The sequence below is a fragment of the Sander vitreus genome, chromosome 12, assembly GCF_031162955.1.
Source record: "Sander vitreus isolate 19-12246 chromosome 12, sanVit1, whole genome shotgun sequence".
In the NCBI taxonomy this organism is placed as follows: domain Eukaryota; kingdom Metazoa; phylum Chordata; class Actinopteri; order Perciformes; family Percidae; genus Sander; species Sander vitreus.
The window spans coordinates 9,479,943-9,607,601 of record NC_135866.1 but is presented as its reverse complement, the minus strand read 5'-3'; the positions used below and the strand labels follow the sequence as shown (position 1 = coordinate 9,607,601).

General features: G+C 41.2%; 5 protein-coding genes across 10 annotated transcripts; 2 read left to right on the top strand and 3 right to left on the bottom strand.

The window, feature by feature from the left end:
- Positions 1-34,433: 34,433 nt before the first annotated feature.
- prpf38b (pre-mRNA processing factor 38B) lies at positions 34,434-41,622 on the bottom strand. Its single transcript, XM_078263722.1, has 6 exons — positions 41,187-41,622; positions 40,239-40,307; positions 39,871-40,022; positions 39,006-39,066; positions 36,207-36,454; positions 34,434-35,866 (listed from the first exon to the last, which is right to left on the bottom strand). The coding sequence occupies exons 1-6, from the start codon at positions 41,394-41,396 to the stop codon at positions 35,206-35,208; spliced, it is 1,401 nt and encodes a 466-aa protein (XP_078119848.1). The 5' UTR covers positions 41,397-41,622; the 3' UTR covers positions 34,434-35,205.
- A 604-nt stretch (positions 41,623-42,226) lies between these two features.
- Positions 42,227-49,788, bottom strand: LOC144526759 (EEIG family member 2-like). 2 transcript variants are annotated; one of them, XM_078264399.1, is made up of 11 exons: positions 49,519-49,788; positions 48,234-48,354; positions 47,894-47,923; positions 47,290-47,406; positions 46,733-46,779; positions 45,199-45,302; positions 44,711-44,797; positions 44,421-44,613; positions 44,107-44,246; positions 43,403-43,466; positions 42,227-43,162 (listed from the first exon to the last, which is right to left on the bottom strand). In XM_078264399.1, exons 1-11 carry the CDS (start codon positions 49,662-49,664, stop codon positions 43,120-43,122), a joined length of 1,092 nt encoding a protein of 363 aa, XP_078120525.1. In that variant the 5' UTR covers positions 49,665-49,788; the 3' UTR covers positions 42,227-43,119. The 2 variants fall into 2 exon arrangements, with proteins under 2 accessions (XP_078120525.1, XP_078120526.1); XM_078264400.1 differs by having other exon boundaries at positions 44,107-44,243.
- A 1,293-nt stretch (positions 49,789-51,081) lies between these two features.
- LOC144526262 (mitochondrial adenyl nucleotide antiporter SLC25A24-like) lies at positions 51,082-56,448 on the top strand. Of its 2 annotated transcripts, none has more exons than XM_078263606.1 (10): positions 51,082-51,714; positions 51,907-52,033; positions 52,215-52,302; positions 52,498-52,609; positions 53,646-53,804; positions 53,936-54,088; positions 54,393-54,500; positions 54,630-54,797; positions 54,953-55,100; positions 55,374-56,448. In XM_078263606.1, exons 1-10 carry the CDS (start codon positions 51,535-51,537, stop codon positions 55,553-55,555), a joined length of 1,425 nt encoding a protein of 474 aa, XP_078119732.1. In that variant the 5' UTR covers positions 51,082-51,534; the 3' UTR covers positions 55,556-56,448. The 2 variants fall into 2 exon arrangements, with proteins under 2 accessions (XP_078119732.1, XP_078119733.1); XM_078263607.1 differs by having other exon boundaries at positions 51,642-51,714; positions 51,867-52,033.
- A 1,099-nt stretch (positions 56,449-57,547) lies between these two features.
- prkab2 (protein kinase, AMP-activated, beta 2 non-catalytic subunit) lies at positions 57,548-66,554 on the top strand. Of its 2 annotated transcripts, none has more exons than XM_078263609.1 (8): positions 57,548-57,685; positions 59,591-59,773; positions 59,892-60,043; positions 60,612-60,705; positions 61,114-61,228; positions 61,958-62,091; positions 62,420-62,488; positions 64,322-66,554. In XM_078263609.1, the coding sequence occupies exons 2-8, from the start codon at positions 59,615-59,617 to the stop codon at positions 64,397-64,399; spliced, it is 801 nt and encodes a 266-aa protein (XP_078119735.1). In that variant the 5' UTR covers positions 57,548-57,685; positions 59,591-59,614; the 3' UTR covers positions 64,400-66,554. The 2 variants fall into 2 exon arrangements, with proteins under 2 accessions (XP_078119735.1, XP_078119734.1); XM_078263608.1 differs by having other exon boundaries at positions 57,549-57,685; positions 59,588-59,773.
- A 424-nt stretch (positions 66,555-66,978) lies between these two features.
- Positions 66,979-108,376, bottom strand: LOC144526261 (myomegalin). 3 transcript variants are annotated; one of them, XM_078263605.1, is made up of 44 exons: positions 108,236-108,376; positions 99,984-100,060; positions 97,719-97,842; positions 97,471-97,628; positions 97,220-97,376; positions 96,997-97,050; positions 89,458-89,595; positions 89,235-89,354; positions 89,055-89,147; positions 88,335-88,559; positions 88,087-88,245; positions 87,885-87,983; positions 87,106-87,243; positions 86,602-86,781; positions 86,135-86,329; positions 85,829-86,011; positions 85,638-85,754; positions 85,478-85,546; positions 85,255-85,361; positions 85,010-85,149; positions 82,384-82,496; positions 82,086-82,237; positions 81,671-81,962; positions 80,322-80,526; positions 80,087-80,203; positions 79,724-79,983; positions 79,418-79,632; positions 79,162-79,279; positions 78,899-79,016; positions 78,694-78,748; positions 77,048-77,295; positions 76,095-76,352; positions 75,862-75,993; positions 75,665-75,781; positions 75,384-75,573; positions 75,162-75,283; positions 74,489-74,725; positions 74,251-74,352; positions 73,794-74,014; positions 73,556-73,699; positions 72,851-72,989; positions 71,727-71,773; positions 71,459-71,513; positions 66,979-69,982 (listed from the first exon to the last, which is right to left on the bottom strand). In XM_078263605.1, exons 1-44 carry the CDS (start codon positions 108,374-108,376, stop codon positions 69,852-69,854), a joined length of 6,462 nt encoding a protein of 2,153 aa, XP_078119731.1. In that variant the 3' UTR covers positions 66,979-69,851. The 3 variants fall into 3 exon arrangements, with proteins under 3 accessions (XP_078119731.1, XP_078119728.1, XP_078119730.1); XM_078263602.1 differs by lacking the exons at positions 96,997-97,050; positions 97,220-97,376; positions 97,471-97,628; ... (1 more) ...; positions 99,984-100,060; positions 108,236-108,376 and adding an exon at positions 90,892-93,021 and having other exon boundaries at positions 73,794-74,011; XM_078263604.1 differs by lacking the exons at positions 71,459-71,513; positions 96,997-97,050; positions 97,220-97,376; ... (2 more) ...; positions 99,984-100,060; positions 108,236-108,376 and adding an exon at positions 90,892-93,021.
- Positions 108,377-127,659: the final 19,283 nt, after the last annotated feature.

Genomic DNA, 127,659 nt, shown 5'->3' with positions numbered 1-127,659 from the left:
CGCAAACGTCCGCAACTACACCACCAGTAGGACCAGAAGCACCCACATGTAGTACCAGCACTGATGCATGTTTTTGTTATCAATAAGGACCATACAAGTGGTTTTGTTTTTATTTAGCTCATTAACTTCACATTGTGTGTATCTTCCAATGATCTTCCAAAGTATTACTTTTTATCAACAGCTACTTTCACATCAAAAATGTAACCTGTGGCTGTTCAACAGCACTGTTTAACATATGAAAAGTCCAAATGAAGCTGGGGTAGGCAGTTTTTTGGAAAAGGCAAAAAGAAAAAGACAGAATTTTAAAATATAGTCCTCCTCCTGCAGCTCTCCCCTCTCTGTCCTATGCCCCTCCCACCAGACCAGCACTGGCATATGCACACGCTTCATACAGTAAACAGTACGAGTCATTCATTTCAATTATCCCGTTTGTGATTGAGATCCTCATACCGTTATATAGTAGCAATCCTATGAAAATGACCGTCTGTCTTTCTTTTTTGGAGTTGCTTTGCCTAGTAGGCAGTTGTTACTAATGCTGGAATAGATACTTTTTTTGCAGGATATTTCGCCATGTCACCATCTGAAGGGACTTGCAGCACGCCATCTGCATGTGTAGAACAGCCAATGGGAATGCCCTCGCTCTGAAATTACCTGTGATTGGTCAAAGTCTCCTATCACCGGCTAGATTTTCTAAAGCCTGAAAACAAAGCCAAAAGGAAGTGCAGAAATCTAGTTTTCTCTTAGTCCACTTGAATTACAATATAATGACACAAAAAAACTGCCTACCTCAGCTTTAAGCACACTTGCAAGGCTTTCTGGGACACAGAGCCCATATTATTAGTTACACTTGCACCTTTTGTAGTCAAAAAGATACATTTGGAGAAAAAAAATAGTTTTAAGTACATGCAAGTTGACAGGTGGAAACAATGACTGTCTGGATGGTGTAAAATAATTTTAAAACATGTAAAGTCATCAGTATAGTCCTTTGTTGATTAATGTTCTCACCTATTTTTGCATTTTTACTCCCCACCTCTCCCCCAGTTCCTTGTTGCCCACAGGGTGTTAGCGTAAATCTAGTTTCTACAGAGACCCTAGAGATCAATTGGTCGCCTGTCAAAGGGGCCGAGCTGTACGAGACAACGGCGGCAGAGACTAATGATGTCATCCACTGTAACGACACAGCGCCAGTGTGTGCGCTGTCAGATTTGAGGTGCAACACAGCTTATACTGTGACCGTCACACCTTGCAGCGAGTTACGAGGATGCAACCGCACCTGCACACCCCAGACACATGAGACAGGTATTAATGGGGGTATTTAGAGTGACATCTCACCTCACAAATACACACTTATCCACATACAAACAAGAGAGGGAAGGCAGGGAATTGTGTGAGATAAACCTAAAATATCAAACATCTAAAACATAACACAGTAGCCTAATGCTAGTTCAACATTTTAGGAAATACTACTTATCTTTGCTTTGTTGTCAAGAATTAGATGAGAGGATTGATACCACTCTCACGACTGTGCAATATACTGTATATGAAGTCACATACAGCAGCCGGTTAGCTTATCTTAGCTGGAAACAGCTAGCCTGCCTCTGTCCAAAGCCCTACAAGCACATATACACTTTAATTTTGTAGGGCCTAAACAAATGAGATATACTATGTTCATCAATGAGCTTTAGAGGTGATGTTATGCGTACTTTGTTACCTTTGGACATAGCCAGGCTAGCTGTTTCCCCTGTTTCCAGTCTTTGTGCTAAGCTAAGCCAACCAGTTGATGAAGGTGGCTTCATATTTACCGTACAGACATGAGAGTGGTATCAATCCTTTCATGTAACTCTTGGCAAGAAAGTGAATCGTCATATTATCTGAAACTACTTCATTACAATAATTCCTCAATCTGCTGCAATAACATTATGTGTTTTTGGTATGAAAACAGCTCCGTGTGCTCCAGAGATCGTGAATATGACGCAGACCAACAACTCCACGTACAGAGTCCACTTCCTTACCCCCAACAGCCCCAACACAAATTATACCATCACAGCCATCGGACGCTATGACACACACTCGTGCCAGTCTAGAAACGGCTCCTGTGAGCTCACACAGCTGCCCTGTGGTTCAACCTATGAGGTCATGGCAGTGGCCATGACAACTGTGGGGAGAAGTCTACCTGGATACAGTAAACCTTTGGAAACAGGTATGACAGTATGATTGGTTATCAGTAGGACTGAATGTCACATCAATTTTATATATGCAGTCCAAAAAATCACAAGTTTTTCTTAGAGGGCCAAGTGTCTTCTTATTGGGTCTAAAATATTTGATTGTCATTTCATCCATTTTTGTAACTATCCCAGCTGAACCATTCAACAATTGTTTTTGTCCATTTTATATATTTTCATTATCAGGACTTGGAGCAAACTTTTTTGACCACCAGCCACACAGACTTTGTACCAGCCAATTTTTTTTTTGCCTCATAAAGGGGAAATACAGGAAATGCACAAGCATCGTTCTTGAACTTAAGTGCTGTTAAGTTATTAACAAAATCAATACTGCATTATATTAAACAATATATATAAACAATATAACTATAAAACAATATTGCACTGCAGTACATTTGTTCTGTACTGCTGTCGTAATTTAACCACTCACTAACCTTGCCATTGTCACCAACTGTCCACTTGGTATTAAAACGTCTGCTTTAACTTTTCTTTGAATCATCCTCATCTTTTTGTTGGTTGCTTGTTGTCTTCACCCCAGTAATGTGCTGCCACATTTTTTTCCTCAAATCCAAGGAAATAGTGGACTAATGAATCATTCAATTCTAATTGGCTACCAGCCAACGGGTCATGTCGATTGACAGTTTCACCCAACAATGGCAAATTTCATCCGCATTTGGCGTGTGGTCGAATGTTGATTTCAAGCCCTGCTCATTATACATACATTCAATCCAGTATCGATTATTGTTCTGTAATTCACTCCCCAAGGTCCTTGCTGCCCCATGTATGTGAATGTGACCCAGGTCACCCAGGCTATGACCAACGTGACCTGGTCACCTGGCAGCGGAGCTCGCTCCTACATCACCACCCTGATGTCGCCGCGCGGGAATGCAAAGTGCCACACCATGGACACCCACTGCCTGATGGGATGCATCACCTGTGGCACCAACTACAGCGTTAACCTGGAGTCCATCAGCAGCACGGGACACAAGTCAGAGTGCAAATATCGCGGATTCTCATCCAGTGAGGACAAAAACATACATGCACACACACACAAAAACATACACACGGATGCCTGTTTGAATATGCGAGATGAGGGATGAATAATGACAGTTGGAAATGGTCAGTAGTAATAAAGTTTCCACATGAACACCACCACAAACTCAACTTTTTCAAACTCATTCTTGTAGGTGCCTGTTGTCCAACCAGCGTCAAGCTCTATCGCAGGGCCAACAACTCCCTCAGGGTGTACTGGAGCTCTTTGGGCCCTCAGATGCAGAACCACACAGTACAGCTGTACGGGACAGCAGCCAACTACACCTGTATCGCAGCTGCCGACAGCAAATACTGTGACATCCAGGAGGAAACGTGTGGGGACGTCTACAGAGTAGTGGCGGCACCAGTGGGACAGAATGGGATCAAAGTCAGCTTCTGTCAACCCAGGACATACTCAGGTGAGTCATAAAGTGGATGGAGTGTGTAAATGACTAATATCACACATTTGATGTGATTTGATTTGTTTTCATAATTAATTGGTAACAAGTGGCATTAATGTGTTCATTTTCGTCATATTCTCAGTTCCCTGCCCGGGAGGTAATGCTGCCATGGGTAAGTATCCTCTAAACTTCACTTTTTGTTTTGCAGTATTTAAAGGAATAGTTTGACATTTTGCTAAGTATTAGATGAGATGATGTTCTCCCCTGTTCTCACTCTTTATGCTAAGCTAAGCTAACCGGCTGCTGGCTGTAGCTTCATATTTAGCACACAGACATGAGAGCGGTATCGATCTTCTGATCTAACTCTCGGCAAGAAAGCGAATAATCGTGTTTATCAAAATGTCAGAACTATTCTTATAAACTTTTATTAAGTTATGAGCTGTTTGAAAACTGCGACTGCACTGAAACCTTGTTTCTCTCCTTCTTAAGTGATCTCTCGTAAAAGACGAAGTGTGAATTAAGTACGGTAAGTTTATTGTCACTCAACTCACTCCAGATAAGAACACACTGTCTACAGACCACTTGGAGTTATAGTATAGTATAGTTACAGTGCTTTGTGATTGTGAACACGTGTGTACCAAATTGATAAAAAGCTGTTTTCACAGGACACATCCATTATGCTACTGCACAGCTTAAAGGGTATCTTATGACATCAACGCGAGCATTCATAAATTAACTGTGCCTATAGTGCATTCGTGTTACAATAGGCGTGAATGTTTGAGTAGAACATATAGCGTACAGACAAGCACAGGTGAGGCTGATCTCTATCTGTCTTTACCTCTGGGACTTATCGATACATGTCTGTCTGTAAAACACAGGCAGAAGAATGAGGGAACATGACTCAGGGAAAGGATGACAAGGATGGAGAGCTGCAGCAGCAACGTGACACGTGCATATTATTATGTCTGTGATGATAAATAAGATGATCTTCAATAGCCTCTGACTCAGTATGACAAGGCTGTATTCTGCTTTGTGCATATAAAGTTCCACAAGGAAAGTTCTTTTTGCACAAAACAACCACCTATTGAGTGTGATGAATCAGTACTGAAACTACGATGAGATGTGTGTAATAACTGGTTTTCCCACCAAGTTCAGGTTGATCATTTCTCCCTCTCATCATTCTTGCCCTACAGTGAACCCCTCCACTCCCCCCACCTCCTTAACACCAACCCTCCAACATGGACAGAAGACTGTAAAGATCCAATCTACCCAAAAGAAATATATTTTGTTGTTACTGCTGCTTGCAAGGAAAGCTGCATAGAGTCTGACAAATTGTTTTCTGCTGAATAAATATGAAAAAACAAAAGGTAAAAACACTGAATTAAAACTCTATATATTCTAAATAAATAACTGTGGGCATTAATCCAAATTATTTTTAATTTTTTTTTTTTTAAAGTAGGCTGCATGTTATTTTATCTTCTATTCTGCTATTCCTCATGTTTAATCAATGCAGTTGCCCTTTCATAATAAGACCTGATGTAACCTCAACATGTTAATGACATCTAGTTAAAATGAAAAAGGAGCAGAAATAGAAACTTCACAGTGAACCTTCCAGATAAATGAATCATGGCAATACTGTAGTCATTGAAAGGCAAAATAAATTTAAAATAAGATTAGGACATCTCCAAGTAGAAGACCTCCATGCGGCGGCTATATGACATGCCTCTGGGTTGTAAAGCTGGTTGGTGACCCAGAAGAGGGTCAGTTAAAAGTGGGGCCGCAGGTATCCATCTCGTTAGCCCGGAGTCATGCATAGCAAGTCCTGTGGACGATACGTCTGATCAGATTGCTGCTTTCATTGGATTTGTTTTCTCTCTGTTGACAGATAACAATAAAGCACATTGTTTTTGCATTACAACATTGTGTGCAGGCATCTTGTGTGGGTTTTCTTTATAAAGTAGAAGATGTTTTGTTCATTACATTTAGCTGACGCTTTTATCCAAAGCGACTTACAATTGCTATATAATGTCAGAGTCGCACGCCTCTGGAGCAACTAGGGGTTAAGTGTGTTGGTCAAGGACACATTGGTTGATGTATCGCAGTGGGAATCGAACCCGCACCAAAGGCATGTGTCACATCCACTGCACCATCACCACCGATAAAGCACATTGTTTTTGCATTACAACATTGTGTGCAGGCATCTTGTGTGGGTTTTCTTTATAAAGTAGAAGATGTTTTGTTCAGGTGTGTGTGTGGGCTTGGATACATGAGCTATATTCAGTCCTCCAAAAAGAATCCAGAAAAAAATCCATCAGACAAACATCCTGAAATATAGTAGGTCTTCTTCATTCAGGAGATGACTTCCACTGAACGTAAAAGTGGTGAAACTTACCAAAATGTCCCTGCATGATGTTATTGCCCATGTGTTTTACTATCCAGGGGTGGATGATCAGGCTAGAAATGATGATGATCACCCCTCTATAAGCAAAAGAGAAAGTCTTAACTTATTATTGAATTCTATGAAATACCAATAACTGATATGTTTGCTTGAATCATTTTAATTCAGTTGCAGACATACAAATAGAAAGAAACTGAATATCAACCCTTCTTCTTTGACAGATGTGCGAGTGATGTAATCATTAAATCGCTATGAAAAAAAAGAAAATCAGTGTACTACAATTCTTCAATCACTGTTGCTAAATCAAAGTATAAGGGCTTTATTAGCATATTCAGATACAGTATTGACAAAGCACCATATGAAAATTGACAAAGGGAACACTATCTGAGGTCGATTATGTGTTGTGTACTCTTCAGCACTAAAATTGTGCAATAAAACTGCGACTTGATGTTTGAGTGTGTATCAGGTCTCTTTCTCCACTATGGATCCAAAGTAACAGTTTGCTGTAACTGTAACTTAAGCTTAATTATGATTTTCATTCCAATTTAGGAAAAGAGTTTCAAACTTCCGTACGATACCCATATCTTTATCAAACCAATGTGCACTTTATCTCATTTTATTCAACGCGAGCATCCATAAATTAACTGTGCCTATAGTGCACTCGTGTTACAATAGGCGTGAATGTTTGAGTAGAACATATAGCGTATAGACAAGCACAGGTGAGGCTGATCTCTATCTGTCTTTACCTCTGGGACTTATCGATACATGTCTGTCTGTAAAACACAGGCAGAAGAATGAGGGAACATGACTCAGGGAAAGGATGACAAGGATGAAGAGCTGCAGCAGCAACGTGACACGTGCATATTATTATGTCTGTGATGATAAATAAGATGATCTTCAATAGCCTCTGACTCAGTATGACAAGGCTGTATTCTGCTTTGTGCATATAAAGTTCCACAAGGAAAGTTCTTTTTGCACAAAACAACCACCTATTAAGTGTGATGAATCAGTACTGAAACTACGATGAGATGTGTGTAATAACTGGTTTTCCCACCGAGTTCAGGTTGATCATTTCTCCCTCTCAACGTTCTTGCCCTACAGTGAACCCCTCCACTCCCCCCACCTCCTTAACACCAACCCTCCAACATGGACAGAAGACTGTAAAGATCCAATCTACCCAAAAGAAATATATTTTGTTGTTACTGCTGCTTGCAAGGAAAGCTGCATAGAGTCTGACAAATTGTTTTCTGCTGAATAAATATGAAAAAACAAAAGGTAAAAACACTGAATTAAAACACTAAAATATATAAAAGGCGGCTTCTAAATAAATACTACAATATTATCCATACTACTTTAGCAGAGGAGAGGAAACCAGCAGAATATAATTTAGGAGAGATAGAAACAGCGAATACATTTCAGTCTGTGGTATATTTTTCAGCCTTTTACTCTGTTTTACATGATACACTGAAATTGCATACCTGTAGCTTTGAGGGCAATGTGCTCTTAATCCTATTTGACAACAAAGACTGACAATCAGGATTATAGGGAAATAATAGAAATAAATACAGACACCTTATTGGCCTTACTATTATTTAAAAGTTGACGTGTACTCCAGGTAACAGCCCGAGGAATGTTTCTCCTGCAACAATAATAAGCAGTATAACTATTCTAAAAATGTGGTGTTACATAGATACATGTATTTGAAACTACGTTATACACAAGACTAATGACATCTGTTATTGTCAATTTCCATTTCTCCTGAAACATGCTCTTCATAATAATTCATAATGATAAAGTTTTATATTACATGTAGTCGAGAAGTGAGGGTTTTTTCCAGGAATTTTCACAGATAATGGGTGAAACTGAAGCTCCATTTGTTGACCTATCCAAAGTGTGAAAATAGGAAACCTGTTTGAAAACGTATGTAGAAAGTATCACTTCCACCTTCCTGACAGTATCTGTGGTGTGCCTCAGGGATTGATCATACACTGTAATCCCGAATTAGTGGACTTTACTAGAAATTTGCGCGGAAACCCGTTGCCTTAAAGTTTTTACACAAGGTGAAACTGAACAGGTCAAGTTGTATTAACACAGAGCAGTAAGTTGATGCAGTAGACAAATCAAGTTTACGTTAGTAGTCATTACTAAAAATTATTAGTAAACATAAATTATTTTTTGTTGTTGTTATTTTTCATGTTGTCTAAAATAAGCATGTTAAGTTAAAGCTTTAGTGCGTAACTTTTTTTTTTTTTTTTAAGCCATTACCAAATGAGTTGATACAAAGCTAATTAAGACTATCAGCTCCACAAAACTCTCTGTGTATTTCTCAGTATGACTATGTTCAGAAACTGGTGTCATCCGGCAACTTTCGCATGCAAAAAATCGAGTGAAGATAATTACCTCTTCCGAAGAGTTGCGCAATCACGGAAGGCTTGTATCACGTGGATGCACCAACAGTTTTGTTGTCATTACTTAGAATTCCTCATGGGGGAGACAAAAACTACGCACTACAGCTTTAAACATGCAAAGAAACATAACAGAAATATAAAAATATTATGCTACACCGCGTACTAAAAAAAAAGAAATATATATATATATATATATATAAAATATAAATATTATTTTTACTTTATGACAATATAGTTTTAAGAACAATGTATTCAATACATTTGTTCCAGAAAAGCAGAGAGTACACATCACACGTACAACACTGAAATTTCAAATGTATAAGAGTGTGTGCAAAATTTCTCTCAGGTGATCAAGTTACTTATTTCCAACCTGTATAATTGTCCTTGAACTCAGCTTCACTGCCCAGAGGCCATCAGTCCCCACCCGGGTCTCGGTCATGGTGCAACAATAAATGTAGATAAACACGAACACTAAATCAACCATACAAAACTAAGACCCAGATAACATGAATGCACATACAAAACATTAACAGAACATTATTAAAACACACTGAAGAAAGAGAAACCGTTCAGAACATATAGATTTTTTCCCATGAGTTCAAATTACTCCACCCCTCCCATACAGAAACTTAACATCCTTAGTTATCTCTGCTGTATATGATCTGTGCACTGCATACTTAAGATGATTATTACAAACAACTAATGTGATGTAGTAATGAATTTGGTTTTTAACAAAAAATGAAAGAAGTAGTGACCACTAAAAAGTTTAATTACAAATAAATCTGTGTTTACAGTGTAGGACCGACATTGTTCTGTATCTATGTAACCAGTGTTAGAACATGATGTGATGTTTAAATGCTTTTATGCTGATGATACTCTTATTTATCTAAGTTGATCTGATATACGAAAATTGTGGTTTACTAGTTGAGCATGTTTCTTCAAACAAATGCCTTTGAATGCACACACATTTAAGAGTAAACTTAAAACTCTCCTCTTTGATAAAGTTTATAGTTAGGGAGTGAGCAGTGTTCGCCTAGACCGGCGGGGGAGGGTGTATTGCAGAGATGCTTGTTACTAACTTAGCTCTGGGGAGCTTATTTCCCAGAGTCCTTATGTTCCCCCCCCCCCCCGCAGTTTTCTTTGGATTTGGGTGGCACCTAAATCATGGTAGCAGCTGTCACCATGGTCCTGCTCGGCGCCCTGTTATGCCCTGCTACACCCTGCTACGCTCTGCAATGCCCTGCTATGCCCTGCTACGTCCTGCTATGCCCTGCAGTGCCCTGCTATGAACTGCTACATCCTGTAAGGCCCTGCAGTGCCCTGCTACGCCATAAATTACTACAACCACTGTTTCTAGTCATTGTTCCATTATTTTTATTGTGACTAAAATTGCCACTGTTCATCACACCCCCAACTGGCACCGTCAGACACCGCCTACCAAGAGCCTTAGTCTGTCTGAGGTTTATCCCTAAAAGGAAGTTTCTCCTCGCGACTGTCGCACTAACAACACGGTTTCACGGCAGTTCGTGAAATTGTCCCGTTTTTTAATCTATTGATTCGTGTACAAGAACACGTTTTTCTCGTTTTTTTTGTGGTGGCCAGCACGAAATGGGAACCATCTATACGGAGGTTGGGTTTAGGAAAAGATGAACGGGGGAAGCAAACATCACACAGGATGCATGTTATATGCATGCATCTTCTCAGTGGCTACATGCTTTGGATACAGTTTATTGTAGTATATAGAGTATTGAGATTTGCAAATACCTCACCCATCAAAGCTCTGTGTATGTCTGGATCATTTTTCTTAACCTGATGTGGTCTTATTTATAAACCTGGATACCTTCACCACAAAAATGTGAAAAGCCACCACAATTCAAAAGGCAATTGTTCCGTTAATCCAGTACATTGTTATACCTGAAAAGGAGACACTCTCTCATGTGGTTGCTGGCATCAAAGTGTACAGTAGCACCTGGGTGTCTTCTCTGCCTACTTTATATCTTTCCTCTGTATTCTTTCTGTAAAGCACTTTGTAACAGTCTTATGTGCTTTATAAATTAAGTTTGCTCCCTTGCTGTGGTTTAATGCAAAAACAAATAGGAAAACAAATCAATACAAAAAACAAATTACAACCAAAATATTAACATATTAAATATTATAAAAACATGACATCAATCCAGGAAGGATGTGGCAGAGGGACTTGGTTCGGGTCACTTTTCAGCCACTCAGTATGTCATACAGAATGACATCATATTCCCTTAAAGCAGGGAAATCCTTTTCGATATACTAGGAAGTCAGCTTTATTAAAAAAATATAGATATTTGGAGAAAACTCACTTTTTATGTCACCTTCAAAGCTGAGTTAGTCCAGTGCATGAAGTGCACTCTAGAATTACAGAAATAAAATGGGGAAAAGGGAACATGGAGAAAGTGCAGTTTGAGCGTAATGGGGTGGGGGTTTTTGCCCCTCCCCTTCCATCCACCAAAAGGCAACATACTTTGTTTCCTTCTCATGATGACAGGGAGCCCACAGGCATTTACCTGTCCTCATTTAAGACGTCCTGATTGGTTCCCATGAAGTTGATCTACAGCGCACAGCCTGTAGAAGATTTCAGATCAGAGGCTGTGTGCAGAACATATGGATGTACAGTAACGGACCAAAATGCCGACAGTTACAATGGATAAGATGTGGATGTTTTATTCATCGGTCATCCTATTGTCTGTCATAGAGGTACATTTTTTATTTTTTTTAAATGCTTTAGTTGTATCATTCGTTTTTTGGTCATATTTTGTAACCATTTCTAACTAATGTTTTTTTGTCTTTTTTTAGACACAAGTTTTGGCTACAGGTGAGTGTGTTCTGTGTTCGTGCTGATGTGAGGGGAGACAGCGACAGTGATTTCTAGATGCTTACAATTCTTTTGTCCATCACTGATATGGCAAGATAGATAGACAGATATACTGATATGAATGTTTGTATTTAATAGGTTTCTCATCCAAATATTAGCACAGTGAATCCTCATATCTATATAGTTCATTTTTACTTTTCTATATTGGAAAACTGTGGTCTCAAAATATGCACACAAAAAAATTAAAATCCAATAAGGATTTGGACCCTTTTGTGAAATTACAGATATTAACCAAAAGACTTGAGGTGGATCAAATGGACTGAAGATTTGATTAACTGAATGACTGAATGATAATAGTTGCTACCCACCACTAGAGGACCGCCGCCTCGTGAATAATAGACTGTTTACCAGTCAGAGCAACTGTGATATGTTATTATTAAAACTTCTTACACGTTTCTTTCTTTCTTCTTCTTCTTTTTACAAAACAGCAAGCAATTCTTTATTTTCCCAAAATTCTATGGAATTATAATTGTGCCTCAATTCTGAGCATGCAATGGGACATTTTGATAACAGAAAAAAACAAATAACATAAAAAATAAACATAAAATTTTGTAATTATTGTTATTATTATTATTACAATTATTATTATTATTATTATTATTATTATTATTAAGAAAAAGTTACATTTTTGAAAGTATAGCATGATAATAATTTGCTTAAAATGTTCCTCAGTGTGCTCAGAATTGAGGCACACATAGTCTGGTATGTTGGTATCTGGTTTGTTTCTAAGGGGAAATCTATCTAAAAGCATGTTTAAAATGCTCAGTATAAACCTTATTTTACCTTTTTAATCTAAAAGAATATGAAAATAATATTCCTGGACATATAATATTCTTTCTTTCTTTCTTTCTTTTTCTAGGATGTGATATTGTGTCAGTGACTTCTCCTTCCGCATCAACGCTGAATGTGGCATGGAGCAGCTACCCTGCAGCTTCGGTTTATTTACTGGACCTGAGAGTTGTGAACTCCACCAGTATCGCCCCATTGGTGGTGATGCAGAATGCATCTAGCACACAGAGGCTGATTCAGGGGCTAAGACCTGGACGTGTCTATGAAGTCACACTGAGGGTCTTTGAGTTTATGAATGTTGTGTGCACAGATGTTAAAACAACCATAACAGGTAAAGACACAACTTTTGTTTTTTAAAGTTGTCAGTTAGACAAAACAAAAGAAACCAATTGTTGAATAATGTTGCATTCTTTATCTTACATTCCCACAGTGCCTGCCACATCTCAGATCACCTCTTCCAAAGCTCTTTCCAGTACATCTATAAGGTTAGAGTGGTCCAGCGTGATAGGGGCGGACAGCTACATATTGTTTGTGGTGGAGTTGTTTAGTTCCCCCGCAAAATCATACAACCAGACCTTCACAACCCTGGGTGGAAAAGTGAATGGCCTAACTCCTTCTACAACATACAACTGTTACGTTTACTCATCAAACAGTGCCGGAAATGGTGCCAGTAGTAATACAAGGACGATCACGACGTGTAAGTGCACATGACGTGCTGGTGGAAGATGCTGGTATTGTTGATTTTTAGTCAGAGGGCATCCTTTATATAGAATTATATGGAATGCAAAATAAGAAGCTTGATACTCAGAAAACTACTTAACAGCAAGCTTTGTGCAAGCCAATCCTTTACACTTAAATAGGGATTTGTAAATGCATTAGAATAACACCTGTATTTTCTCTTGGAAGTGGTGCAGCCACCAACGGGTGTGACTCTTGTATCGACGGGAAAGAGCACAGCCCGAATAACGTGGAACCCTGTAAGCAAAGTCTTGCTTTATCAAGTGACCGTGACGGGCAATGACAACCCCAGCAAAGCCCCGGTCATCAGAAACACTTCAATGACATACATGGACATTGTTAATCTGGAGCCCTGCTCCAACTACACAGTGGGAGTCTCATCTGTCAACGCATTCCTACTTCCTGGGGAGGCCTCTAATGTTATACACATTACCTCTAGTGAGTATTTTAGCAATAGAGTTCCTTTGTCAGATTGGGTACACATTTTTTGTGTTGTGTTGTGTTGTGTTGACATTGCCTTCCTTCTTCGATGTCTGGGGGGGACCCCCCCGAACACTGCTGCATGTGTGAAAATAGTAAACAGAAATGCTAAATCAACCCATATAAATAGAAAAGTATTGAAGCGATAATGTGGAAAATACCATCAAGTATTGTTAATGCAACAAATATGTCATGTATTATATGTTCTATGGGCTATGCATGAAAAAATATAATTCATTTTGTTGGCCTTAAAGTCATTCACATAGTGACGTTCTTATGTTTTGGGGCAATCAGATGCCATAAGGGTCTAAACCCCTGTTAGACTAACAGTTAGTTAGTATACTGTTCATAACAGTATGAACAAACTGTTATGAAACTCCAATAACGAAAATCCAAATAAACTTTGGCATTTGCGGTAGTGTTGCATAAAACATACGAAACATACGAAAATATGTCATATTTAACCATATTTAACCGCTGAGGTCTCTGAGATGCTGAACAGACAATTCACAGCTTTTGGTTTTGGTATGCCACCCCAAGTTTGTCCTCTTTTCTGGCTAGCCCTATTACATTTTTTTTGGGGTGGTGCCACTGTTAAACTGAAAAAATATTTTTCTAACTTCTTTATAATCTGTTGACACGTTTTTCTTTAGACATTGACCCGGTGACAACCGTCTCTGTGGACTACAGCTGCTCCAGTGCCATGGCTACAGTAACTTGGGATTTGGTATTCGGGGCCAAAATGTACAGGGCCGTGGGCGTCGATGGCACTGGCGCGTCCCTTAACTGCACATCGTCCTCCACCAGCTGCCAGATCCCCATGCCCAAATGTGGTGAGAAGTACCAGGTCCATGTAACAGCCATCTCTCACAACTGTGACAGCACCTCCAACGCCACCTCTTTGTTCGAGACAGGTGAGTACAACACCTACTCATGTGGAAACTACAAAACGTGGCTTGTACTTGTCTGTCATTCCTTTTCTAATGCTTGTATTGTCGCCGCCTTTCCTTGTGTCTCATTACCTGTCTGTATATGTTTCCCACGTGCATGTACAGTACACACCTTCTGGACATACTCTAAGCTGTTACAAACCTTACATAAGTTTGTCCAGTGGGAAATTGTTTATGCTCCTCCTATGGTGTCCCATGGTCTTTTCTTATGAGAAGGATTGAAACACGCCGTCTCATTAGGGCACCAAGACCTGCCATCTAAAGCTCTTAACAGTCTATTGAAGACAGGGAGCTATCTCAAATGTCAGCTATCACAACAGTCTGTAAAGTGAAAAGGTGAAGGAGACACACACACACACATTTTACACACAGAAATTATGTAATGTTTAGCGCACACACCCAGCAGCAAAAACGCCTGGTTACTCCAATGAAGTGGTGAATGCAACAAAGAGGTAGCCTGGATGCTAGCCAAACTTAGCCCCGCCCACAACATTCGAGGTCGGGAAGTTCGACTAGAATCTGATTATGACGATGTCAGGCTAACAAAGAGGTACATGAGAAAATGAGTCAAATCTCAGGTTCTATTTAGGACTTTCAAACAATAAAAAGCTGAACATTCCGGCCTGTGAATACGCTGTAAAAAGCTACTTTTAAACCAATACAGTGCATCACAAAATGCACCTGTCAATATAAACTGCATTCCTCTCTCAGTGCATATCTGTTCTTCTTCCCCCCTCATTCAACCAGGTTTAGGATATATTCCACCTATTTATTTCCTCCCCATTGATTGTGCTTCAATGTCTAATTCCATTCCCCCAGTGCCCTGTGCTCCAGCTAATCCTACAACCAGTCACGACTGCTCCAGCAATGTGATTGTCTTCAGCTGGGATCCCACCAACAACACCTTCTACTATGAGGCAATGGCTGTGGACAACACTGGCGAAACGACTGTGTGCAGGACGGCAGACAACACATGTTCCTTCACTAATACGGACTGTGGTCAGTTCTACAAGTTCACTGTGTACGCCGTAAGCCAATGTAACAGTGAAGTCAGCCAACCTGAGTTTGTCAGCACCTGTGAGTAGGATTTCATTTGTTTTGTTTACATAGAGGGCTAAAATAAAGTATTTGTTTCTACTTTACTGAAATTGTAATAAGATCATTTCAGTGATGTTATATATTGTTGTTATTGTGTCAGAGAGCTTCATTGTTCATCCAAAAACTATTAAAACCACATTCATGAGCCACACCTTCGTAGTGATTGACATGTTCCATCATTACGATGAACATGGGCACTGTAGTTATAGTTTATTTTAAGTTAGTCTCGCATTGCCAGACCTTCCTCCACAGCACTGCGGAGGAGGGTCTGGCTAGTCCACAAAGCATTCTGGGATGGGTAGAAAAACGTGCCGCTGCAAAAAGCCACGGTGACGCTGCAAAACAGCCTCGGGAAGGAACGTGTACGTTCAAAGGTTGTTTTAGTCAACAGAAAACTCAGATTGGACAGATAGTCTAGCTAGCTGTCTGGATTTACCCTGCAGAGATCTGAGGAGCAGTTAACCATAGTCCTCAGAAATCCACCAGAGTTTAGAATGCCAACACAAAGAAAGTAGAAGGTGACGGACATCGAGCCGAAAAGAGTGATATCTGGCGGAATTTTGAGTCAATCCCACATACACCGTCCTGCCAGCACCAAGTGTGTATTAATCCACTGCTGAAATTAGTCCCTGACAAATGCACTATTTTCTCATATTTGAGTAACGTTTTCTAAAAACTGGCCAGCTGTTTGGGGAAATTATTTAACCTCACAACATACATGATTGTGGAATATAATTTAATAAAATGTATATACTGCCATACACAAAATGTCTTATCTTTCACTGACTGACTTATTCGGCTTGAATTAACTGCTGATAACATCCATAAAATGATCCAATTTGATCTGCATAATGACTTATGTATTAATGAGGCCAAAAATAAGACTTACTACAGTAGCCTACTGGCATACTTGTTCTCAAATAACACTTAAGTATGAATTCAAAGCAGTTGAAATAACTTATATATATATATATATATATATACACATATGGAATCAACCAGACAAGAGTCTTGATTTATTTCTCTCCTTTCCTCCAGCTCCTTGTCTTCCAACAAATGTGATAACAGGAGCTGGGTGTCACTCTGACATGTTGATCACAACCTGGGACTCTGCTGCCGGAGCTCTTTCCTACACGGTAGAAGCACAGGATAATACGGGAGAAACCTACAACTGCACCACCTCGTCCAACAGCTGTGCGGTGAACGGGGTTCCGTGTGGTGAACACCTCAGCGTGTGGATCACCGCCTCCAATGACAACTGCTCCACTGACAAGGTGCTGGGAGATATTGCTCAGACTGGTATGTACTGGGAGCTCTGTGAGACACTCTGGGTTTTCCCTACCATTATAAGGCTGCAGTTGTTATGGGCACCACCAAAGCCGAAAGAATGTGAAATAATGTCAGCATCAAAACTAACTAAAGAGCTTTCTCAGATCTAATGACTGTGGTTGGTCTCTAGTGGACTACTCTGCCAAGTTTAGTCTTTAAGCTTTGTTATTTATTTATTATCTGTTCTAGCTTTTCCAACGTTTTAGACACATATATGGTAAGACAGGGCTGTAGTCAGGTCCACCTTTGTCGAGTCCAAGACAAGTCCAAGACCAGGACTAGTCAAGACCAAGTCAAGACCGAGTGCAAAGAGGTACAAGTTCAAATGACAGTCAATACCCAGACAGAAAAAAAATGAATCCTCCTCAAGACCACTCACTTTCCTCTTCATAATTTATGTGATGTGAGAGGCAGTATATCTTCTACTTTAAGATGATAATTTTGCTTTATTATTTGTAATAATCAAAAAGCAAGTGCAGAGTAACACACTATAGGATCAAATTAGGCCATATTATTTACTAAAAATATAAAATGGAAATGTTCCCATTCTTTAACTTATTACATGTTGTCCTGAAGAATTCATAGTACAAAGTGCTCGCTGACATTGTGTCTATGGCCAACATGAAAATGATTGATACCTGATGACTGAGGTATATGACGCAGGCAGGCGTATCCCAGGCAACCAATCTCAATGCCTGTTCGAGATGGATTTTGAATAAAACTAATACTTGTTTTCTGAACGAGCGTGCTGGTTTTGTTTTGAAGGAGGAAGTCACTTTAGAACAAAAGCATATGGTGCTGGAATAGGTCAAGACCAACTAGAATATTTGGCACGTCCAATGCCCGAGTCCGAGACAAGTCCAAGTCCAAATACCGAGTCCAAGACGAGTCCGAGACAACAGAAAAGCGTCTCGAGTCAGGACTCGAGTCCGAGTACGTACTCAAGTACTAAAGCCCTATGGTAATAACAATAGTCCAAAATGATATGAAATTGCTAAACCTTTTATTGAAAAATGTAACCTTTTCTTGAGGGAGGACCTCTAAACCCCCTGCCAAATATGTGCACCTAAGTCTTTCTCAATCCTAGGGAAAATACTGAACACTTAGGCTACTAACATATGATATCATTGATGCTCTGTCTGGATTGTTTAATGACATATTTGCCTTAAACACATTTTTTCCCTTCTCTCCAGTTCCCTGCAACCCCATCAATGTCTCAGCGTCAGTCGACTGCAGCCAAGACTCTGCTAGAGTCAACTGGACAACGAGCATCGGTGCTATATTCTTCATTGCCATTGCGGAGGATGGAAATGGCAATTCACACAGTTGCAATTCAATGGACACCAACTGCTTGATCAAAGGCCTGAGATGTGGACAGAATTACACTGCCAGCGTTATCGGCACCAATCTGGAGTGCAACAGCAGCGCCAGCAACGAGGTCACCTTCATGACAGGTAGGTCGGAGGCTTGGATTTATGATTTTGATTCATGATCGTTTTATCAGGAAGAAGACACTGCAATGCAAGATTTGTACTTACTTCAATTGAACTTAAATTGATGTTATATTAAACAATAGGGAGAAGAACATGGATACAGCTATCTCAAAGATTTATAAATGTCCCTTATTAAAAGATCAATGTTCAATACAGACTATTTGAGACAGAAGTGGGAAGACCTTCATATGGAAAAACAGCAAGAAGCTTGGTCTTTTATTTGCAGGAAAGTACTTAAATGCTCTTATAATTAAGGCATAAACTAACCAATAGCTAATAGTCCACTGTTGGAATGAACTCTCAAGCTACTTTGTTATGGACAGCAATTGTTATAAGAGTAAAGACAGAACCTCAGACGTTTTGAAGATATGGCAATCTCATATAGAATTTGACTTTATGAGTTTTTACTTTTAATGTTGTAAAAAGATTTCTTACTGGAAACTCTGCATCTCCTTGTAGTTTTGACAAACATATACAGTACCTCCTTTAAAAATGTGCCACAGTCGGATGCACTGTATGTCTAATTGACTACGTCCTCTGCCTCTCCATCAGCACCTTGTCCTCCAACCAACATTGAGGCGTTCAGAGACTGTGCCACCAACCATGCTCTGATAGTCTGGCAGAACCATCAGCCTACAGGCTTCTACACAGCAACCATAAAGGATCAGAGCAGAGCGCAGCTCACCTGCACCAGCAACACGGTCAACAACTGTAAGATCCCCTCTCTGGCCTGTGGGAAGACATACAATGTCACTGTTACCTACAATGATGGAAACTGTCCGTCCACCTCCACACCTATCAACATGGACTCAGGTAGTATATTAAGAAGGTTGAACTGTTTCTGTCTGGATGATGACGATCGTTGTTCTATTTAAACAATTTGTCCTACATTTTCCAGAACAGGTTTACTTATATATAGATATATTCAGGAGATTAGGAGTCAATTGTTTCGCGTGTATAGAGGAAAATGGTCTGTTGATATATATGTTGTAAACCAAAATTTACAAACTTATTGTCTCATAAAGAATAGCTCTGTGTAGAACTTTGTCTTAAGTATAATTTAAACAAAAGACATTGATGTCTATGTGCACAGGCATGCTCAGGAACATTAACATTAGCCCTAGAGACCAGCAGGTTCAATGCCACACCAGAGGAGGCCCGACTTTGTTTATTATTATTATATTATTATTGTCCTGTTTATGAGGGCTTAATGGTTGTACTTTTTACTAAAAATGACCTCTATTCATGATTAGTTCTTCTGGCTGAATGATTATAAAAAATTTGTTGTGCTTTGAGAAAGGAACCTTTTTCGTAGCAGATTTTATTTGCCAAGCTTGGGAGAGAAGACAGAATATTTTGTTTAATAACGAGCTGTAAAATAATGAAAAGTTTGAACACTGCAACTGACATTTTGGTGTCTTATAAACCCATGAGAGTTGGGCACGTTAGTGCAAGACACAGACACAAAGAAAAATCCTCATCAATCAAAATCCTCATGAAAACTACAAATGACTTGATGATGTCTTGTCCCCTCTTCTTTTAGTGCCATGCGGTCCTGAGGATGTGAGGGCCAGTGTGGCGTGTGCTACCGGCAAGCTGGCGGTCACGTGGAACATCTCGGTTCCTGCAGAGAAATACACCACCATGATCTCCAGAGGAGTGGGTCAGCCTCTGTACTGTAACTCTACAGAGACACAGTGCACCGTGGGAGACTTGTTGTGTGGAAGCTCCTACACCGTGATCGTCTTCTCCGTCACAGGGACGTGCTTCAGTCTGCCGAGTACAGAGGTCACAGTGCAAACATGTGAGAAACGCAGACTGATCATCTTTTAAGGATGTAGATATAGGATGGGGGCTGCACGATGAGGAAAATATGTAATTGCGATCATTTTTTTTAATGGTATTGCGATTGCGATATAAATCACGATATTAGAGGGGAATTATTCTCATTTCCATTGAAAAATCTTAAAAAAAACTAAATGATTGTAGTGTGATTTTTGCGAGGATCTGTACCAAACAAAGGTTTTTTTCTTTAGGCTGCTGGATGCGATTTGTAGTCTCCACAATAGCTTACTTAATTCAGATTGTTTGGACACAGATTTTGCCTTTAACAAATAATGCACCCCCCTGCAATTTGGATAATGCACTAGTCCATTATGCGATTTCGATAAAATTGCGATTAATTGTGCAGCCCTATACAGTAGCAGGCCTTTCCTTGAATGCTTTGTAAAACTTCTCCTTTATCTTTATTCCCTTCAGTGCCGTGTCATCCCACCAACGTCACAGCCGTGCACACATGCGCTCCGGATCTTGCTCCTGTGTCATGGGTGGCCAGTGACAGTGCCAAATACTACACTGCTGTCGCTGTGAGCGGTGGAGGTCACAGGTCCGAGTGCACAACCAATACAACTTCCTGCAGCCTCCCTGGACTCCATTGTGGGGAAGTTTACACCATTGGTGTTTCAGGAGCTGATGACAACTGTACAGGTCAACTGAGTGACACTGTCTCTTTAAACACAGGTAACACAACACTGGCCGCCAGCAAGACTTAAATGGAAGTGGTTTTATTCCTATTAAATAGTGCACTTTCATTCATAAAGACTTACGAACAATGTTTTATTTGTTTCCCCATCCAGAACCATGTACTCCGTCCAATGTAACCAGCCAGGTGATGTGTAGCGCTGACACTGCGCAAGTGTTCTGGCCCCGCAGAGCAAATGCAGTAAGCTATTCTGTGAAAGCCACCAGCAACGGAGCGACCCTCAGTTGCAGCAGCCCCAGCCCCAACTGCACGCTGAGTAACCTGGTCTGTGGCCATGAGTACGACATTTTTGTGTCTGCCACTGACGGAACTTGTGTCAGCAACTTCAGTGCCCCCTTCAGACAAGACCCAGGTACTGAGAAATAGGTCGGGCTACATTGAAACAGACCTACAGCTATGGCAAGCCGTTTAAACATTTAATCTAACCACACTCCCATCTGTAATTACATTTTAGATATCCATAACAGCATTACTCCTAGTCAAAATTATATTGCGAAAAAATTGCATCTAGTCAGAATTCGTAGATATGCAAAATTACATTTTTACTATTAATAATGAAAAATGTGGATAACCGTAATTACATTTGAACTAGTCAAAATGTATTATACTCAAAATTACATTAAGGATATCTGGAATAGTTTCCATTTTGGATAACTAAAATGAATATTATGACTAGGGCTGTCAGCGTTAACGCGTTAATCGCAATGCGATTCAGGGCCGACGCGATGCGATACATTTATTTTATTTTTTTAATCGCATTAATCGCATGCCGGCATTTATTAATTTATTTTACACTTCACTCAGCTTTGCATAGTGCCTAACAGGCTACTATTTTGACCCTTTGCAGCACCGTTACTTATCATCAAGCTGCCACTTCCTTCAAGCTGCCACTTCCTCGTAACACATCCTGCTGCTGCAGGCTGCAGGCATGATGGAGAAAGACAGCAGCAATGAAATCCTGAATGGCGCTTTTTATTTTCCAAAACTCCTGGACGGCTCGTAGACAAGTCGAAAGCCATATGCACATTATGTAAAGCCAAATTAAAATATCACCGAAGCACGTCAAGCTTGAGCTACCACCTACGGAGCTAAGCATAGTAGTACAGTTAACGTGATGCTACCCGCTAGCATGCTACCCACTCAGGCAAAGCACTATTTTGGAGAGTGCTACTTGCCGACCTGTGGATGAAACCAAATCCCAAAAAATTACCACAGCTCTTGCGAAACGGGTGGCAACTAACTGCAGACCTGTCAGCATCGTAGAGGACTCGGGTCTTAAAGACGTACTACGGTTGGCATGTTCTGACCTGTCTCGTTGCCGTCGAGGGGGACAGTAGTTTTCACGGATACACAGCCTGTACGACACGGAGAAAGCAGCCCAACTGGAACTGCTGCAAAGTGCTGCAAACGCTGTCTTATTTACCGGTGATCACTGGACGTCAGTGAGTAATCAACATTATTTAGGAGTTACTAAACACTATATTGACTCTAGTAAGGATAGGGATTTTTTGTTTTTTAATTAGGTACTTGGAGGAATTGTGCAATAATGACAGATTCACACATTTTTCTTTTGTTTACAGTAAATAAAGTTCATAAAGTAACTTTCTTTGCATTCATTTGATTCCCAATCAAGATACACTGGTAAAAATTGCTTTTGATTGTTGATATGTACTTAAAAACTGTTCTGAAATGCAAAATAATTGAATTTTAATCATGTGATAAAATATGCGATTAATCGCGATTAAGTATAGAAATTCAGCTATTAATCGCGATTAAAAAAAATGAATCGTTTGACAGCCCTAATTGTGACAGGTAACAATTGTACTGTAGATATCTGAAATTGGAGTTCTTCCTAATAAGAATTATATTGCAGATATCTACAATGATCATTCTGGATATCTGAAATGTTCTTTTTGACTAGTAAGAATTGAATTACGGACATATCCAGATAGCTATTAAAGGGTAACTACCATTTTTTTCAACCTATTTTCCTATGTTTTTGTGTGTAAGTGATTGATAGGAACAACAATCGTTGAAATTGGTCCAGTATTAAGTGTGAACGCTGTAACCGGCAGCCACGGACCGGGCTGCAAATGTAACCCTATGGGGCAAATGTTCAGCATCAGTTTGGTCCACTAAAGGTGCTGTTTTTGCCACTAAAAGGCTCCGATTATTATTCTAAGTGTCTGACAACATTATGGAAAGGACCCTTTCAGAGATAGACCTCTTTAAAACCTCTTTGACACCTTTCTATTTAACCAGAAACAGCTCTGAGGTCGCTAGCGCTAAACCCAGCAGGCTCCATTTAAAAAAAAAAATGCTTTTAGCATGTATCGAGCCAACATATTTTCACATTAATCGGTAATCAGTGTATATTTCAACCAAAACTAGAGTTGGGATGGTTGGAAAAGTGGAAAGACGACGCAAAACGGCTTTTCATAGTTTTATTTTGTTTCTGTCGACTTTGAATGAAGTGTATTTTACGGTGCTAAAATTACTGTTTATTTACGTGGAGTCTGGTGGGTTTAGCGAATGCAATTTCTGGGCTGTTTTTATGTTTTAAAAAAGGATCTTATTCTTTAACAGAAAGGTCGACCGCCTTAGAAACCCTTACCATAATGTTGTCAGACACTTAGAATAGTAATCTGAGCCTGTCAGTGTCAAAACAAGCACTTTTGTGAACCTAAATACAAGCTGCACAATTGCCCTATTAACTTACATTGTAGGTTGTTTCACTGCTGCCGACTGCAACGATATTGCTTAATACAGGACCAATGTCAAAGATTGTTGTTCCCATCAGTCACTTCATGTTTTTACCCATTGGTTTTTGTACATATGAAACGACATATAATGTATTTATTCATGAGTTTTAGAGGTTTAGAGAGCCAGGCTAGCTGTTTTTCTCCCTGCTTCCAGTTTTTGTGCTAAGCTAAACTAAGCTAACGGGCTGGTCCATAGAATTCTGCTACGTTGATTTGAATGGAAATGGCCTTTCTATCCATTTTATTTCTATGGTCTGGTCGCTCCATTGTCATATTTAGCGCACAGACATGAGTTGCATCAATCTTCTCATCTAACTATTGGCAAGAAAACAAATTTATTACAAAGTATTTCCTGAAATGTCAAACAATTGATTTGACTGCCCAACTTGACAAAAAGATAGTTCAAATGCTATATGTTAATAACTACTTTGTCACCTGTCTCTTTTCCTTCTCACTCCCCAGTCCCGTGTGCCCCGCAGAATGTTAGCGCTACTCTGGTCTGTTTCAATCACTCCGCTCTGGTCTCATGGGTAGGAAGCCCCAGGGATGTAAGATACAATGTGACAGTGACGGGCCGAGATGGACACACACACCACTGCCACACCAACACTACCAGCTGCCAGCTATTTGACATCCACTGCGGTGAAACCTATAGCATCACGGTCACACCGTACTCCAAGACATGCACAGGACCCTCAAGTGCAGTTTACAGCTTTGAAGCAGGTGCAGAAAGACTTGAAGTTAGATATCCGTGTTCTAGAACTAAAATGTCCGTACATTTCAGCTCAGAGAGAAAACATGAAATAATTAGTTTTCTCCCCTCCTCTCCAGGTCTTTGCGCTCCCATTAATGTCACCGTGTCTCCGGCGTGTGAGTACAGCACCGTCTCTTGGACTCATGTAACAGGGGCTGAGATGTACATAGCAACAGCAACTGCAGCTGATGGACACAATCACACTTGTAGCTCCAATTATTCCAGCTCATGCAATTTCACTGGCCTCCACTGTGGGGAAACCTACGCTGTTACTGTTGTAACTGTGGACAGGGGCTGCTGGAGCGAGCCCAGCTCAGCCGTAAAGCTGAGAACAGGTGAGAGCAAACTGTAATGTCAAAAATATCGAAAACATAGATGTGGCAATTGTGCAGAGTGACAATTCTTATCCATTTCCCTCTGTATTATCCTAGCTTTGTGTCCACCTACCAACTTGATGGGCCAAGTCAGTTGCGATACCAACGCATTGACTCTCACATGGGACCCGACTCCAGCGTCCGGGGTCACCTACACTTTACAAACTGATCTAGGCAGCCAATTCACTCCTTCAGTGTACACTACCTCTAATACCTCACACACGCTGACCAACGGGCTGTGTGGACAGCGATATGCTGTGCGCATTGCAGCACAGGATGGAAACTGCCGCGGCAGCTACAGTTCGCCCATAGAAATAAACACAGGTAGGATGTGTTTCTATGGAAACATCTGCAAGAGTTTTACCTGCTGTAGCAGAGTAAAAAAATATCATCATCTAAAATCAGTTTTTCTACTCTTTCAGCCCCTTGTCAGCCAACCAACCTCACTGCTCGTGTGGACTGTGGGACAAACAAAGGGAATTTCTCCTGGTTTGAAAGCAGTGGAGTAGGTTTCTACACTGTTGAGGTGACAGGAGAGCACGGCCACGTAGCATCCTGTTCCTCCAATGACACTTTCTGCGCTGTAAGACTTGACTGTGGCCACTTATACTCGGCTACACTGGTGGCTTCCACAGAAAGCTGCAACAGCAGCAAACATGCTGACATTCATTTTGACTCGGGTAAGATATTCCTTTTCCCAGAAATTTCTAATAAAAGGACATTTAAAAGTAGTCACAAATGACAATCAGTTTTTCAGTTGATATGAGATGAGATGAGATGAGTTGATATAAGTGGATGGCACTTAATATGTCCTGGGGCCACTAGTCTCGCATTGCCAGACCTATTTACACGGCGCTTTGGAGTAAGGTCTAGCATTTGGAACATTTGCACCCTGCAAAAAAGAAAACGCCACATACAATATTAAATGAAGTTCACTGTTCACACAATACAGTAATGTGAATTATTTAAATTAGCTGGATACATGGTTAAACGTAATTTTCTCTTACCAGTGTATCGCTGTGTGTACTTCAGTAATCCCCACCAATCGCTCCCGAAACGTCCAAGTTAGATAGTAAATGCTGTAAACATATTCTTTGTAAATCTTTACAATCATTCCCCGAAAGAACCAAGCAGGCCTGCCTTATTGCATGATCCAAATTTTGGGGGCCACCTATGCATATTTTGTCACCGAGCGGGCATGTATCAAATGTCACAATGTCAACTTAACTTTTCTATGTACATAGTTGACATTGTGACATTTGACTATGTGCAGTAAATAAACTGTAGAGTATGCCGTTATCTGTAATAAAACTCTCTCCCATAGCTCCCTGTCTCATAGAAGATGTCTCAGCTGAGTTACAGTGTAACACCAACGTGATGAATGTGAGTTGGACAGAGACCCCAGGCACAGACAATTACACCGCCTGGGCCATCAGCACGGATGGACACAGAGCTTCCTGCAACTCAACGTCCAACTCCTGCTCCATTCATGATCTGCGGTGTGGCAAGGTCTACGAGGTGGCCGTCACCTCCTCTTCCATCCACTGCAAAATCATTGCTGGTTCTGACTACAATGTTCAGTCTGGTCAGTGCAGCTCTTTCATGTACATAACCCTCAATATAAAATAATAATAAAAAATAAAAAAATTGTTTGCTGAAGAATGAATAATATGATTTTAATATAATCACCCCTATAGCTCCTTGTAAACCTGAGAACACCACTGTCGACCAGAATTGTAGCAGCAACACGATGACAGTAAAGTGGAGCCAGGGCAGCGCAACACAGAACAACACTGTTACAGCGACATCCTCTTCAGGTGTTAACTCCACCTGGGACACCACTGAGAGCAGCTACTCCTTCCTGGACCTGAGCTGTGGTCAGCTCTACACTTTCACTGTGATGGGACACACTAATGTGTGCATGAGCGAGATGAGCACTCCTGTAGAGAAGCTCGCCGGTACGATGATTAAGTTTACTTTGAAAACCATTTCTCAAAAGAATAATTGCTTTCTTGCTGAGAGTTAGCTAAGAAGATACCACTGTCATGTCTCTACGCTTAATATGAAGTGAGCGCTAGCAGCTGGTTAACTTAGCTTAGCATAATGACTTAAAAAAACAGGGGGACACAGATACTGTAGCAACTAGCAAAGATAGTTGATGCGCCTGGCTAAGTCCTGTCGTTTTTACACTTCAGTTTTTGTAGTTATGGGTTGTGTGTCAATCTTTTCATTTAACCCTCGGCAAGAAAACATCAGCATATTTCCCAAAATGTCTAAATATTCCTTTAATTTTAGTGTGTTTTTTTATGTTAATATTTCTCATTTCATTCATCTCAACTGTGCCTCTCTCCTTTTCTAGCCCCATGTCCTCCCACCAGTGTATCAGCTGAACTGAACTGTACTACACGTACCGCTCTGGTCAGCTGGAGTAGTGCAGCTGCAGCCACAGCCTACAGCGTCCAGGCAACCTCCATGAGTGGACTCAACTCCTCCTGCAGTGAGATGAGCACATCCTGTAGCCTCAACCACCTGGTCTGTGGACAGGAATACTCTGTTGTTGTAAAGGCAATGAATACTGGCTGTCCTGGCCCTGCCAGTGCCCCTGCCATGCTCGCTACAGGTGTGTGTAACCAGTGGTGTGGTCTATTTTTTTGTAGTGAGTATACTGTGATTTTCCCCTCCCAGCCTCATACTCGCCTGTCCCAGAGCGACACCCCATACACTAAGCACTGTGACGTTTCCATATACGAACTGTACACGGACAACTGACGTTTCAGTATTGATGGCGTTTATTTAAAGCCCTGGAAAAACAACACTTAAAGTTGAGAAAAGATGAGACAGATTTAACTTTTTGAGAAACACAACAGGACATCACACAAATGAGCCATTTAATCGACACCCCTACACTGCTAACACAAAACCATTACTAATAATTTACAAGTTTTGTATCTATTAGCAATAACATCTGCTGAACAGGGCCTAAATTTACTCAAAAATATTTCATAAACTGTTTGCAATCTTCAACACCATGGCTAACAAATGCATAAAAAGCAGACGAAAGGAGAAAAAAGCTCCACTCTTTCTATTTTAGTTAATTACCGGTATCTGACCGTTGATAACTAACATTACCATATAGTAATTTAATTGTGTAAAGTAATGCATATTTAAGATGACCATGAATTTACTCTCATTTGCATAGTCATTGACCTTATGAATTTCCATTTCAGCTTTGCATGTGTGCTGATATTTACCTAATTTTCTGTCCCTCCACTCTAACCAAGGATGCCTGTTTTTAAACTCCCTAGGCTGACTTTCAGTCCACAATGCTGGCCAGGAGTTCTCACCATCTCTCTTATCTGAAACAAGGAAATATAAACATTGTATTCTGTTTACTGCTGTACTCAGACACACAGACACACAGACAGACAGACACACACACACACACACACACACACACACACGATATCATATAAGTTACTCTCACTTACCAGGTAACAGTAACGTTGCGAGCAATTGCTGTTAGCAAGGGTTGGTTTTTTGTAACGGTAACGTTAACGATCGGGTCATCATGATCTGTGGCAGTTGCAGTGTCACCCGACGCGGCAGTACGTTTACGTTTAATATCTCGTTACTTTAAAACTGTTTTGTTCAAACCCTAACCTAGTTGCGAGAAAGGAAAGACCCTTTTATATATGTCTATGGAAAGACCGCGCAAAGAATGCAACTTGTTGTTGCTTTGTAACGTTAAGTGACGGCCACGGAAGCCCCAAAGGTCCAAATGTCAGCGCTTCACAACACAGACGGGGTGAATTTATGAATGAAAGTGAGAACGTTCTGTCACAAAACGATGTTGTTACGTATTATTGCACTTTTGTAAGTGGATATACGGAAATCCTTGACTTTTCCTAGTGGGTATACGTATACGGCGTATACCTGCGTAACACGTAGACTACACCACTGCGTGTAACTCAAACCTCAAACTGTTGATGCTTTTTAACACAGCCCCAACCCTGAGGTAGTCACATTTACCCAGTTAACAAAAAAATAAAAATCTGTGGCCAAGAAAATATATCAGTACAAAATTAATAAAGAAAAAGAAAAGATGATGCCAGATCCTAGTCATAGTTTTAAGGAATCAGGACCAAATTACTGCTTTTATAACCATTAAACAAGAATGAAATCGTCAATGACCACAATCATCCAGCCATTTTGCCTGAATAAAACTAAAACTTCAGTATCTTTTTCTCCCTCCAGAGCCCTGTGCCCCCATGAATCTCTCTGTCCACTACAATGTGAGCATTGCCCAGGTGATGTGGGGGGCAGCAAGAGGTGCCAGCTCATACTCTGTCCAGGCTGTGACTGCCCAGGGCTGGACGGTCACCTGTAACACCACCAACACCAGCTGCTCCCTGAATGGCCTGCAGTGTGGTCAGATCTACAACGTCACCGTGATGGCACGAAACCGGGCCTGTAACAGCACTGTGACTTCTGAACCCTACAGCCTCATGACAGGTTTTTCATCTGATCAGGAAGAAATGCGTTAAAAATATTTCATTACATGCAGGTATGGTTCTGTATTAGTCTTCCCCTAATATGTGTGTTTCCCTTGATTCAGAACCTTGCCCACCCACTAACGTTCAAGCTAGTTTGGAATGTCAACAACTCACTTCAACAGTTTCCTGGCAGCAGAGCAACCTTGCTTTGGGTTATGTCGCCTACTTTGACAACCAAAAAGGCCACCACGCTTCATGTGTTGGCACAGACACAGATACCCAATGTGTTGTCCCAGGACTGATGTGTGGCACGGTGTACAACGTCTGGGTCAAGGCCTTGGGATGGCATTTCAACAGCTCTGACAGCACGGTGGTCTCTCTTACATCAGGTAAAAACAAAATCAGGGGCGCCCGGATAGCTCAGTTGGTAGAGCGGGTGCCCATATAAAGAGGTTTACTCCTTGACGCAGTTTGACTCTGACCTGCTGCCCTTTGCTGCATGTCATCCCCCCTCTCTCTCTGCCCTGTCAAATAAAGGCCTAAAAACGCCCCAAAAAAAATCTTTAAAAAATAAATCAGTGCATATAGGGGTTTTCTGTCAAAATCTTTAGGTGTCCATTCATAATATTTCTCATGTTGTCTCCTTAGCTCCATGTCTGCCCAGAGAGGTAGAGGTAACGGTTGACTGTAACTCCGATGGTGCTGCTGTTGTGTCCTGGAATGCTACTTATGGCGCAGCAAACTTTTCCCTGACAGCTATTGTCAGTGGAAGTCTTCAAACTCTGTGTGCAACTCAGCAGAACAGATGTAATGTGACAGGTTTAAGTTGTGGGGAAACCTACAACCTCAGCTTCACCGCCAGCAACACACAGTGCAGCATTACAGCGCCGATGCACGCCAACCTCACCACACGTGAGTGTTTACAGCAAATCCTCATAAGTGGCAACTGTTAGGTCTAGGTCCTATTTGTTCTAGATTTAACCCAGATCCTTCAACAACTCTCCTTAGGTCCTTGTCCTCCTCAGCGTGTGGCTGTCGACCTGCAGTGTGGCTCCCACACCGCAGTCCTGTCCTGGGAGGAGAGGTCTGATGTTGAACTGTACGTAGCAAGGGCCATCAAGACATCAGGAGGGGAAGTGAAGACGTGTGACCCTACAGGCTCCACCTGTCAGTTTGCCAGCCTGGACTGTGGAGAGACGTACAACTTTACTGTAACAGCACATAGTCAAGGCTGCCGGAGCCAGGCCAGTAGCACTGTGTTCATCCAAACAGGTACTGCAGAAGCTAAACACTGTTATATGCCAGTATTCAGTGGGGAGAAGTACACTCACTCAAGTACTGTACTTGAATACAATTTTTAATTACTCACATTTTATTTGGACAGCTATAGCTTTATTTCTCATTTTCAGTTGTCTGTTTAATTTTGCATAATCATTTTATAAAGTAAGTCAGTGTTATAAATTGAATTACCCAACAGTACATAGAGTAGTTTAATTTAGCTCCACCAACGTGTAAAAGTTGCTTTCACACAGTAGGCCTTTTTTTTACAGGAGGGGGGGGGGTCGTTCACCTCTGACTAGCAAACCGCCCCATGAACAAATCTTTTGGTTCCATATTTTTTATACCCCTCTCCCTCCTAGTTATATAGTATAAAGAATATAGATACAAATCTGTCTGCTACTTCAGCACCACGGTCAGCGTCATAGATTTATCAATACACAGCACACTTATTTCAGAGCCATGATCACCCCCCACCCCCCAGGTTTGGGGTGAGACAATACTATTAGTTTCAGCAGTTTGATCATTTTATTTCTGTCCAGGTCCCTGCCCGCCTGATGGCCTCTCGGTTACTTTCCACTGTAACAATCACTCTGCACAGCTGTCATGGACGCCCAGGGATAACGCTTTAGACTACTATGGCTGTGCCCAGGCTAGAAATGGACACATGCTGTACTGTCACAGCAGAAAACCCCCCTGCACCATCCAGGATCTCGATTGTGGAACAGTTTACAATTTCTCTGTCCTGGCCTCAGATGGGACATGCAACAGCTCCTTTAGTGACCCCGTGCAGAGTGGAGCAGGTATAGGAGCTGCATGTAACACTCAATAACTCTTTAAATATGACACTTAAATGGACTAATACATTACATCCTCCTCTATCTCTCTCTCTTAGCTCCCTGTCCTCCAGACACTGTTAAGGTGAAACTGATGCCGATGCAGATGAAGATCCAGGTGTTGCGCTTCTCCTGGACAGAGGTCACCTGTAGAGACACAGAGTATATCCTGAAGTTAACAGGGACTCTGCTGGGAGACAGCCAGGCCCAGTTTGATCTCTCATCCTATTGGACAAGCACAACATACTTTGAGATTCCTCTCCCCTGCGGTTCAGCCTACTCTGCTACAGTGAAGAGCAGGAAGGCTGCCGGTATCAGCAACCCATCTGTGCCTCTCAATGATACAACAGGTAAACTACACTTAACAGAGCTACTGTTCAAACACACGTATTACATTTTGCACTTCAAACCTTTGGCTAGCAATGGAGTACATGAAAATGTCTTTATCATAGCATAGCATTTACTGTAAAGGTGTCCACAGAGCCAGTTACCTGACATTAGACATTGGCTGACATTGTCACTTGTAACTACAGGTCTAGCTAAAGGCATTATCAACATAGGCATGGCAGGCATTTGCTGTCAAATAAATGTAGTGGAGTAAAATGTACAATACTTACTGGAGTAGAAGTATGAAATAGCTAAGAATGGAAATACTCAACAAGAAGTACCTCAAACGTGTATTTGTATTTGATTATTTATTGCTTTCGAGCACTGCCCCTAGTATTGTGCATGCTGGTTCCCTACCATGGCTTTCTGCAGGGGTCTGCAACCTTTGTAATATGAAGTGCCATTTCAAAATGTTCTAGTCAATCAGTGTGCCATATCAGCATTAAGCCTGCAATCATATACCAAGCCTGCTCAGGCAGTGTTATTTTTTCCCTTTACGCAATATTCTGTGAAGAAGGCAACAAGCCAATCAGAGGCAGAGTAGGGCGGGTCTTCTCGGAATGCAGATGTGGGAAAAGTCAATACAACTACAGTAAATAACAGGCTGTGCTCTTGCCAATGGTGGAAAAAGAGGTTATTTGGCATGTGGATTGAAACATTTTGAAAAAACTCTCTTGCACACGTAATGCCAGTGGTGGCATGCGTGTCTAAGGTTGCTGACCCCTGGCTTACTGGGACAGAGGCGGTATTAATTGTATTAGTTACACGTGTCCTATTCCTACTGTGACAAGCCAAAATGGGGCTTCCAACATTATATCATCAATCAGAGAGAGAACTGGATGTTATCAATCAGAGAAAATGATGCTCCTATCCATGCTTTAAACATATTTTCTCAGTCAGTTTCTTACTACAGTATTAGCGATGGAGTCCTACAGGAATACAGTGTCTTTTGCCCAATTTAGAAGAGTTTTGGTTATTTCACATACATGATTTGTGTGTTTATTTTTGTGTGAATAATACAATTCATTATGGCTGGATTCCATATAGCTGCTTCAATCTCAGGGTCCTGGTATTGTGCATGCTGGCTCACTGTCACACTGTCACGTCTTACTGGAACCCGTCAAGACATTGTTAAAGTTATTAGTAACACCTGTGCTTTTCCTACTATGACAAGTTAAAATGCCTGCTGTGAAAAAAAGGCCTGTTGTTGTTCGTTTAATCATTTGTAGGGAAAAGCACGACATTTAAACCAAGTTTTCAGATGTTTGAACTTACTCCGATTTCTCTTCTCCCAGCTCCTTGTCCACCATCAGGAGTGGTGTACAGTGGTAACAGCTCCTTTGCCACAGTTTCATGGAACGCGTCCGTGTTTGCCACCACATTCAGGGTGTATGACAACAGTGTGATGCCAAAAGCCCAGCTGTGCAGCACTGCAGGGCTGTCCTGCTCTCTGACCAACATCACTTCCACTAACATTGTGATCACAGCTGGCAACACAGCTGGAGAAAGTCAAGCGACAAGTGTGCCGATTGGTAGGAACTGATGTGTGTGTGTGTGTGTGTGTGTGTACAAGCATGGAGAGGATGCTGTATAAAAGATTTTGACACATTTAAAAAGACACATTTCACAAAAGCGACAAACTAATTGATGTACGATTTTTATCTTTAGTGGTAACTAATCGCAGGAGGAGAGATCTCAGTGTACAAAGGCCAAAGAATGGTGAGTTTGTATTTTCAAGAACAGACGCTACAAAGATGATAGCATAATAGTGAACTATTCCTAATGTTCAGTAACCTATATGTTGTTTTCAACCCCTTGCGGTTGATTTTCTAAAGGAGTTCTTACATAAATATTTAAGCATTTTAATGCAATTTCAATCATTCCTCATTTATTGGACAATTAAGTCTCAAGTCAAGCCGGGACCTAATTCACAACTGTGACTTGTTTTCCCCCTAACAGGAGGCCTCTCAGCTCCCGTGCTGGATGTCAAACAAACAATGTCAACAGTCATTTTGGTTGAGTGGTCTCAAATAGATACTGCTTCCCATTACAGTCTGATGATCAGGAAGCAAGGCAGCTCCAGTGAGCCTGAGGCGATAACGGTGTACGGCGAGAGCATCATTCTCACTGATCTGAGCCCAAACTCCATCTACTGTATCCGTGTGTCGGCCAGAAACTCGACCACTAGTGGACCAGAGTCAGAGCCTGTGTGTGTGCAAACAGGAGAGGACCTTCCCCAATAGGAAAACACTTGTGTAGAAGTCTGCACGTCTCCTGATTACAATGTGGTGGTCTTACTAAGTGGCAGTTCTTTTGACATTTAAGAATGACAAATCATTTCCCAGTTAGCCATAACACACAATGTAATAATGTCTGGTAGAACATAAGAGAAACCCATGCTAATTCCTGACATTTACATTTCTGTTGGCTTACCATAAACTGCACAATTATTTGGTTGAGGTGTGACATGTTTATTTTTTAAGTTCCACTATTCTATGCCTGTATTGGTTGAGGTTGTATAGTTTTATTTCTAAGGCTGTTACTCTTGCTTTTGAATCACTTTTGGAAATGATATAGTAGTCATCTTAAAGTTATCAGGAAGTGTTTAACATGTGCTGAGTATTTACTTTAACCATTTCTACATGTATTATTAATAAAACGATCAAAAATATTGTTGGCATTCAACTTTTGTGTCTCATCGTAATGATATCCTTACATTTTTACAGTAATTTGTGCTTTTGCATTTCAAGACAAGAACAAAATGTTTTGTTTGTAAAAGTATTTTATTAGAAAACAAAATGCAACAGAGCAATAACCCAAACACAGCACAGGCAGGGCTCAGTGTGTGTGGTCAAAATTACCCTCTGCAGACTGCCCTTTGGAGGATTAAAACATTTCCAGGCGGTCTACACACGACCATGGACAGAACTGCTTTGTGCTGAGCCACTGCTGATCCACATCGCTGCTACGCTCAAATCTGTACTTTAACTGTTGACTTGTGAAGCATGTTCAATCAGAAAACAGCTGACCAAGATGCTTAAATATAAAGACATTCCAGACATATGCATTGTAATATTAGTCAAATTTTAAAAATGTGTTTCGCCTTTTGTAAGGCCTAAAAAAAAGTTATTCTTTATACATTATATAAATGATATGATGACCGAAGCTGAACTTACAGCACCGACCCAGCAAGCGTTGCAAATCGGACCATTTATCGTGTGTAGGCAGCCTCTGAAACAGTATGTACAAACCCACATCATCCTGGGGCAAACGAACGCACCGTAGAATGCCATTTTTGCCACTTTTCAAATTTCAAGTGAACACTAACAATGGATCTAATGGGGAGTGAAAAAAAGGCAGAAAAAACATAAAAGTAAAGCAACATTACATTGGCCAAAGACAACAACTCCAGATGTCCAATGTGCTGACATTCCTTCTCTTTAGCACAAGTGACCAACCAGACAACTGGGTAGAAAAAAAAAAAAAAGGAAGAAAAACACAGGAGTAGAAGAAGTAATATTGCTGGTAGGCGACATTTACTCAGTGCTCCGACTCCTGCCTTCACTATGTTTACAATGGTCATTACTGGACTCTCGCTGATGATGGCTCCTCTCTTTGCTACCACTACTTTTGTGAGACCGCTGTTCTCCGTCTCGCTCCCTGTCTCTATCTCTGCTGTGGGTGCCCTCTACTTTCCTGCTCTTCTCCTCTCCCCCACTTCGGTGCTTCCTGTCCCTGCTTCGACTCCGGCTCAACCTTTTGGCCTTCCTCTCTTCTCTGTGCCTCTCCCTGTCGTCTTTGTGCCTCCTGTCATCAGTCTCTCCCCTGTTCTTTTTATCCTTGGACCTCTCCCTCTCAGCGCCTCTATCTTTGTGGTGTTCCCTGTCCTTCCTCCTGCTCTTGTCCTCCCCGCCGTCTCTTTCTTTGTCTTTGCGTTCGTTCCTTCGGTCCCGGCTGCCGCTGCGACTTCTTCTGCGCTCTCGCCGGTCTTGGTTCCTGTCTGCGCTGCGGGACCGCCGTCTCTCCCTGTCCCCTCGGTCCCCTCGGTCCCTGCCGTCCCGCTCCTTCTTCTGGCGGTCGCGCTCTCTCTCCAGCTCTCGGTCAAAGCTGGGGCCGTGGCGTTCTTTCTCGCGGTGGTGGCTTCTGCTTCTCGACCGTTTGGGTGATCTTCGGGGGCTCGGTGTCCGCCTGGGTGTCCTGGCAAGAAAGGTAGCATTAGCTTCAAGCCATTTAACTTTCCCGGTCTAGTAAATTATAGATTCCATAACCTACCTAAATCAGAATAATTGAAGAGCCCAGAGAGTTGTGGCACGAGTTGGCAACATACATCCTTTACATACTGGCTTCAAATGTTTTGTATTAATTCATATGTATAATTTCCACTGTTAAATTGCTTAGAGTAAAAGCTGGGATAAAAAAGGACAATGAACTGAACCTTTCCATCCTAATTAGTTGCAAGCTGATGGGGCCAGGTAAAATTGGCTAGAGAAAAGAATAAGTTAACGCATAACATAGCTTGACTCATTTACAGCATTACCTGGAGTGGCGTCTTTCCCCTTGCCCCCCTTCCCCCCCTGCCTCAGCCACTGCAGCTTCCTCCTCCTGCTGCGTTTCCTTTGGAGCAACTTTACGAGGCCTAGCCTTCATCTGCTGGTCAATAATCTTCTGCACAGGCACGGGGATACGGGGGAACAGAGTGGAGAACCACTCCAGTTTGGTCAGGAAGGAGCGCAACATCTCTCCAATGGTCATCACACAGCCACCCCCAGCCTTCACGTCCAGCTCCTAGAATCAGACGGCGGGAAAGGGCCACAGAAAAACTCAATTAGCTCACACAGGCAGGACACAGGTAAATGTGATCGCTTTTTTAAAATAAAAAAAATCCTGCCTCATATCAAAAAGTAATTTGTGATGACCAAGTTCTGAACCTTCACCTCTGTTCATCTAGCTTAATCTCTCTCATCAATCAAATGTGTCTGGCTTTACTTTGATATTTATAAAGAGGAAACAAAAAACTATAAATATAAAAGAAGCTTGCCTCATCTAAACTGCCTGGCAGTTCCTAGAGTCTGTATTTACAATGTGAGCTTGAATAATATATTTGTAAGATCCACCCCCCCCTTTCCTTCACATCATCTGCTTAAAACAGCAATGTTCAAAAAGCGGTTGCATCTACTGTTCACAGACCAGCAATGAAGGGAAGGGAGAACAGCATCTGAAAACATTGAGACACATTCTCATTGAGCCAGAGGGACAAAGAGAGAGAAGCCTTGGCTTCCTTCTCCAGCTGCCCAATAGCACAATGGACTCTCAAGTGGCTGTAGGAGCATTAATATTGCCCACACTGTAAGCACAGATTGGAGCAGGGGGCCGTTTCAGAAAGCAGGTTTAGTGAGAACTGAGTTTGTTAACCCTGAGATGAGGGAAACTCTGGGTTTTCTGTTTCAGAAAGAGAGGTAACTTAACCTCAGTCCATTACTATGGTAACTGAGTCTGTGAACCTAACCTGGTCGGGAGCAGGTTTTCTTCAATAAACCTCGAGTTTCTCTCAGTCTCCTCCCTCTGACACAGCGCTCTTTCATTTCCTCATTCATTCATTTCAGTTTGTTATCCGTACGAATTAAAAAGTGTTGGCGACGATCCCATTGATGAAGAAGCTGTATTACTTCTCAGGGTGTTAAACATACGTCGGGAGATGATATAGAGGCTCCGACACATTTTCATTTCCAGATAACTACCTATTTGAGCGGTATCGTTTTTTTTCTTCCCAGTCTATCAGTTATGTAGCCTACATAACCTTATCCGTCCTCATATCACTAACGTCACCCATCGTGGTCATGCTCTACATCCCAGCAGATTAGTTGTGTTGCATTACGTTCTTTTGCAAACGGCAGTTTTCTTTGCAACATTGGTGATGCGGAGCATATTGGTAAAGCTGTATAGCAAAGCGCCGTCAGAAGTGTGACTCGCTCTGAAGCATGTTTTTGTAGTGTTCCCTGGACACAAACCAGTGAGAGCCATTAAAAAAGGAGTTCTACAGTATTGCAGGTGAATGATGTAAACCCTTTGAAATAAAAGATTATGAATTATAAAATTCTGTTAATGATTCTGTTAAATTCTGTTAGTACTACAGCCTCAGAATGGGATTAGTAGGCCTAGTTCTTTTTCGCCCGCAGGATTGCACCTAAATGAAATATATTATAGGTTCAATACCATTTCACCAGTAATATTAGGCTATACTTATGATTAAATAGGATATACACTATATTTGAATATACGCATTTACTCTAGCAGCAATTTTCTCCCACGCAAATTCTTGCTCTTTTTCAGCAGCAGCCGTGTTGCTTTTTTAACGGAATATATGTTTAAACCTGCTGTATGTGCGCATGAGCATTTCCGCCGACCCGTTTGTTTGTGGTTGTTACCATGGTGAATCGTAGTTTCGTGGCTCCATTCATGCTGCCTTTTTATTGTGGTGGTGCACACGCGTGAACCTACTCTGTGTTGATTGAACCAACTCAAATCAGCTGTTCTGAAACCAAAAACTCAAAGAGTTTGCCATCTCAGGGTAAATTAACTCAGAGTTCAGGGTTAGACTCAGAGTTTGTTAAACCTCCTTCCTGAAACAGGCCCCTGGTAGGCAAAGTGCACACCAGTTGAAGAGTTATCGACTTTATATGGTAGAGAACAGTCGCTTTGCACTCACACACGCAACCCAACAGTGCTGAGATACAATATCCAATTCACCTGCTGCACAATGGGCATCTAAAGAAAAAAACAGGGGGATTAACCAGTTGGGTAGGATTTCATATGATCAATTCAAATATAATGCAACACAACATCAGAGGAGGCCTGGCTGCACAGCCTGATATCAAATTCTATTCTAATTAAATATGGTGAAAACACAATAGATTTATGCAACAGTTGACATGGGTTATATAGTTTGTGCTTGTCCGTTTGAGTGAGTATCCATATGAATAGTCCGATTGCAATTTAGCCCAAATTTTGTTTCTGTGCAACAAATCCAGATAAAAGCTTGTCAAAAAGCAAAGGGCATGCCTTAATATTACATTGACTAAAACATTTACTCAGCATCATATACAGTACTTACCCTGATAAAAAAATCAGCAGCAGAGCAGTAGACAAGTAACCTAGCTACTCAGGTTTAGAGGACAAAAACTGGGGACAATTAAGCCAAATGAAGGCAAAGGTGAAAAATCAGCTAGGAGCATCACAAGGGGGGGGGGGGAGAGAGAGACAGCTTTTAATGTGTCGTGTGAATGTGTGTATTTAATGGAGAGAAAGAAACATCAAATTATTACCCGAGGTGACATACCTCCTCATCATCCAGGAAGCCATCATACCATTCTACCAAATCTGCTGGGGGCTGAGTGTATCTGAGCAGAGCAAAACAGAGAGCACAACATGAGCATTTGTGCCAGAGAATCATGTTGTAGTTAAAACTTCAGATATGTTTTATGAACCTGTTACCAATGATATCTCAAACACTGATTTTCAGACAGGTGAGGTGATATTAATATGGGCAATGATTTGAGTCAAACTTTTTAATAACCTATAAAATAAAAGTGAGGCATCAGAGATGCAACTAAAACATTAGATTTTTACATTACATTTCCCTTATACATATTTGAAACATCTTTGTAGGATATTAATACTATATATACACACACACATATACATATATATATATATATATATATATATATATATATATATATATATATATATATATATATATATATATATATATATATATATATAGTATAAAATGTATTCTTTAAGAAAACATTTTTGAAAATATTTTAAGGCAAGACCTATATGTAGTATCTATTAACTCACTTTACTGTTAAGGTCTTGCCTTAAAATGATATTTTTTTTAAATTGTCTTAAAGAATACATTTTTCTGAAACAGTCAAAAAGATGTCTTAACCAAAGCGTACAAACAGGGTTCAAAATTAGCAACATCTACTAGCCAAATGCTGGTAAAATATGCAAGTGGCGGGCAGATTTGCTTCACTCACCAGCCAAATAAACTATAGTAATCTATTGAGTGGCTGGTAAAATTTGGTGACCAAAAAGTTAATTTTAAACCATGTGTACAAAATAGCCTAAAAAAAAAAACATACAAGCTGCAAAATTATGGTGGTCAAATGTGGCAATCGCAAACAAAAAGATCATACCTTATGTACATGAAGCCAAGTGCTCTGATGTATGGAGAGTCTGTGTGAGTGATCAGACCCATCAGCTGTTTGCGAGTCAGCTTGAGAGTAAACAGTTTGTATAGAAGACAGAAAGCAGTAGACACAATACCACCAGTCCCAACTCCACGCACCTAACAAGGACGAAGACATATTTGTAAAGCATATCATTGTACATTATTCACAGCAAGCCTATTCATAACAACTGACCATCTGACAATAATACTCAGTGAAGTACAATAATTCAAGTACTAATGTGTTACCTAAATGTGTCATCCTCCGGACTGGCAAGGGAAATGTAGAGGGGGGAAAAAGATGGGGAATATAAAAAGCACGTACTTCTCACTTACCCCTCCGCACATTCCAGTCTGGCCTGCAGTCTTTCTGCTTCCTTTTTCCCAAGGCTCAGCGTGAGTCACCTGTAGGCGCACAGAACTATATTAAGCAAGTTTACCCACTCACGTGTCTGCCAGACTTTTTTTTTGAGCTGCCATTATACACACCACACATCTGAAAGATCCCGCCCATCTCCATGGCAACTTCATGAGAAATGCTTAGACTATAGTGGACGTTCCCCATCCCAAATTAATAACGCAGCTTAATTTGAATAACGGTACACACAATACTATGGAGTTAGTAGCTAGTCAATTTTTGCCAATGTGATGAAAAAAATATCCTGTAAGTCATTATGAGGTTTCTCAAAGTTTCATAACATATAAACGTTCCCAATATTAACGTTACTTAGTAACTAAAAAATGAGATATCTAAAAAGAATGACCTTTCTCAAAATGCACTAGCTAGCGTTGTTAGCCTATAATTTCTGCTATAGCTAGCTAACGTTAACGTTACTAAGTAATTTTTCAAAATACACCAAGTCATTATTGTTTATATAACGTTAGTTACTAGCAAGCTAAGTCATTTTGAGATCCTATCCTATCTCATTTTTTGAGTAAGTTTCGCAGTAGAGATAGCTAGCAAGCTAGCTAGCTATCTTATTTTGAGAAACGGCAGTCAACTAACGGCACCATATTTGATTTAACGTTAGCTTAACGTTGGTCGCTAACGTTAAGTAGCGTTAGCTTGCTAACAAGTTAACGTTACTAATTAAGAACACTACACTAACGTTATATATTTGTGCGCAAGTATGTGAAATAAGCGGACAGCTTTCCGAGTCCGAAAGTTAAGGGAGTTAAAACTAGCGCCGTCTGATGCCAGTTTCTCTTGTTAATTGACGACTGCAGTAACGTTACATGTATTGCTACCACAGTAGCATGCGGTTTAGCATTTGCTAATGTTACCTTGAAGTAGATTTCGTCCACAACTTCATGGTAGGTCTTTAGTTCATAAAGCTGAACTTTGAAATACGGCGAAGACAGCACATTCGTAAGAATCATTGGGTTGAGGTTCATTGTCTTTTCGTTGCCCCACAGGGGCAATACATTTCCATGTTTTCCTGGTGCAGGCTTGCTAACGGCCTGTGTTGGTAGCTGGTTTCCGACGTTAGCCATATTAGCTGAATCCCACGCTGCTAATCTTAGCGTACTGTTAGCGTATTTCCGATTACAGATCCATTAATATGAGATAGTGAAATGTCGATCGTTATCAAATTCGTCCCTTCCCTTGTTGCTGATTTGTGGTTAAATTGATGATAAAAACTTCCCGCCGTCGTTGTAGCTAAAATGCTGCTCCGAGGTGGGACCATGGATGGGACACCGGAACTGTAACGTTAGTGGTGCAGTGTCTGTAACAGTCGATACGTCAACAGTGTGAATGTTTTGTTTAGAAAATAAAAGCATGTATGCACACACCAAATGGTTTAAATTGTTAAATTGATAACTGCACAAACGCATATATTTAAGGCTTCTGTAAATATAATAGCATATGGTCTGAAGACTTATTGTTGATACACGAGCTAAAAATAGTTTTTAGAATTGTATGCATGGTTCAGTTTTTGTGTAATGTTATACATTGGAGAAAAACTATACAGCCTTTTTGTAATACTGCAAATATATAAACATTGCAATACTTTTATCAGTGGCTCAATTACCATTGTGTTAAATGAAAACTCTTCGCAATGAAAATTCACTTTCTGATTTTAAATTGCGTTTCACAATATTCATTTGTCATTTTTAACCAATTTCCTCTTTCAGCTTTTATTTTACAGCTAACATTTAATTTGGCTTGATTATCCAGGGTAGTAAAATAAAATGTAATTATTAATTTGCTTTTAATTTTCTCTTAATTTTAGGGCTGGGTAAAAACATCCTCCACATCCTTTCTGCAAAAAGACTAGATAAATGCAGCACAAAAAGTAGTTGGGAGTTATCCAGAGTGCACATGCTTTTATGTACTTTTTATTTGGTCTTAAATACAACATCAACATTCTAACATCTTAAAAACAACAAACATATCTTAAGATGTCATTAGCTTTACACAGCTGACTTTTAATACATACATACATACTTTAGATAAGACTGCTTAAGTGGCAGCAAATATAAATTTTACTAAGTTAGGCACATTTGCAAAATCTGTGGTAAAAATATATTCATTACTTTTGACTTTACAGACAACAGACAAACGCACATGCACACACAAAATAGACATCATACCGAAGTAACAAAACATAAAAACTTCATGGTATTTTAAATGCAGGCATCCTCACTCACAACCAGGTGAACAGATGTGTTTATCTGTAATGGGCTTGAGCTACTGACACAAAGTGGTGCTGTAAATTTCACAATGTCAGTTTTCTATTACTTTAAATATATGGGAATTCAAGGAACGGACACAGTCGCCTCTCTAGCTACAGTAAAATGGTGAAACAAAATCAACCATCCCAAAGCAAAAGCAGGTTGGATAGTTAAGCATACTTTTAAAAAAAGCCCTTAACAGCTCAAGATGGGTGAACAATATGTGTAGAATTACAGTACTAACCCTGAGTCTTACAGTTTTCATAGAAGAAGACCAATAGATTTGTCAGTACAGTACAACAGTTATCCCAGTCACCAAAATGTTCCAATAATGTGGCCTTCACCTCCACTTCTCGAACACTAGGGTGCTCTCCTGGTCTACAGACACTGTAGGTCAGATGCAGAGGGATCGCTTAAGAGAAATTAAATCTCGTGGAGTGAGAGGAGCAACTTCTGATGGCACCTCTACAACTCAATCTTGTGTCCCCTGCATCAGTGTAATACGGCACCCTTGACATGACAGGCACATGCTTCCCAAAGCCTAGCGCTTGATCACCACCTGCTCAAAGGCTCCAGCTGCGACCCTGAAAGAGAACGCAACAATGTGTTACATGACAGGAAATGAGAGTGTTTATCTGATCTGGCTGTGGTGCTTTCTTTTATGTGCAGAACTAACACTATGTTGTGAAATTGAAAGTATGTTAACATGGGGTTAATAGATTCCTTATCAGAATCCCCATTTAGCATATTTTCAATGAATTTAGATTTGTAGTAAATGCCTTCTGCTGGGCACTCACATTCCAAAGTTACATAATCACACCCACCTCATATGCTGACTTCCCAAGGCTGTACTCCCACCAGGACCAACGAACAAGCTGAGCCCCTCCTCTGCAGCAACACACACACACAAACACAGAGACACACACATTACAAATAAGGGTACTGGCAATCAGTGCACAGTCAGGGTTTGAAAATGACTCACACTTCTAATAAGTAGAATAAGAATTCTAAAAAAAGAAGAAGACAGTTGATCGGGGGATGTTGTAGTGAAGCTGATGAGATCTTTTGAAAAACATCCAGGGAAGTAGTTGATAGTTGAGGAACACCTTTAAAAGATGCACTTTCACACACTAAAAATGTATGCAAGATCAGTCTTAATGATTGGGAAGAGTCACATTTTCTTAACACAATACATGCCTCCCCCCATTTTCATTAAGTCTTTGGTTAAGAACAGGGGTTTGTAACATGGCAGCCACAATGTGTGCTCGCCTATCAGTGAGGTTAAACTGACCTTGTATTCAAAGAAATAATATGCAATCTAATCTCTGTAATCCTTAGTCAAATAAAGTTAATATTCAGGCTGGTTAAGTATGTAAGTATGGTCTAAATTGACATCCAATTTATGATTTGTCATCATAAACATCTAATCGCATCGCCTCAAAGTAATTTGATCCCATCAGCAGGATGGTAGACAACTTTCCAAGTCAGCCTTCATAAATCCACAAAGTTACGGATTCGGTGTACACACCCTCTGCACTGGAGTCCAAGAAGCCATGGCTGAAATCCTGGCTCTGCAGGATTTTCTCTATTATGTCATCCGCATCCACTCTGGTGGCATCAACTCTCTTCAGCTGATTCTCCACTGAGTCCTGCTTTACTGGATGTCTACTGGAGAAACAGAAACAGCGTGGAATATTACACAAATGTGCTTCATCGGGAATAGAAAAGACATAAGACTGTATATTTGGTGGAAAATAGTAACGTCAGATTCCCAGATAGTTTATAACACGGTCAAAGCAAAAGTGAGAAGGAGGGAAGAAAAAAAAAAAAAAAAAACATTACCTTGGAACTTTAGCAGGGGTAGAGGAGTGTTCATGTGCGTGTTGACAGGTTGCTGAGAATGGGGGAGTGGTCCTGCTCTCCCCCTGCTGATCACTAGGTTCCGGGATGCTGCCGATGCCTATGGAGGCAGAACCCGCAGACGCACTCCTCCGATGGCAAAGATCAGTTAAACTGGAGTGATTTGAGCTGTAACCTACAGGACAGGAGAGGAAACAAACCCACAAAGGTTATTTTTATGATTTGTGCCAGTGGTGTGGTAGTAATCCATGTGTCACTGTGCGTTTTATTACCTGAGATTTTTGAATGCTGACTCGCATGGCTGGGTGTTCGAGAGTGACCATACGCTACCAGCTCATCTGGAACTGATACAGACTTTACTGAAGTCACACACACACACACACACACACACACACACACACACACACACACACACACACACAGAAACACACGCATATTAAAATCCCAAGTTTTGTTATGAACATTTTGTAAATACGTACAAAGAGCTAAAACTTTAGGTATTTATTCTGTAAGGTAAACCTCTAAAGGATTCACTTAGTTTCTTTATGATGCTTTTTCTTCAGAGACTTAATTATTTTGAAAATGTTGACTCCTGAATAATCATGGTAAATCATGAGGGATGGTTGTTTGTAGAGCCTTGTCTAAACTACTGTCTACATCAAACGTTGCATGCTTTACTTTTGTCAAGAACTGAAAATTATAATCTTGCTGTTGTAGGGAACAGCACCTCTTTTAAACCTTAGAGCCTGTATGTACGTACCAGTGAGTGAATGGGATATGTGCTTGTCCCCTCCCTTTCTGTCCTCAAGGAGACACTCTGCTTCAGCCTGTGGGATTCCCAGAGTCATGGCTGTAGATGGGGGACTAAAGGGAACAGCAGAAAGAGTGATGTTAATGTGGAGCAAGGTGGTGTCTTCAGTATATGAGTGTTGTTGGAAAAGAGCTCCTTCAACCGCTCTGCTCTTTAGATAGACACTAATAATTGGAATAATTCTGGCGACTCCTAATGGTAGACTACAGTAAGCTATGGCTGCATACAGCAATGCATGCTTCAACTTGTGCCATTCAAATAGCTCTAAAAATGTTATTATTACATGTTCAACATAAATACTTGGATATGAAATTGAAACATGCTCTGTGTGGTTCAAAGATGGTGGTTTCCAATACACACACAGATTGCACAAAATATTACTTATTGCAATATTAAAGTCGGCAAATTGCTCTGATCCAAAGTTTAAAAAAAAAGAGGCTATGAACCTGGAACTGCAGTAATTGCAGTCATCAGACATACCTTTACCTATACCTGTGTAACAATACTGTGTAATGGCTAAACTGCAGATATTCCAACACATCGGCAAGCAAACATCAAAGTCAGCAGTCTCGTTGATCAAGTTATGTATTCGTTATAAGTGGATAAGTAAAAAGTTTATTAAAACAGAATGACAATGACTTTTTAGCAACACCCTGACTTTAACACGGGAAACCTGCTGCTACTGAGAAGCTGTCTTGGAGAGGCCGACAAATAGTGACAGAGAAACAGTGAAAAAAATGTCTTGTTCCTTCACACGCACGCACGCATGCACACACACACACACACACACACACACACGCACCGCATGCACACAATGAGTAACACTGCGTGGGATGAATGACTAGGCTATTCTTGAGTTTACACTTCAGACATTTCCTAGGCAGCAGTGTGTGTGTTATTACACTAACAGGAAGTTGGAACATGAAGGAGGGCAGGGAAAGAGTAGAAAGAAAGAAAGAAAGTTAAATGTTTGCACATGGTAGAGACTTTCGCAGGAGTATGTTATTACATCACGTCCTTTGTGACAAACTGCTATACATACCGACAGCTCTTGAAAAAAATAGAAAATAAAAGCTCTGGGCAGGGCTGATCACATATCAGCCGTTGTCTTAATAGCGAGGTCAGGCAGATTAATGTCTGGGCGAGGTGTTATTAGCATTAGAAGATCTCAGCTACAATATCACATTTGATACCTTTAAACTCTGTGATTGTCAGTAATGTCAGACAAGAGTGTGTGTTTTCAGTTTAGTGACAGACAGGATGTGATGAGAACATGTTCCTCTGTGGTTAGACACAGACTTCTTAAGTGAGGGCCAAACTCTCTTTACAACCACAACCATTACATTTTGAAGTTTAAAAAAACTTAAACATAACAGACAAGTCAACATTTCCTTAGTAACGAGTTTCAAATCAAATTGATATACAGACTTACAGGACGAGTAATACAACTGAACAGATGAATAAGGTCAAAATGAGCTCTTACGTTTTAAAACAGGGGTCTCCAGACATGAGTTGTGTTGTGATGACAACCTGTAAGCAAAAAAAAAGAAGAATAGTAATGTCAGTTTTAGGCTGACAAGCAACTGTACTTGCGAGGCAGTAAAAAAAACTGCAATTTTCCCGTGTAGAGTGGTTTTTATAGGGTTGCTGTTGACGTTAAGGTTTACAATATAATTTTGTGAAATGACAGTCCGGTGTAGAGCTGTGCCCCAGGAAGAATATTTGAAATTCATTCCCACGACTCAGGCAGTTTATAGATCACAGGTTCAGACACGTGCAGCATTAACTGTCAGGGCATTCAACTTTTCCATTCATGACATAAATCCAACTTTTTCAAATAGACGATTGTCTACTTCTGCAGATGAACTCAAGAACTGGTTAATTGCTTTAGAGCGACACAGTCTCGCAAGAATAGTAAGATTATTCATGTAAGATTATTGGAGTGTACTAAAACGTTGCCAGTGTGGTGAAGACTCTTGAGGGCATTTCCAAATATATGTATAGGAGGATTGCGCAGTTATGTGTTGAAACACTACACACCTTCAGAATTGAGTTGTCCTGTCTGGTGTTCTTGGTGTCATATCCCTCTAGGAGACACCGTCGCGTGGTGCTGCCAGACCCAGCAAACTCAGGCAGGTTCAAGTCAGCAAAGCCCAGCTGCACAGGGATACATAAGAGATCAGACAACTGTCAGAACCATTTGACAGTTTATCTCTGTTAAAGTGTCAGGATTAACAATAATCTATTTGCACATAAAGCATCATCCTATGATAACGTGGTATAATAGTATAACAGTAATCTACATTTGAAGAAATCCAGTCAAGCTCAGGTTTTTATTAGGAAACACACCACACCTGTCTGAGACAGGAGCGTCAGTCCTTGCGAAATCAGATAACCTAATTCTTTTCAAGTTATCGGTTAACATAAATTCGCTTTTGATTTACAGCATGTTCAATCAGCAACCAAGGCCGGAAACTAGAAATAAAAACATTCTTAGCACACAGACTCACCTCACCGAAAAGTCCTCTAAGGGCACTGTTATCACATACATTTCATGATAAGACTGTTCTAATGGATATGTGGCATTTAGGCTGCTATGTTTACAACAAATTCCAGTCTACAGACTCAAGAACAGAAGTATTACCTTTGCAAAAGTTTTTCCACCCTTCAATTCCTAAAATGACAAAAGAAATTGTGAGGTTACAATTGCCTGTTTCATTATTATCTCACGCACCAGTTTAATGAAAACCTTTGTTAGTCATTGCAGTGTGACTACTGTCTGCACAAAGCACATGTGATATGGTTACAAATTTACGGTGCTTCTGTTCTTATGTACAGAAACATTTTCTTAGCACATTAAAGTCTCAGTTAGCTATCTGTACTCTATCTGTACTGCTATGGAAAACTGCTACTATGCATGTTTGCAGTGTCAACAAAATAGAGCTGAGAGCTTAATGGAAGAAGAAGAAAAAAAAGTCCTGTACCTTGCGCACAGACACCCGACACAAACAGGGGTCTAGTACACCTGTCCCAGCATTGGCACTCATCTTACACACAAAAGAGAATTTCTTCCTCCAGTGTACACAGTTGGCTTGGACTGACTCCCTGTGAGAGAAACACATTTAGAAACAAATCATCATACTGAAACAAAAAAAACACACAAGAGCACAAGAGCAGATATTTCACAAATCTGACAGATCTATGCATTGTATAATGGTATAAAATAAAAAAGATTTTTCATACACCCCATACATCATACACAAATTGTCGATATTGGTGTGTTTGAAAAAGAGAATAAAGTAGTGGTTGGAGCAGGGGAAAACTAAGAACACAGTGTTTGGGAACAGAGAGTCACCATGGCAAAGAAATGAGGGTTAGCGGTTGTTGACTTGTGTTGCGCCTGTCTCCTTTTTTTCCTCCCAGAGTGACTCATTTAAATGCAAACGTTACAAGCAGAGTTATAATCACAGTTCCGAAGGGATTAATCTTGCATGCTTCTTTGCAACGGAAGAACACTGTTTATGGTGGCCAAATAGAAACAATAAATAGAAGTGTACAAATGAAAGAGAGAGAAAATTAGCTAGCCTGATACAAATTCGCCATCATAAGGAGTCTCTGTTCTATTAAACAATCTCCAAATGTAGCTATTATTATTATTATTATTATTTATTATATTATTATACTGTTATTAACTGTTGACTAAAAAAACGGTAGCTCCAGCAGGAACAGTAAGTTACTTGTTGCTTAGCAACTGCTTTGATCAACTGTGTACATAGGTTAACAAAAAAAAAACGATTATAAATGTCCTATAAAAAAAATAAACTTTACACCTAGCTATATTTTATTGAACTAGCTACTTGACAAGCTCTTTTAAAATTGCGTTGAATCACAGCTTTCTGAGTAGGTTAGCTGTCTCCCACAGCAGTCTTCAACTATTGGTAAGGTAACGTTACGTTAAATTAATCCTGCTTAGTTTCAATTAACGTCGTAAGTAACGTTAGCCTTTAACGTTAGTTGATAGCTAACTACTGTGGTGTAACGTTAGCTAGCTAAACTTTAACAAACGTTACACATAAACGTTAAAAGTCATGGATGCCGTTGCCAAAAGAAACAAAACCGAGACAACAAATGACGTTAACGTTACTTGTGTCCAACAAAAACTAAACCGGGACTTAAAAATGGTCAAAAGCAAGGTTCACTTAGCTAAATTCAAGTAAAGCTTGTTCGAACAACCAATGCTGTTGCTATAAATAGCAAAAACAATCTTACCGAGACGACTCTTCGGCAAAGCCCCCATCAAGGAGTCTAACTTTACAGAATAAAACTCCGTTTACGAAGGGAACCGATGACAATTCCTCCAAGTTGAAGTCTACTTTAAATTTAAATCTCTTCTTCTTCATAAGAATGAACGACATGATGTCTCCTAAACGTCAGTGACAGTGGCGCAACAAGTCCTGACAGAAGTAGCAGACAGACACTTTCCCTGTTCTGTGCTGTCTGTCGCTACTGCTCAGCTGTTGCTGGCTGCTGGTTGTTGCTGTAGTCTACAAGTTCAAATCTCCTCCTTCACACCCACTGAAAAATATAATTCATGACGTGAGGGAAATTCCAGCGTTTGATTGGACAACGTAGCTGCACGAAAAAAGCGAAAAAAGAGAAACCGAGGTCTCAGTTGTAGGGTCACACACTTCACACACACTCAGAGGTTATAATAACGTGATCATTATCATAACCTCTTTGCTTCACCTCAAAAGTGGAAAAGAGAAGTGGAAAAAAAAACAGAAGGGACAATATCTTTCATTCAACAGGCATGTGACAAAAAAAAGAAGAAGAAATGCAGGCATATGACAACTCTGGGAAAAAAACTGTTACAATATGGTTCAAATGATAGTTAAATTAAACTTGTAATCTGTAGGTGGAATTCATTTCCACAGCCACAGTTTATATACTATCATGCCATTGAAGGTATTCAGCAAGAGCATACTCAGAATGTGTATAGAATTTATGTTGCTGAACATTTTTATTTATGTCTAAACAGTGGTCATTTACTTAAGTGAAAGTAGCTATACCATTCCACAAGAATACACTACTGTATAACAAGTGAACGTCTTGCTTTCAATTGTTTACTTAAGTATCATCAGTAAAATGTTCCCCCCTTTCCTTTTAAAATGGGATTTGCCACTTTTTCTTTTAATTATTTAAATTTAGATTTTGATTACAGGACTTTTGCTTGCAACAGGGTATTTTTACAGTGTGGTTTTGGTCATTTTAAAGGATCTTCCTCCACCATTGACAATGCATCATATAGTTCTACACACTGTCCACATGTTTTGCATATACAATCTTAATTTAGTAGTAGTAGTAGTAGTAGTAGTAGTAGTAATGTAGTGAAGTTAAAAGCACATTTCCCTCCAACATGTAGTGGAGAAGAGGAGGAAAGTCAGAAAAATGGAAATAATAGAACTTGATTATTAAACATAATGGAAATGCACTAACTAAAATAGAAGGGCCTTACATGTGTAGTTAAGCACAGGACTTGACTAAATGAATTGTTCATTTATATATATAAAATATATTCTGCTCAATAACAGCAGGGTCTCCAAAATAGCCACTGAGCTAAATAAACGCCATAATATCTATTCACAAGTCAAATGAATCAGTCTATCAGTTTTGTTGAGGGGCCCAGAGATGCCACACACAGGGCCCCTGACAGACTCCTTTTCTTGTGTGCGCCACCTTTTGAGCGAGGAAACACCGCCCTCTAGTTGCGACCAGCGGTGCCGCGCTGTAGCTAATGACTACGCTATGTGTTTGTCTCTACTACTGAGTCTGACACGTCCTGCTAGATGAAGAGATTAAATGTCCTCTGCAATGCACCGTAACATATCACACGGAGCAAGGATTAAAAAAATAACAGATGGGGAAATTCCCTATCAGAAGCATGAACCGGATTATGCACATGGTTAATCCATGGTTTATTTATTTCACCGCTTTTCGACCATCGTTCCTGTTTTCCGTAGAAATCATCGAGGGTTCTACGTAGCCTTCATTGCTCCGCCTTCGGCTCCTCGATTACTGCAGTTCGTCTGAAACATTGCAGAGGACACCGCTGCATGGGGCAGTCTGCAAAACAAAGTAACTGGAAACCCATTTTTCATCGCGAACGCCGCGAGCGCACATCTGGATGTTTAGCAGGGTTTATGGATGAATTGCAAAATGTATTACTAATCAGATCCTGACTGCAGTGCGACTCGTCTCGGCTGCTGCTTCAAGATTAGCCCCACAATGTATCAAACGTTACGGACGTGTTTACTATCAAATGCCCGGTGCTGGGATGCCGACAGCACGAGGTCATGCCAGGATTTGTTTGAGAGGCTTGACACCAATAAAGATGGGAAGGTGGACGTCGCTGAATTACGTGCGGGCCTCAAGGAAATGGGCATATTCCGCCAGGGTGCCGCACAGGTAAAACTCAGGGAACACATAGCAGACCCTGTGTAGACAGGAGTTTCAGGGCTTGGCCTGCTCATTATGCATTCCTTCCTTGTGTGTGTGTGTGTGTGTGTGTGTGTGTGTGTGTGTGTGTGTGTGTGTGCGTGCGTGCGTGCACACTGAAGGTGGAAAATGAAACCATTGGATTGCATCTCCTCTCTGCAGAAAATTGTGTCGTCTGGTGATCAGAATAAAGATGGGAGTCTCGACTTAAACGAGTTCAGCAAATATATGAAAGAGCACGAGAAGAAGCTGCTGCTGACATTCAAGAGTCTGGACAGAAACAACGATGGTAATGAGTGAGATGAGTGAGATGAGTGAAGCGGGTTCCAGGAGCTGCCTCACTGTAAAAAAAAAATACTTGGCACCACTGATCACACATAATGACGAATGCCCATACGTGTTTACAGAATCACATTTCCTCTGTTTATACTGCAGAATATTTGAGTAGAGTTTTTTTTATGTTGTGTCAGGACGCATTGATGCCTCAGAGATCCAGCAGTCCCTTGCAGAGCTGGGCATGGATATCAGCAAAGAGAATGCCCTGAAAATATTACAGAGGTTTGACCTCCACATCTATCCACTCTAATATGTTTCTATTTAAAGAAGTACTTTACTAATCCCTCTTGGGGAAATGTAATGTTTCATTTAGAGTGTGGCTAAAATATCGCTTTTGTGTAATCTGAAAGCCTTGTATGGTCATTAATTTGCTGGTTATAATCATAGGTAAAAACAGGTGTCTGTGTGTTTCTTTAGTATGGACAATGATGGGACCATGACGGTGGACTGGAACGAGTGGAGAGAACATTTCCTGTTATGCCCTGCTCACAATCTGGAAGAGATCATACGCTACTGGAAACACTCCTCGGTACATATAAACACACAAACGATCATAGCAAAAAACGCATTTTGCAGACATATACAGACCCGACTGCAGTGGGATTTATCGCATGACGGCTAGTCCTCTTGTGTTAGAAGGATTTTCTCTGCAGTCCACATTTTGCCAGCAGCTTTCAAAGATTAGACTGTCCCACATAATTAGGTCACAGCAGCACAACTCTTGTTCCCTCAGCTTGCTCCTCCACCTCTTAGTGCTAATAAAGACGTCAATGTCAAGACGTTTGCTCCAATGTGAGCGAAACACTGCCTTTCTTTTGCATATAATGTTTCTAAATCTTCCCTGCACTGCACATTTATGGTGTCTTAGGTCACAAACCAGACAGAACTGCATTCTCATTCCACTAATGTGCCATAATGGGCTGCAGGACACACAATGAGATGCATAAGCCCTTGTGTTTCCCCACAGAGTTGCATACATTTTTGTCACAGACACCTTTTATGCTTTTGGAAAAAACAGTGGATATGTTTATGCGAAACAGCTAATGCATGCAAGACGAGGGTTCAGCCAGCTCAATGATTAGGATTTCACAAGCAGTTCTAGATGATGGATAAGGAGCTCAATTCATTGATTGTTGTTAAACTAGTTACAACTTCTGCAGTTCTTTTTAGCCTTTTCCTCATAGTGTGACCTTTATTTGCATAAATTGTACCAAATATACAGCAACCAAAAGCATGTTAGGCTTCTAATGTGTTTTCTTCCTGGCTGCAACCTTACGTTCAAGGTTTTGTAAATGTTCCTCTCTCCAGTGTACAACTGGCCATTTGGCAAAATTGAAAAAAAAAAGTGGCTGCATCCCTCAAAAGGGGAAGTGCTTGTAGGCTTGTGACTTTGTCACATTGACAACCACACAAACAGATGTGACAGATCTATGTGACACGTGCCTTCCTGAGAGATACTGTACAATCTCAAATGCAAAAATAATTCTGCTATGAGACTGCATTTATTATGACCATAAACTGACCTACCACAGGGATTTGAGCAAACGCGTTTATGTAATCACTAGGTGCTGGACATAGGTGACAGTCTTGCCATCCCGGATGAATTCACTGAGGAGGAGAAGAACTCAGGTCGCTGGTGGAAGCACCTGGCTGCAGGTGCAGTGGCGGGGGCTGTCTCTCGCACTGGCACTGCCCCTCTGGACAGAATGAAAGTCTTCATGCAGGTGAAATGCATGCAAGAAAAAATGGAAGATATATATATATATATATATATATATATATATATATATATATATATATATATATATATGAATGTCTAAGACTGTCCTCTAAAACTTATGTATTTGTCCTGCAGGTTCATTCTTCTAAGACTAACCCAATAAGCCTGGGAGGGGGCTTCAAGCAGATGATCATAGAGGGAGGTCTGACTTCACTGTGGAGGGGAAATGGCATCAACGTTTTAAAGATTGCACCTGAGACAGCAATCAAATTCATGGCATACGAACAAGTAAGCTCAAAAAATCACATTTGAATTCAATTTGAACTGACTAGTGCCCCATTATTTATATTATCAAGCCTAATTGGATCTCAGCCAATCATTCAATTTTTGTTGTTGTTTTTCTGTCTTTCTTGCCCAGATTGCTGTATAGTGTGTGTTTAGTGCTGCTAGATGTTGGTAAATGTGATGTGTTTCTCACACCAAAAAATATTCACATTTGAAACACTTGATGGTATTTATCACAGTTTTGTAACATTGCAAATATTTGGAATACACGTCATTAATTTTCTTGCCATCTGTGTGTGTGCTGTAGTATAAAAAGTTACTATCATCAGAGGGCAAGACGATTGAGACACACAAGAGGTTTATGGCTGGCTCTCTGGCTGGAGCAACAGCACAGACAGCCATCTACCCAATGGAGGTAAGACTTACTGTTGCATCACCGTTTCATCATCATAAAATAAAATGAAGTCAGCCCCAAACATAATACCACACGGATCAAAAGAATCTGTTCCTCAGTCTTTCTTCTTTTGTACTTTCTCTCTCTAAGGTATTGAAGACTAGACTCACCCTGAGGAAAACTGGCCAGTATTCAGGAATGTTTGACTGTGCCAAGAAGATCCTGAGGAAGGAGGGTGTCAAGGCTTTCTACAAGGGCTACATTCCAAACTTAGTGGGCATCATTCCCTACGCTGGGATAGACCTTGCTGTTTATGAGGTATTCAGCCCCTTTCGTGATAACAGAGTGCACTTTTGTAACTCATTTGTATGCATAAATCATCTTGGATTGTAAAGCTACATTAAATCAGATAAACTAAGTTTTGTTTTATGCTGACGTGCACTAGTTCAATTCATCTTTCTCCTGTGTCTCAGACTCTGAAGAACACGTGGCTGTCGTACCACCCTGACTCCCCTAACCCTGGAGTTCTGGTGTTGGTGGCCTGCGGGACCATGTCTAGTACCTGTGGCCAGCTGGCCAGCTATCCACTCGCACTTGTGCGCACACGGATGCAGGCACAAGGTAAAGTCAGTCTGACATTTGATAATTGTGATGGCAAAACTTACATGGCGCGTAATTACACAGTGCATAATATTTTTTCTGACAGGCAAGGTTTTTATGTGGCGACAAACTCTGTAAAGGCACCCAATATTTTCTGTAAACATACACTTGAGTTAGAGCCTACATAATAAGTGGGTTGTAACAGAGAGGGGCTGACTTTAACATACAGCACACGCTTAAAAAGCATGCTTTCAGATGCAACTCCGCCTCCCTAACTTACTTTTTTCTCTCCAGCGTCCCTGGATGCATCAGACCAGTCTTCCATGACCAGTCTGATGAAGAAGGTTGTAGCCAAAGATGGCTTTTTCGGGCTCTACCGGGGCATCCTGCCAAACTTCATGAAAGTCATTCCCGCTGTCAGCATTAGCTATGTGGTTTACGAGTACATGAAGACTGGCTTAGGAATTTCCAAATGATGCAGCAAGCAAATGAACATTTACTTTTATTACATATCTTACTACAGACTTGAAAATGCCTGAAATAACTCTCAAGAAAACAGGCAGACGTTCAGTGGATGGAAAACTGTATGTATTCCACTAAAGGTCATCTGTCAGTAGCTAAAGCATTTATCGCCTGTGCTGAGCATGCTTTAATTGTTATCCTGCTGTTACACATAACACACTCCCAAAATATGTACACCACCCAAAACATTATTAGACATAAAGAAAGTACTGTACTACATACAAGCATAAACATGATACATGATTGGTTGTTAATTTTATCCTACTGATATTCTTTAAAAAATTCCATTAACGAACCAAAAAGCTAGCTCAATGGGACATACTGTTTTGGTTTTTGGTAACAGAATACATATTTTTTAAGAGAAAGCTGAAGCTTATCCAATGAGGATACACAGCATTGTAAACTGTATTATTTAAAGTAAAATGACACTACAACCGTTTAAATGTTTAAGCCCACACCCTTCAGAGGTAATTTAACACTTTTCTAAGTTTTAATGACCTGCCACTAGTGTGACATCAGCTCCAGACAGCAGCTGTCAACTAAAAATAACTGGCCCTGAAAAATTAATAACTTGTTTACACTGGAATACTGTGTGCCTGAAGAAAAATGCATCTTGTGCAATGTGAAAATCACTCATTCTGTGTGTTATTTGATAATCATTTAAATGTGCCTTACAGCCAATCAATGTGAACTCTTTAACATCAACAGATGTGGTTTTTTTTTTTGGTGTGTGTGTGATCTGTTTTCAGTCATGACTATTTATGGATTTTAATGATGGTTACTATGTAACATGGTAACACTTAAACAGTTATAACTGGTCACTGGACTAAAATACTTGCTTAGCATGTTTTTGTCTTATGTCACTTCTCATTTCAACACCTCCACCTCCAAACAGACACATACACACCCACAACAGGATACTGTATCTTTTAACATTGTGTTAAAGCCCAGTGGTGACGGGACATTTGTATCTACCCTGTAAGATGAAAACCAGTCTATTGTCTTTATTATAAGTAACATTAAGTGGATTTTGGGAAACTAAAACTGGTTTTGATTCAATAGTCATTAACACTTAGAAGTTTAGCATGGTGTTTGCTGGAAGGCGAGAACATTAGTTCAGTAGTGTAAAGTTCAGATCAATGGTTTGAAAATCATTGATGTGTAGTAACAGCTCCACATAGTGGTTAATAAAGGTAAAACACATGGATGCATTTCCATGCAAAACTGATATTCTTTCTTTTATCATCTTAACTTTGGCAGTACTTTATTAGATTTTTTTTTCTAATAGGTTCTAGCTGGCCTAATAAAAAGGAGTCAGCAATAGATGTTGGAGATATTATTGTGACAAAGCAGGCAAAATACAGACTCAGTAGAAGAATTAAGACCGTCAAAATGATTCCATCAGCTTTGCATTTGTGATATACATACTCTGGCTTTGGTATAGAGCATGTTGGTCGTCGTGTTAAACCTCACGTTCTCACAATTGTTTGAATTTCCTTTCATTCATCTACAAAAGAGATCAAGGAAATTTGTAAGATGTGAATTTTTTCAAGATAATATAAAAACAACCCTCCCCAAGATTAAGAGGGAAAATGGTGTATATCTTAATCAACCAAATGAATGAATGTAGCTGGTTAAATGATTCTGGAAATGAGTCTTTCTCAGCGTGCAGACATGAAACAATAATATACAGGTTTATATCAAAACTCTCCCTGTAAGCAAAGGAAGCTACCCGGGATAGTAAAGGGTGTGCAGTTTCATTATACTTTAACTCCAGAAGATGGCAGTAGTGCAATATTAAGGATGCAAACTGCCGTGAAAACACAACAAAGAAGAAGAGGTCCTAGCCCTTCTAGGCAAGTCCCGCCCTACGAAGCAGCCCGATTGGTTGGGGTTAGGCATTGACCTCGAGATGCCTGGCTAATAGTAGCGTGTGATTGCTATTGAAGGGCGGGTCCCTCCTAGAAGTTGTGTCCTAGCCACACTGTAGTTGAGTCGCCGCGCCACCACCGCACTGCAGTTGTTGGAGAGAGAGGTTGGCCGTCCGCTGAAAACAAACTACATATTAACATCAGCTGGCGTCGGTGAGTTTACTCGCTCTACCGTACCTAAATGGTGACGTTTTGTCGCGTTGTCATCATCGACACTTACGTCGTAAATAAGATAACGTGCTGCGCTAGCTAGCCATTAGAAAGTGACAGTTAGCAGCAAGCTAAAAATATTCTCCTGCCGAAGTGGTTTGAGGTGGGCACAGCTTAACTGCCAGAGGGGACACGTTTGTAGGTTACAGCCAGCAAGTTATATATGTGATTACTGCTCTTAATTTGCGACAACATTGTATCTATAATTTAATTTGGGAAGTTACAACTTGTTGCTTGTGAAGTAGCTAACGTCAGTGGGCGTCAAACGACGGTGCTGTGTTGTGTCTGGCAGGACGATTAACGTTAAGCGGCTGTTGCAGTCTCATCTGTTGTGGCAGGTTCACACGGCGTAGATTCAATGCAGAACTAATCTCAACATAAGGAGGAGACAGTACAGGCTGCCACAGTTACCTGCTTGTATCTGAGGCTGTCAAGCTCAGTGTTTCTCAAACTTTTTCACGCCAAGGAAACCCCTAAACCTATACAATACTTACACAAATTAGACCACAGACCCCCATTTCATCAGCAAGTACAGGGTGCCACACCTGATTGGATTTTTGCTATTATGTTTTATTACAGAAAGTATATGAAACCCATGGCCAAAACAGTCATACATTCTGTCATTGTGTTACTTATTAATGGAATTATAGTGAAAATAAATTGCTGGGGACCCCCTGGAACGCCTTCAAGGACCCCTCAGGGAACCCGGACCCCTCTTTGAGAAACACTGGACTAGCCTACAGATTAGCCGGTTAGGCTTCCTGGAAAGCCGTTTAGCATTAAGGGAGAACCAGACTGCTGCTCATTATTTGTGCTTTTATTGTATCTTGAAAATGTTTATTTAAGGTTGCGTTTACTATTTTAAATCAGCCACATATCACATTTCTCGTTTGTACTGTATATCTGCTGTCGCTAGCCCCAGTTTGTGCCTGCCATTTGTTATCATTACATTGTCATTATTAAACACTAGACACACAAAAGTGGGGCCTGTATCAGTAGTATGTCAATGTGTGGCATTGAAAGCATTACATGAAAGCAAGCAAATGCATAACAGAACATCTTCAGGCTACTGCATAATTAAGATTTGTTAATGAGTTTGTTCTAGGGCTGTGTATTTGCAAGAATCTGGCGACACGATGCGTATCACGAAACATGGGTCACAATTCAATATATTGCAATATATTTCGATACTGTGCATAAGGCGATATATTGGGATTTTTTTTTAAGTATCATTTTAGAAAAACTAATATTTAAAAAAAGACATGTTCATAAAAGTCAAAGAAGTTTACTTTAAGTAAACAATTCAGTACACAGAAAATCAAACTGCCAGTTTGGGATTGTGGTTCACAGGTTCTTGTGAGCACATTTTGATATGCTTAAGTAGGCCAAAGTTCAGCCATAGCTACATTGTTAGCTTCTAGCAAAAAGTCAGGCACTGTTAGGCGAGGACACTAGTGGTGCGTCTCAGCGTAGTCATGTAGCGGTAGGGGGTTTAAACACAACATAAACGTGAACCACTGTCTTACATGAATTTTTTTGAACGTAAAATTTAAAAGAAAATCGATATTGCCTTTTTGAAAATCTATACAGTATTGCAAAATAAAATATCGCGATACTCAAGTGTATCGATTTTTTTCTTACACCCCTAGTTTGTTCACGTTGTGGTGGCTCCTTATCACATTTACAGACCATAAAGGGACATGACATCAACCCCAGCTACTATGTTGTTCAGTACTGATTAATTGAATCTGTTTCTAGTTTCTGATTGGCTAGATTAAAATAAAGTTAGTCTTTTAGATTATGGTTTGTGCCCAAGCATATAAGAAGATGTTTTTTTCTTTGCAGTAGCGAGGCAGTGAGTAGTGAGGCATTATGGGCAACACAAGTGACAGGGTGTCTGGAGAACGCCATGGAGCCAAAGCCCACCGCTCGGACAGCAGCGGCAGTCACAAAGACCAAGAACCCAGCAGCAAGATGGTGGACAGCACAGATGACCCCAACATCTTCAACACCCACGGGCCAGAGTCCAAGGTACTGCTGGGAAATTTCCGAAACAGAAATACTTACAGTTTGTTCTGCAGGAATACCTTTTAGACTTCTATGCCGTCTGTTACGTATTATCTTTGAGATGTCAATGAATTGCTTTTAGGCGTTAGAAGAGAAAGAATCCGATCTGATTGAGCAGATGAACACTGGTCCTCAGGCTCGACCCACGGTCATCCGCTGGGCTGGGGGGGGAAAGGAGGTCTACATAGCCGGTTCCTTTAATAACTGGAGTACCAAGATACCACTAAATAAGAGGTAAACATGTGTTTTTTGTTTTTTTGGTCAGCTTTAGAGCTGCACGATATGAGGCAAATATGGGATGTGCGATAACATTGTTGAATATTCGCGATTATGATATGACTTGCGACAAATAACCAGATATTAAAGTGTACTCGGGTCGGCTGCTTTCAGCATTCTGCTAAGATCCAACAAATTGCTCGTTGAATTTAAAACAAATGAAAGTAAATCATTTCCAACATTGATTTATTAAACCAATTGAACATTGAACTGAACACAAAAGGCAACACTTAAAAAGGAATGACATTACATTATAAAGTGCTATTTTCTAACTAACTCATATGAAATCTGTGTCTTTCGCGATACGTCGCAGCATTTTGCGATGCGTTTATTGCGCAAGTTGATACCGCGATGACAATCCGAATCCCTAATCAGCATGCTATAAATGCCACGGTCTCATAGGGATCCCATGCAAATGATCTCATCTTATCCATCTGAGCGCCAACGATATGTGACAGCTGTAGAGTTTTAACTGACCTGAGCGACCAGTATTGCACTTATACTCTTTCTTTTCCTTTCTACAAAGCCATAATGACTTTGTAGCGATCCTGGACCTGCCAGAAGGAGAGCACCAGTACAAGTTTTTTGTAGATGGACAGTGGGTCCACGATCCCTCAGAGGTACAACTGTGTCCTTTTGATTGTATTGTCATTGTCACGTTATTGAATGTTTTACCATAACCCCAAACAGTTCAGTTCTAGACTCTCTGACGGTCTTTGGCGTGTTACAAAGCTCTGATGTTATAAACATGGAAGGATAGGAACCTCTTGAGGAAATTAAGACATTTTTTGAAGTAAATCCGTGATAAATTGAGATTAAAATATCAACCATTCCTAACCTTCAGTCCGTGTTGCTAATGTCACGGAATTTGGTCAGAAGAACCACAGAAGAACCATTGCTGAATGCACAGCATCATCATCAAAGCCTCGTGTAAATCCCAGGGAACTGTGTGCAATTATATGTTGTTATAAACAATAATTGTAAAAAATGATTCATCTTTACCTTCTTGAAACATTTCTCTTTTGCAGGCGGTTGTAACCAGTCAGCTCGGCACCATCAACAACCTGATCCAGGTGAAGAAGTCCGACTTTGAGGTGTTTGACGCCCTGCATGTAGACTCTCTGGAGTGCTCAGACACATCAGGTCAGCTTGTGTCCACAATGTTCCACCGCTACAGTAAAAACTAAACAGGAGGTTTTTTTTTTTTTTTTAGGGGTGTCACAATTTCAATTTTAAATCGAAAATTGATCGAAATGAGCTTCGATTTTGAAATCAAAAGCAGGATCGGCGATTCCCCCAGTATTTGTTTTTTCTCTCTCCACACCCCCCGCCTACTTGCGCACATCCGAAAAACAACCCAAACAGACACAGCGTACTAGCTCACCGGCTGGTAGTGTTGCAGCTATAGACACAGGGTAACGTTAGCGGTAGCCTGCAGCTACCATTTAACAGACACGATGGCCACTGCCGGAGTCGAAGATGACGGAGAAACAACAGAACTGGAAAATCCTGCTTCCCTGAAGTCACCGGGGTGGCAACGGTTTGCCTTCCGCCCCCCCCCCCTGAGTGAGTTATGGAAACAAACAATGAAGGTAAAGCATGTGGGCTTGGACGGGATTTCATGGTGCGTTCATGTGCATTTGGTAAACTAATAGTGCTTTTGATTTTGCCTTGGTTATTTTGAAAAACTCCAACTGTTGCTGTACAGTACCCTTGTGCCATCTAGTGATTCTTACTGTGGCATTGCTGTCACTGCTGCGAAACAATGGTGGATTTGGAGAATCGTGACACCCCTGATATTGTTCAATGGGAAGTTTGATCCAGTCTTGAAACCCTGTCAGCAGTGTAATGGTGACTGCTGTGTGTTTGCAGACCTGTCCAGCTCCCCTCCAGGTCCATATGGGCAGGAGCAGTACAGCTTCAGACCTGAGGAGCATTTCAAAGCCCCACCCATCCTCCCTCCTCACCTCCTCCAAGTCATCCTCAACAAGGACACCAATATATCCGTCAGTGCCTCGACTTAACACTTTAGTTTCCTCAGACCTTGATGTGATTCGTCGGTTGCACTTTACTTGAAGGTATCTACATAAGAGTGACATGCCACCGTCACGAACGTGTCAGAAACATTATAAACAAGTCATAAACGTTTATGACATAACGCTTCTGTTATTAAAGTTTTTGTCATGTTAGGGTTAGAGTTAGGGTTCGGGTTCATGTGTTCATGACAGCGTCATGTCACTCTTATGTAGATACCTTCAAGTAAAGTGTTACTGATTTGCCATTGTTGTTGTTTATCTGTGGTTTGTAAGTCTCTCTCTCTCTCTCTCTCGGCAGTGTGACCCCGCCCTGCTGCCTGAACCCAACCACGTCATGCTAAACCACCTTTACGCCCTCTCGATTAAGGTAGGTTCCCTGGAAACAGCTGAAATACTCCTCACATGTTTCCAGATGTTACTGGCATCACATGAAATACACGTGTGTTTCCCCCTCCTCTGAATCTCTTTCAACCATCAGCCAGTGAATCAGATGGCCGGGCAATAACAGCCAGCTAACTGCTATCTAGACTAATTTCATCTGTTGTTTTTTCTACATGAACCAATTGCATATACCTAAAGGCTTCCTACTTTTCAACCATTTGAATTATGTTTTTGTCAATGAAAATATTTACCCAGCAAAGGCGTACTACTTAAATTAAAGGGGTGATAGAATGCAAAACCGGTTTTACCTTGTCATAGTTGAATAACGACAGTTCGGTGGGTAAATAGGACATACATAGAAGCTCAAAATCCCATTGACACCCCTTTACTATGCAAATCTCACATTTTGTAACTGCCGCTGAAAACGGGCGAATCTGAACAAAGCTAAAAGTTGATGTAAGCATCTCAACTCCTAGTCTTTGTCACGCCCCAACATTTGCATAGGCTACACCACTGGCCTGAGGTCAGCTTAGTCTTCTGAATCTAGCTAGGTCATGCAGATCTCTAGAGGTCCGCTATTTAATTACTAAATTCACTTCTGAGACTTTTTTTATGCGAGAAATCAACTATGTAGAGGTCAAATATGGGCCGTGGGTCGCAGTTCAGCAGGAGCTCAGCAGGAGCTCAGCAGGCTGCGTGACAGCAGCCGGTGCTGCCTCGCCGCCTGGCGTGTCCTACTTCATAGACTCCGGCTCGCTGTGAGCTAGCTGGATCTCCGTCACGAAGGGAAGCCCGCGGCGCTCCATTCCCGCGCAAAGTCACCGTTTCTGGGTTACTGGACTACAAAATGCCGAGGCCCTGATGGAGCTCCAGGGCCTGCAGCTAGCCGCGATCTTTACCCATAGGATTGAAGGGACAGTAGCAGCTAACGAATTCCCTAATGTTCACAAAAATGCATTAAATTGTAATCGGACACCATTGTTAGCTTTATAAGACCTTGGGGTAGATGTTATATAAGTTGCGTGACGAAATTCAAACTGTAAATATACTCTAGTTATGCTGGCAGCTGGCAGCAAGCCCCAGTAGTCCAGTAACCGAGAAACGGTGATTTTCACTGGGTATGGAGGTTGCCGTTTTCTCGTCAGACTGTGTGGAGCTCCTGAAGTCCGACACATCTTACCAAATTTGCATTTGATTTCTCGTTAAAAAAAAGTCTCAGAAGTGAATTTAATAATGAAATAGCAGACAAACAATGTATAACTTTGCAGTGTCTGAAATATGAGACCTGCTGTCTAGTCTCCAATGGATGTGTATGTGGTTCGCTCAAACCAATCAGCGCGCAGCTCATCTAAATATTCATGAGCATACAATATTTGGAAGAAAAGCTCTTGTTACAATAGGGCCATATTCACAGGGTAGTTAAGGACCCATAAAATAGCATTCGAGCAATTTTCAGCCCAACCAATGTTACATACCCTATTAGGAGACCTTAAGGAACAGTGTTAAATACCCTATATAATCATTCTATCACCCCTTTAAGGCTGTTAAACACATTTTAAATATGCAAGTGTGCTACTGTGACAATCAGAATGAATTTGAGCCTGCCTAACTTTTCTTATTGTCAAAGCAACCCCATTTTTTGTTCATAATGGTTGTACTAAATATGCTACTAATGCAGCAAGACACCTTTTCAGTGATGATTCTGAACAAATAAAGTTGTTCATGGTTATTTCAAATCACATTTTCATAATTCTCTGTCATGCTGTGTGGACCAGATGTCACGTTCACAAATGTAAGCATCTCGTTTGTGTCTGTGCAGGATGGAGTAATGGTGCTGAGTGCGACTCACCGATACAAGAAGAAATACGTCACCTCTCTGCTTTACAAGCCTATCTAAGCCGCAGCTTGGGTGCTTCACACTGCGTTCAGAGAACAGCATGTTTGTATTCTGCTGTTTTTTTTCTTTCTTTCTCAGTGCTATCACATTTAGCCAAAACGTGCACTGAAACTCGATAACGGGCCAGTGGCTGTGACTGTGGCTTGGTTTTGGAATAAGGTTGCACTTCTCTCTACATAGGGCTCTGAACAAAAAGTAAGGGGTGTGTAGGTAGGTAGGCTGTCGGAGAGAGATGAAAACCATACTGTGGCTTTTACCTGTGACATCTACAGACAGATAGGAGAGAGACTGACTGAATCACTGTGTGTATTTGAGTGTTTGCTGCGCCTTGTGAATATATGCTTGTCTTGTGTTTAAAACGGGATTTTATTTAAATGTGCGGCGTAAAGGAAGAGGGTGCTCTGTGAAAGATCAGTTTCTTTTAATGGTGATTTTAAGGATGCTCTCCTAAAGTGAGGGCTTCTTGAGTGTTATTGATGTGGATTAGCAGTTTGATTTTAAAGTATTGTGTTAATTAAGTCAGAATAACAGAATGGCCCAAAGCCGAGTTCTAAAATAGATGCTACAGAGAGCAGCAGGCTTGGCTTTGGTTGAACATAATGTGCAATAACCTACATCTTATTTTGTCGGCACATATTAGATATATTATTAAATATCTCCCAGTTCAGCCGTCATTCAGTGGCATCTACAACGTGAACTAAACTACCAACAAGTCCAAGATTCCAGTTGTGTTAATGTAATGGTCACTAAATGTAGATGGAGTAGAAGAACCCACTTTCCAGATGGGGAATGGAGGTCAAAGGTTGATGTTTAGTTCTGCTGTTGCCTTTATTTTGACATAATTTAGCACTTTACCATCCTGTGAGCAGGAGCGATATATAAGCTTTTTAACTATGCAGCGGACAACTCTTACTGTATTGTAGCTTCTCTGCATTATAGAACCCAATTTGTGATTTTCTTTTTTTTTCTTCCTCTTTTTATCAAATAGTAAGGTACTGTATGTATTTGTTACATGTGTAGTCATACACAGAGGTGTGTACACGTAAACAGTTTGAACTTGCTGCTTTGCATGCATTGAATGTCTGCAACTTGTGAGGATACGACATATTTACTGAGTGTGGTGCACAGTGCGAAGCAGATCGACCACATTCAGATGAATCTACAGGGCTATGAGGATAGATGGTTGCCATACATTTAAAAGTTGTACAAAGTGTTTTTTAAAGTATAACCTTTTTAAAGTGCTCATATTATGCTTTTTCCCTTTCCTTTGTTATATATCTTTTTTTTTGTGTGCATGTTATAGGTTCACAAAGTGAAAAAGCCCAAAGTCCACCCCAAAGGGACTTACCATCTCCAACAGAAAACACTGTTCACAAACTGCTCCAAACAGCTCTATTGTAGTCCAGCCTTTACTTCCGTGACAAACGTGCGTCACTTTGTAACACACGTTATAATGCTCGCCTAGCTGCTAGCGTGGTACGCCCTCATACTCTGCTTCTGACTGGCTAGTAGTCCTTACCTAGCTACTGCACATGTGCGACTACCAACATAGATGGAACAGAAGTCAGATGCCTCACTCTGTAGCTAAAACAGAGACCTCAACACACAGGGTGAAAAGAGGAGCTGCAGCAATGTGCAGTACAACAAAAATATGGTGTTTTTTTTGAAAATTAAACCATGTAAACCTATTCAGGTACAACCTCTAAATACAATTATGAACCTGAAAATGAGCATAATATGAGCACTACAGAAAATCTGTATTTTGAGGTACAGTGGCTTTGAAAGTAATTATTTTGTCACGTGTAACTCATGCTGTTTAATTGTCTGGACTTGCAGTACAGTATATAAACATGGTTGATACACTCTACAGACTTTGAAAGTCCTGTTGGTGTTCAACTAGACGGTCTAAAAGTATTTTGTGAATGTCAAGCCTAGCCATGAAGTTTTGTCCAAAGAGGTTTTCAGCGTTACGGCTGTGATAAGGGAGTGTGGACAAGCGCCATGGATGTGGTGTTTTAAGGTTAAAAACCAAAACTTGAATTTTACAATCGTTCATGAATGTTTTAAAGTGCATTACAGAACCAGTGTGATGGTTCGCTGTGCAAGGTTTTACTTGTTTGCAAATAAAGAGAGGACACGCTGGTCCTAATTCCTATCTGTTTGTCTTCTCTTTTTTTTTTCTTTTTCGGTCTGGTAGCCTGTGTTCTGGGTCAAAGACATTTGTATGTTCTTTAAACATGTTTCAAGTGTATTTGTTCAGTTTAGTTTTATTAAATCCATACACATTTTAGATATTCTGTTTTTTTTTTTTTTTTTTCCGACATTTTTTTATTCTGGGATAAAGACTCACTTATTGCCCCTGCATCATTTCTATGTCTGTCTGTTACTCTTTTACCAATCTAGTCAAGTTTTAGTTTTTAAGGAGCAACTCAACCTTGCTGCAGAGGGTGCCTCAGTACACTGTGACATCATCATTCTTGGGTGTGGCCAGACGCGCAACAGCCTGGTGTTAAGATACTCTTTAATGAACAAAGTTACACACAAACAAATCAGAACCAAAAGTAAACTACACAAGCTTTTTGAGAGTTTTATTCATTCTTTCCCAAAATCTGTCATTGATAATACTTTTGCCAACACAGCAAACTGTTCAACTGTCATCAGAGACAGGATCCATGCAGGAGTCAGCTTTCTAGTTCATTATGCACAAACTCAGAAAAAGCTGCTTTCCAATCACATACAAGCTGCACCAATCAAATAGCACTATATATACATACGCAACTCAGGACCAACAATACATTGTTTCTAACTGCCGTTTGAATCCCTTCTTAATAACAAATAGCAAAAAGGCTTTGTTTACGCTCTACCAAGGTGCTTCCACAATCTTTCCAGTCATTGGCTGTTTGTTTTATTTTACAGTAGACAATTCTTCAAAACTTTTCCCTTTAATGTCTCAAATGTCAAAAAGGAAATATCGAACTTTTTATCTCTTGAAATACTTGGCAACTTTTGTCTTTTTCTGAAGACTCGAGCGCAAACAAAACCTAATTTGGCAGATCTCAGGTAGACCAGAGCAAGATCAAGGCCATTTCTACCACTGAGAGCCGTCTGAAGAGGCTCTCGAGCTAAATTTAAAGGCAAGCGAAGCAACATTAATCAGAGCTTTTGTTATAGAGGATACTGTGATCAGTGAGATATCATGAAGGCATAGTTTGTGATTTCATATCAGACACAGCCTAGGCGACTAATTGAAAGTGACGTAATCTAACATACGCTGCATATAAATCATACATTGCAGGAAGTGAATGTAGCAAACACACTCGTAATACAATGATGTTTAACATCAAAATAAAATATGAAGCTATTGCACAGCTACCCAGAAAATCAACTTTGCAAAAAGCAAATGTTGGAAGTTTTTTTCAATCACACACACACACACACACACACACACACACACACAGGCGCACACACATGCTTGCACACATATACACACACACACACACACAAAATTTCATACAGAAGAAGCAGGTTATTTACAGCATAAAATGGCAAATGTACAGCAAGAACACATCAAACTAAATTTGAACAGTGAGTGAAACCAGTAGCCTGCCAAAGTTTGGATCATCTATAAGAACTTGATAACATATATTGCCATTGCCATGGGAATGCTAAGACGGCCTGAACCAAGAGAAATAACAAAAAGACAATAGCATATGGCCGCGTGGTAATAATAATCCACTGTTGAGTTTTGGTCCAAAAAAGGAGCTCATTTCCATTGCACAATTCAAAATAAACGGAGTCAGCTGTCTAACGGTTACCGTCTCTGTGGTTCTAAAGGCCCTCTGAAAAAAGACACCTCGGTATCCCTACGGTCTTATCAGACCTGGGCTTTTGTCATTCGCATGGATAAGGCAAGTCCAAGTGAAGAGTTCAAAGTTCAAACTTTGGCAAGTATTGGCATAGCTCCATAGCTTAGATTTGACCATCTCTGTCATGCATCAACACTCTGGTAAAAAGTACAATCGTTACACTGGTTGTGTCCTAACGTTATTATGAGTGTGACTAATAATCCAGTGTCAAGCAAAGACATAATAATAACCCCGGTGCAGCATGATCATTCAAGAAACAGCATCATTATTGCACATGCTCGTATGAGAACTCCTACAGAGGAGCTTGAATACGCGTTTAGCCTGGTTCCATTTGAGCACTTTCAACTCTTTTTTTTTTTTTTTTTTTATTACATACGCTAGTGTACATCGGAACTTTGAGCATTTAATTGACCCTACTCCCTTGTTTTTGACTTATTCGGTACTTCGAATTCCATCGATATCAATAGGAGCCTTAAAGAGCAGGCTTGTGACTAAAATGGAACCTTTCTCTGGCTTTTGTTCTGCTAATCATAACCCTTGGCTGATGGCTGACAAAGCATTAATATGCTTCTTCCACAAATACAGATACAGCTAGTACACAACTACTTAGCAGTGATCGCCTACCCCCTCTACATTCCTCCACTGTGTGATACATCGTGGGTGTCATTGTTCTTTGCATTGCATTTGCAAAAAAATAAATAAATGTCCTTGTTAATAAAAGTGCCACGAGAAGTAAACTTGCATTTCTGTGGCAGTTAAAGTTGAGGATGATTGGTCTTTGAGTGAGCCGTTTTCGATCACACATACAGTTATACGTATAGATGTGTGTGTGTGTGTGTGTACGTGTGTGCAGAATTCCTCTCTCTCAAGCCACGATTAAACATGCACGAAACAACTATTCCGTCCACAGGCTGTCTGGCTCTCAGAAGAGGATGCTCTTAGATACAGATCTAGGGGTGTACGATAGAAACTTCCGGATATCTTTCAAGTCTACGGGTTATTTTTTAATATTTTCCAAATTCTACCTTGAAAATTCCTTCTTTTTTTTGGTCAAATGTCTAAATCAGGGACAAATATCCTGAAAGTTTCTGTGATACAAACCCACGCAACCAAAATACCTTTACTTAAACCATATTAAGAACCCCGACCTGGTCTGGGATCAGTGTCTAGGAGCATCTTCAACCAGCTCCGTCAGTAGGACGCACGTCACTGAAACCACCAGAGGCACATTTCAAACCCCTTCTTCTGCTGCACACACGACGAGGCAAACTGCCGACTGTATCACTCAAAGACAATCATGCATGTGGTGGGACGGGGTGGGGAGTGAGAGAAAATTGGCAAGGGGGTGAAGGGAGTTTGGTAAGGCTCACGGTCCTGGAGGAGGAAGGGGTGGAAGCACTCACATGGCTGGACGGAGGCTGGAGAGGTTGGCTGGGACAAGGACGGCTGGTGTGGGCAGCTGGAGGGAGGGTGGGGGTGGGGGTGGGGTTGGGTGGGGTGGGGGGGGGTGGGGTTGGGGTCTTGGCTGTTTCAGCATAGAGGTTAGAGGTCAGAGGTGGTAGCGTTGAGGCTGGTTCTTTAAAAGTTTAAAGCAGGCATTGGCTGCTGCGCTTCCTCGCTGCTGGACGCTGATTGGCTGCAGCCCCGGAGGCACCGCTGGCCTTCAGGAAACTGCGATCAGCAGGCCGCTCTCTGGCAGCACCTCCTGGGTCCTCAGCTGCGTTTAGAGAGCGGGAAAGTTGTTATTCAACAATCCTTATACAGGCTCATAAAACTGACAAACTGCTGGCGAGGTGAAATGTTAAAGGAATAGTTCAACCTTTTGGCTAATTCGCTTTCTTGCCAAGAGTTGATGAGATGACAAGATATTACTCTCATGTCTGAAGCTACAGCCAGGAGACGGTTAGCTTAAAGACTGGAAACAGGTGGAATGAGCCAGTAAAAAAAAATAAATAAAAATCCATCCAGAAATCCCCCTACCAGTTATGAGCTAGATTATTTCTTGACCGGGTACAGTGTTTCTAAAGGTCTCTGCTAATTACAGTTAATTGGAGGTGTAGGTAGGTAGATGTTGTTACCTTCAGATGGAGCCAGGCTAGCTGTTTCCCTCTGTTTCCAGTCTTTATGCTAAGCTAGGCTAACGGTCTCCTGGCGGTAGCATCATATTTAGCATACAAACAAGACAGCGGTGTCAATCGTCTCATCTAACTCTCGGCAAGAAAGTCAAACCTAAAAAGTCAAACTATTCCTTTAAAAACAAGAAAGTCCACAGCAAGTAGTAGTTTACTGCGTGTAATGTTAGTCTTAAAAACATTCCTAAAAGCTTGCAGGTGAGACGCTGAGAATGAGTGATTATGGAATGAGCAATACTGTTACTCAAGTTCTCTGTCCATCTCTCTCACACACACACACACACACACACACACACACACACCCTGTTTTTCCTGTGTGTGAGTGCCTTGTGGTGTGAATGAATCTAGGTGTTTGTGACTGCGCTTAAGCCGGAGATTGAAGGGCGATACCTTTATGACAAGCATGACAGCATACGTGACAGCATACACACAGAATGGAAACTATGCAGTGTGTGCTTATTTTGGCGCTAACTGTGGGGGGGGGGGTCTGAAGCTATGAATAGACTCAACTTTAATACAGGGGACATGTCAAAGTAAACAACACTTTAGTGCAGTGGCGGCTTAGTTGATGGGTGTGTGTATGCAATTTGGTGTCAGTGTTGTGGGTTCAGGAACAACTCGTGGCCTTTATCTTAAAAATACAGTTATTTACAACAGCTGAGTTAAGAAAGCCCAAGAGTGGTATAAGAAAGTCCTTTGTGGAGGTGTGTGTGTGTGTGTGTGTGTGTGTGTGTGTGTGTGTGTGTGTTTGGTCAGCTTTTTTTTTCCCACTTAGGACAACTTCCAATGCTTTATTTCTCTCTAATAAACACTACAAGGTTAGTTAAACCAGGATGCAGTTTTCTGTGACGGGATGGTAAAGCAGTGATGTCAGCATGGTTAGAAAAGGCAAATCCACACGGAGGTAAAAGCTGCCCCAGACCACAGAGTCACCCTAACATTTGCTTTTACACGCCTACAGTTTGACCAGTAGGCCTAAACTACCACAGTCAGGTTTTTGAAATTCAGTATCTGGGACAACATCTACCGGTTTGCAAGATCACAAAATGTTAAACAATTACCAGCATAAGGAGAGGAAGAGGAGGAGCTTAGAGAGGAAAGTCTCAGCTCGTTCTTCTGGGGGGGGGGGGGTTAAAGGAGGAGAGGAGAGACAAATGCAGGACGAAGGAACAAGTGAGGCAGAAAAGCCAAAAGTGATGAACTTACATCATAAAGAGACCAAGGGACATCACGACACAACACTGATACACGCATTACGGTACAGAGTATGCACACAGATAACCTGCATTGTGTCTAATATCCTGGATATGATGGGGAATTTTTGCTAACCTCTAAATTTGTCCTTGCTTTCTTAAGCACATCACGAGTCCTCGACACTGCAAAAAAAACAAGAAAAAGATGTTTAGATTGTTATTTCAAAACTACACGAGCACACATATCTAGGACTGCACAATATGAGTGTATATATGCATATGCGATAACGTTAATGAATATCGCGATATTACTTGTGATAAATAAACAGGCACTGAAGTGTACTCAGTTCTGCTGCTTTCAGTATTCTGCTAAAATACAACCAATTTCTTGTTGCGTTTACAACAAATGAAACAAAATCATTTCCAACATTCTTTTATTGAAGGCACCACTAAAAAAAGAATGACCGTTACATTTTAAAGTGCAGTTTTCTGCTGATATTTCCTTTAAACTAACACAAACAATCTCTGAGTGTCTTTCGCGATACGCCACAGCCTTTCACGATGTGTTCATTGCGACAGTTGATTGACGATAAAAAAACGATATAGTGTGCAGCCAAGGGGGTAAGCGAGCATCCAGAAAGCATACCTCCTATGGGGAGATTGTAGGCTAACAAGCCATCATCTGCCGTTAGCATTCCATTGACTCCCATTCATTTTGGCGTCACTTTGACAGCAAATAACTTTACATCTGAAGCGTTTAAAGACTCTATTTGTCCATTGTTTATTTCTAAAGAAACATGACAATGTATAAAAGGCTCCATTACCTTGTACCTCACGTTATGGCTCCATAGCAGACGTTTTTGTAAAAATAGGGGCGACTTACTGTCGCATAGGAGAGGAATTACCGTATAGTACAGGAGAAGATCGCAGTCAGTTTCAACTCATATTAGCTGTTTAAGTTTAATTACTAATGTTAACTAGCATTTTAGTTTAGCCTGTGCCTATGTTATCTCCTTACATATACCTACGCTCTCCATCTCTGCAAGATTGGGAATGATTGAGATTTCTCTTGGCACAGCTACCAGAAGACTTACAACTTTCAGACACAGTCACATCTACGTTGTTATTTTCCTGACCGTGAAATTCACTTTGCATGTCTGTGCATCCAAGACCTACTGCTTTTCCGTCTGTTACGCCCCGAGTCTCTCTCATGATCTCGCTCTCTCTCTTTCACACACACAAACGCACAGAAAAACTTACACTGGTTGACTATGAAGTGCTCCATGTTCTCCTTGGTGCGGCTGGTGCTCCTCAGTCTCTGAATCGTCCCCTTAAGAACCTCTTCCTGCTCTGATATTCGCAGTTTCAGAGACAAGATCTCCTCCTGCATACACTGCTCCTACACACACACACACACACACACACACACACACACACACACACACACACACACACACACACACACACACACACACAGCTCTTTTAACAGCTCTTTAAAGGATAGATCTGGTGATATTATATATTTTTCGTAACAATAAATCTGTCATACTAGTAGTATTGCCTGTGTAGCCTAATATAAATTATTTCTCTGTGACTCCAAAACCAATTAAAAACACATCTTGGGTCACCCTGGTGCTCCGGGTGTCATGTTCCTTCATAAATATGAACATGAGCACTGTATTTTAGGTTTAAAATACTGTTTTTAGGAAATTATTTAACCTTGTTTAAAAAGGAAAATATATATGTGTGACCTGTTTAAAAGATTTACTTCTTCAGTAGTAACAAATGGGCTTGGGGCTAAGTGCAACAGACATGCTGGGGACCATACTTAGAGACTAATACATTGTTGGTTTTGGTCTTTTCATGTAATGGGAATTGTTGACAATAACACAAATATAGTGTATCTCCAGGCTTATACTTTGAAAGATCAGATTAGTTATAAAGATATCATTATGTGTCCCAAACCTTCTTAAGGTTCTGGATGGAGGGATCAGTGCTGGGCAGAGCTGCTCTCCAGAACATCTTCAGGAGAGACATCGCCTCTTCCAGGATCTGCCTCAGAGTCTTGGTGTTGGACAGCAGACTTTTAACACATCCATAGTCCAGGACCTGCATACAGAGCTCAGTTAGATATCTATGCTCTATAGTTATCATTTGTTGCCATTGTTTTATTAAAAAAGATCTTTGGTCTTTTGGTTCTCACCAGCTCACTGCTGTGCTTCTGGTTTCTCTCCAGCAGCGGTGGGCCGAGACAGGCCTGCAGGGTTGTCTCCATGCGCTGGACGAGGCTCCGTCCCTCTAGGACTTGCTGCTGAAGAGCGCTGAAGTCATCCACATGACCGATGGCGTGGCGGCCGTTACGGTTCGCAAACGATCCGTCAGGGGCCTCCCCCTCCAGCTCAGAGTGAGGGTCAAGAGGGTCTGCTGGAGGTAAAAGAGCATTATTGTATTTTGGAATTGGACTCTGAATGACATTATCGTATTTCATTGTATTGCAAGAGAGAATTTTCCAGAAGTGATTAAAACTATATTCTGTCAGCCACATTGCAATTAAGACAAGAAATTACTATTGTTACAGAGAGCAATACAATCTCTTTACAACCAGTCCACAAATGAAAGACAGATTAAGTTGCAGTCATGCAGTGCAGTTTAAGTCACACCATTGGCAGTGCTATGGCTGTCGTCCAGGTCTAAGTAGGGAGGGCCGGGGGACCCACAGTTAAAGAGACCAATGTCCCTGACTGGTGGAGACGGAGCTGGGTCTGTGGAGCAAACAGATACACAAACCAGGCTTGGACACACAGCAAACCACACCACAGCACACTGAGCCTTCACAAACATGTTGCGTTGTTAATGTTGGTGTCATAATATCCAGGAGCCGCTGTCTGTCTGTCTCACCGTGCAGCAGCTGTCGCCTGTAGAAGTTCTCTCTCTGAGGGCTGGCAGTGAGGGCGGAGAGGGAGGGGGTGCGAGGAGAGCCCACACCCAGCTTCTGCTCCAGCTGCTTGTGGAGCTCCAGTTGTTTGAGAGCACTGTTCTCCTGGACGCTGTTTTGCAGCTGGGCTCGCAGACTCCTCACCTCCCCGAGCAGCTCCCCCAGCTCCACCGGCAGACCTGGGAGCTCACACAGGTAGCCTGAAGACAGGACACACAATCACTGCAGAGTCTGACTGGACAGGTATCTGCTTCAGCGCTCTTTTGGAGGGTTTCATACCAGCAAAACAATACAACAGAACTTTGATTACATGTTTGACAGTACTTGGGTAGATGTTTAAAGGTATAATGTAGATACATTTGTAATTATAGCATCTGTCAAAGTGTTCTGATGGTATCCGTGAAATGAAACAATCAAAGTTGAACAATCTATTTCATCTCAGTGTCCCTGGTCTACCCAATGCCATTCTTAATACTAACACTAGATGGCGCCAAAGTAGTTTACTTAAAATGGGAGGATGGATAGATAGATAAACAGATAGACAGACAGACAGACAGATAGATAGATAGATAAATAGATATGTTATATTAGTAGCTAGTGTAGTAGCTATAGCTAGTTTACAACGAACACACTGACCTTTGTTGGCCTTTGTGCTGGAACACACTCGATCGTACACCTGTAGTTCACTCTGCAGGGAGTGGATGAGCTCTCTGCTCTCACACAACTGCTGCTGCAGGAGAGACACCTCATGCTGGAGCCTGAGGATACATCGCAGTACGTTACAGTCAGAGAATAGATGGGTATACACACCGACAAGCACGAGTCACTGTTTGATTCAATCTGTATACACACACCAACCTGTTGGTTTTCTGCTGACTGGCCTGCCGTTCCTGCCTTAATATGTGTATCTGCTGTCCCTGCTCCTGGCTGTGAGCCTGAAGTCGTCTTAGCTCCTCTTTCCACTGCTCTGCCTCCAGCTCTGCTTGTTTCAGGCGGGCGTGTGCTGTAAACACTGTCTCCCGCAACTGCACCACCTCCTCACATGTGTCTGAGGCAAGAGGAGGGTTAAAAAATGGGTTAACATGCATATGTTCCAGATGATTACCATGAAAACTTTAGTTGGCATTTAGATGAAGTACCTGTACTGGCCTGCAGGCGTGACTGTAGACCCACGTTTTCTTCCTTCAGGACTCTGATCTCATTGGACAGTTGAGTGACTGTGTCCAGACCCTGAATGTAGATGTTTGTTGGTGCCCCTGGACAGAAAAAAACAGGAGCTATTTGATGCAATTTCTTAAATAAAGAGAAATAAGTGGCAACGTGAGGGCTACAATACCTCCATCACGCCCAGTCAAGGCCAGTCTCTCTTCCAGCTGCTGTCGGAGCCTCTCATTGGTCCTAATGGACTCCTCCAGGCGCTGACGGAGACACCTCACCTCCCGCAGGTGCTCCTCTATCAAATTCACCCCTAGAGACAAACAGCATAACAATAATATTGTAATCATTTGACTCTTCTGTGTCTGCTTGCTCAAGTGTACTTTACTAATAGAAAACAGTATGGAGTCCCACCTGCATGGCTGCTTCCTTGCTGGTGTCCCGATGGTCCAGAGTAGCCTCCAACCTGTTGAACCATGTTCTCCATGTCCCACAAAGTCCCTCCCGTCACTAGACCTGAGTCAGACTTCAGCGAGTGGCCTTCGGGAATGCCACCCAGCTGATACTGTTGAAAGGCATGATGGGATAGCTGGCTGTAGCTGGAGAGGTCGTGCTGGTTGTGGGCGCCCGGCGAGAGAGGGAACAGAGCCTTGTCATGGGGAACTGCAAAGCCTGTAACCACACGCGCACACACACACACCCACACACACACCCACACACACACACACACACACACACATACAAAAGAGTAAAGTGTGTGAAACATGATGTGAAAACGCTCACAGGACAACAGAGGAATTTAATTTGCGAGTTTGATGGTGGCTAACAGGAGGTATTATGAAAGTTATGTCTTTATTTACACTTTTCCCACATGAACACCCCCCTCCTCCCAGGCCCCTCACCACTGTTCTGCGCATTCATCTGTTTGTACAGCGTGTCCAGCTCTGGGCGAACAGCGATCACAGACAGGGCCCTGGGCCGGGGGTCAGAAATTACTTCTCTACCCCAGACGTCAGGGCCAGAGGGGACAGAGAGGGAGTAGGAGACAGGCTCACTGAAAATGGCTGAAGGAGAATGACAGGAAGTGACACATACAGAATATGAAGGAGGAGGAAGAGGAAAAAGAAAATGTGATTTTTTTTTCAGGGTACTTTGCAAGTCATAGCCATCTGTGAGTCCCATACCTGTGGAGGTCTGACTGGTCAAACCCACAGGGGCTGAGCAAAGCATGTTGGGACAGCTGCTGGAGGTCTTGAGGAAGCCATGAGGAGGAGGGATAGATGGACGGACTAAAGGAGGGGAATGGAAAGTGAGAGGATAGAAGAGGCCTTTTACAGATACGGAGAAGGTGGAACAATAAACTTTACCGTCTTGTTCGGATCCGTGTCCTGGTTGGCGCAGCCGGTGCTCCTCCTGATATTCTCTGGCGTCTAAATCGGAGCACAGCTCCAAGTCTTCATTGGTTCTGTACTCATCGGACACCAGGGACGTTCTGTCTGATTGGTCGGTGGTCTCAGAGAGAGCATGGCAGCTGGACGGTGTCTCCGGACGCTGCTGCAGCTTGGTGTGGAGTGACTCGATGATTTTATCTTTCTGCTGAAGCTCCTTACTCAGCCTGCATGTGCACACAAGAGTATCAACCATTACAGTCTGAGCTGATAGCTATTCATGAAAGAAAAAGGATGTTAACAATAGGCTACTAATAGCTGCTTGACATTTCCTGGCCGTTCACAACAGATCTTTTTTTATGGAGCTCTACATAATCTGCATATGATTATCCACGAATAGTGAAACATACAACAAAAGGAAGAGTGTAGAGCGGCAACAATTAGTCGATTAGTCAATCAACAGAAAATTAATTATTATTATATTATAATTAAAAAACTATTTTGACAAGCAATTATTGGCAATCAAAAAAGAATGCCGGTTTCAGCTTCGTAAATGTGAGAAACTGATGCTTTTCTTTGTCGTACATGATGAACAACAATACATTGGGAAAATAATCAGAAGATTCATTGATAATGCTGCAGCCCTAAAAAAATGCAAAGAATTTTAGCAAAGGTGGCTGCCATTTTTGTTATTCGAACAAATATTTTCATCCATGTTGCAATGTATACATCATTAAATATAATATAGCATAAATGTATGAATCCTAGTCTTTTTGGAGCTTCTAAAGTAAATCTGCCTATGTTAAGTAACTTCCCTTACTGTTTCAGTTGCCGAAGCATGAACGCCTTGTCCCTGTCCAACAGCATCCTATGAAAAGCCGTCTCTCTTGCTTGGCCTCGAGCCGTAGAAAAAGACCACAGAGACTCCCTGTATATGGAGCTGTTCTTAGAAATCATGGATTTCCATAGAGGAGCCATCACACCATCAGTCCAGTCCAGAAAACAAAGACTAAGTCTTGGATGCAATACAGTCTGAGCTGGGAAAGCCTTGTCTGTAAAGATCCAGCAAAAAATACCTCTTGGCTGTCTTCTGATTCTAGTCACAAGACTTCTACCTTCTAAATAATATCAGTACTCAGAAAGTGAATTTTAAACAAAAACTCCAAAGAAATTGCAGTCGTCGTAAATGCTGTTGTGTCAAAATAAAAGAAATCCATAAATAAGTGACTCAGTATATTTAAAACAGAAACAGTCTTCCACTAAGCATGGAGGCGACTGAATGAGGCAACACAGTAGGACTGTCACACAGTCACACTGAGCCTCTTAAGCCCAGCTGGTGGGACACCTGTACTGTAAGTCTATTCAACTAAAGCCATTTAAGGGTAAAGGATCCATGCTGTGGATTAACAGCAACCTTCTGTCCCCTCTCCACCATAAGGAGCCATGTGGTGTGCCGCAGTGTGTCACAGAGTAGGTGCTCTGCAAAGTCAGCTAATAACTTCTGTGGGAGGCCCACAGATCACAATGCTGCAGGTGATTCTGAAGACCATTGGCTTTGTTGTTGCAAAGGTTTAGAGGTTACGATTTTTTTTCAGTTTTGAAAGCACTTTACCAAGCTGACTCACCGCAGGGCAAGCAACTCATGGCCGGTCTTGTCATCATGGCTCTCTGCACGTTCGCCTATGGACATAAAACAGGGAAGACGGAGCATAGTGGAGAGGAAACGTTTAAAAAAATGACAATTTATGCATAAAATATCCACAAAAATGAGAAACTATAAACATGACCTGTCTTTCTGTACAATGGAAGATATGGGAAGTTGTTCCTTACGTCCACTGATCTTGGTGACCACTCTTTGTGCCAGGGCAGAGTTCTGTGCCAACTGCTCTCTAAAGCTCTGACCCATGTAGTAATCGATATCATTGGCCCGCAGCAGCTCCTCGAAGGCCTGGAAGTTGTGGAGAATATGAGCAGGTATAAGAATATCGACTATAAATTCAACACTCCTCTGATATAATTTTTGGCAATATGTAGAAATGTGATCAACCGTGGCTTAATGATTCATTGAGCTAGTGCAGAGGGGTTTGCAGTACCTTGGTGGTATCACCCAGGTGCTGGGTGAGGATTTGACAGACTCCTTGTCCCTCTCTCATCCTCTGCCTCAGGTGGGACAGCTCACGAGCTTGTGCCTGGATCAGAGAGTTGTACTTCCTGTAAAGGGAGTAAAGGAACCACGGTATTAATAGAGGGCTGTAAGTCAGATGACTAATCATTCTCATGTGCATCCGTTAACTGATTCTAGATACAATAAAGGGGCTTTACGGTACACAGGGCTCTCTGTCCACTCACCCAGGCCAGGTGGCACATTTCACCTCCTCTTCTTGGCCTTTGCCCTCCAGTCTGGAGCTCTTCAGCTGAGCCTCAAGTGATGCAACTCGTGTCATCAGTTCTTGCAGTTCCCTGCTGGGCTTAGGCCCTGAGCGAATCCCTTGGGTGTCAGACATCCAGCCTTCATCCTCTTCCACACCACCGGGGGCTGGTGATGTCTCAAAGGCCCAGTTTACCTAGAAGGTGAGGATAAAATTGGCATCCTTAATAAATTAACATGAACCTAAAAGGCCAGTGATGCAGAGCAGCTGGTTAACGTAACAGTACCTTGCGTGGGGTTCGCTCCAGGCTGGAGGCGTAGTCGCTGGTGGTAGACAGGGAGCGTACACGCAGCTGCAGCCCACGGATCACCTTGTGGCAGCGGCTCAGCTGTGAGCGGAGATCCTGGACCAGATGCTGGAGAGACGCTGACTCATCCCCCATTTCATAAGCGCCTGTGTTACTGCTGCCAGCGTACCAGCTACCGCCCGCACCCTCGTAGTCCTGTTGATGGGACAGTGACGTGCACATCTCCAGGTCGTCAAACTCTGAAGGAGGGAGAGATGAAGAGACATAATGAGGATTAGTACGTTTGTTGTTTTGCTGGAGAGAAAATGGGATGTTATAGTTTGAGAGAGATTTCTTTGTCACCCGGGCTGCTGGCGTCTTCTCTCTCAGCTTCGTTCTCACTGCGACCACAAGTCTCATAACCCAGATCCTGGAGATCCACCTGCACCTGCTTACTGGCCTGCTGGACTGATGTCTCCGCTGCAAAGACGTGAGAAATAAATCATTGTTTGATTAACATTCTGAGCACTTTTTAGTTATTATTTGTGTCAAATAGCACGTCTGCATTCCTGTATACATGTTCCTGAGAGTGACTCACTGAGCAGATCTCTGTAGTCCTTCAGTTGTTCAGCCTGAGCGTGGACTGTGGCCTCAGACACCATCAGCCTTTCCTGCAGCTCTCTGTTCTCCTGGTGGCTCAGAGCCAGATTGGAGCTCAGTCGGGCCGCCCGCTCACGGAGACCCTCCCCTATATCCTGCCAGAGCGCTCCCACCTCACTGCTGTCACCAGCAGGCTCCACCTCCTGCAACAGCAAAGTGTTTCAGCAACTCTGACATGTTATACACAAGAGAGGATATCACAGGTATGTCATTTTCATCATTTTAACGTATAGGAGCTTATGTTTGAATTGACACGCTTATTATCACATATGGCAGGACTCTTACTGTTAATATTTTAACGTGGAAAGGTAGGCACAGCAATCAGGACACAGGACTAAAAGAACCAAACACCCATACATAGAGACCGTCAATGAGACCCAGTGATGAGAAGAGGAGGACAGGGCCTGGGGACAACGCTGCTCCAGCAAAGTTTACTAAAATCTGCTATGCAAGCAACAAAGACATTGCTTCATGCACAAGGTGGAGGGTGGGGGGTGCGGCCTTAACCAACTGCCATGCTTCGCTTGTTTGCAAGCCATGATGTCTCTCTCTTTCTCATGGGCGGGCCAAATTCTCTGGGTGGCCAAAGCAGAGAAAGGGGAGGTAACCTTTCCCCTTATGAAGTCATGAAGGGAAGATTCCAGATCGGCCCATCTGAGCTTTCATTTTCTCAAAGTCAGAGCAGGATACCCAGGGCTCTTTTTACACCTATCGCCATTTCTAGCCACTGGGGGACCATAGGCAGGCTGGGGGAAACTCATATTAATGTTAAAAAACCTCATAAAGTGATTTTTTGCAGTTTTTCCACCACTAAGTATGAAATTGTCCGCCATTTTACTCTCTTCAAGACATTGTCAGATGTGTTGTCTGTGTCTGTATTTCACATTAAAATGACCAAATTGCACAAAGGGTGGCAACATATCATAAAGAACATGACAGCCTCATGTACAACCCTACACACTAAACCAACAATAAACCTATTTAAGGCTTATCATATTCCTTATAATAGAGAAGGGTGTTTATACAGCTTAAAGGTCATTCTTTAAGACGTAGGTCATTGTGTTGTTGCACTGAACCATATTTCATTGTGAGGTGTTGCTTTTATGTTCTACTGTATTTTGAGTAAGAGTTAAAGGGAATATAAAAGAAAATCTTTATGCCTCAGAAACCCCCCCCAGACTAAATTAGATTAGCAGCAGCTTCATTAAATATCTGAGATAGGCAGTTAAAAGCTGCTGTTGTAGCTCACTCAAAGTTGAATTCCTATTTAACTGTATAACGTGTTACCGTGTCAGGCTGGTGTGTGAGATGACGGGGCGTCAGACAGCGTGGCCTCTTGCAGTGCCTCTTCCCTCGCTCGTCACTCAGACTAACACACGGATGACCTGGCTTCCCCACCGGCACTGGAGACATTTCCTCCTCTTCATCTTCTTTCTCAATATCCTCCTCCTGTTCTTCCTCGTCCTGATTCAGACTCCTGTGATTCCTCCCTGGGTTTGTCCTCAGTCCAACCACTTCTGCTCGTCCTCGGCTTTCTTTCAGAGCCTGGTTCTCCTGCTGCAGCCTCTGCAGCGCACTCCTGACAGGAGACGTAAAGAAAGACAAATAGACATATGCACGATGAAGCTGTCATCGAACAATGATGTCCTCTTAGACAATCAAACCTGAAGTTTCCCCAGGATTTCCGAGACAAAAAATGCACCTCAGCTGAGCCACGGAGGTGTATCCATCCCTCTCCAGTTGTGATCTTATTTCTTCAAGCTGGCCTTCAAGTATCTTCTTCGCTTCCTCAAGCTGCTTTACATCAGCTCTCTGTGACAACAGTGCTCTACTCACAACCTCAGTTTCACAAACCTTAACACAAGTCAGAAAAAAAAATGACGTTTGTTATAGTGCTACAATTTCACAAAGTAAGGGTCTTTCTCCAAGGTTTAAATTATTTATAAACTGTCTAAAATGAAAGGGATTTAACAGTGAAATGTAGATAAGAGGTATTTTACCTGAACGGAGGCCAAACTTCTGGCCGTCACTTTATCATCATCCTCCTCTATGCTGTCCGTGAACTCGTCACTGCTGCCATCTTCATCGTCTCCCTCCTCCTCTGTGCTGAGCTCTGGAAACACAACAACCGTATAAGGACAATATCCACTTGCTTTTATCCTCTTTTTGTTTACATCTCAATCCTCTGTTATTCTTCTTATTCTTGCTGTTTTTCCATCTCTCCCTCTCTAGCATTCACTCTCTATCCCATTCTTTCCAGAACTCTGTTTGTACGCTGAATCACTGCTTTGGAAGTCATGGGACTAAAGGGAAATGTTATGTCATACGTTTCCTGCTAGCCAAAAACACACTCAACTCAGTGCAACCCAGGACAAGTGTGTGTATTTTTGTGTTCATGAGAAATGAGACAACTGTTATGCCTCTTTGCATCATTTGTATTCACTCACATGTAAGGTTTTATGATTTGGTGCCAAAACTGAATATGAATGCAGCATGTCCTTTGTTGTGCATTGTTAAAAGTAGTGTACACACGCACAGGACGCAGGAGGCTCAGTGGAAAGTGACTGGCAGGAAGATTGCTTTACATAATAGGCCCTAATAATACACAACACACACACTTCAAATACAGTCTGTAGTATCATGTGTGTATGGGTGTGAATCTACAGTTGCTCAGTGCATTTTTGGGACTTATTATGGGATTACTTCCTAATCCGGATAAAGTTCAAAGGCACTTAATTACTGCAAATGTCTCCACCCTAAAACAGGTATTAAAATTAAATATATGAAATTAGTTATGGAGCTGCTAGGGAGAGGGGGGGATGTTCATTGAGCGAACTGCTGGGTTATTATATATTGAACAATGTGCTCTGTAAGCTGAATTGACTGAATGTGGGGCCCTGTTTACACACTGTGGCACTACATATTGTCACTATTCTTATACTGGGGACATAAGGGGGCAATCTTTGAAACTGTTGTTGGGTGTATTTGTTATTTAAACATGGATTTCACTTTTTTTTAAGACCTGGGATGTTGAGTAAAAGGGCTCACATGAGCTTCCCTTATTCAGTGAATGTGGCATTTTACTGTTGTGAATATCTAACTGAGCATTACAGCAGAACAGCCATGCAAACATGAAAACCATGCCACAATATCATGCATGAGGGAGTAAGGACATGAAGGAAAAAAACACTGATTTGGCTTGGAAATGTCTGGTGTTACACATTATAGTTTCATGTTTATATTAAAAGATAAAAGCTGAATTATCTGCAGAAATCTGTTGACAAATTTAAGATTAAACACATTTATGACATGTGCGTTCTTATATTATGAAACTGGATATTAGGACAAACTAGGAGACTGATGATGATATAGGAATGGTTCAAAAAGATAAAACACACTGTGGGTTGGTCTCTGGGGGAAGAAGGAAGGTATATAAAAGGACCAAGTGGATTTCAGGTTTGGGATATTCTTAAAACAAATTCCCAATTAAACACAACAAACAGAAGTGCGTTTGACAAAAAGCCAGCACATTGTTTTTTTTTATTTCTGTTGCATTAAAGATACAAAAAGAAGTGTTGACAAGGATTCCATGTCTGAGGCTAGATGAGAGATCAGGGCACAAATCCCAACAAATCGTACTCTACCTAAAGTAATATAAATATTGAATGGGCTAGTATTAGTTCTGGCATTCACATCTCAAGATTTATAGAGAGCACAGTGCAGACAGTAAAATTATTCGATATTTTATTTTCCTGCTTTCTTGGTACAAAGCTGAACTTAAGCTCAACAAGCAGACTAACTAAAAAAACAACAAATGTACTAAATTACCATAAGGTTGCTTTAAAGTAATCAGCTTGCCCCTACCATCTTTATATCGAACACGGCTGACCTAATGTTTCATGCATATCTTTCTAAACTAAAATGTAGCTAGTGCAGAGCAGATAAAACTGCGTGAGCAATCCAAGGTTAAGATGAACTGAAGGAAACTACTCGGCCATCTTTTTGGGATTTGTATCTTGGGCCTTGTTAAGAGTGCACATCGCGTTCACAAACAGATGATATAAAAACAAATGATGGATGGTGAGACGTTTCACTGTAAGGCATGAGCTTGAGTTTTCTCGACAAGACGTAACTTCACTGTGACAGTAAGGCTTGGAAGAGTGACACCGGTGAGATACAGTACACAGAAATGGCAATACAGAACAATCACACTGCAAAGCAATACAGGCCGTTTTCTTTTTTAGGAACAATACAAAAACATATTTACACCACACTCACAAAATATATTAATAAGTAAGTCTGGGTTGCACGTTGCCACTTCATACCATTGAGGTTAACCCGAACAGGCTTCTGCTACTGTGAGTAGTGCTTGTGCTATCTGGATGAAGCTGCCTGAAGACCGACAGTCAGATTTTGGTTTTTATTTACACTTAAGAGAAGGAGAATTGTCTTGATCATATTCACTTTTTTCCATATTTTTTCATAAATCTGACCATCGGTGGCTACAGACCACTCCATCTCCCATAAAGAGTGTCACGCAGCAGTGCTGTGGTCAGACAGAGCATCACAGAGCGTTAGTGACAGTGCCCCCTGCAGCCCTGGAGGCTGGACCCTGCCCATCCCCACCTCCAAAGTCAGGCTGCCTTTTAGCTGGCCGTTCCAGCACCAGGGCCATGTTACGGGTCCTGGCCAGGACCTCCTCCAGCTGTCTGCGGAGTGCCTGAATCGAGTCTAGCTCGGTGTGGAGGGCCTGGATCTTCTCAGAACTGAGGAAAAAGGAAAGTGTTTTAGGGCAACAACAGCAAAAAACAGCAACTTACTGTATTCACAGGAAACAGGCCTGTCACCAGACCTGGGTGCAGCTTTCCTACCTGTCACTGTTGGTGTGAATGTGCGTGAGATTTTGGTATAATCTCTTCTCCGCCCTCAGGGCATCATTCAGATGGTTGTACTCTGACACCAGCTGCTCTAGCACACACTAGATCAGAGTGGCAGGCAGGGTAGAGGAGGAAGGAGACATAATAAATACATATAATTAAGCAGCACAAACAGTCAAATGCTGTCTAATGGGCAAAGACTGAAGCAAAATCCTACTTGATGATCAGTGCTGTCCCTGGTGTCCTGCTGGTGAGCCAAAGATAAACGCAGAGCAGAGAGCTCATTCTGCAGGGAGAGGGCACAAAGACATGACTTGTGAGATAAAACATTTAAAAAGGATTGTTTTTATGAATCATCACAGGGTCCACACAGATACCTGAGCCTCCCTCTCCTTCTTCAGTACCAGCTGCAACTCCTCCTGGAGAGCCTCCATCTCTGCCTCACTCTCTTTAGTGGATGGCTGCATCGCGTCCTCCTGGCCCTGGATCAGCTCCTGATGAATGAAGCGTACGGTGAAGGAGATGGAGCAAGGGGGGAAAAAGCCAAGGGAAACAAATGAGAAGGTACCTTGATAAAGGCTTCTTTCTCTTTGAGCAGACTCCGCAGATGTTCCGTCTCTCCTCCCAGCTCTCTCTCCTTGTCCTGTCTCAGCTCGCACAGCTCTCGCTCTCTTGATGACAGCTGTCTGCGTAGCTCCTGCAGCTGGACAGTCCGCTCGCTAATCACAAGGGAGAGCCTGTACGAGTAGTCCTAAGAGAAAAGAGAGAGAGAGAGAGAGAGAGAGAGAGAAAATGAAGAGGTTGAAAGCTTTTTGTTGTGCGCACCGTTGCATTGCATTTCCATAACTATTACAATACCAGCAATGTGACTTACCTGCAGATACTGGTCTTTGGAGCTGAGAGTGTTCAGCATGTTCTGGACCTGGGCTTGGTGTTCATTGGACTGGCGGCTGCGGTCCGACAGCAGTTCCTGGAAGAGTTTTTCTTTCAGTGCCAGCCGAGCCTTCAACTCCTCTACAACCTCAGTAGGACCAGCCTGAACTCTGGCAACCAGGGCAGCTGTCAGATCCTAAACACACACAAACACAAACACACACACACACACACACACACACAGAGTCAGAACGGCTGTTTTATTTGTTGAAATGAAAACAAGTAGCACAGGTTTGTCTATACAGAACGCCCGTTTTATTTGTTGAAATGAAAACAAGTAGCACAGGTTTGTCTATATGGTCTGGTGTTCCAAAGCTTTGAAAATAACACAGAAAACAATTACAGGCAATGACAATAATGTGCGTGTGTGTGTGTGTGTGTGTGTGTGTGTGTGTGTGTGTGTGTTACCTGTGCCTCCTGGCTGTGTGTCTGTAGAGCGGTCTGTAGCTGGCTGATGATGGTGTCTTTCTCTCTCAGGGTGTTTCTCTCCTTCTCCTCGCTCTGCTGCTTCAGCCACTGGAGGTTCCTGTAGGCCTCTGCCGCCTGCTCTAGCTCCAGCTCTTTGCCACGCACCAAGGCGTCCAGACTCTGATGGTCACAATCACAGGTGTAACCGCACAAGAAGAAGAAGAAGAAGAAGAAGAATATAATACCTCGTAAATGTCTAAGATGTTCACAAACCCTGCCAGCTGTAACCCAAATCAGAGTTCTGTCAGTTCTGGCTTGTTTGAACTGTAAACGGTGTAATATTGGCAGCAAAGAAATGCATAATCTCTCTAATCTCGTGTTTTTGATTTCACAAAGATGCTTTGTGACAAGTACATACCATTAGTACAAGCTGGCAGCTCTGACAGATATGTTTGTACTGTGTGTGTGTGTGTGTGTGTGTGTGTGTGTGTGTGATGAGCGTACCGTAATGGTCTCCTCGTTGTTGGACAGGATGCAGCGCAGTCTCTCCAGGTCTCGTTCCTTCTCCCTAAGGGCCAGCTGCAGCCTCCTCACCTGGCCCTCGCGCTCCTCCACACAGCGGAATTTGTCATCGATGGAGTGCTGCAGATGGCGGAGGGGGAGAAAAATCACACTGCTGCTATCCTGGGCCCCCTCAACTGTGATATTCATCATGTTCTGAGCGGGTGTGCGGTTTCCTAAGCTCATGTTCCTTACAAACTAATTAAATCAAATGGGTAAGGGTATGAAATTCATGAACATTTATTTTTATCAGGGAACACCACCTTCACCTGATTTCTATGAAACATGTGATCCTTTTCTATGGATTATAAAACAGCTTCATAAAACACATAAAAAAATAGCACACTTCACTGCATACTAGCAACTAAGCCCGTCTTTCCCACTGCTGTTCGCTTGGGACAGGACTTAAAGAAGATGGTAATGATGTTTTTCCTCCCGTCTCTCCCATTTTGGTTGGTTGTAAAAAGTTATGCTGACCTACAGTACCGATTTAGGAGGAGTTTGCATTACTGTCTACCACTGGCTCTTTCGACTGCTGCAAGATGCATAATTAGTCTTTTCTCTCCATTTCACCTGCACTGTACAGGGTGTACAGGGAAGACTGTCACATTAATCACACAGTATATGGTGCAGTGATCCACATGGAACAGTAGTTAGGGTCCTATCTGCCATTAATTTATGTCCTTGGTGTGAATATGAATATGAGTGTGTGTGTGTTTTACCTCCAGAGCTCTGTCTCTATCTTTAATACGCTCTCGTAGTTTCTCCAGCAGGGCATCTCTTGGTTTGGAGCTTCCTGACTCCAACATCTCTGAGTACTCCTATAAATGTTTAGAAGGGATCAGAACCGTGTGCATGCGTGTGCATCTATGTAACTACATAATGTATGAATTGATTGAATGGGGATTGTGTACAGTATGTTACTTGTAACTGTTGTTCCTTGTCCTGCAGAGAGCACTGGAGCTGTGCAATGCTCCTGTCTAATTCCTGCACCACAGTGTGTCTCTCTGCCTCGGCCTCCTTCAGAGCGGCTTCTTTGGCCTGAAGCTCCGAGCGAGTTTTCTGAAGGGCACAGCGCAGGTCCTGCGGCAAAGAGACAAGAGGTCACACGTGCTGCACCCTTCATACTTCCAAGACTTCATTCACACTCACACATTCACAGACACACTAACCTGGTTGTGCTTTTCAGTGACCTCCCTGTGCTGCTGCACCTCCTGTAAATCAGCGTTGAGTCTTTCCTTGAACCTCGACAGGTCATCTCCCTGCCTCTGGCTCTGTCTCAGACTCCTCTGGCTGGCCTCCAGCTCCAGACCAAGAGAGAACAAGGAGCTTTGCACCCCAACCAGCTCGCCCTGCAGCTGGGCGAGTGTCAAGGACTCGCTGACCCCCTCTGGAGCCTAGAGAATGACCACAGACCAAAGGTCAGTATGTCATCGTCCTGGCGCCAAGATTTCTCACTATCGATAAAGAATGATCCTGGATCAGGGTTTGCACCACTATATGCCGGGGGACTTCCTATGACACACTGAGCTCCTCTTTCATCCTCTCTCACTCTCCATCTGTGTGCATTCATGTCCCATTAATGCATGTTACTAACTTAGCTTCTTCCACGGAGTCCTTGTGCTTTCTCGCCTCGCAGATTTCCTTGGATCGTGGTGGCGCCTGAATCGTGTTTGCAGCTGCTGCAGAGGTACTGCTCGACACCCTGCACTGCTACTACTATTATTACTAGTCATGGGGGGGGTGTCTCCGTGAATTACAGTGTTATTAGTTATTAGAGTGTGGTCTACTCTTGACCTACTCTACCTGTAAAGTGTCCCGAGATAACTTCTGTTATGATTTGACACTATAAATATAATTAAATTGAATTGAATATGTGCACCATGTCTCACCTTGCATTGAGCAAGCTGGTTGCGGTGGACCATTTCTCTCAGCTTACACAGTGTGGTGTTCTGCTCTTCCATCAGCTGGTACAGCTCCTGGGCCTTTAAGCAGAATACATCACAGGTATGAGCACCTTCTCAACTACAGGTGTCATCTGACACAGGTTGACAACAAAGACCAACACTCACCTCATTGTCTTTGGTGCTGATGGACTCTGTGAGATCCTGAATGGTTCTTTCTTGACTCTGAGCAGCCTGGCGGATTGAACGCAGCTCACACTCCATCTCATTCAGCTTCTCCTGCAGCTTCTACAGACAGAAATAAAGGTTACACTGTAAGGCTGTCATCACTTCTATGATGTGGATTCATCAAACATATCTTACTGTAATTAGGCATTTTTAAGCGCCATACCATATTTTTGGCCTCGCTCTGGTGGATCTTGGCCTGCAGGGATTGGACCTGTAGCTGGGCCTTCTGAAGCTCGCTGACACACTGGCCGGCTGCACACTCATACTGGTTCAGTTGACTCTGCTGCTCCTCAACGAGGCTCTGTAATGGAGAAAATAAGGTAAGTGTCTGTGTTTCAAGTTATAAAAAACACTCAATGTATGTGTTAACTTGTTTAGGCTTCTGCCAAAATCCAGCAGCTGAATTTGGTAAAAACATATTTTTTTGTTTCAAATTCATAAAAAAGGCAGAGGCTGCACGCTGCATAACTTTTACAGTGGATTGAGTATATGTATGTACAATATTTACAAAGTGCTCATTCATGTGTGTACTGTGTAAAAAGCCATGACGGGCAGAGAGCCTCTAAAGGGGTGGGAGAGTGTCTGCATGCATGAGTTAGAGCGAGTGAGCGTGCTCTGTGCCACCATTATCTTTACATAAGCTTGTTTCCAACTTTCACTTACTAGAGGATGAATATCATTAGGATACACAGACTTATACTTTGATTCACCAAGATCAATTTGTGGTTTAATATAGCTGAGATTAAATAAAACACATTCAGATTTTTACTGCAATTAGTTTTTTTTCTAATAGAAATGATGAAGTTAACATATCATTTAAAGAGGGTTATTATACTAGCCAACCAGAGTTGAGATGATAGAATGGTCTGACATTGCGTGGTTCACTTTGCCTCAAGAGCTCGGAGTAAAAATAGGCCAGTTAGTGGGAGTCACTCTGTCTTAATGTCTCCCCACATCTAACCTACTTCGGTCAGCAACCCTGGCTCGAAGATCACACAGACAAATAATAACCCTAAAAAAACTACTGCTGAGGTTTATTGTCTTGAGGAATTTTAGTATTGCAAACATGAAATACAGAAGCATACTTGTCCTCACATACTAGAGCAGAAAATCCTGTGCTACAAACACTAGTTTGTAACTGGGAGACTGGTCATTTGTCTGCAGGCTGTGAGTATTTGGCAGCTGTGATAGAAGTCACTGTAGATCCTCAAAATTGTTATCGACAACCATTTAAATATATGAGCAATTACATATTCAACATACATGAAATATACACACATATTAAACTGTATGCTTTCTACTTTATTGACATGACTAATGACCTCTTTGTGCGTGCACGCACACACACACGGTAATTAGGCCATGCTGTGTGTCACAGCTTACCCTCACCTGACTGCTCATGTAACACACACACACACGCACACACACACACACACACACACACACAGTGAAGTGGTGAGAATACTCGTTTTGTGTTAAACATCAAAGCCTGTTGGGATGGTTCATTAATAATGCTGCAAATACTGCAAACTTGCAGTGAATAGGCAAAATCCTTGTATTCATCATCATCATCACCATCCTTGTCAAGGTTTTATACCTGATGAGGACGTGGGGGAGGATACTCTTTGTACAAATCTTCCAACAAATCTTCCATGTAAGCCAGGTTCAGATCCTGATCACCAAGCCTGATCAGAGGGGGATCCAGCTCAGGTGCTGGCATGTGGTTGTCTCCTTCTCCCTCTGGAGTTCCATAAGACATTCCCAGAACAGAATCAGGGAAGCCCAGCCTTGAACCTCCATTACTGGCGTTCCGTCGGAGCAGCACAGGCAGCTTGCTCCCCTTAGAGCTCATGACTGGCCGGTAGACAGCATAGCTCTGCAGCAAACAGAGGGCCAGAGAGAGGCTGGGTCCAGGTGAGGCTTGGCCACGTGGGGCTCCCATGTGCTCCTCAGAGAGGGAGTCAGATATCCGGTCATCTACTAGTTCCCTTGGGGAGCTCAGCGGCCCATCTGTTATGGCTCCAGGTTGAACATATTCCTCAGTCGTCTCTAAGGATGCTATAGAGGGGCTGGAGCTGGCTCGTCCAGCCAGGGTGCGATCACTGTCTGATGTCCTCGAGGGGTCCTGAGAACCAGGGACCAGAGTTAAAGAGGAGGGGGGTTCTTCTGAATCCTCCACATGTTTTCTTTCTCCTACTCCTTCTCCACCACCTCCCACTCCTCCAGTCACACTCCCTCCAATGATGCTGGCTGAATATCTGGATGACGGCCCACAGGAAATGCTCCGTGCCAGCTTCCTGGGCACCTTACAGACAGCTTCATAGTCAGAGTCCGCCACCCGCCAGTAGGAACATCCCCGACACTTCCTGGGAGTGCTGGGAACACAACGATGCGAGTCTGCCACTGTAACCTCTGACCCTGGACCAGCAGTACACTGAGGTTGGTGGTGGTGTTGACAGTCCAGGCCGTCGTCGGCCCAGGACTCATACAAAGAGTAGACCAGATCATCCTGGAGCAGGGCACAGTACTTTGCATGAGTGAGACCTGAAATGTCCACCATCCCATCTCCTGGTCCTTCATCACCCCCAGGTAATGTTACAGTACCCTCTTCTGAGTTAGTTTTCCGGTAGAGCCCACAGATGCACTGCCTCAGCCGGTGTTTCTCCTGCAGGAGCCGCTGCAACCTCTCGATGGAAAGGGCCTCCACTCGGGCGATCACTGTGTCGAAGCGGTACATGCGGTCCAGCATGAAGGTGCACTTGGAGCAGGCGAACTCTCCTCTGCCATCCCGGGTCAGCTCTTGCCCTAGAGCGTGAGACAGCAGCACCTGCAGGTTGAGCTTGGGGGTGGGGTGGAAGATCCATCGCCGCTGGTTACCGCAGAGCTCCCGTCCACAGATGCGACACGTCTCCTTCATCTTGAGATCAAGCATTCCACAGGTTTATAATGATCCTTAATTTACCCGAATCCTTATGATGAATTTGATCCCATGTGAACAGCCAAGAGCATGATGTTTCAAGCTGCATCAGAGTAAACACATGCTTTGAGAGCACAATAAAAGCCTTTTTCATCTGAGATAATGTAGAGCTGCTCATGACATCAGTCCTTGCAATGGCATCAAATTCAAAGGCTTAAACATAGATGAAATGAGGTAGACAAGGAGAAGCAATATGCTTGTAGAGAATGGCTGAGGTTGTTGGCAGGACTGAAATCCATGAGGTAAAAATCTAGGTTAACAGATATAGTGACTCATTAAAAAATAGCCATCAGCCCAGGATCACCATTCATTTGCCGGAGGCGCAGGTGCATCGGGGATATGGCGCACACTCCCACAGACTCACAGCGAAGTCATGTGAACGTCTCATCAATGAGATGCAGTATTTATCTGGAAATCGTCCTTGCGCTGTCACCAAACCGCTGTTTCGCATTTCCCAACAGCACCGCACGAGCCTCTGCACCATCAATCGGATGTCACGGACTCACGAGCAGCACCGCGCGCAGCCAGGTTAATGCCCGGGGATCGGTAATAATCCGGATACGGACACAGAGCAGTAACAGGCGTCCTAGTACAGTCTTCTGAATCTTTCCCCGGTGTCTGCGCCCCAACAATGGACTCTTCATTCATTTCAGAGCCTTAACCGACAGCTCGAGAGGCAAACACGCGCTCTTGGTGTCGTTGCTTCGTGCAGTCGGAGATCTTCCGGGCTGACAACGATGAAGCTGCCTGCCTGAACCAGACCGGCAGCGGCGGAGCGCACCATTTACAGAATACAGGGGTTGGAGAAGCCCGGTGCAGTCATACAGAGATGTTGACCGTTTAATATCCACAATGAATCCGATTCAAAACTTCCATTTTCATTTTAAAACACATATATACATATACATATAAAATGCATACCCGAAAACTTTAGCTTTATTTTGGGGTTATTGGTAAAGAGACAGAGTGATGTTTCCCCTGAGAGTCTGTTACTTCCTCCAGCCCGGTTTACTAAGCTCTGCTCGCCTGACTGAACAGGTGAAATGCTCAGTAGCATGTTAACATTAGTGACGCTCTGTAAAATTAAAGAGTAGAGACAGACTATTCTAATTTTATATGTATATGTATATATATATATATATATATATATATATATATATATATATATATATATATATATATATATATATATTGGTATGACCATACAGTTTTGTATAATAATTCAAAATCATAATTTTTTATCATTATTATATCTCTCATATTATATACAATGTATTCATTCTTTACAAGGTTTATACATTACTACACTACATGCACTGTAGCAAACCACTTTATGTGATAACATTAGATATAATATCCTATCTTTCTAATATCCTATTCTGTTTTGTGTTAAAGAAAATCAAATGGACAGCACGATGTCAGATCTTCAGTCATAATCATGCTGTAGAGCAAGGGTTGACCAGAACTATTCACTTTCCAGTAATTTACACAAAACTGTACTGCATATGAAATACAATATACAAACCAAAACGTGTGTTGTATAAATTACATCTAGTATAAAACATTGCCTAATTTTGTATTTCTGCAATAATCACGTAACCTATACTGGGAATCGTGTATATAACGTCATTTGACCACTACAGACAGTTCTACTAACTGACTACAGAACAGACCAATAAAATTGATCATTTTTATGGTCTATTCTATTTTTATTCATGTATCCCGGGTCACCTGCCTGACCTTTTGTCAATCATTAGTACTTTATCAGGCCAGAGGATCTACAGAGTCAAAACAAAAGCTACAAAACAAAAAAGTTTTCAGTGAGCAATAAATCCAGTTACCTAGATAACACAAACTGTACAGCAGTTAGAGATGGCTGCTGTCAAGTTTGCATATGTAACCTCAGGTTACATATGAAAATAAACTTAGATTAGATTTCATTATCATACTGGCAGCATAACATAGTCAGTGCTTCACATGTTCTCATTTTAATAATCAATACATTGAGTCAGTTTTCATATATAAATATCAGTTTCACCTGCATAACTGCCGTTACAACTGCTTTATTAAGTAATAATAGTGGAATTAGGCATTTGTAAGACCTGCCAGAGGATTTTGCTTATTTGGGCATTTGTCATTATATAAGGCATGTCAAAGAATTAATGCTAAAGCTCACTTAGTTGACTTGCTAACTTGCTAGCATATTACTGAGCTTACTAAAAGTATAATCATACTGGTGTGGTGGTTTTCGTCCTTTAATAGAGCCGTCATCAGACCAGTGTAACTTGTGTCACAACATGCTATTGCATAAAGAAGTATTATTTGTATTTCTTGTTGCCGTGGTGCAGATATTTCAACAATGATTTCACTGTGGCGGTCAAACAACCAGGCCATTCTCATGCATTTGACTGTGCTATCTCTGCAGTGACCACAATTTGTGTTTTCCAGAGGGTGCACAAACAGATGGTCATGCTGTCACGCTGTGACTTCCATGCAGATATGTCAGAGTCATGGAACCTTGTGTCTGCCTTAAGATCTTTGATTGCTGATTGTTTGAAAGATAATAACTGGGCCTGAGTCCTTTTCTCTAAATCAGATGTTTATTAGAATTTGCCGCAGACAGCCAACAACACATGTGGGAAGAATGCAGCTGATAATTAGTCTGGACATATGATACTTCTTCTTATTGATCAGATGTTTGTTTTGTGAAATCGAATGGTCACAAATACAAGCAAATGTATGAAGAATTTAGTTCCAGGCCAATCACTACACAATCATTTTGAAAAGGAAACCCTGGAAATAATTGTCTCAAGAGGTTTCAGATGACATTTCTTTCCTGGCTCTTCCTCTCTCTCCAGACATAGATTTGATCTAAATGGCTGTGGTGTCTGGGGAACTAATTAAGAGCTCTTATTGCGAGTGTGTCTGAAACAACACAACTTGATATCAGTGTTGTGGTCGCTGAGCACTCAAAGGTCGACCTGACCTATCGACAACCCGGCTGAAACCAGACCTGCTAAACTGCTAACCAGCGAGATGCCTGCATGCACACACGCACATACGAAAGAAGGCGCCTCATGGGAATGTGTACACACACACACACACACACACACACACACACACACACACACACACACTCTTTATGTCTTGCTTTACCACAGTTAGTGTCATTTAAAGCTACAAAATATGGCAAACCATTTTTGATTTAGCCATATTTTATCTGCAATGTTGTTTCCTTAAATTGCAAATATATGTTGCATGGTATATTGGATAATACAAAATCATTGTCATATACATATATATATTTTTTATTCTATATGCTGTCTCAGTCTTGTACACATATACTGTATGCACCACCAACAAACAACTGTCACCTCCCGTTGCGATGGTCCTCTACATTGAACCAAAACCCTGCATTTTTTCAACACACTGGTAGTTCAAATTCAGCCCTCACAAAAACAAACGGCCTCTCCTCATTGTACTTGCTATGTCTTTTCTGATCTATATAAAAACAAAATGTTGCATATCATATGCAAATTACAAGTCTTGTCACACTCTAAGATACTAGCCCCACTATTCCCTTAGTGATAAAATGTTTTAGTACACACTAATTCAGACGCACTCGCACATACAAACTTTTACGCACACACATGCAGAGCCTGCCTGGCGAGGACATTTGCATCCTTCATCCACTACTGATTTACAAGTTAAAATGCCTCACCTAACAACAAATATGTTTGCAACCAATACTGTGATGCTTTCAGGCTATAGCCAAACAACATGACGCAACACTGCACAGCATTAGAAAGATGAATAATAAAGATCATTGTGGTTATGATTATTAATTTATAGAACTGCAAATTGATGGTAAAGACTCCCTCTGAGTAGAGGGAGCTGACATGAAGGTAATGGTCCCCCTCCATTTGTAGTTTCATTAGAGGAGGGAGAGAAATGTGTCCTTGGGGATGTCAAAGCCTGTAAATGTAATGAGGTTCTGGCACTTTGTGTGATGGAATAAACCCTCTGTATGATTTTTCACTGGAAGCCTCGGATGATGCTCCATCCATCGTAGCATTACAGTTCTAAGCACTTCATTTTTGTGTCATGTTCCTTGCCTTCCTCTTCAGAGGAAGTTCATCACCATATATCTAGTATGTTGTTTGCCAATCAGATTGGAACAAGCCACCGTCAATGACTCATTGAAACATTCCGGTTTAGATTGAACAAAGACTAGCAAAGTTTCAGCTCACCACAGAATGTTTCACTTTATGTTCACTTACTTTTTGCCATGACATTGTATTACTGAGAGTAGCTGTATTGATTTTATTATGTTGATTTCTGCACAAAACATTCTGAAAAGACATTTTGAATACTGCACTTTCCTTCAGTGGCAAAATGAGAAGACATTTGGTCAAAGTTTGTTGGTTCTGTACCACAACCTCTTAATGTACGTACTGGTCATATTGCACATTTTCTGATCCCCCTCTATCTTAAATACTACAAAAACTAAATTTACAAATTATTCAAATATGTGTCATTTTTTTTATCTACAGTTGTCAGCCCTTGTGTGAAAATGCAATGTGGCACTTCTCCATAAGAAGGCAGAGTCTGTCTGACATTAAACAATGAGAACTGTGATGCTGTTCTGACACTTAGTGGAGAACTCTATAATGACATGTGAAGACTAATGAACCAACATACATAAAAATACAGAGCTCCACGTACCTGCATCTTCTGTCCGATGCGCAGCCTCTCTCGACCAAGTTCCTCCTGATAAAACTGGAGTAGAAGAGACAGACTATAAACCTACTGTATGTACTAATCTAATAATTCAAAAAACAAAATGTTATAAACTATCTTCAGAATAAGGTATATATATATATATATATTCCTAAGAGAATTTTTGATGTGAGGTGTCATTCAAAACTGAAATAAAATGTGTGCTTACATCCACATCCTTGTCCTTCTGCAGCAGAGAGGAAGACAGCTCCTGGACCTGTCCCTCGAGGTCTCCCACCCTGAGTGTGAGAGTCGTCTTCTCTCCGCTCAGCTCTGTGATGAGCGCCTCCTTGGAGCGCAGCTCTTTAGTCAGCTCCTCTATTAACCTGAACACAGACAGATATATTGTTAGTGATACAGGGAAGAGGATTTGGTTTGTTTGATATTGGTGGTTTGAGGAGATTTCTTAGTATTTTGCACCTGTCTTTGTTGGTGTTGGATGAAGACAGGATGCTGGGAGGCCTCTCGTCCTCTGTGATGTCCTCCATGGGGATGTCTAGGGAGAGGAGGGAGGCGTGGGAGTGCGATCCAGCCAGCGAGGCCACCCGCTCAGCCTCGCTGCGTGCTAGCTGGGCCTCCTGGAAATATACAGACATAAACAGTTATGACTTGTAAATCTGAGGCACCTGTGTGTCAGTTCAACTAGCTGAAGGTGTGAGCGGACAAACCTCCTGCAGGAGCTGAATCTTGGTCTCAAGCACTTGCTCCATGTGGTCGATTTCCTGCTGTCTCTCCCGACACCGTCTCTGCAGCTCTGCCTCATTGTGATTGGACAAGCTCTCCGCTGTTGTGCTGTTTACACAGGGGAAAAGACAAGAGTTAATTAGAGGTATCACAGTGAATACATATCAAATCAACTCAGTTTATAAACACACACACAGAGGGCTCAGCATTAGAACATGAAGGCGAGCCAAAAAGCAATGATGTCATCACTTTCCTGTCTGCTACAGTGCTCATGGGATACCCAACACCCTCCCACTTATAACAGAGATTAAGTAAATTGCCCCACCCATGCAGGCTTTTATTGTCATCGTAAGTGACGTTCACACAGTCTGACAGTGGTGAAAGGCTTGACGTAGATACAGCAGTGGATGCAATTTGGGTCTTTTTTCCCGTTGTTAGTAACCTGGACTTTGTGGTGTCACACTCAGCTGATAAACACTGTAAAAGCTACACAGCTTTGAAATGAACTTTCTGAAATGTGAAATTCCTCACACGCGTCCTGCTTCTTTGCATTCTCGGTTCATGACCTAAGTGTTCCCCTCACTCCTTCGGACCCCAACTGTGCATCTGTCTTTATCACTTAGTCAGTCAATGACGCAATCTCAGAATTTCTGCTCCCAGAATGGCACACGCCACACTGTCGCCATGAGTCCTGTTCTGGACCCTCTCTGCATACGTTTTTAACTCTGTCCACCGCATGCAACAGCTCAAATAACTGGGATATTTTGATCCAGTCTGAGTAATGCAAATGTCTGTCTTGTCTGTCTTTATGTGTAGCGGACAAGAGCTTCATGCCATGCGCCAGCCTTTCTGCAGGACATCAGTTATCTGGGTCTGTCAACAACGCAAACAATTTAGAAATGCTTTGAGTTCATGAGATTGAGATTTAAGACACTGTCATATAAGACTGTGCTTAAAAATTTGACAAGCACTGGCAAGAATAGGTGTTGGTTGGACTGTAACAATACTACAGAAGAAGAGCGGTAGTGACGAACTGCAACAGAATAGAGGCCAGTAATAAGAGCCAATTTATCCTTTTCAAGAGCACCGCACAGTTGGCCAATGATAAACTATACTGATTCAAACGCCAACAACCCTGACCTTTAAGCAGCCTCTCTGTCAATTTCAGCAGTAACTATTATGAAGTGTAAGGCATATGGCGTGGGAACTGATATGCCACCATGCTAACAACGCAGAAAGACGTCCACCCTTGCCTACATTGCCCATGCAATCTACTAAACTCCTGCAGCAGGCTCAAGCTCCATCCTGGAGCAGGAGAAGCACTGCAAGTAGAGGAGGACATCTATTTCAAGGAATCACCTGTTTCAAAAAGAGACAAACCATTGTCATTAAATAACATTAACTGGTCCTCCCTGTGTTAAACTACCGGTATACATAATAGTATAGTATACACTCCTCAAGCACCCCTTTATTTTGAACAGATACTTGCTTTCATGGATGCCCCAAGCTGAATCCCCTGGTTAAAGGACACTCTCATCATCATGTCAAATTTACAACACCAGCAGTTGTTACAGCCTGTCGACAATAATCCTAAACAAGACTTTTGTAACATGTCATTAGTTTAAGTTGTGGGTTTCATTTGCCTATCCATGAAGGTTTGCGTGTGTTCATAATCTCTGTGTGTGTGTGTGTGTGTGTGTGTGTGTGTGTTATCTCTGTCAGCTGCTGTATGACATATGAGCTGTTAGAGATTTGAGGTGTTGCCACAGTTAAGACAGGACCATGGAGCCAACAACAGCCATAGATGGGCATGCACACGCACACAACTTTCATAAGTCAAATGGACCGACAGATATAAATTCAGCATAACAGAGGATTCATCCAAGTTATGATAGCCTAAAAGTCAAACAACTTGTGTATCTTCCCAGCAGTAAACAATATGTACTGTACTAATCAAAGTGTATGTGACCAAATAAGAAATTAAAGTAATTGGCTTACACAGGCTGTTAATGAAGGGTATCTAGGCAGTAGATAACTGCCTGTCTAATCTGCACTTTCAAAGATAGTCACTCATTTTGACTTCTCAGTAAAACAAAAACAAACAAAAAAATACATTTTGGTGTAATGTATCTATATAATTAGTTGTTTTTACACAAACATTCACACTTAGAAACTGGGAAACCTTAGTTAATTTAAGGTAAGGCTTGCACATACTAACAAATAATTATGATGAATATTTGTGGACTTACAGTGCTTTGTCCAGAAGCTGCTGTTTCTCCTGGAGCTCCTGCTTCAAGCTCTCTACTTCCACCTTCAGCTCGATGTTCTGCAACAGATGAAAGTAGTAAAGTCATCGGTTAGTCGCTCGTTACACATCATCAACACACGTCATCTCCTCCAACAACTGCATTAAATCATGCAACAGAAAATGACCATTTGTAACTATAGTGCAATTATTAGTGGAAGTGGATGGTGGCCAACTACTATAATATACTTGTTAAAGTGATTGAGAAACCCTGCAATATTGACAAACAAATCAATTTTAAGATAGATATTTTATCTATACATTTCTGTAATTACATAAGAAAATAAATAAAACATCATCATACGTCATACTTGCAGACCTACTTACTAAAACAAAAAAGCCAAATATTATACATATATTCATATAGCCACCATATTTGGCTAAGAACAGTTGGTAATTTATTGTGCCTATGTGAAAAATAGGATATCCATTTCAATTTCTGAGGCTGAAACAGTGAAATTGATGGTATGTACAGTATTGTCAAGTGTATTTATTAACATAGAAATATGTGAGTAGTAAAGCTTAAACACATCTATGGTTCACCCACACAGGTGTTTTCACTTAATCGGCTGATTAGACCTCCTCTCAGGACTGTCCGTGTGTTCATGGGCATCGGAAAAAACATTTTCCCCAGTGAAAACGTCATCATTCACGTCATTTCATGTGGGACTCAGAGGTGGGAAACTGGGGCTAGATTTTGCTAACAGAGTTTCCCAGTTGGTGACGCGTTGTCGACAACTGACGTACAGAAACATGGCCGACCATCGTTCAAATGGCCCAACAGTTGGTGGCAGTCATGCAACAAGTTGTTATATCCAAACACCAATATAACAGAAGAAGAACACGCATCCCGACCATAGACAGTAAAGAAGCACATGAACGCTGGCAGTCGGAAAAATAATGTAATCACAGGGGCGGTCCCTGATATTCCCATGTGGCATGAACGGACCATTGGTGAGCTGTAATCAGCCAGAATAACTGAAGACACCTGTGTGGGCATGGCCTATAATGACAATATTTGCCTTTCACGGCAGACATTTTGACTTGTCATAGCGGGAAATGCACAGCTGTAATTGATAACATTAAAAACTGATGTAGTTCCAGAGTCGTGCATGCTGGCTCACTGGCATGGCTTACCTCGACAGCTGATGGAACTGAGTTAGTTTCACCTCCTGTACTTTTCTCGCTACGCCAAGTCAAAACGCCTGCTGTGAAATAGGTCTAATACAAAAGTGCTGTAGTGTGTGACTTTGTAAAGTTTGTAAACCAAAGTAAAGTTTCATTATGATGGGGATAAGAAAACAATAATAAATATATACTCATATGACATATGTAGCTTTACAAATTTGACTTATCATGGGAAGCAGCAAAACATATAAACGTGATTAATTGCAAAGCTTGTCATATAGCGCAAAGACTACTAAATCTATTTTACATCATGCTGTATGTAAATCAGGTAATAAAAAATAAATCTCATCACTTTGTGTAATATGTGTCTGTATGTCTGTTCTGTATACCTGAGGTTATTACAGATTCTATATACAAACAGTTTTCACACACTGTATTTCAATGCTTATATGTTCACTGGGTTTGTCCGAATCTAAGTTATTCTTCCCTCCCTCACATCTCGAGCACCTCGATGTCTTGTTTCTTACATCTCTTCATCACACGCTAATCTGTCTGTCTCTGCTGTGTGATTTAGGGCTGGTGAGTGTTGTGTATCATCAGTACAGAACATCTGATCGTGCTGTCGTGGCTGGTATATTTAGAGCAGGAGAATTCCGGGCAGCTCAGATATTCACCCCTGGGGCCAAAGGCAAAACTCCACAGCTTGTTTACCTGTTGGGGTCCACAGGGGACATTTCAGGGCTCTTACAGTACATTTGGCTACAGGACAGAGGATTTAAACAGCGGGAGGGGATTGGTGGGGCTCAGTCTTTCCATTCTGACTTTAGAGAGGAGCAAGAGGACAGTTTATCTGTCTGTCTGTCTGTTGGATTTATCAGATTGACTCATGCTCATCTCAACAGATTGTCCGCTTTCTCTTGTCCATCATCTCAATTTAGCTGCTTCTCTATCCCTTCCTCTCTTTCTCTGTCTCTCATATCCTCCCTATTCTTTTCTCTCTTTCTGTTTTAGAAAATGTTATGTACCTCTTTAAGCATGTCCAAGCCTGTTGACCTTCCCCTGTCCATGTCAGAGAGCCTGAAACCCACTCATAAACATGCTCCTGAGAGGCACCGTGAGTGCTCAGCACGCACATACTGCTGGCTGCTACACATGCGTCCAAAGCACATAGCACTTACACAATAACTGGTTAACATCTTGTTTCTTACAATCATAGTGTAATTAATCAAAGTTGTTATGTGCAGTAAGAAAAAAGGATGGCAGAAATTAATTCTAAGGGACATGATGAGGTTGTGTTTAGAAAGTAGAAAAGATGCATATATTATTAATGGCCTGTTTCTGTATCAATCTAAGAGTGGATGTACAGTGCTGTACTGTATTCAATGTTTAATATGTTTTAAAGTCTTGAGTATATACACTTTTGTCAAGGTTTATTTACTGTAGGCTCTTCAATAACTTTGACACAAAGCTCATATTGATAATTCATTTTCTTCAGACCAATTCATCTCTTAAGAACTCAATTGTACAGCACTAAGTAAAGTAATGAAGCAACTAGAACGTATGCAACACATCACCAGGTGTGCTCTGCACAGCTAATGATAGTAAATGATTCACCTAAATGCTCTAATAATAAATAATGTAACACCCAAGTAAGAAGAATAGGGATAGAGTACTTAGGTTTCACTCATCCCTGAGTCTGACTTAATGTCCTGTCTCTCTTTTACTGTGTATTATGTTGAAAGTATCTCATTTATTAAATAATAGCTTGAAGCACTTAAACAAAGTTTTGTGTTGGAGTTCGTAACATTCCAAAATCCAAATTTTGACTTGAAGATTTTCATTTTCACTGTAAATGCATATCGGTCCCAAATATCGGTTATCGGTTTCATTAACTACTAATAATCGGTATTGATATCGGCCTTGAAAAACCAGTATCGGTCGATCCCTAAAGAGGAACACGTATTCCTGTGTGTATGTGTGTGTGTGCGTGTCAACAACTTGGCTTACAGTAAGAGAGACATTTTCCCATCTTGAAGCAGCTCTATATATAGACACCCATCACAGTGCACCTGCTATTCTGGCCCCTCCTGGCCTGCCACCCCCTTAGCAACAGATCCCCTAATAACCAAACTGTGCAAGAGGAGGGACATGGCTGCACTTCAAAACACTGACAGAACTGTCAATCATAAACCAAACACACCTGCAACACTGTTACTGATCACCTACTGACAGATATTATAATTTACTCTTAATTCATTTATTGATGATGCTATATTCCATACTAAACCATTTACATGCTCTGGTACAGTAGCATCTGTTCATTTACATCAATGAAAAACCGTGAAATGTGCTATTTTCAGTACAAGATGCTAAATATGTAACTAACAATTATGTTTATGATTTAAATAATCTGCAGATTATTTTCTTCATGAATCGATTATTAGTTTTGTCTATAAACTGTTACAAAATACTAAAATATCAGAATTTAAACATATTTAGTTTACTATGCCACAAGATTGAGAAACTGGAACTAGGGAATATTTGGGATTTTCATTCGATAAAGTACTGATTAGTTATTATCATAGTAGCTGCTATTTCATTTTCTCTCGACCCTTTTATTGACTAATCGCTTAATAAATTGCTACATTTTACAGTGTATCAATGAACTGACATGGCTGAGTTTAAATGTGTATGTAACAAACTAGGGCTGGGCGATAGGGAGAAAATCAGATATCACGATATTCTTGACCAAATGCCTCGATATCGATATTGCGGCGATATTCTAGGGTTGACAATTGGTGCTTTGACAAAATATCTTCACACTTAGATTTTAGATAAATAATCATCAGTAATGTGGACATAATGTCTAAGTGGGGAAAAGGCAAATAATAGAACAGCTAGAACAGTCTGGGAAGTTCAGAAAAGTACATCACTTTACTGTAACGCAGCCTTTAAAACCAGGAAAAGACAACACTTATGTGATATCACGATATTACGATATCCAAAATCTAAGACGATATCTAGTCTCATATCACGATATCGATATAATATTGATATATTGCCCAGCCCTATAACAAACCATATGGTGAAGAGACACATATAAACACATACAATCACACACAAACACGCGTTATGATGCATGAGTTGTGTCATATGGACACTACATAAATCAGTGCACTCAGGCCTGCTCTATAAATAAAATCTCTGGAGCGCTGAGAGAGATCACTATGTGCCCAGGACCAATACACTGACTCTGTACTGTATTACACTGACATGCTTTGGCGAGAGGAACAGTGACACTCATGACACTCAACCAGCAGGGCAACGAGCAACTCAGGTCAGATAACAACTACGGAACAAATATTTAGTCTTCAATAAAACAGTGATTAGACCGATTAACCCTTCAGCCAAACAGAATGAGAGATTGTGAAGCACAAGGATTAAAATCCAGTCGGATGAAGTGGGATCACTTTACTCAATCACTGCTGGTATGCAGTAATTGTAGAGGATAAGTGGAAGGATGCTCAGGTCTTGTTCGGCTGGATCAAACAGCCATTTAGTTTTTCTCATATCAAAGGGTTGTTGATGATCAGAAGGGATTTGGAATAAGGGCAGAAAGTAAGAGGCGAGTATTGAATGCCCACTGACAAACAGACAACAGCTGAACAGGGTCACCTTATTATAGGTGCACACATTACACACAGATACACAGGGATGCAGATGGATTCATACAGTTAGAAACAACAGAGTGCAGAGGCCTACAGATCTAAACCCATGCATAGAAATGACACACACAGAGGAAGAGGAATGACCAATGTTGCCAATTATAGGACTATAAGTATAATAATAAATGATAGGACTTTTTTGAGTGTCTGATTAATTTGTTAATTGTTTAATAAAGAAAATTGCAAAGAAGAAATAAAAAAAAGCATGCAACAAATGTTTAGGTCCCAGAGTAACAGCTTCAAATATCTTGTTTTGTCTGAAAAGTCCAAAACCCAAAGCTATGCAATTTATATAGATAACAAACAGAGAGAGTCAACAAACCCTCACATTTGAGAAGCTGGAACAAGATAATGTTGGACGACCTAAAGAGATATTTTGCTGATTTATATCCAGCTCTGTATCATCTTCGTGTGGGCAGTGTGTTTAGATGAACATAGGGCTGCACGATTATGGCCAAAATGATAATCAATATTGAGAGCAGGATTATTTATCACGATTATTCGATGTTTTTAGGGAAAGATTTGTGTTGCACTTTCACATGCACTGTGAATAAACAGAGCACTGCTAAATTCCTGCTAATGTAGAAATATTTGCATCAACATGAGACTTAAAATAAGATTCTTCTTAACCTGAATTCAGCGCATCTCCTAGAAGCAAAATATAAATACATTTGTACCGAACCTTTCACCCAAAATTAAATCAACAGAGGACTGCGTTCACTTTCATGTTGTGCTACGTTCCTGCTAATTAACAAATCGTTGAATCAAAATAAGACTTAAAATAACTGGTCACTGGAGGGGGTGCTGCTGCACAAAACTCTAAGGAGTGGCTTGTCACTAGTGTGAATGGAAATAGCTGTTCCATCTTAAAGGACAGCCCACCTTAAGTGAGCCTGTGCTGAAGTTGTTGCTAGCTTCGAGGCTAACCCCATTCACTTTAATCAGCAGATGACAAGCAAGACACAGGAACTTAGCTTGGGTCTTGAGAAGTTGTAGCATTTACTTGAGAAGTTGTAGCATAACACCTCACTTAGTGGAACTTATTGACATTTATTTTTAATAAGGTAAAATGAGACCAGAGACTGCTGTGGCGCTAAAGATTGAGTCAGTGGTAGGGCTGAGCGATATGGAGAAAATTAATATTCACATATATATGACATATATCACAATATTTTTGACAAAATACCTTGATATCTGTAGAGTTGACTTTGACTTTTTTCACAATGAGATTTTTGATAAATAGTCATCATCAGTAATGTATGGATATAATGACAAAGTGGGTAAAGGCAACTAAAAGAACAGCTAGAACATTCTGGTCAGTTCAGAAAATTACATCATTTTACTGTAATGCAGCCTTTAAAAACAGGAAAAGACAACACTTGTGTCATATTTTGATTTGAGAAATTCCAAAATCTAAGACAATATCTGGTCTTATATTACAAAATCATTATATTGCCCAGCCCCAATGTGACTGAATGAATGTACCTGATCATGGACCCAATCTGCTTAACTGAGGTAGGTATCAGCAGTAATACTGATCCAGTGTATCGGTTTGATACATCCACAGATAAAAGATAAAGTAAACACAAACACTAATCTGACCAACTTTTAGTACATTTTTGATACTTGGTGTTCACTGTTAACCTGAATTAGTGGACTTTACTAGAAATTTGCACGGAAACCCGTTGCCTTCAACTGTCTAAGTTTTAACGCAAGGTGAAACTGAACAGGTCAAGTTGTATTAACACCGAGCAGTAAGTTGATGCAGTAGACAAATCAAGTTTACATTAGTAGTCATTACTAAAAATGATTAGTAAACATAAATTATTTTTTTCTGGAGTCATGTTGTCTAAAATAAACTCGTTAAGTTAAAGCTTTAGTGCGTAACTTTTTTATATTGATGAACGTCCGTTACATCCAAGCCATTACCAAATGAGTTGATACAAAGCTAATTAAGACTATCAGCTCCACAAAACTCTCTGTGTATTTCTCAGTATGACTATGTTCAGAAACTGGTGTCGCCCGGCGACTTTCGCACGCAAATAATCGAGTGAAGATAATTACCTCGACTGAAAAGTCAATCATGTTTTTTTAATCCTCCGTGTCCTCCTTGGCTACTCGCACTTATTCTTGTTATTACTTAGAATTCCTCATGGGGGGGAAAGAAACTATGCACTATAGCTTTAAACATGCAAAGAAACAACGATTATATAACATTAGGCTACTTAACACTACTAAAGAAATAATTTGTCTATATAAAAATTGTTTTTCCTTTATGACAACAACATTTTAAGAACAATGTATTCAATACATTTATTCCTTAGAAAGAAAACAACAATATACACAAACAATACATTGTAAACTTCCCAATTTAAAATGTATTGTGCCACATTGAAAATTCCACTCAGATGACTAAGTTCCTGATATCCAACCCGTATAATTGTCTCTGAACTTGCCTTCACTGCCCAGAGGCCATCAGTCCCCACCCGGGTCTTGGTCATGGTGCAACAATAAATGTAAATAAACATGAACACTAAATCAACCATACAAAACGAAAACCCAGTTAACATAAATGCACACCCAAAACATTAACAGAACATTATTAAAACACACTTTAACTAGGACAGAAACCGTACAGAACATTTTTTTCCCATGAGCCTTTGCATCGCTTCAGCGCAGAACAGCTCAAATGCCCCTGCCCCTCCCATACAGAAACTTAACATCCTTAGTTATCTCTGCTGTATATGATCTGTGCACTGCATACTTTGGCTAATTATTACAAACTTTGTTTAATAATACAAAGATTTGTAGTGTAATCTAGTTTAGTATCTTTGGGCTATGGGGTAAAACTAAATGTACACTGTTTCACTTAAGGGCATAAAGTCTTCACAGACTCCAGTGTAAGACAACGATGCACAGCAAAACTGAGGTCCAGCTGGAGAAACGTCAGAACAAACTGGATTATACTGAGCAAAGAGCTAGCTAATGTGTAGTGCAGCTACTTGGTAAAACAAACACATGGCAGGTCACATCACCTCAACGCATCAGTGGGACAGCTTGGTCAACAAACAGTAGAAGTGACTAAATGAAGCAATTCTTCAGGAAAACATAGCTGTATACTGTCATGATAACAATCACCTGACTGATAAAGGCACAACATTGACTCTTGATGACCTACTCAGTGCCAAATCTCTCAAAATCAATGATTTTTGATAATTTTGTTATTGAAACAACCCCTGGCCCCTTAGAGAGCAACTCCCCACACCACTTATAGTCCCACTCATCACCAGTCAAACAGGTTTCCACTCATTTCCTCGTGCTCGATGAGAGGTGCCCTACTCACCGTACGATAGACATCCTCACTGCTCTCCTCGTACTTCTGCTGTATCCTCTCCTCCAGGAAGTAGATGCGGAGCTTGAGGCTGAAGTTCTCCTTCTTCAGGTCATTTAGGTGCTGTGACAAAGTACGGTAACCGTTAGACATGACGGTCAAAAAGCACCGAAACAGCTTGACATGTCCGTTATAGGTCAGAAATGAACAGTCGTCTTCGACCTCTCCGTATCATGGGGGAATATGGAGTCCATTTTAAAGGACAGCGACTGTCATGGCATGTCCATGTGTTAGAGTCCGGTAACCGTTAGACATGCTACCTTCTTCTCCAAAAGAGCATAATGTCACAATAAACAAATTATTTACAAAGTGGTATCCTAGCCTCTAACAGGCCATTGGGATACCATCTACAAACACACACTAAAACTAACACACACACACACACACACACACACACACACACTAGAGTCTATAGTGCAGAGGGCGACTCTGCAGCCCGGCCGGTCAGAGATGAAGCCATTTCAGCTCCATGGTGTGTTCTGGTCTTCTAGGGGGACGTGACAGGCACTTATTTTACAGGAGGAGACATCCCTGGAATCCCAGACTGCCAGGGGAGATGGGTGGAAGGGGAGAAGAGGGGAGGAGGGAGGGTGTAGGGGGAGGTAAGAGGCTCAGGGCTCACAGGCAGTTGTGATATAATGGGAAATCTCACCCCACTGCAAAACGGGAGCGCCAAAAGGAACAAACGAGTCCCTTTCTGTCCTTTTCATTTTGTCTGCCTTCTTTCAGATGTATTGAAAATAAATGTAATTTGTCCAATTTAACCACTTCCCTATCTGTTTGTGTGGAGGTTGATCCCCATTGAGAGAACAGCTGAAACTCTGTCCACACACCAGCCTGCATGTTATATAATCACAACAGTGACTCACCTTTTTTTAGTTTCTACCAAATTAGGGACATGACAATCTTTGTTATAGTTTGCTATTTTGCATATCTATTACTTTAACACACTCAGGGTGCTAATACACTTAACAAGTTCATCCAGCTAGACACTTGATTACGGAAGTGTTTCTTTGGGGAGACACTGTACAATTACACCCTACTTTGGGGGTTTTCACTCTTTTTTTCTTTCTAATAAATGAACACTCTGCAACAACTACAACTACTTAAAGTAATTTAACAACTTCATAGTATTAAAATGCATCATATCTTAAAAACAGATCTGATGGTTTGTATGTATTGCACCTTGATCTTAAAAGTAACTAGTGTAGCTGTCAAAGAAATGTAGTAGGCTACAGTAAAGAGTACATCTTTTTGTAGATGCCTAAAGTAGCCTAATATACAATATAAATACTAAAGTCAAGTATAAGTATCTCAAAATTTTACTTAAGTTAATGTACTTTCTATCACTGGCCTTAAAGCTCTCGAGAAAATAAGAATATGTAGCATGTCTGGCTGAGAGTAGTGAGTGACCATGCCTCAAAATTAAAAAAGATAAAAGAGCCTCAGGTTCAAGAGGTCAAAGGGCTCAGTCAGACCAGACCCATATCATTAGAGAATTATATTTACATTAATTGACGTTGTCTAAAGATTAACATAGAGTCAAAGGTCTAATGTAAAAGGGGTGACAGCCAACACAAGAATTATCACCCAGCTAAACAGCTTTTGTTGTCTCTTTTAGCTAGTTATATACTAGGGTATAGCAATACATCCATAGGCTATAGTTAATTGTTTTGTAGTAAAGTTAATATAAGATAAGATAAGATACACCTTTATTGATCACCAGTCTCAAGAAATTCGGTTTCAGGCAGTAGCAGGTAACAATTTCAGATAAAGAAAGACAGAAAATAACTGAACAAAACTGATAAACCCACTGTAACAATGCTAACTGCCCTGCACCCAGACAGAGACAACGTTAGCAACTTGCTAAAGCTAGCTAGTGAAGAAGTTAGTGATATATTTTTCTCAGAGGTTGGTGAAGACTCAAACAGAGCTAAAAGCAGAGTAAATGTTGGACTTACAGACGTTTGGTGGCAAGAAACATGAGTCCAAATGAATGTTGCCTGGAAGTGAAACTACAGCTGTATGCTAACATGTTAGCCAAAACAACTTGCTGTAATGAGTGATGATAACATCATGTCACAAGTGACAGCTTGTTCTGCTGGTTTTGTGCCCCCTATTGGCCCAAACCCAATGAATGTAAGCACTTAGAAAAGTCCTTGAGACACATTGATATATTGTTTCTTTTGCACTTAATTTACTTTAGTTAGAAGCATAATGTTATTAAAGGGGATGAGTCTGACATTTAAAAGGGAATGCATTTACCATATGCCTATGATAGTTACAACAGTTGTGCTAAAATCAGAAACTCCCCTAACCAGCATGGGAAGGCAGAGGGGCTAGTGAGACAGGTGAGTGGAAAGAAGTTGGATGAAATAGGAGAACTGGGAGCCACAGTGCTATTAATAGGGAGGTGTCCTGAATCTCACAGAGTGGTGAATCCCTGAATGTCCCACAGTGAGATGAGTGAAAAGAAAGAAAATAACACAGGCTCCACTAAGTCCTTTTTGATCTCATAATGAAAGCTCAGCTGAAATCAAGTTTCAAGACAAATGCAAATGCAATGCAAAGAGCATCAATATGAAGACATGTGAAGACGTGACTGAGACATGCGACCAACACATGCATCGACCAACACATGCATCTACATCATTATTAGTTCTTGATGCATTCGGTGAGTGTGCCCATTAAAGTGTCACATTACATGTTGTTGCTAAATAATTCTGAGCAAAGATAGGACAGGCGCCAACCGGAGTCTCCACACAATATTAGGGATGACATCATGTACATAGTGTGTGTGTTTTTAAACTCCACAAGTGGCACAACTCACACACTCTCTTTTCAGCTCTCCATCAAAGCCAAATACATAGGAGTGAATGGGTGTATATATGTGCGTGCAGTATGTGTTTATAGCTGTGTAAAAGTGACACAACCAAGAATTGGCAGCCATGTAAGAGACTCCAGCTTTGAGTCCTTTCATAAAGTAACTCCAGCTTTCGTGACTAGTCTGTGACACCTCCCGTTTTAACAGGGTTCAGTAGCACCTCCAGAATAACTTTAAAGGACTATCACTGGTGATGAGTTTTCAGTGACAGTTACTTAGTACTTGACTTGCGTTTTTTTCTCTCCAGATCTGGTATGTGTCATGAGGTGCTGAAGTGTGTATTGTAGAAAAAGTGTGTTGGACTTCATCGATATAATACTGGGTGACACAGCCTGGGTATTTCAGAGGATAATCAGCCATACTTGTGTAACAACTTGTGTTTACAAAGAGAATAAGCTGCAGATTCTACTATTTGGTTAGTGTCACATCGCCAGATTATCTCCCAAGCACTGTGTCAGCGCAAAATAAATGGATGCACGAGTTAACATTGTGGGATAGGGGAAAGTTCTGGCTTGTTTGTATTTCTTTAAACCAATCACAATCGTTTTGGGGTGCCCTTGCAAAATAGATAGTGGAGATAGCGCAAGGGGAGGAGAATGCCGGCAGAAATAGGCAGCCAATGGAAGGCTTTATCCCAACAGTCTACATTTGGTGAGTCAGACTACTATAGGGTACAGTGCAAGTCTGCAAATGGACAATGTACAAAGTGGGTTACTTGTGTGCTGTGTTTACCAGAAGAAACGATTGATTAAGAATACTGTAGGTTCTAGAAAAAGTTCCCTGTGGTATGTTTTGTTTGTCTGGGTATGAATTTGGGTCAGAAATTATCTCCATGCTCATTACAACACCCTGCTGTCAAACATCAAAATATAGTCTTTTTTTTTTTTTTACAATGCGACTGGTAGGTTTACAATGCCCAATGAAAGTGCAGGAAGAGAAATCCTAAAGTGGGCCATGCTGTACCCAGAGGCATACTTTCACCTCCAGGAGGGTTCTGGGTGTTTTCCATCTGCTAGCATCAGCTGCAGGTGTTCTCCTTTTCTGTAGCTACAGCAGTTTAATAACAGAGCTTGGATATAAGCATGGATTTTCTTTATAAGGCATTACTGATTTCCTCAGTATTGAGGGATCTCATCTCATAGCAAGGATATAGCATCAAAGCAAACCAAATCAGTTCATTACTTCTTTTAGGAACATGTGCAGCCACAAGATGGCACTGTAGCATATTTTTATTAGGAATGTTTACCAACCAAATTATTGTTCATTTTGCTGAAGGACAGGGAAGTGTCACTCACATCAAGCTAAAGGACAATTTAAAATAAAGGCTCTCACCTGTTCAAACTGCTTGAGTGTGTGGAGCTGAAGAGGAGGAGAGTTGTCTGTTTCATCGCTACACAAATCTAAGCAGAGGAAAAACATTTGTTTGGAATTAACAAACTATATGAGCAGATTATGTTTTCACACAAGCCTAATAGTTTTTTTAATAAGAGCTAGGCTATGTACCTGTCATGTGACCTGTGATCTTGGATGAAGTTGGCTCTTCCACAGCACTGTCCAGAGACACAAAAAGTAGCATAGTCAACACACACACACACACACACACACACACACACACACACACACACACACACACACACACACACACACAACACAGAGAGAGAGAGAGAGAGATAACTAAACCTGTGAAATCAATAACCTACAGCAGCATATCCATCACAACATTTATAGATGTGTGAATTGTAATCCTGAAGAGCAAAGAGCTCTTTCGGAAATTAAAAAAGCCACTAACATCTTTTCACTGTAACAGCATGATCTCATTTGCACCTCTGTGGGGAATTGGGGTCTTTAGGGAGTCCCAGCAGGGGAGAGTAGAGATAAGAGGAGCCACTGAGGGTCATACGCTACGTATACCACTACTGTATACAGGACTGAATACTGCCCATGCATAGCAGGCTACTTCCCCTTCCAGTCTTTGTGTGTAAATTCCTCTGACAGCTGCTCCATCAGAAAATGTAAAGACAGTTGGTGCATTCCAGAGGTTTAAACGTTCACCAGGTGGATAAATAGTCTACATGCTGCATCATTGTGGTGGGCAAGGGATCAATGTCACGACTGTTTTCTTCAGGAATGTGCAAATGTCAGTAGGATGTTCCATTTATAGTTACAGTGAGTGTCCCTGTATGTGGGAGGGATTTGGTGATGCAGTTACCTACATACAATACCACACAAAGCATGGAGAATTTGAACTGCTGGAGACTGAAATCACTCTGAATTAATAATAAATAACTCTTGTAGGCTACTGTATTTGATGCATAACCTGGGATGAGTGCCTGTCAAAACGGTTTTGTTGTTTCAAAGTCATGCATTCAGTCATTATTCTGTCGTGCATGTTGGGTACCCCTATATAAAGAAATGTAATATTAGTTTTTACTGGGTCTGCTGTGTTCCAGGCTGTATTACCCAAATGGGCCCTTTAAATATTTGCTACTGTATCGCAATGTAAGTTCATTTGTGCAAAGTAGGCCAAAATTAGCCTCCTGATCCTCCTGTCCTTATCCATATATTTCATCAGAAATGTATAGCCTATTATAAGTATGGGCCTATTGGGGTAGGAGGAGGGGATACACACATCCGGTGCATTATGACAATCAAAGTCAAAATTTGTATCGCCAGCGGCCTTAATAGCTTTATCCACCGATCCATAAAGCATGCAGATGGATACTGTATGTGATACAGCCAGGGCCTTTATAACACCGAGGATGTACGACTGCTTTATGATGGAAGATTAAAAATAACACATGATAGAAAAATAAAAGCATTGTAACCCAAAGGGGTTTTGAATTCGCTCAAACCACGGTTTATAAACCCGGGTCGTGTTTTGTTAAAATAGCCAATGCGCGCTGTAGTCTTCCGCTGCGGTGTCCCCCCCCACCGCACACAATCAGCCAAACGCCGCCTCACCTCTCAGACTCTCCCCAGATTTGCTCCGGCGGCGATGAGCTCCAATCCATATAGGCTGTTCCTTCAGTCAACGGGCATCCATGCCGGTAAGCCGCTGCCTTCAAATCACCCGTCCATTATTCGTTTTAGGAGATAATACAACCACACAGGAACATGTCAATGTGTAATGTGCGCGGTCGACGCACCGCACACCGCTCAGGTTTGGAGGGGGTGTGTGTGGATGCGCGCCCTGAGAAATGAAAGCAGAGCCCCATCCCACAGAGCAGAGCCCCTGCTGTTCAACCAGCCCACCGCCAGACGAGCTGAGAGGAACGCTGGTTTCAAAAGTAAAAAGGTTTTAAGGATAAAGTCTTAAAAATAATGATCTGAACCTGTCCTGATTAACCTGAAGATAGCAGATTTTTACAAAATAGAAATAAAAGCACCACAACCATGTTTTCAAGGCACCGTTTAGCCTATAGCCTGCAGTTTACGCTGAGATATAACAATAAACAGTTATTATGCAGTCCTGCTCTGTATACAGCACATATATGGCCTGCACTGACTTATTGTAGTGCCCTTCATGTATAGACTGAATTTGTTTGAGTTCTTTGTCAAATGTCAATTTTTACAGTGCATCCGCATCTTAGGGAGTTATTAAAATTCTACTTGTATTTAGTTAAATACATTATTCAGATATGTACAAATAACAAATAACAACGCAATCTAACCAGCAGTGATGGAAGAAGTAGCTTTTCAGGCGCAATACCACACTACTCCATAACAAGTCATGTATGTACATCTTACTTATGTAAAATAGTATCTGAAAAAATATACTTGTGCTACTTTTGCTAATAAATAAATATTCTCATTATGCAGCAAATTGGCCCCTCACAGACTTGTGTTATTATCATTAGTATATGGATTGTACAATGATCAAATATTTCCATTTGAAATGTAGTAGAGTACAAGTAGCCTATAAAGTAGGCTAGCAAAATTGTACACATAATTACAAGTACACCATTCAAAATTAGAGAAATAACATTTGTTCTAACTGCAAACAGAAAAGCCTTGTGCTGTAGGTTGTAGATCATTTTAATCCTGTGATATGATCTCTCCTCTAGTTTCTAATTTTAACAGACGTATTGCAACATGCTTGGAAAACTGTTTCAACACCCGATACATTCTTCTCTGGAGTTGATTTTTCCAAAACAAAAGAACCACAATTCTGTTTTCAGGGCACATACTGAGACCGAACATTAAACTGTTATATATATATAGGCCTAAAGACAGCTCTGGTTTTACAGCACATAACTGTTCATATGATTTTGCCTGATTACCTGGATTTTATATGGCCTGACAATGTAGTATCCAGACACTTTTCAGCAGGAAAAAAACACCAATTTGTACACTCAAATGTTCTGTGAGATCCCAATCAGCTGTTATTTATATCAAATTGCATTGGCTGCTGATTGTCTTATCTATTTGAAGAAAGTGACCCGGGGGTCCTGCTCTGAAAAAAGGGACAAAGTTCATAGGATTATGTCATTGTTCGCTTTAGCAGCAGGAACACAGCTTTGGTAATCTTGTTAGAGGCAACAGAACCAGTGTGCCCTTTAGAATAAAACAGATGCAACACATACAGCTTTGGATGAGTAGAGCTATAGTTCTTAGCTGAGCCTGTGGCAACACACACAAGCCTAAAGGATGAAGAATCATTAGTCTGAGGTAAAAAAATATCAAAGCTTAGATGGTCTGTTTCACATGTACTTCTTTACTGGAAGTTTAGTTGGTTGGTCGACACTTCTAAAACCACATTCACATCAGCCTGAAAAGGTTCCTGCACTTCCTTAACAGTATTGGGGTACAACACATGCGCAGTAAAATATTGTATGCACTTGCCGAAAGGCTCAATAGCTCATTGGCTGGCAATGACAAAGGCAATGTGATTTATATAGCACATTTCATTACACATAAACTCAACGTGCTTTACACTGAAATACAAAATATAAGAAATATATGATGCATAAACATGAGAACAACGCATAAACAACAAATATAATTATACAGTATAATAAAATAAGCCTGAGAGAATAGGAACGTTTTGAGTTGGCTTTTGAATGTGGACACAATTGTGATGGATCTCAGGTCATCACGCAGCTTGTTCCAGAGAGCAGGACACAGTAACTGAAGGCCCCTCACCGGACCTGGATCTAATTCTGGGTACAGCTTGGAGACCTCTGCCTTGTGACCCGAGAGTCCCCAATGTGGTTGTAATCGGTGAGCAAGTCAGAGATGTACTGAGGAGCTAAACCATTAAATGCTTTATAGACTATTAGCAGGATTTGGAAGGTGATTCTGTATTGTACCAGGAGCCAATGCTATGATTTCAGTACTGGAGTAATACATATGTTAAAAGGTATGTGTATGTGTAAGGACTCTGGCTGCTGCATTTTGAATGAGTTTAAATCGTCCAACTCAGAAGCCTCACTGAGGAAGTGACTGTTAGCATTTCTTGTCAGCGAAAAGTAGAGATCTCCTGAAGTGTTACTTACTTGTCAATAAATCCCTTTCTGATTCTGATTCTGGTGTGTTTGCACCATCAGAGTTTGCACAGATTGTTTGGATGATCCTGGAAATGGAGCGTTACAGTAGTCCAACCTGCTTGAGATGAATGCATGAACCAGTTTCTGAGAGTCAGTTTGAGAGATGAATGCTCGATTTTTTAGGTGCTAGATGCTGTTCTGCTGATATTATTCATGTGATTTTCAAAATTAAGATCGGTATCCAAAATAATGCCAAGGTTTCTGACTCGCTCTCTGTATATAAGGGACAGCCATGCCAGGTGTGAAAACATTTTCCATCTCCGACTTTTAAGAACAACTACGAGTATCTCAGTCTTGTCTGTATTTTATGGAGTATTTAGCTGTAAAACATCAAGCAATTAACATCATCAGTACAGTTTACTAATGCACGCTCCAGTTACATTGTTCATGTGCCATACCCTATAGGTCCCATGTGTCCAAGCCTCCATTTAATAGCCTTGGACAGTGTCAAACTTGTGATTGCATATATCTTATGGAGACATTTTACCATGGTGACCTCTCCTGGAGTGGTGGTACTACACTCCACTTTATGTGTGTGTTTGTGCTGCAAAGTTTGAACAAATCAAGCTTTGACCCTTGTGAACCCAGCATTGCTGAAGACTGATGCTTGGGTTATAATTAAGGCTAAAGATGGAAGACAAACTATAAGGCGACTCTCTGATTGTATGTATAAGTACATTCAGATACTTGTTAATACATGGGTAAATGAGATTTTTTTTTTTATTTGGGTGAACTGACCCTTTAGGGTTTAGTGTTAGGGTTTAAGATAAGGGCAAGATATTGTTCATGGTTAAAATGATGAATTCATGAGTTGGAAATTCAGCCTAGACAGTTGGAACTGAAAGTGCAAACCCAACAACCAAACTGTCACCTACAAGTCTACAAGTTCCTAGTATTTTGTACGTAGTGTAATACTTCATAGTTCACAGTACAGTCTTGCATTTATAAGAGCATGTACCAGTGGTGTAGTCTACGTGATACGCAGGTACACCCACTAAGAGCGCTCCAAGATTTTCATATACCCACTTAAAAATGCCCAATGACATGCAACAACATACTTTTCATTATATCATTGATATAGTTTGAATTGTCATCTGTGTTTTTCTTCTTCACATAGGCTAAATAAAGGTATTTCCCCTGTAAATTGGTGCATAAAAGTGTATCCGAATACGGGAAATGAAGTTGTTGATGCTCAAAACTTCCCTGGGGGAGGACACCCTGACCCCCCACTATGATATGGTCCCCCCTCCCCCAAATGCAGATTCTGGTCAATATACCGTACAGTATACCCACTACAATACATTAGACTACACCACTGGCATGTACTTAACCAAATGATTCAGACATCAACAAATAATACACTCTACGCTGATATGAAGTGCCTCTGAATGTAAAATGTGTGTTCTTTGTGACTTTAAATGAAAGACTGTGGTTGCAGACCATTTCAATCCCATAACCTACTCACAGTGCCTCTGGTGTTTATTTTCAACTGAATTATTCAGGGTTGCTTCAATCAGTCGTTATTGACTTTGTAAGATGAAGGATGTAGGCTACACATTTTTTTTTTATTTTTTTTACAGAATTTCAAAATGTGCATATATTGTCATTTTTACAAACATGTTGCATCTGTTTACAGACTGTTACAACTTTATTTCAATCAGGAGAGACCTACATTTTGAGTGAACAATTATTTATTGGCATGTGCACAATAAAAATGAGAAACTAGAAAATTCCGGAAGAAATTTTGACAGTGTGCCTACTACTGCACATCTGAATAACACTGGCTAAGGGTTAATAGCAGTAGCTGTATTGACGTACATAGGTCACACTGTCACTGTGAGAGAGAGAATACAATTGTTTAACAATAGCAATAGGGAATGTATGGATGGGCTTAAAAGACACCACAAATGCATACAGGTCAAGACCACAGTACAGTGTAGTACCACTTACAGAAAGGTTAAAGTACTGATTATTTACATGGAGTCTGGTGGGTTTAGGATGCTTAAAGTACTGATTATTTACATGGAGTCTGGTGGGTTTAGGATGCTTAAAGTACTGATTATTTACATGGAGTCTGATAGGTTTAGGATGCTTAAAGTACTGATTATTTAGATAGATGGAGTCTGGTGGGTTTAGGATGCTTAAAGTACTGATTATTTAGATGGAGTCTGGTGGGTTTAGGATGCTTAAAGTACTGATTATTTACATGGAGTCTGGTGGGTTTAGGATGCTTAAAGTACTGATTATTTACATGGAGTCTGGTGGGTTTAGCGACGCAAGCCTTAGCAATACAATATATATATATATATATATATATATAAAATACCCAAGTTTTGCTTACATTTTAAATACATATAGTGTTGTTTTAACGGTGAAGTGTTAAGTGTCTTAACCCTTCAGAGATAGACCTTTTTAAAACCTATTTAAGACCTTTCTGTTTACCAGAAACCGCTATGAAGTAGCTGGTGCTAAACTCACCAGACTCCATTTAAAAAACAGTACTTTTAGCGTGTATAGAGCCAACATATGTTTTTACATGTAAATCGGTAAACTATGTGTTTATTTCAACTAACTAGAGTTGTGATGGTTGCAAAGTGTAGAGAAGATGAAAAATGGCTTTTCATAGTTTTATTTTTTATCAAAACCTAGAGACTTTCAAACATCAAAATGTCATTTATTAAATGTATCCGTGTCAAAATGACATATAAACATCTTTTCGTATTATATTTTGCCTGGAAACGCTTCCAACACGCTTGCGTGTCGTGTGAAAAATAGGCGTCGGTCCTATTTCTAGCAGAGACATGCGTGTCATGCAGGCAGTGTGCAAGCTCTAACCTGTTAACATGGGAGCCGAAATATAAACGGACACGCCGCGCAGCTGACACGGTCACGCCATGCAGGCAGTGTGCAGCAGTCCTTAGGGGTAGGCATGGTTCGGTATGAGATTCTGAATGATAACCTTCATCAAAAATATCACGGTTTCACGGTATTACGGCGTTGCAATTACATCTATAAATGTATTATTTTTGAAATGTCTGGGTAAAAAACTTTTCTTTTTTTCATTGAACACAATGTATTTAATTTTTAAACACACTGCACACTAGCAGGTAGAGGGATTTCTAAACTGCACTTTCTGTCCTTGAAGACTCATTGAAAACAACTCATACCTTAGGAACGCTATGACTGAACATTTTAGTGGTTTTCAAACTGTGACTTTCAAACTGCGGTATACCTTGAAACCGGTATCCTACCCATGCCTACTTAGGGGGTCCTCAGAGTTACTGCAGGGGAGGGGGGGGGGCAAGTTATTGTTTAATCATTTTTTTTAAAGTTCAAAAGTTATGTCTGAAAATATATATAAACATGAGTCCAACATATTATTAGCAAAGATAAATCGTCCTATTTTTTTTCTTTTTAATTTACACAACATTAATGACAGGCTTATCGGCCTGTAAGGTAGCCACTAAGGTAGCCATCCACAGATACACTTAAGCTTAGGGATTCACTGTGCTGCATGTATGTTTAATTAAATAATTAAAACATGGTGTATACATATATAAATGTCAATACTTTTTTTAATAGCTTAGTATTGTATACACTACAAAAAAGTGTAAAGGCTTTAGGCCACCCTACACGTTATTGTAGTCCCAGTTTAATATGCATCTCAATTTTATACAATATGTAATGTTGCTCTGTCTCTCTTTCAGCTAATGGTCCTTGGCCTAAAAAAACGTTGAAGATCCCTGAACTAAAGGGTAAACGCACCTATCATCTGATGAGGGAAAGCAGGAGAAGAGAAAACGCAAAGAGGATGAGAATGAGTGAGTAGCATAAGATAGTCTTCCTAACTAAACACGTTAAGATTTATCTGTGGCATTTTGAAACACTTTCTTATCGTGGATATTCTGAAATTCACGAATTCATGTGTGACAACAAGTTGGGCTGCTGTTATTTTATGCACTATATTTCTCCCCATTGATTTTTTTTTTTTTCTCCATAATATCCAATATGATTACTGAGTCAATCCGAGTGTTGACCGTTTGTTTATATAACTCCAGTTCTACTGCTGACCATAGAGCTTTTTTTCATATGTAAGATATCCATTAAAGTTAAATGGAGTTAATAAACTTGTGTTTATTAAAATGATCTGCAACCTCAGTGATATACACCTCTCATAGACGCACAACAGAGGAGACATACATATCTACATTGTCTCTCATCAGTAATTTACAGAAAAAAGTAATACAATCTTAAGCTTTTGAAGCAATCTTTAGCAGAGATGACTTAAGGCGTTATATTTTTTTGTTGCTTTGTTTTTTGTTTTGTTTTTTATCTCTGACTAACAAACTTGTACTGATATTTCTGTGCAATGTGGTTTCTGTGTAGTGCTGCAATTTAGCTGCAATGGCCTCAATAGACACTAGATGTCCTCATAAGACCACTCTGCACTCAAGCATTCAGCACCAGAGATACCCTCCAGTATCTACAACATCACAACACATCTCCAGCCTTCCACAGCAATGCTTCATTACAGCCATTCACTTCACTTCTCAGTCGTCCCTGTACAATCACACCAGATACACCAGTTCTACATCAGTTAAAGAGTCTCTAATCTAATTCCTAAGTCCTCTCAAAGAGCACACGGGGTCCCGACTTGCTCAGCTGAGGTTCTGCAGAGACGATCCAGATGGCTGAGGCTTTCGTCAAGTCCCTGTCAATCATCTCGTTCTCCTCGGCCCGGGCCAACGCCTCCAGTTCAGGGGAGGTTTCTGGGTACCAGTCTGCCATGAACTTATCCTTGGCCTCACAATAGTTCACAACCACTTCCTCAGGCTGCTCCCCAAACACCCAGTCTAAAAAAAAACAGAAAGAGAGGGAAGAGGGAACAGAGTGGATGCAAGAGAGAAAAGCTGTGAGTGATGATATTTAAGAGCAGATCAGACACTTTTAGTATCTTCTGGCTTAAGAAGGATCTACAGCAGGGGTCCTCAACGTTTTTCAGGCCAAGGTCCCCTCAGCTGAAAGAGAGATGAAGCAGAGACCCCTTACCATCTATATTGTTTAAAGTTGAGTTGCATATTACAATAACGTGGGCCTACAATTACGTGTGGGCTGGCCTAGAGCCTTCACACATACCATTTAATGGTGCATACAATACTAAGCTAATGAAATAATAATTGTTAAAATATTCATATATTTATACATCATGCTTTAATGTTAAAATGTGGCATAGTGAATCCTTAAGCTTGACTATATCTGTGGATGGCTACGTTATGGCTATCTACCTATAGGCCAGTAAGCCTATCATCAATGTTGTGTAAATTAAAAAAAAGATGTATCTTTACCAACAATATGTTGAATTCATGATAATGTATATTTTCAGACATATTTTAATTATTTATTTTTCTAACAATAATTTGGTGGCCCCCCTGCAGCAACTCAGAGGAGCCCCTAGGGGTCCTGGACCCCCTGTTGAAGATCTCTGATCTACAGTAGCCTACTGTAACAAACCTGCAAAGTCATGGAGGAGGTCTGTGATGAGGTGACCGATGATGGCATAAAGAACACCAAGCACGACAAAGACTGCGATGATCAGGTAGATGACGTAGGTAGGCAGGTGGACAGCATCCCTAGAGGGGGGTACATAGCTCTCGAACAACACCGTCCCATCACCTTCCCTGTAATGAACACTTAAACTGTCCTTGGTCACCTCCATCGCTGTCTGACAGTCTCCAAAGCTACTGTCAGCCTGAGAATCCACTTAATATCTCAGAGTCATCGCTGTATGGAAAGAAGCTGGCACAAAGGTTTCAACAGATCTTTGTATGCAAATCACAAAAAGATCAGGAGGAAATCACTCATTTGCTTTACATAATGTAACACAATGAACATGCATTATACTTACAAAGAGTTTAGCAACCAGAACGCGGATACAAAGTTCTAGCTACAGCAAGGAAGCAGGCAACGATCCTCCAGTTGCACTGGGTGTCTTCACATCCCTGGCAACACTAAGCATGTAAGACATAAATTAAAAGTACAACTATATCTCTCACCCTGAAAGGTTTTTCATTTTGTTTCCGCTGTACAAACCTTCTCTGTCTGCTTGTGGAGCTACGCAGATGGAAACTAGATTAGCTGCCGCAGCGACAGGTAGACAAGGTCAGAGGAAAAATGCCGCGAGCACAGTTTCCTAATGAGTAAGAGAGAATTTACCTGATGCATATATAAGAGCAAACAGATCTATCCAATTAGCTACCTTTGTAACCTTGTTAAGAAAATTCCTTTTGAAGTACAGTCTATTATTTTACCTATGTGTCTTACCGTAAATGTATCTACCTATATGTTCTTCTTCTGCTTACATCATTATCGAACAGCATTTAATATGACTAATGAACAGTAATCCTTGGAGTTGACAAATAAGGTCACTGGCCCTGAGATAACCAGGTATTAGAGGAAGGTAAGATGGATTAAAGGACACAGACAAGACAAACAGCACTCTTGTATTATTCAGTTGTTTAATGGAGAGAAGCTTAGTCCAACACCAGAACAGATCACACCGACATGTTTGTCTTTACAGCAACATACAGTATGTGATGTAGGGGAAAAACTGAGGGTTATTGCAGTTTGACAGGTCGGTGAGGAAAATGCACAAAAATGGCAATTCATATGCAATTTTGCTACACTTTGTCATGAAAGTTATACATATTTGATCAAGTTACACAATCTTTGAATTTTAAATGGCATTTATTGAAAGAAAATGTATTTTTTACATCTCACATCAAGATCTTTAAAGATAGCTTACATACTTTTCGCATGAGAAATTGATGGGCAGGAAACAACGATATAGTACAATGTATTTTGAATGACTGACATCATGAACCATGTTTACATACATTTTTAATAAGTAATCCAAAGTAAGCATTTGTTTCTTCTGAGTACAAACTATAAGTGTTGAGCACATTGTAAAACGCTTTAGCTTATGCATGCATCACTACAACAAAGTAACAACATTGTTCATCGGAAGGAGATATGCGACAAAAACTGATCTGAACTACTGCTGTGACAGAGTGACAACTCAAAGGGAAGTGGCATACGGGGTCATGGGGCAGGCGAAGCTCACACTATGAGCAGACATCCTTTTTTCTCCGGGGTATGATGAAGTGATGGCGCTTCTCAGTGGAGGAGGGGTGGATGGACGACCGCGGTAGAAACCGGGCAGCAGTCCGTCCTTTTCCCTGTCCATCTTCAGGCGGTCTTTCTCCATCATACTGCAAACGCTCAGTCGCCGCTCTTCTTCTACTTTTGCTCTCCCTTCCTCTGAATCATCCTCCACTGGTTTAGGGCCAAGAATCCAGTCTGTGAGAAGAAACAGAAGAGAACCAAAACATGTGAGAATGAAATGATTTTCTGTGACTTCTAAGTGTCTTTTGAAGGGGCACAGCACCATTTATACATATACATAAGTTACATAAATTCAGATTACTCGTCATGGAGCCTGGAAAATAAGTTATATAATTTTTCTGTGGCTCTGGAGGAAGCTCTCTAGAGTAAATAAATAAAAAAATATTAACCCTGATGATGTCATCAGGGTGCATTACAAACATGGACATGAGTTTGAAATAAGTGGGCATTTACAAGGCAGGGGAGGTCTCCCAACATTGTGGAATTGCAATAGAAAATCAGCAGAGTGCCCCTTTAAAGTGTTACTTTAGCAGCAGTTATTCACTCAAATTTGAAATCAGTTTTGGAAAATTACCTTAATGGTATAAGAAGTAAACTGTTGGGAAGGTTGGCCTGTGCGCACAAACCTCACAGTGAATGCGAAGGAGGGTCATCAAACAACAACAACACGGTCAACCAAGAGGGGAAAGAAGGGAAAGACAAAACACTGATGCAGCCATGGCCCAAGAGCTCAGGGAAGAGAAAGGAACTCAGAGACACCGGAGAGATGAGAAGGTGAACACCAACCAGGGGTTACCTGCTAGGTCATGCAACAGATCTTTAATCAGGTGTCCCACTATGGCGTATGTGGCCACTATAACCAACGCAACCCCGACTAGGACATAGACTACACTGCGCGGCAGAGTTATAGCATCTCTGGCCGGTGGTATGTAGTCCACGAAGTAGGCCTCCTCCTCCTCCTTCTTCCTCCTGGACAGCTGGAGGAGCTGTCGGTGCTCAAACACCAGCTGTGTGAGGTTCAAAAGCAGAGCTCCTCCTGACGTGTTTAGGGACACAACTGGTTGTCCGTTCATGGTTTTTAGTTGCTTTGGTAGAGTTGGTTTTGACAAAGGGATACTGTCTTTATAGGATGGTCTGTTCAAGGAGCGCGGTGAAGCTTTGGGGCTGCTTCTTTGTGTGATTTGTTGCAGATCCGAGCTCCTTCACTGCACTGTAAAACTTGGGAAACGGGTGTAAAAGGTGCATCAGAGACGAAGAGGGAGAGAGTAAAAAGAAGATGTTAAACACTTTGATATTTTCTGAAGCCGGGAAGAATGGCAGGATTGGTGACAGATGGGAATTTCAAGATAGTTCAAAAATGAGAACATGGTTTCTTGGGAGTGACAGCTCCCTGTCACAAAGTGGTGGTTTCGAAAATGTACTTCACCAGACAAGAAATTATTTATGTGATACCATAAGTGTGCCAACTCTCCTAATCTTTCGTCTAGACTTAAATCCCAGCATTCCTCCTTCTAGTGTTTTGGAGAGGGGCCCTCGGTCAAATTTCCAGGGGAGCCAGGAGTGTGAGACGCACGGGAGGTGAATATAGGACAGACAGAGTTAATAGGATTGAGTCTGTCACAGAGCAATATCAGCTTTCCATCTGTAGGGATTAGAGATATGACCGCGGAGAGGTGGATAGTAATACCGCAAAGAGGCTTAATGCCCTCCATGTATACAGTCTATATTTATACATATATACACACACACACACACACACACACACACACACACACACACACACACACACATACACACATATATATTACAGTAAACCCAATGTATCCTGGGTTTAAACTGGCATCACTTTATGAATATCCCACGCTTTGAATTCATCTTAAGCACAGCAGGTCCACTTCTTACATTCTATAAATGTCCTGTCACATAATTCACTGATATGACACTTTATTTTCATGCCTCATTTCTTGCTTAATAACAGAGCAGATGGCGATATTTCAAAATGTGACCAATGAATATCCCCAAGGGTAGGAAAACTGTAATTTATGAAAGATTCATATGAATTGTGATAGCTGTTTTGTGACACCTTACCTCATAATCAAGACTTTGAAACGGCCCCTCAGTTCTTTTCTTTGACTTGTGAATGAAAGGAGTTCCAAATTGGCGTGTGTCGTATATGCAGATGGCTCTGCAAATAACAACAAACGCATGGCAGAAAGTTAAAGTCATGCAATCCAAAAAGGCTTACCGTAGTGGCTGCTCGATCACAGCTAACCAAAAAAACAACCCACCGTCAATGATTAAGTGCGCAGGTAATCCAACAATAAGCTTTTCTACTCTCTCAGATCTTCTCTGTGAAGCATCAGGTTGGAGATTGTTTCTTTAAGCTTTAGATTCATCTTCTTCTGGTGGCTCGCGAAATGTGCAAAACTGAGATATGATAAATGTCCATTCTATGATGGCGAAGGAAATATTCGCAAAGAGGATGAACCAAGAGACTGGGTGCAGACCCCAGTAGAAGGTGTGTGTCATGTTGTGTCACACACTTTCGTTGTGTGTGTCAAGCTGAAAGGTTTAAAAAGATGAAAAACTTAAATGAAAACCAAGTCTTCCCGTAAAGAAGGAACCAGGTGAAAAAGAGACTAAGCGGAAAAATGGATGTAATGAAAAAGCATTGTGAGGTCTCTGAGTGTGTCCCAGGATGAGGCTGTCAGGAGAACCAGACTGTATGTGTCAAGATGTTCTACGGTAATCCATGACAGGATTTGCATGACACAATGTCACCGGGACACTGAGTCAGCAGGGAGTTCATTAAGAATCACCTGAAATACCTGTTGACATTTTCAACAGCCTATTCACACTGCAAACCACAAATATGACTAGCAGAAAAATCGCAGATAATAAAACGTGAAATTCAATGTATTTTCCTGAGCTAAAGTTTGAGATACATTTAGATAAGTTACCTGTAAGAATGACTCCTTTCTCATTAACTTGCAGGATCCATTCAGTTCAGTAAACCATTTAAAGTATAGATTCCAAGTCCTCTTCAGGTTCAGCCAAAATCAGATTCCACAGAAAGCACTACAAGCTGAACTGCTCTTGCTCACTAGTCCTAAGCACAACAAAAAGAAAACAAAACACCCAGTAATTCAGTCAGTCCATATTGACTGTGACTCCCTCAGGCCGGGGTGACCAACTTCTTGGGTTTGTCTTCTGGCTCTGACAGCCAATTGTAGTAGGCATCGCTCAGGACAAAGGCCCAGTAGACCACTGTTAGAGAGGTGTTTACGGTAATAATGCCGATGATTAAAGGGTGCAGCATTGCATCAGACTCTTCAAGAATCTGTGTCACCTCAAAAAACTGAGTGTCTGCTGTGTGGGTGAAGGGTTGTCTGTATGTTCGCCTGCCGCTTCTACACTGGACTCCCCACCCCTCTTGACTCTCTCTTTCCACTGGCCACTAAGTTTCTGTGGAAGCAGCAGCAGCAGCATAATCCTCTTCAGCCGCTTTGTTACAGAAGATAACGTTGCATTAGATGTTGGCCTGCTTTACAAATGTTCATCCATAAGATGTCGTGCGTCATGCATATAATGCACATGAGTGCTATGAGACAATATAACTAAATATGTAAAGACGCCGCTAAATTACAATGATGATTTAAACAACCCCAGTGACTGGGGAGAAAAAAAAACAACATAATCTTTGTTCTGAACTTTATGTTCTCTTTGATATAATCCACAAACTAATCAAGACTGGAGACATCAGA

Bases quoted from the DNA above. Each gene is read 5' to 3' on its own strand.
- prpf38b (XM_078263722.1), bottom strand. From the start codon at position 41,396: ATGGCTAACGTCGGAAACCAGCTACCAACACAGGCCGTTAGCAAGCCT. The intron at 36,455-39,005 runs GTATGTCACCTC...GTCTGATTCTAG, and splicing joins GCTTCCTGGATGATGAGGAG to GAGCTGGACGTGAAGGCTGG. The intron at 35,867-36,206 runs GTAATGCTGTAA...CTTTCTTGCCAG, and splicing joins GGGGAAAGACGCCACTCCAG to GACACCCAGGCGGACACCGA.
- LOC144526759 (XM_078264399.1), bottom strand. From the start codon at position 49,664: ATGTCGTTCATTCTTATGAAGAAGAAGAGATTTAAATTTAAAGTAGAC. The intron at 46,780-47,289 runs GTGTGTAGTGTT...TTTTGCTTACAG, and splicing joins AGGACAACTCAATTCTGAAG to GTTGTCATCACAACACAACT. The intron at 45,303-46,732 runs GTAAGAGCTCAT...TGTTCCCTTTAG, and splicing joins GGAGACCCCTGTTTTAAAAC to TCCCCCATCTACAGCCATGA.
- LOC144526262 (XM_078263606.1), top strand. From the start codon at position 51,535: ATGTATCAAACGTTACGGACGTGTTTACTATCAAATGCCCGGTGCTGG. The intron at 52,303-52,497 runs GTTTGACCTCCA...GTGTTTCTTTAG, and splicing joins GCCCTGAAAATATTACAGAG to TATGGACAATGATGGGACCA. The intron at 53,805-53,935 runs GTGAAATGCATG...TTTGTCCTGCAG, and splicing joins GAATGAAAGTCTTCATGCAG to GTTCATTCTTCTAAGACTAA.
- prkab2 (XM_078263609.1), top strand. From the start codon at position 59,615: ATGGGCAACACAAGTGACAGGGTGTCTGGAGAACGCCATGGAGCCAAA. The intron at 60,706-61,113 runs GTACAACTGTGT...TCTCTTTTGCAG, and splicing joins GGGTCCACGATCCCTCAGAG to GCGGTTGTAACCAGTCAGCT. The intron at 61,229-61,957 runs GTCAGCTTGTGT...GTGTGTTTGCAG, and splicing joins GGAGTGCTCAGACACATCAG to ACCTGTCCAGCTCCCCTCCA.
- LOC144526261 (XM_078263602.1), bottom strand. From the start codon at position 92,226: ATGCTTGATCTCAAGATGAAGGAGACGTGTCGCATCTGTGGACGGGAG. The intron at 75,782-75,861 runs GTATTGTAGCCC...TTTTCTGTCCAG, and splicing joins CTTGACTGGGCGTGATGGAG to GGGCACCAACAAACATCTAC. The intron at 75,574-75,664 runs GTACTTCATCTA...CTCTTGCCTCAG, and splicing joins ACGCCTGCAGGCCAGTACAG to ACACATGTGAGGAGGTGGTG.